Raw genomic sequence first — 121,896 nt, forward strand, 5'->3', positions numbered from 1 at the left:
GGGGGTTCCTCTTGTCCCCCTCTCCCCCCCACCCCCCACCCCCGCCAAAGTCAAGCTCCTCTGCCTGGCATTTGAGGGCCCTGGCTGGAGCTGTGCTCAGCCGCTCCTCCCTGACTTATACTCCCCTGCCAGCAAGTTGCTCCTGGCCCACCCTTGCCCCAGGGGGAACGACACCTTCCTGAGAACTGCTGGAGCCCCTGTCCCCTGCACCTCCCCCATCTGGGCTGACTTCTCTGGGCTGTAAGTGCCTGGGGGGCAGGGACCAAGTCTGTCAGCCCAGCCTCCCTCACAGGGGGACCCATTCAACTGGTGACTCCCTAAATTCAGAGAACGGAGAGGAGCTGGGGCCATGGGGCCCTGGGGTCCGTCCAACACCACGGGGAACTGTGGCCACACGCACACAGGGGTGAGCCTCACAGACATACAAGCCAGAAGCCAGACACCGGTGTGACTCAGGGCGCTGTGGGACTGGAGACGAGACAAGATGGACCTCTGCAAGAGAGAAGGGGTTTCCTGGGGAGACGGGACAGACCCACGAGGACGGGGTGGGGGGGTAGTTGGCTGCATCTTGGCCCCGCACGAGCAGGTGGCACTGCCAGCGGCGCTTTCAGCAGGGTTCACGCCACAGAATTGCAAATAGGTCTCCACGGACCAGACTTATACAATGAGCAGATCTCTATAGACTCGCTGGGAGGATTCTCAAGACACCAGAAAACCAAAAGAGCAAAGAACATAGCAGGATGTGGCGCTGGCTACCTTCTCCAGTAAGAAAAAATTCTTCAAGAAACTGGTTCTAAGAGAGGGGGAGTTTTTCCTTGTATCCCCTTGGGAAGCTCCTGGATTTGGGACTGTGGAAGGGTGCTACCTTGTCAAAAAAGAAATGCAAAGTAAAAATATAAGGCAAAGTAAAAATAAAAATCGTGTTTTAAATCATCACACACATTTATTACATCTACATCTACATCAGGCTAAAAAAAATAAAAGCAGCACCTGCCAATGCTGTGGGGCGCTATTGCTTGAAGGCTTCAAAGCAAAGGGGGGAGTCATGAAAGTCCTCCTGAGGAAGAGGGTGGGGACACTGGGGGCTGTAGGGTGAGAGTCACTTTGCCAAGTGAGGGGCTCGAGGTCCTCCACCAAGCCCCCCATTCAATGTGCAATGATCACGGGTGTGAGCGTCCCGCCCCCACCCATGCCCACTTCTCAGGTTCGCTTACGGGGTAATTCAGCGTCAGGATTTTCAAAATCCCTCAAGCTGCTGGGTGGGAAATGGAGAGGTGGGAGCTGAGCGCCGGCTGCAGAGAGCGTCCAGGAGAGAGAGGGTGGGGTCAGGACCAGGGAAAGGAAAGTTTGTTGAAGTCAACTAAATGTCACCTGCAATACCGGGCAGCCAGAACTCCCACCAGTGCCGGTGGGATGCAAAACAGAAGAACCGCTTTGAAAACTGTTGGAGGGAGTCAAACCTAAACTTCCATGCTTAGGTTGTTCCATGTTCCCTGGGACCCGGCCACCCCCAGGCACACACTCAAGCAACAGGACTGTGCTCAGTCACCAAAGGACAGACCAAGAACACTCACAGCAAACGTCTTATTCCCAACAGCCCCAAACTCCAAGAGCCCCCCCACTAGCCTCAGCAGGAGACTGGAGAGGGCAACTGTGGAACATTCCTGCAATGGCTCTTTTTTTTTTTTTTAAGATGTATTTATGCATACAAGAGCTGGGGTACAGGCCAGAGGTGCGGGGGCGGGGGGTGGGTGAGAGGATTCACCAGAGACAGAATGGGGAGCGGAACAGGCAGATTGACTGAAATACACTGCTGAGGGGAGCAGCGGGTGTGTCAGGAGAGGTCTGCTGCGCCATGTGGGTTGCTCCCTGGCCAGGGATCGAACTCGTGCTGCAGAGGCAGACAGCGTCATAGGTTGCATCTTAGCCCCTCGTGGCACCAGGGAGGCCCCTGCAATTGTTAGGGGGAAATGATGTTCTGAGATAATCCCATACAGGCTTTGTGGACCCCACCCCCACTCCAGACTAAAGCCATCAAGACTCTGGGAAAGACAAATCCCATCACCACCAAGGGAGGGTGGCTGGGACCTGAGGGTGGAGTTGGCAGCCAGGTTGGATATAAAAACCAAACACGTGGGCCTTGGTCTCTCTCTGGCTCGCGATCGCTCGCCTCCTGGTTTCACGGCTCCTGGCTGGCGGCGAACTCTGAGCGCGCCATTTGGGATTCCTGATCGGCGGATCGGGTAGGACTCATTTAAAACTTTGTCTCCCACTTTTCTCCCTGAGCTGTACATTTCCTCCTTTCCCCTTCCCTTGTCAATAAACCTTTTATTAACCTTTCACGTGTGCCTGCAGTAGAGCATGGATAAGTCCTTTAAAGCGCGCGGGTGAGGACCCACAATCAGGCACCCCGTTTTGTATCGGGGTTGCTCTACAACACAACGGCTATATCTGTGCTACCGAGACCAAGGCACTGTTTCGCGAACAGGCAAATCCCCGGACATGTTAAATAAAAGAGCCAGACCAAAAGGGTAAATGCTGTGTATTTCCATCCATATGAACTCCAGGAACAGGCAAGAGAGAAGCTATGGCAGCAGAAGTCCAGACAGTGGGTTAGTGCCTGGGAGGGGCACAAGGAAACTTTCTAACCTCCAACTTGGCAAAAATTCTTAGCTCTGACACTGGAAGCACAACCAACAAAAGAAGAATAGACAATAGACTTGATAACAATTTTATTTATTTATTTTTTTTTATAGAGGCATGTTTTATTTATTTGTTTGTTTGTTTGTTTGTTTGTTTGTTTTTTGTTTATACATGCACTGGGTACAGTCAGAAGTGTGGGAGGGTGAGAGAATCCACCAGAGCCAGAGCGGGGAGCAGAGCAGGCAGAAGGAGCGAAGGACACTGCTGAGGGGAGCAGCAGGTGGCAGGAGAGGTCTGCGCACCATGTGGGACCCTCCTCTGGTGGCCGGGGAGCAGCCGGGGATTGAACCGGTGCTGCAGAGGCTGCGGGCAGCTTCGCAACCCAGCGCTCAACCGCTGCGCCACCGGGGAGGCCCTTGATAACAATTTTAAAAATCTTTGTGCATGCCAGGACATCATGAGGATGAGAAAAGATAGCCTACAGGATGGGAGACGTTTTGTCTGCAAATCATGGGCCTCCCTGGTGGCCCAGGGATTAAAGTCTCAGCACTGATGGCCAGCCACTGAGGCCTGAGTTTGATCCCCGGCCAGGGAGTTAACCCACATGGTGCAGCAGACCTCTCCTTTCTCCCCTTTCTCTCACCCCTCCCACGCCTCCTGTACCCCAGTTCTTGTATAAATAACTAAAATCTTTTTTTAAAAAAACAACACCACAATATTATATTAAAAAAATTTTGATGGCCTCCCCGGTGGTGCAGCGGTTGAGCACTGGGTTGCGAAGCTGCCCGCAGCCTCTGCAGTGCTGATTCGATCCCCGGCTGCTCCCCGGCCACCGGAGGAGGGTCCCACATGGCGCGCAGACCTCTCCTGCCGCCCGCTGCTCCCCTCAGCAGTGTCCTTCGGTCCTTCTGCCTGCTCTGCTCCCCGCTCTGGCTCTGGTGGATTCTCTCACCCTCCCGCGCTTCTTTTTTTTATTATTATTTATTTATTTATTTTTTAATAGAGGCATGTTTATTTATTTATTTATTTGTTTGTTTGTTTTGTTTATACAAGCACTGGGTACAGTCAGAAGCGCGCGCGGGAGGGTGAGAGAATTCACTAGAGCCAGAGCGGGGAGCAGAGCAGGCAGAAGGACCGAAGTCCACTGCTGAGGGGAGCAGCGGGCGGCAGGAGAGGTCTGCGCGCCATGTGGGACCCTCTGGTGGCTGGGGAGCAGCCGGGGATCGAACCGGCGCTGCAGAGGCTGCGGGCAGCTTCGCAACCCAGCGCTCAACCGCTGCGCCACCGGGGAGGCCCCCGCGCTTCTGACTGTACCCAGTGCTTGTATAAATAAATAAATAAATCTTTAAAAAAAAATTTTTTTTGAAACCAGAGAGGTAGTGGTTGTGTTAGGGGGAAAGGACGTCCTGAGCTAATCCCATACAGGCTTTGTGGACCCCACCCCCACTCCAGACTAAAGCCATCAGGACATTGGGAAAGACAAATCCCGTCACCACCAAAGGGAGGGTGGCTGGGACCTGAGGGTGGAGTTGGGCAGCCAGGTTGGATATAAAAACCAAACACGTGGGCCTTGGGGGTCTGGCTGTCGCTCTCCTCCTGGCTTCAGGGCTCCTGGCCCTCGGCCAGCTCTCAGAGCACCATTTGGGATTCCAGATCGGCGGATCGGGTAGGACTCATTTAAAACTTTGTCTCCACTTTTCTCCCTGAGCTGTACATTTCCTCATTTGCCCTTCCCTTGTAAATAAACCTTTTATTAACCTTTCGCGTGTGCCTGCAGTGGAGTATTAGTAAGTCCTTTTAAGCGGGCGGGTGAGGACCCCCAGTCAGGCACCCCGTTTCATATCAGGGCTGCCCTATAACAGTTGCACAACCTTGTGAATGCACAAATTTCCATTGAAGGATACGCTTGAAAAGGCTAATTGCATGTCTTGCATATTTCCTTTCAATTGCAAAAACAGACCCCCACTGAAAAAGTGAATGGAAACTGAAAAACATAAACAGTACCTCCAAAGTTCTGGGGGCACATAATTTCTACTGGATGTGAAGCACACTAATTCAGCCTTTTAACCTCACTGCAGCCCCAAAAGTGTGGGGGGATTCTCTAGGGCTCAGAGAGGGAGAATGACAGCACCAGGCTCACACAGGTGCCAAGGGAGAGTGCCAGGGTCTCTCAGACCTCCCCTGCCCTCAGGCTCCCACGTCTACTGGGCCCCATGGGGTTGTCTCCTGGCCTCCCTGGGAGCTGGTGAGGTCAGGGGCCAGGAATGTTTCTGCAGCCACTAGGCGGGAGTTAGTGACAGAGGAGCTTGGAATGTGCTGCCTCTGAAAGGACCTCCTTGTGGTTCCACCGACAGTTAGAGCAGGAAGGGACTTTCAGGGTCAAGTCATCACACACACACACACACACACACACACACAGAGACTGAGACCTGAGCCCGTGTTCAGCTGCTATGTGGAGCTGCTCAGTGGGCGGGGGGGGGGGGGGGCACGGTGATGTTCCTGGAATAAGGCTATGACTGACTTGTGTCAGGTCTTGCATGGGCCACCACCTGGCCACCTGTGCCACCCTGACCTGTCCAGCCTGAGCTCAGCCAAGGAGTTCAGGTATCAGTGCGTGTGCATGCGTGTGTGCACACATGTTAAGGGGAGGGGTCTCTGCATGTGATCAGAGTCCCAAGGGTCCCCACCTTCAGGGCTTTTCATTAACATGCATTTTTTTTAGATTTATTTATTTATGCACACAAGAGCTGGGGTACAGGCCAGAGATCCGGGGGATGAGAGGACTCACCAGCGACAGAGTGGGGAACAGAACAGGCAGACTGACGGAAATACACTGCTGAGGGGAGCAGCGGGCAAGACAGGAGAGGTCTGCTGCGCCATGTGGGTAGCTCTCTGGCCGGGGGGATCCAACTCGTGCTACAGAGGCTGCGGACAGCTTCATAGTGCGGTGCTTAACCCCTTGCGCCACCGGGGAGGCCCCCTGCGTCTTTCTTTTTGCCATTTGTCACAAGCTAGCTCCGTGCAGCACTGAAGAGGGACATTGTTTTAGTTCTGTTCTCCAACTACCTGACATGTCCTTACTAGCGTGTCTTCACATCACAGCAGGAAACGGGCTCCGAGAGACCGTGAGGCTCCCTGGGTCCCAGAGCTGGTGAGCAACCCCACAGGAATTCAAACCCAGAACCTGGGGTGGGCTGGCTGCAGCAGTTTTCCATGGCCACATCAACCACTGCCTCGCGCAATCGCAATCTCTCTCTCTCTCTCTCTCCCCCTCCCTCTCTCTCTCCCTTCCTCCTCTCTCTCTCTCTCTCTCTCTCTCTCTCTCTCTCTCTCTCACACACACACACACACAAACACACACACCTTTATTTCTCAGCTTAGTAAACTACTATGGTTTCTTTTTCAGTTTCAGAGACGCACAAGCACGGAGTGGAGCAAGGGTGAGGGAGAGGCCCCGGGCTGGTCACCACCTTCTAAGCGCACAGCACTTTACAGCTTACAAAGCACTTTCACATTTGTGATCTCATTTGATCCTATAATAGCCCCATGAGGTCAGCAGGAGGCCCAATTATTCCCATAGGGACCGGGACCCAGAAGGACGGTGACTTGTCCAGGGTCACAGAGACCCAATGGTAGCTCTGGGGCTGGAAATCCAGGGCCCAGCTGGTCTCCTGACCCTCAGTCCTGAGTGTTCCCACAGAGCCCTGCCTGGCCTCTGTCCCCAAAGAAGGCAGCCCAGGCCCCGCCTCCCTGAACCTTCCTGTCCTGAGGACTAAATCGAGTTCCTCAAATGGTATCCAAGGAAAGCAGGGAGCTCATGCAGCTCTTTCTGGCAATGCAGCCTCTCTCTGGCTTCAGTTCCCTCATCTGCAGAAGAGGGGGAGCAGACGCCCGCTGGTGGTCCTCTCACTGACGTTCTGCCCTTTTGCCCGTGTGTTAAGGTATCCCTGAAGGTTTTGAGAAAGAAATCTCGCCTGGCCCTGACCCGGCAGCAAGCTTCAGCCACTGGGGTAGCGATGTCACGCTATTCATTTCAACCTCTCTGGGCCTCAGTTTCCCCACCTGTAAAATGAGGATGAAGACGGTGCCTCCCCCAGGGTGTGGCCTTTGGCTGTGGATGTTTGGCGGTGGTGTCACATTTACACAGGCCGTTGACACAGACCTGTCTCCAGGCCAGGCTGGTGACCCCACGGCCTGGGAAGGGTCCTCACGGTATTTAAAGAGGAAAGCTTCGTCAAAGGACAGGAGAGCTGCGTGCCCTTCTGCCTCTTGCTGCTTACAGGGACTCAGAACCAAGACTTGCTCTAGCTCCTGAAATTATCCTGTGAGTGGCACAATTATATTGCATTGTTTTGTGGGTAGTTCAAAGCATTACCTTGCTCGCTGTCAGCATTTAAAACATGCCATTATTTTTGTGACCCTGGTTTGTCATTTGTTCACGTTTTAGCGTCCGTGGACGGCAGCGGACGGGCCCCCCGCCACGGCCGTCAAGCCTGGGACGATGTTCTTCGCACGGCTCCTGGCACGAAATAATCGCCCCTAAAAACAGTCATGGTCGTCGTCGTCACATTCATCACCCCGCACGGTTCCCAGACCCTTTCACATTCCTCACGTCCATCTCCCACGCGTGGCACTAGCACTGCGAGCATTTCGTCCCCCGTTGGCGATGCAGAAGTGGGGTGCGGGCGGGCGGCGGGCTCACCTGGCGCGCGGGGCGGGGCGGCGCGGGGCGGGCGGGGCGGGAACCCGCGGGGAATCCTCCGCTGCGCCCGGGCGCGCCGGGGCCATTGCACCATGTATGGGCAGCTGCGTCAGAGGGGGCCGGCCCGCCGGGGCGGCTGGGGGACGCCAAGTCCCCCCCTTTCCCCACGGAGAGGCGTCTCGACAGGAGGAGGGGTCGAAAAGTTCGGGGTGAGCTGGTGAAGGCGGCGCGGCCGGAGAGGTGGAGCCCGAGGTGCCCGCCCCCCGCTCCCCGTCAGAGTGGTTCAGCCCGAGGTTTCATTCATAAAAAGAAAGACTCGGCGGGGAGCGGGTGAGTCAGAACCCAGGCCGCCGACGCGGACCCCACGAGCAGCCAGCTCAGGGCATGTTCCGAGACTTCGGGGAACCCGGGCCGAGCTCCGGGGCGGGCGGCGCGTACGGCGGCCCCGCGCAGCCCCCCGCGGCCGGCCAGCAGGTGAGACACCGACGGGCCCGGGGGCGGCGCCCGGGACGCGCGCTCCGCACCGCACGCTCGGGGCCGGGACGGGGCTCGGGGGCCGCGGCCACAGCCCCGCCGTCCAGGGGCGCCCCCGACCCCCAACGGGCAGGGGGACGCGCGCGGCGGCGCCCCCGAGATCCGAGCACCTCGCGCTCCCCTCTCGCTCCCGCGTCCGCGCCGTCGCGGTCTGCGGCGTCTCTGTTCCCTGCTTTCTCCCCCCTGCGCCCCAGACAGGTCTTGTCCGTCTGCGCCAGAAGGGGACCCCGGGCGCCGGGTTGGTCCCGCCCTGGCAGGGGCGGCGGCGCTGGGCGCACCGGGGCCGGGGCCCGGGTCGGGGCCGGCGGCCCCGCAGCGCAGGGAGGCGGGACGCGCGGCCGGAGCCCGGTCCTCCGCCCTCTGCGCGGCAGCAGGCCCGGCCCCTCCCCGGCTCCGCGCCGGACCCCAGGGGTCCCGGGGACGGTCCTGGCCCCCGCGCTGAGCGGGGTCAAAGGCGACCGCGAGGTGCGGGGACGCGCGCGCAGCACCGAACTGGGGCGCGCGGTCCCGCACCCCGCGGCGCCGCCGGCCGCCCGGGGGACCCCGGAGGCTGCAGGTGCCCATTTCCTGTCGAGGGGCTGGAGCACGTGTCGCCGGGGAGGGAAGGAGCCGCGTCCGTTCCGCCGAGTCACGGCGGCCGAGTCACGGCGGCTGACTCACGCGCGCCCCTCCCTTCCTGGCCCCGGGGCCCGGGTCGGCTACCCCGCGACGGGAGATGCCCCGGGCAGGGCCCCTGCCCGGAACTGGGGTCACTGGGCCACCGGGCCCCCGCAGCCGGGGCCGGGGACACCGTTGTCCGGACTCGCCCGGGCTTGCCGGCCCCGGGGCTTGAACCCTTTGTCCTCCGCGCCGAGCCCCCTTCCCAGCACCCCCCTTGGGCGTCTTGCTGAAAGAATACCTTGGCGCGCAATGCCTGGAGCTCAGACAGTGAGGCCAGGCACCCGGAGGCCATTTCCACCTCGTTCACCGTGTTTGCAGCATCTAAGCTTCAGCTGATGAAAAAGCCCCCCATTCGCAGCGCCGCTGAAGTCCTGAAATATTGCCAATTAAACCTGATTTCCCGACGACTTGAAGGGTGCTTCTCAGCAGCAACGAAATGCTGTAGTCCTCACCTAGGACCGTGTTAAAAATGAGGAAATGAAGGCCCGTTGAGGTTAAATAACCTTCCCAGAGTCACAGCCAGTAAGTGGCCAATATCAGAACTGGCTCAGCCTGAACCTGCAGCGGTGGCCCCAGCCTCTGCTGGACACACCCCCTGCGCCGGGGGCTCCTGCCTCTCAAATTCTCTCACCTGATTCTCACAGCCACCCTGGAACCCTGGAAGGCAGGAGCTGTGTCTCTCCGTGGAGAAGGCACTCAGCCAGGGTGCAGGAGCAGCCAAGAGCCTGGCCGTGGGGCCCCAAACCCCCTTCCCACAAACTGGCTGTGTGTCTGTGGACAATTGTTTTCCTGTCTGAAAATGAAGCCGCTGTTGTGCAAATCACATGAGTCAGTGTTTATAAAGTGGTTGGGACAGTGCCTAAAATTCATGATTTCTAAGTAGTAGCTCTGCTGGGAAAATGGAAGCACAGAGAGGTTATGTGGCCTGCCCAAAGTCACACAGCTCAGGAGAAGGGATTGTAACCAGGATGGTCTCTCCGCCCAACTGTGCTCTCCCTGACCTCTTAGAACCAGCAGCCAAAGTGTGGATGGCAGTGAGGCTTTTGTCCACCTGAAGACCCTCAATCCACACAGACCTCATCCCTGACTCTCCCTTTTTTATCCCCCAGAAGTTCCACCTCGTCCCAAGCATCAACGCCGTGAGTGGCAACCAGGAGCTGCAGTGGATGGTGCAGCCTCACTTCCTGGGACCCAGCAGCTATCCCAGGCCTCTGGCCTACCCCCAGTACAGCTCCCCACAGCCCCGACCGGGAGTCATCCGGGCCCTGGGGCCTCCTCCAGGGGTGCGTCGGAGGCCTTGTGAACAGGTGAGGAGCAGAGGGTGAGCTCTTGCCCAAAAGGAGGCTTGGGAGGGGGAGGCAGGGCTACTAGAAAGTGATAAGCGCCCCAGGGGAGACCCATCAGGCGCCCCAGAAGGCAGAGGTCACTTCTGAATCAGGGAAAGCTTCCTGGAAGTAAAGCATATTAGCCTCAAAGGGTAGGGAGGGCTTGAATAGAGATGAAGGAAAGGACATTCCAGGGGGAGGGCATGGCAGGAGCATGAATGGAGGTGGAGGTGAGAAAGTGTGAGGTATACGTGTGGAAAGGATTGGCCTGCAGATCACCACCTCCCGCTGTGGATTGGGGAGGGGGAGCTTATACTCTGTGCAGCTGGGGACAGAACAGCGGGTTCCCTTCAACTACTGTCTGGTCTCAGTTTCCCTAATATAATCCTCACCAAAAAAAAAAAAAAAAAAAAAGACACTGGGGGCTTGTACCGTGGTTTTCTCCATTTGACAGTGAAGGAAACGAAGGCACAGAGACAAAAGGTCACTTGCCCAAGATCACACAAGTAGTGAGTAATGAGACAGGTGTGTCCAATTCTCAAGCCAGACCCTAACTTCCAAGCCACATACTCTCACCAGGAGTTAACAGATGACTCGAAGCAGAGTGAGCTGGACATCTCTTCCTGCCTCCCACAGCCAATCAAGTCCTTCCCAAAATAAATAGAGAGAGAGGGGGCCTTTAAGGGGTGACTCCTCTTCCCTTTCCCTGGGATGTCTTGGTATAGGAGACCATAGCAGGGTGAGATTTGTGCCTCTAGAGAACTTACTCTGGCAGCGAGATACAGGGTGCCTCCAGGGACAATGGGTGACAGGCTATGGGCAGCTTTTCCAGAAACAGATTGGCTGGCCTTTGGCCCAGCTAGAGAAGGGGACTGTGTGTGAGCCCCAGAAGCAGACTCCTGGACTGCCTTCCTTCAGCCCCGTCTTGAGGGTGGCCTTCTGCTCCTGGGTCCTCGTAGACTGGGACTGTGAGCTGTGAATGGGAGCCTTTTGGGGGGCGGTCCCATCAGCTGGCTGTCACTCAGTGTTTAATAGACGGCACAGATTTCTTGCCCACTCTGGGGCCATAAGTAAGTTATACATACTCCCTGCACTTCAGCTCCTAACTCGGAAAGCTGGATTGAGAATCTCTGTCAAGCACTCAGCTGGCAGGTAGGAGGTTCCTGCTCATTAAGAAGTCCCTAGCAGCACTCATTTGCCCCTCCTAGCGCTGACAGCCCCTTGGTTATCAAGAGATGGGAAAAAATGAGGGTCCTTGGAAAAAGCGCAACCTGGTCCAGGGGTCTAGGGGGAAGGCCCCTTGGAGTTTCTGGGAATGGAGAGAGGCTTCCCAAAGCGGGGACATCTTAGTTGAGTCCTGGGAAGCGAGGGTGGTTGAGGTTTGTGGACGGCATTCCCAGACAGGAATCAGGCACCAAAAGTTGCATTCGAGGAGGAAACTGGACCTATTCAAGCTGACCAAGTCAGTGCGGGGCCCCACCGCGCCTTCCTCCAGGGCCCTCCACGGGGCCAGCACGGGAGGCAAGTGGGCAACCTTGCTGCTCCTTCTACCCCCCAGATCAGCCCCGAGGAGGAGGAGCGCCGTCGAGTAAGGCGCGAGCGGAACAAGCTGGCCGCGGCCAAGTGCAGGAACAGAAGGAAGGAACTGACTGACTTCCTGCAGGCGGTGAGCACCGGCCTGTGCCGAGGGTGCCCGGACTCCTGGCCACCAAACCCCAGAGGCTTTGAAGGCGCTGGATCCAGGCGGGGGGTGGGCGCCGGGGGTAGATTAAGTGCCCTCCTCCAGCTCCCCCAGGCATTCTGAGAAAGGACCTGACAAAGCGATTGGAAGTTAGTGCAGAGTGTGTTGCTTGGAGCAGAGCAGCACATTAGCTTCAATTGCCAATCTGGTCCAAGATGCCCCCGAGCCTGATGGGAATCATGCCCATTTACTTCCACGGGCTCATGGGAGTTGTAGGCCAGACTTTCTGGAGACACTCCAATCCAACCCCTCCTCCCCGCAAATCACCATCACCGCGGGAGGCAGGCGGTGTTGGCCTTCATCTCCAAGACTCCTCTCCTGACCCTCTGCAGGAGACTGACAAACTGGAGGGCGAGAAATCCGGGCTGCAGAGGGAGATTGAGGAACTGCAGAAGCAGAAGGAACGCCTGGAGCTGGTGCTGGAAGCCCATCGCCCCATCTGCAAGATCCCAGAAGGGGTCAAGGAGAATGACGCCAGCGGCACCAGTGGCCCCAGCAGCCCGCCACCCCCCTCCCGCCCTGTGCCTTGTATCTCCCTTTCCCCGGCGTCTGTGCTTGAACCTGAAGCCCTGCACACACCCACGCTCATGACCACACCCTCTCTGACTCCCTTCACCCCCAGCCTGGTCTTCACCTACCCCAGCACCCCTGAGCCCTGCGCCTCAGCCCATCGCAGGAGTAGCAGCAGCAGTGGGGACCCGTCCTCTGACCCTCTGGGCTCCCCTACCCTCCTCGCCTTATGAGGTATCCCAGCCCCCATCCCCGAGTGTGCCACCCTGGCCAATACCTCCAGGCCCTTGGGTCCAGCTGGCTGGACCATATCCCACTCCCAACCCCAACAGGTCTTGCTCCATCCTTCCAGATGAGACCCGAGCATCTTCAGCTTCCTGATGAAGCCAGCGTGGGGCCACCAAGGCTGCCAGCTGTTTCTCTAGAGCTGGCCTCTCTAGCACAGTTAGCACTAAATCAGAGACAAAAAAAAAATTTGTGCAAGAGAACTCCTGGCAGCCCCAAAGGACTTTGTAGCTCCTTAAGGGTCCTCTGGGGCCCTACCCCCTGCCAGCCCCTCCTATAGTCCTCATCACCCTCTTCCAGTGTGACCCCCCAGCCTCACCCCGACAGAAGGCGATTCTCTACTAGCCTAGAACACTAATTCGCCCAGCCCACTGCCAGCAGCACAGGTGACTGAACCAGGGCATTCTGTGATGAGCTGGCTGCAGCCCCCAGCTCTGAGAAGCCTTTAGCCCCCGGGAATCCAAGCCTCCACAGCGAGGACAGCTGCTATTTATTTTCCTAAAGAGAGTATTTTTATACAAACCTGCTAATATGGAATAAAAGGCCTGAAACTCTGTCCTAGCCTCCGCAGACCTGGAGACTAAAGGGAGACCATTTGGAGACAGAAGCCCTAGGCTGAGCTCAGCTCCACAGACTCACTGATGATCTTGGACACATTTTGGACCAAAAAAAAAAAAAAAATTGATATTTCTGGACCTGGACTGTTTTGGCTGACAAATGAGGCGACACCTGCTCTGCCTCATCTCCAGGACTGAGAGGAGGAAGAGGTGCTGTGGGGTGCAAGCAAAGATTATTAGTCTTTTCCCGGTGGTGGTAGTGGGGTGCGGGGTGCTCCTGCGCGCGCCACAGGAGGGCGCTGTTAGGCCTTTCCAGTCCCAAGGGAGGCGGCCAAGTGGGTTCGAGGCCCCCAACACCTGCTTCCTGCCCCATTGTCTTGCACAGGAAGGAGCCGGGAAGGCAGCCGGAGCCGGGAAGGGAGCCGGAGCCACTCAGGGGCCAGATCGCGCCCCGTCCTGGGGCCTGAGTGGGGGAGTCAGTGCCTACCCCCAGGCTTGAGATAATGGCCACCGTGGTTCCGCCGTCCCTCTGGGTGGGCATGGAGTCCCGTTCTCAACGCTCCCCACCTCTCCTCTGCCGCCCAACCCCGGCGAGTCCCCAACAGACGCTGCCCAGGCCACCGGCTCTGCTTCCTTCCCAGTTTATTAGCCTCCACCCAGCCCCCCGTAAGTCCCTCCACTCCAGTTCCCCTGCTGCCCCCCCAGCGAGGGAGAGGGCCACCCCTCAGTGCCAGGGTGTCTAAGTCCACGCCAGCAGTTCCTGGTGCGCGGCCGGGGCGGCGTCCACGTCCACAGGTCCCCCGAATCCCGGCGTTTGGGGAGCAGTCCGGGCGTGCGCCGGCGCGAGGGAAGCTGCGTCCTCAGTCATCCGGGGAGCAGGCCAGGGGCAGCTGATCCGGACTGCCCACGCTGCCGGTGCTGGAGCTCCCGTCGCCCAGGTCGCGCGGCCCGCACGGGGGCAGGGCGAGCTCGGGGGCCGGGCCCGCGCCGGAGCCCCCAGAGCCGCCGGGGCCGCCGCGGGGGCCCCACTCCTCGCCCAGCGCCAGGCAGAGCTCCTTGAGCGCCAGGTTCTCCCGCAGCAGCTCCTCCTGGCGGCCCTCCAGCTCGGCCAGCTTCTGCCAGCAGCCGCCCAGGTCCTCGCGCACCGCCCGGGACGCCTGGGTCCCGAAGAGCTGCCACTGGCGCGCGGCGCGGCGCCCGCGCTGGCGCTCGGAGTCCAGGAAGCAGCAGAGGTCGCGCAGCTCGCGGTTCTCGGCCTGCAGGCGCCGGTTGAGCTGCTTGAGCTCGCGGATCTCGCCCAGGTGGCCCTGCAGCTGCCGGTTCACCTCCTGCATGAGGCGGCCGCGCTGCACCAGGGCCGCCAGGCGCGCCGCCTCCTCGCGCCGCAGGCGCCGCACCAGCTCCTCCTTGCCCAGCGCCGCCATCTCCTCGTCCGTCAGCTCCTCCAGGCCGCCCGCCTCGGCCTCCATGGCGGCCCAGGCCTCTGGGGCATCGCCTGCCGCCGCCGCGGCCGGGAGCCCCCAGGCGAGCCCGGCGCAGCTCGGGCTCGGGCTCCGGCTCCGCGGGCGCTGGGCGGGCGCGCGGGGGCTGCGGCGGCCGCCCGAGCGGGGCGGGGGCGGGGCGGGCCGCGTGACGCGGCGAGGGCGGCCAATCCGGAGGGGCCGCCGGGCCGGGGCGGGGCCTGGGCGCCGGCGCCGCGGGGCGCGCGGGGCGCGGATCCCGGCCCCGGCCCCGCGCGCTGGACGCTCAGCGGGTCGGCCCCGGCCGGCTCTAGACGGGGCGCGCGCGGCGCTCCCAGGTGGCGACTTCCTGCGCTCGGAGCGACGGCTGCTTCCGCGATCCCAGACTCCGGGGTCTACCCCGGCTCCCCAGGGCGGAGTCCCCGGCTCCCAGCGCCCCGGATCCCGAATCCAGACGTCGAAGGAGCAGACAGCGAGTTCACCGGTTCAGGAAACCCTTATTATGTGCAAGACCCTCGCACACATAAACTTAAGATCTTAACCGTGTCCTTGCAGAGGTCGCAATCGCGCGGATTTCGTTAGGGAAGCTTAGAAGCATTTGGGGGAGGGCCACCTGGATGAGGGCGCCCCCCCAAAGTTTTACCAAAAGAGGCGGGACCCAGAGGGGCCTTGAGAGATGCAGACTTTGCCAGGTACAAAGAGCTGCTCCGGGGAGTGGGACCCACACGGTGAGGCGTCTGCGCCGCCGAGAGCCCAGCCGCTTTCGGAACAGCGGGAGAAGCGCTCGGTGTTTCCGGAGGCGGGTGTGCGGGACGGTGGTAGGAGGGCGGGCGGCCGCAACGTCGTCTGAAGCCAGAGTCTCACGGGCTTTCAGTACTTGGCTGGAGAGCGTTTTCACAGGCCAGTAAGGATTTAAAGCAAGAAAGTAGCATTTTATTTTATTTAATTTTTTTTAAAGACTGGGAGGGATACCTGTTTATTTATTTTAAGATTTATTTATTTATTTATACAAGCACTGGGTACAGTCAGAAGCGCGGGAGGGTGAGAGAATTCACCAGAGCCAGAGCGGGGAGCAGAGCAGGCAGAAGGACCGAAGTACACTGCTGAGGGGAGCAGCGGGCGGCAGGAGAGGTCTGCGCGCCATGTGGGACCCTCCTCCGGTGGCCGGGGATTGAACCGGTGCTGCTGAGGCTGCGGGCAGCTTTGCAACCCAGCGTTCAACCGCTGCGCCACCGGGGAGGCCCCAAAAGTAGCATTTTAAAATAGACATTAAAAAGAGATTATTCAGGCTCCCCAGTGTGGGATGGACCACGGGCTGGGGAAACAGCCCCGAGGTGGGTGAGAACACTGTGTCAATGGGCAAGGAGAGCGCTGCAGGAAGACTGGGCTGGGGCTTGCGATGGGAGGGGGAAGGACAAAACAGGTATTAGAAATATTCATGAGAGGGCCTCCCTGGCGCACAAGGGGTTAAGTTTCTGCAGTCAGCAGCCACTGGGGCGCTGAGTTTGATCCCAGGCCAAGGAGCTGCCCGCATGGTGCAGCAGACCTCTCCTGACTCCCATGCTGCTCCCCTCAGCAATGTATCTCAGCAGATCCTCCAGCTCTGCTCCCCACTCTGTCTCTCACCTCCCCCCCACCTCTGGCCTGCACCCCAGCTCTTGTATGCATAAATAAATAAAATAAATCTTAAATTCATGAGGTAAATCCACAAAATTGAATGTGGGCAGAGAGGAGTCTGGGAGAAAGGCTGGGTTTCAGCTGTGATAACCGGGTGAATGTCAGAGGCTGTCACTGAGCTAAGAACTCGGGAACGAAAACAGATTGGGAAGAAAAGGCTCCCAGATGGGCAGCCTTTGAATGCAGACCTCCAGGCCCAGCTCTGACCTGCCTGAGAGAAGTCATTAGTTCCAGGCGGGGTAGGGGGAGTGAGGAGATGGGGAGTGGGGAACACCACGGGAGCAGATTTTAAAACCCAGAGAGGTGCCATCTGCAGGATGGCCTGATGCCATCTGCAAGGGCCCTGGGGAGCTGGGCACTTTTTTTTTTATTAAGATTTATTTATGCATACAAGAACTGGGGTACAGGCCAGAGGCTTGGGGGGAGGGGGTGAGAGGATTCACCAGAGACAGGGAGGGGAACAGAACAGGCAGACTGACTGAAATCCACTGCCGAGGGGAGCAGCAGGGAGGCAGGAGAGGTCTGCTGCGCCTGGTGGCTGCTCCCTGGCCGGGGATCAAACTCGTGCTGCAGAGGCTGCGGACAGCTTCGTTGGTTGTGTCTTAACCCCTTTCGCCACCAGGGAGGCCCCGAGCTGGGCACTTTTTTCAGAGAAAAGAGGCAGAACGCAGTTAAACCGCCGCACTCGGAACACTGGTCCAGTCAGAAAGAAAAGGGCATAGTTGTAACAGGGTGGTCCCCAGGAAAGGGGGAGGTTCCCTGCCCCACCCAAGGGAGGATGGAGCTGAGCAGGAAGAGGAGAAGCTGAAGAAGAAACTGAGGAAGGAAGCAGGATGGAGCCAGGAGACCTGGAGGAGGCGCATGGAGCCTAGAGACACGTGAAGAAACTGCTTGTCTTTTGGTCGTGGACTTGTTAGGGGGAAAAGGCAAAAGGCCTTTTCCCCCTAACAGACGGGGTGACACAGATGTGGGTGAGACCCGTGGGGAGGGGACCATGGCAGCTTTTATCTTGATGTTGATTTTGCTCTTTTCCTTCTGGGCTTGTCTGGTTGTTTCTGACCCTTTTCTGTGGGTCCCCACTGGAAGATGCTTTAGACTTGTGGCAGGCTTTGGGGCCTTGCTCTGCGCCATTCCCATATGGATGGACTTTTACCCACGAGGGGGCGGGTCACTTTGGGTGCTTCACTTAGAAACTAGACTCTTTGCCTTTCCTGTGTTGTTTCCTAGTTTTATTAAAGTTCCTTCCCATTAAAGTCTCCTATGTTTTGTGTTGATGCGGCGGATGGCAGAACCCATTTAGAATAGGCAGGTTTGCGGGGCTTGGGCTGCCCCTCTCCCTGTTCTATAACAGATTCAGTGGGAGAAAAAACCGGGGGGACGCGACGGCGCAGGCGGCCGCGGCCGGGCAAGCCCGCCGGCGCCGGGGCCCCGCGGCCGCCGGAAGTGGTCCCTCCCTCTGGCGCTCCGGGTGCCCGGAACGGAATCTCGGCGCGCCCGGAAGTGCCGGGCGGCGGCGCGCCCGGCCCGGGCAGTGCTCGCTCCTGCCGGGGCGCTGCGGCCGCGCCCGCTTCGGGCGTCGCCATGACCAGCGAGCTGGACATCTTCGTGGGGAACACCACCCTCATCGACGAGGACGTGTACCGCCTCTGGCTGGACGGCTACTCCGGTCTGTGGGGCCGCGGGGCCGCGGGCGAGGGGGCGGGGCGGGGCGGGGCGCCCGGGCCGGGGATGCGGGGGGTCGCGGCTCGAACCCCCGAGGGCCGGGGGGTCCGCGGGGCGGGGCCTGACGCTGGCGCCCGCTCCGCAGTGAGCGACGCCGTGGCCCTGCGGGTGCGCTCGGGGATCCTGGAGCAGACGGGCGCCACGGCCGCGGTGCTGCAGAGCGACACCATGGACCACTACCGCACTTTCCACATGCTCGAGCGCCTGCTGCACGCCCCGCCCAAGCTGCTGCACCAGCTCATCTTCCAGATCCCGCCCTCCCGCCAGGCGCTGCTCATCGAGAGGTGCGCACCCCGCGGGGTGGCGGGGACGCGAGCCCGCCGGGCCATATACCCATTTTGCAGGCAGAAGTCGAGGTCCAGGGAGGAAAGGACTTACCCAGGCCATGGGCAGATTGAGAGCAGAAGGGTCAAAGCCAAGTCCGACCAGGACCCCTTTCTCCTTCATGGAGAGTCAGTGGTGCCCTCTGCCGCCACGCAGGTACTACGCCTTTGATGAGGCCTTTGTGCGGGAGGTCCTGGGCAAGAAACTATCCAAAGGCACCAAGAAAGACCTGGACGACATCAGCACCAAAACAGGCATCACCCTCAAGAGCTGCCGGAGACAGGTGCGCCCTGCGTCCCTCACGCCAGCGCAACATCCTAGCTGTGTCGACTCTCGGCTCCAATCCTGTGGCCAGTGCGCTAGCTCCTGCCTCCTTCCCACCTCTGGTGGTGGGTTCATACCCAGTCTCCTCGACCCTCCTTTGGTCCCTTCCAAGCCACCCCCTACTCATTGGTCAGAGTGACCTTTCAGAAACCCAGATGTAACCATAGCTCTACCCTGCTCATCAGCTTTCCTTACTCCCACTGGTTCCTGGCTGGCAACCATGACCACACTCCTTGACCTTGACCTTCAGAATCTCCTGTGATGTGGCCCCCGCCTACCTCTCTAGGTCTATATTACTCCCACCCTGGCTTTCTTTGCTCATGCTGCTGTTGCTGGCTGGGGGTACTGTTCTTAGTCATGTCTACCCCTTAAAATCCAAGGCAAGGGTCATGTCCCACCCCCACAAAGCCCTGTGGTGGTGCCAAGGGGAAGTAACCTTTCTTCTGGCCTTTAGTACCTTTTGCCTTTGTCTCTGGTGAGCTTCCTGCATAGGGCTTAGCCTTCGATCACTTTTTATTCCCCGGGCCTATGCCAAGAGGGTCAGTGTCAGCCCAAGCTTGTGAAGAACTTGAGAGCGTGATACTAAAGTAAAGGTGAATTCAGAGACAGGAGGGAGTCAGCACTTATCTGAGGCAGAAGCTGGTGAATATTTGTTGAATTTTAACAGACATTGATCACTAATAGTTGGAAGGACTAACAGAAGCTAAGTCAGTGTCTGTTGACTGAACTGGTCAGCGGTTGGTGGGGGAGGGATGTTCAACAAGCAGCAAGTCGGGTGAACACACACTGACCAGTCCTCCCCTGACCGCCCTGCAGTTTGACAACTTCAAGCGAGTCTTCAAGGTGGTGGAGGAAATGCGGGGCTCCCTGGTGGATAACATCCAGCAGCACTTCCTCCTCTCTGACCGGCTAGCCAGGTGAGGGCCTGCGCCTGCTCTTCCATCCCCTCCCACCTGACCCCCTGGCTGTGCCAGGGATGGTACTGTCACTTCTGCTCTGGGGTTTCCTTCAAGTCCCAGTCTGGCCATTTGCCAGCAGAGCTGCTGCGAGTGCTGCCATAAATCCACAGCCCAGCCCCTGAGGCGTAAGAACTGCTTAGGAAACGGAGCCTTGACCCCTGTGGTCTCTCCCTGCATCCTGTCAGAGACCTGGGCTGAAAACTTGGCTTTGCACACATGGGGAAGCCTAGAGAGTGGTGACTTGAACCACGTCACACAGTGAACGAGGGCAGAGAGGGGCCAGATGTAGCCCCACTGCGGCAGGTGGGAGCTGCTGCTCGGAAGGCATTTCTAAGCCTGACGGCCCCTCTGCTCTCCACACAGAGACTACGCTGCCATCGTCTTCTTTGCCAACAACCGCTTTGAGACCGGGAAAAAGAAACTGCAGTATCTGAGCTTTGGCGACTTTGCCTTCTGTGCTGAGCTCATGATCCAGAACTGGACCCTTGGCGCCGTCGGTGAGGCCCCCACTGACCCAGGTGCCCGGACCCCTCCCCACCGCACAGGGCTGGGCTCCTGGCCAGTAGTTTCTCCTGCACACGCCCAGTTCCCAGCACCCTTTATTCTTCAGAGCAGCCACCTCTGCTCATAGTCCAGTGTCCCCACACACGCCCTGTGTGTGCAGGAGGCTGGCTTTCTCTGCGACTTGGGGCAAGTCACTCCACCTCACAAACCCCACTTCTTCCTCTGTCTCTGGGGGTGCGAGAAGGCAGTGGGTGAGGAAGGGTCAGGATATCCCCCACCCCGACTCCCTGCATGGACCTCACACAGACTCCCAGGTGGATGACATGGACATGGACTTAGACAAGGAGTTTCTCCAGGACTTGAAGGAGCTCAAGGTGCTAGTGGCTGACAAGGACCTTCTGGACCTGCACAAGAGGTGACTGGGCGGGGGAGGGGGGGTCCCTTGGGGGCTGGGCTTGAAATGGGGGCCCAGGTGGCCCTAGGCTTGACCCTGTCTTCCTGCAGCCTGGTGTGCACTGCCCTCCGGGGAAAGCTCAGCGTCTTCTCTGAGATGGAAGCCAACTTCAAGGTGTGTGGCGCAGTCCGGCCTCTGTCCCCTGGGCGGCCTCAGCCTCCAGTGCACTGTCCACCTGGCACCTCGGCCCCTGCTGGGACTGACCAGCAGGTGGCGCCGCTGCTCCCTCTGCCTGTGACGGGGAGCCAGTTCCTAAATACCGGGAAGTTTCTTTTTTTTTTTTTTAAAGATTTATTTTTATTTCTTTATTCATTTATTCATTCATTCATTCATTCATTCATTTATTTATACATACAAGCACTGGGTAGAGTCAGAAGCGCGGGAGGGTGAGAGAATTCACCAGAGCCAGAGCGGGGAGCAGAGCAGGCAGAAGGACCGAAGTACACTGCTGAGGGGAGCAGTGGGCGGCAGGAAAGGTTTGCTCACCATGTGGGACCCTCCTCCGGTGGCCGGGGAGCAGCCGGGGATCGAACCGGCGCTGTAAAGGCTGTGGGCAGCTTCGCAACCCAGCGCTCAACCGCTGCACCAACCGGGAAGTTTCTTGATTGAGGGAGGTGGATAGATTTGGACAGGGGCCCACCCCTCCCCTGGCCTCTGGGTTCAACCCCCAGCCTGTGGGCAGGAAGCAGAACTCCCAGCTCCCTGCCCTACAGAACCTGTCCCGGGGGCTGGTGAATGTGGCTGCCAAACTGACTCACAATAAGGACGTCAGGGACCTATTCGTGGACCTCGTGGAGAAGGTGAGCTGCCCTGCCTGCCCCCCTGCGGTCCCAGCCTGCCCTGCCGCTGAGTGTGCCACCCCTCTTCCCTTGCGCCCACAGTTCGTGGAACCCTGCCGCTCTGACCATTGGCCATTGAATGACGTGAGACTCTTCTTGAATCAGTATTCGGCCTCCGTCCACTCCCTGGATGGCTTCCGGTGAGATCCCAGGCCTCCTCCGGCCTGGCCTGGCCCTAGCCACCCACCTGCAGGACCCGGCCCTCCTGCAGACTCAGGACCCTGTTCTGCCACCCCTGGGGGAGGGGGCCATGTGACCTAGAGTCCTACTCCACTTCTTAGAAGCTGTGACCCGACCAGCCTCAGTGTCCACATCCATGAGCAGGAGCTAGTTATGTGGACAGCAAGAACATTGTGAGCATTAAATGAGCAGAGGAACGGGGGCCACCTGGCACCGCAGGCCCATTGGCGCCCCTCTTTCCCCCTTGCAGGCACCAGGCCCTCTGGGACCGCTACATGGGCACCCTCCGCGGCTGCCTGCTGCGCCTCTACCATGAGTGAGGCCCCTCCACCGCCCCACCAGGACAATAAAGTTGCCATGACTCGGAGGAGCCTGTGCCCGTGCCTGGGTCCTCGCCGGTGTGAGCGTGGGGGCGTGCGGTGTGCACGCGCATGTCTGAGGGCTTGCGTGGGAGGCTGTGCGCCTCGGCCCCGAAGGGACCAGGATGTGTCAGAGAGTGGTGTCTGCCCGCTCCCTGCCCACCGTTTGCCCGCCTGAAGTTGTGGTCACAGTTTATTCAGCCATAGCGAGGAGAGTGGGTAACAGGCCAAGCCAGGGGTGGGACTGGCAAGCGGGCAGCTGGCACGGCAGGAGAGAGTGGAGGGGCGGCTGGCAGGCTCAGCGAGGGCAGGAGACTGTCTTCTTCTTAGCTGGCTTGCTCACCCGGGCAGTGTATGGGTACTTGGTGATGCCACAGGCGTTAGTCCCTCGCTGTAGCCGGAAATAACCCTGGGAGGTTAAAGGGCATCAGCACCAGAAGGCAGGGAGAGGCCTGCTCTGTCCCCACCCCCATAGATCACCCTCAACTCACCTTTTCACCCCAATTAGTCCCCCAGGAGTTCTTCAGGATCCAGTATGGGGTGGGGCGGGGAGGGCGACGTGAGGACGAGGCTGCTGCTTCCTTCCCAAAACCCACCAGCAGGACAGAGTGGTCCACATGCTGGGGGTCACAGTTGGTGGGTGTGGCCTTGAGCACGCCTTGTTTGTACAGCTGCAGGGTGGGAACGGGGCTGAGTCTGGGCCCTTCTCCCCGCTGTGCCCCCCCACCTGCCCCACCCACACCCACCTGTAATAGCTTCATATTGATGGTCACAGTGATGGGGCCGTGGGTGGCCAGGTACCAGGCGATTTCTAGGGGTGGGAGGTGCTATCAGCCTGCTTGCCCTGGCCCCCCAACCCTCAGCTCCTGGGTGCCTCTCTTCCAGCCCCTTCCAGGCCCCATCTTGGTCTGCAGCCTGGTCTGTGAGCCCTGTCCTCCGCTCCCGCGCCAGCCCGCCTGGGTGTCCACCCTGCTCGCACTCTGCTCGTCGGCTGGCAGCATGATGAAGTCCTGGATCCAGGCCACCTTCTCTCTGTTCTTGTGGTCCCGGCACCTCTGGGGCTCAACGTTCTTCCTGAATGGGTAGCTCCGTTCACTGACTAGGCCACCTGGAAATAAGCAAGAGGAGGGTGAGAATCAGCTCCTGGCACCCCACCCACAGCTGCCGGGAGGCGGGAGGCGGGCTCTCACCTTGGGTGAGGGTGGTTGCAAAGGCGTCCCAGACCCAGCCACCTGAGCAGCCGTCCCTGCATGGGTTACAGTCTAGCAGCTCTGTTGCAACAAGAGAAATGTGGGTGACCAGGCCCTACTCCTGCCCCCCAGGTTCACACCCCCCCGCAACGCTGCCATACGCTGCACAGAGACGTTCATGGGGTGTCGGTTCTTGATGGTCCACAGGGCCTCGATGTTTCCCGCTACTGCCATGGCCCAGCAGCAATTGCAGCTACCCTAGTAAGAAAAGGGGGCAGGATAAGAGGGTGCCACCTTGCCCATTCCTGCCTCCATCCTCTCATGGGGCTGGACCGGGCCAGGGGTTGGGGCAGATACCTGGTCCCTGACAGGGGAGAGGACCCCTGCCTTCCGCCAGTCACAGGAGGGGGGCGCAGGCCGCCCCGACTCTTGAGACCATGCCTTCCTGCTCATGTTGGGGGCTCCTCCAGCTGCCCTCTGATGGAACTGGCCAAACTCCTCCTCTGGGGACACATGGGAGGTCAAAATGGTGACCCCCCCCGCCCCACAGTCTGCCTTTCCCACTCCAGCCGTGCCCGTCCTTGCTCACTTGTCCCCAGAGTACCCGGGACACCGAGACGCCGGGACACTGAGCCCAGAGAGAGGCCGAGCCCCTTGCTGGGGTGCAGCCCCTAGCCCTGTGGCCGGACTGGGGCACGGCCCCCGGTGGTCCTGCCCCACTCTCTGCGCTTGGGGTGAGCGCCAGGGGCCTTGGGGCCTCTGGGCCATGGAAGCTGTGGGTCCGCCTGGCCCCGCCCGGCTGCCAGCGCCCCTGCCTCCCCGCCCCGCCCCAGGCCCCGGGCAGCCCCCAGTACCCGTGAGGTCACTGAACGGAGTCACCCCGAACTCAGCTGTGCCCATGTCCTCCTGCAGCCGCTGCGCCCGGGCCAGGTTGCGAGCAAAGATGTCCAGGCGGCGCGCGTACTCTGCGCCAAAGAGAGGTGACGCCAGGCCGCCGCCCGAGCCCCCCGGGCCTGGCAGTGGCCGCGGCTGGACGTCGTCCTCCCGTACCTGCCCAGGCGAGCGCTGGCTCGGGCGGCCTGTGGAGGCCCCGCTGCGGAGATGGCTTGGGCCCACCAGGGGTTGGGTTTTCCCAGGAGGCAGGAAGTGGGGCGTCAGCCCGGCAGGGGAGAAGCCAGCTCAGGGTCTGAAGGCAGAGTGACTCAGGAGGTGGGAGACCAGCTTCCTGTCGTCTCCTTCCCCCCGGGCCTCACACCTCTGGCCACAGGGAGAGCTGGGGGGGAGCGGAGGGCGCAGGCTGCCCTGCATCCGGTGCACCAGCACTGAAGGCACCCGCAGAGGCGGCCCCCGCGGGGAGCGAGCTCCGCAGGAGTAGGGCCGGCAGCCCCCGTGGACAGGGCGGAGCAGCTCCCCCAGGAGCTGGCCCCGGGGACCCTCGGCCAGGTGGCGGCCCCGCCCCAGCCTGCAGTCACAGCCAAGGGCCGTGGCGGCCCGGGGTCCTCCAAGACGCGATGCCCGTGGCTGCCGCCCCCGCCAGGCTCCTGGCCAAAGGTGACCGAGTCCCTGCTCCCGCAGGCGGGGACCCAGGAGCGCACCCCAGCCCTGCCCTGAGCCCCCTCTCATCAGCTCCTGCGTGCACTTGGGAGGGGTGGAGTGGACAGACGTGGGTACCTGCTGGGGCCCAGTAAGTTCGGTTATGCTGCATCTGGAAGAGCCTGAAGGCCTCTTTCAGCGCCAGAGGCCGGGGCCCGGGGTCCTGGCGAGGAGGACGGGGAGGAGACGGGGACAGGGCAGCTGAGGGGTGACCCTGTGAGCCCCAGGCAGGAGCCCCGCGCCAGCCTGCTCTGTGTCCCTGTGGGAGCCTGGCTTGTCATCCTCCCTCTGGCTCTTCCTCCTCCCTCTGGCCTCCGGGCCTCCCCCGACCCATGAAGGGGGGAGCCCCCTCTCCCACCACCTCCACCACCAGAAGGTGTGGGGAGCAGCCCGGGGGCACTCACCTGGCTTCCGAGGGGGCCCTGCGTGCCTTGGGCCAGGCCGGCCACCCACAGGGGCAGGAGGCAGGAGAAAGGGAGAGTTGGTGACATGGTGCCACAGCCCCACTGACTGCGGGGGGCAGGAAGCCTTGCAGACCAAGCTGGAGGGGCTGGGGGTGGAGCTGGAGAAACCACCAAGTGGAAACCAGACTGGGAGGGGAAGGCAAACCCCTCAGCTCAAGGGCTGCCTCGGGTCTTTGAGCCTTTGCCCCCACGGGGCGCTTTGCCGTCCTGCCCCTTTTTCCTTATTCAGCAGCGGCTCAGCTCACCTTGGTCTGGGCCTTTCTTTTATTTTTTGAAGAAGTATTTATGCATCCAAGAGCTGGGGTGCAGGCCAGCGGTGTGGGGGAGGTGAGAGGGTTCACCAGAGACAGTGGGGAGCGGAGCAGACAGATCTGCTGGGATGGGAGCAGCGGGGAGACAGGAGAGGTCTGCTGCGCCATGTGGGTAGCCCTCTGGCCTGGGATGGTAAGCCCAGGGGCCCCTCTATTTGGAATAAAAGCAATGCTGCCTTGTTCAAATGCAGTAGACAGGGCACACAGGGGGACCTGACCCCTGGGTCTAGACCCCGTGATGGACCCCAAGCTGGTCATGGGCTGTGTGCGGCCTAAGTGTTGGAAGTCTCAGTGTCGGTACCAAAGGGGGTGTCATAGGACTCATCTCTGGTGATGGTGGGGATTACAGAGACTTTTGAGGCATGGGGGCGGTGGGGAAGAGAGACGGGGTATGGAGCTCGGTGACCTTCCTTTTTGATCCTCCTCTTCCCTCCCTCAAATGGGAGCACCATCAGGCCCGGAGATTTTGGCCATTTTTGATCAGTTCTGTACTCCTGGTGTCCAGTGCAGCCGGGCCAGTGGTGGCCACTCAGTAACATTTATTGAAGAATGAATGAACTTGGGCCTCCCTGGTGGCGCAACAGTTGAGCGCTGGGTTGCGAAGCTGCCCGCGGCCTCTGTGGCGCCGGTTCGATCCCCGGCTGCTCCCCGGCCACCGGAGGAGGGTCCCGCATGGTGCGCAGACCTCTCCTGCCGCCCGCTGCTCCCCTCAGCAGTGTACTTCGGTCCTTCTGTCTGCTCTGCTCCCCGCTCTGGCTCTGGTGAATTCTCTCACCCTCCCGCGCTTCTGACTGTACCTAGTACGTGTATGCATAAACAAACAAACAAATACATAAATCTTCTAAAAAAAAAAAGAATGGATGAATTTCCTCATTTGCTTGTCCTGCAACTTCTCACTGGCACCCAGTGAGGGCTGGGCCTTAGACCCAGGGACCTCAGGGGCCTCCTTCTGGGAGGAACACAAGATTTAGTCGGAGAGAGACCCAACCTAGATATAAGCCTTTGGGACCCAGAGAGCAGGGAATGTCGTTATGGTCACAGGCCCCGCACTGCATTCTGGGGAAGCCACTCCAAGCGTCAGGGGTCCTCGTCAGGTCAGGTCCACGCTTGGGCCCCTTGTCATGCTGTTGGGGAAACAGTGTGTCCTGAATGAACTCCACCCACTGATGTTTTATGGACTCCACCCTGATGTCCATGCCGAAGAGATCCCAGGCGCCCAGGACTACAGCTCCCATCATGCCCCGAATCTCGACTTCTTAGAGAGGGATTGCTGGGAACTGAGGATGGAGTGAAGCAGCCACATTTGGTGTAAAACTGAACACTCTGGGGCCTCCCTGGTGGCGCAAGGGGTTAAGTCTCAGCGCTCTGAGGCAGTCTGCAGCCACTGAGGACTGAGTTCTATCCCCAGCCAGGGAGCTACCCACGTGGTGCAGCAGACCTCTCCTGACTCGCCTGCTGCTCCCCTCAGCAGTGGATTTCAGTGTATCCGACTGCTCAGTTCCCCACTCTGTCTCTGGCCTACCTCGCAGCGCCTATGCATGAATAATAAATCTTTGAACAAAACCCTGAATACACGTGGGGCTGAGGGGGCTTGTTTTTGCCTCCCTTCAGCGTGCACTGGGGTCCCAGCTCAGGTAGGGCTATTGGTAGGACGTATTCACAAATGACTCAATCTTAATCTCTCGCTCTCCACTCCCACTTTTCATTTTCCATGTAAAAAAATAAAACATTTTATTAATCTTTTTTTTTTAATTGTAATTGGGAGAGATTTATTTCTTGATGTTGTCATGTATGCTCGCTATTTAGTTCAAGGAAACACTTCTAAGCATAGTTCACTATATGACATAGTGGCAGTAGGTAAATAAAATACAATTTACACAAATTATTTACTTGATTGAAGGCTTTATGGTACATAAAAGGTAGGTTTTTTATAGTTGCTCTCAGTTTTTTTCACACTGACTTCCGTTGTATTTGGGTGTTCTATGACCGAGATTGCTCAGCTGCTGCTGTTGCCATTGGTTTGTTTTCTTTCAGGATCAAGGTGGGTACTTTCATATAAAATCTTATTTTTAATTCCTTCTCTGGCAATTCTTTCCTGGATTCTTCGTTTTGCATAGTTATACCTACAATGGAACCAGCATCCTAAAATCACTAAGGAAAATCCTCCTACTCCAACATCACATGATCTTCTAATTTTACTAGTTAACAAAAAATGTCCCAGGCCAGCCACAACAGATCCTAATGAACCATATAATATCGATTCCCGGGCACAGGGGATGTTTTCAACATCTAAAATTCCTAGAAGTCTAAAGGGCTTTCCCTTCCCGGGTTTGCCCAGCTCCTGCTCGGCGGCTTTGGGGCACCAACCTTTTTTTTTTTTTTTTTTAAGATTTATTTATTTATTTACGCAAGCACTGGGTACAGTCAGAAGCGCGGGAGGGTGAGAGAATTCACCAGAGCCAGAGCAGGGAGCAGCACAGGCAGACTGATGAAACACACTGCTGAGGGGAGCAGCAGGCGGCAGGAGAGGTCTGCGCGCCATGTGGGACCCTCGCTGGTGGCCGGGGATCGAACCGGTGATGCAGAGGCTGTGCCACCAGGGGAGGCCCCTTATTAACCCTTCTATGTGTGCCTACACTTGGGTTTTGTTCTGAAAAAATATTTTTTAAAGATTTATATATGTATACAAAAACTGGGGGGCCTCCTTGGTGGAGCAAGGGGTGAAGTTGCAGAGCTAAGAAGCTATCCGCAGCCACGGCTGCCTGCTGCGCCTCGACCATGAGTGAGGCCCCTCCACTGCCCCGCTGGACAAAAAAGTTGCCATGACTCGGAGGAGCCTGTGCCCGTGCCTGGGTCCTCGCCGGTCTGTGCGTGGGGGCGTGCGGTGTGCGCGCGCGTGTCTGAGGGCTTGCGTGGGAGGCTGTGCGCCTCGGCCCCGAAGGGACCAGGATGTGTCAGAGAGTGGTGTCTGCCCGCTCCCTGCCCACCGTTTGCCCGCCTGAAGTTGTGGTCACAGTTTATTCAGCCATAGCGAGGAGAGTGGGTAACAGGCCAAGCCAGGGGTGGGACTGGCAAGCGGGCAGCTGGCCGGCAGGAGAGAGTGGAGGGGCGGCTGGCAGGCTCAGCGAGGGCAGGAGACTGTCTTCTTCTTTGCTGGCTTGCTCACCCGGGCAGTGAATGGGTACTTGGTGATGCCACAGGCGTTAGTCCCTCGCTGTAGCCGGAAATAACCCTGGGAGGTTAAAGGGCATCAGCACCAGAAGGCAGGGAGAGGCCTGCTCTGTCCCCACCCCCATAGATCACCCTCAACTCACCTTTTCACCCCACTTAGTCCCCCAGGAGTTCTTCAGGATCCAGTATGGGGTGGCACGGGCAGGACGACGTGAGGATGAGGCTGCCACTTCCATCCCAAAACCCACCAGCAGGACAGAGTGGTCCACATGCTGGGGGTCACAGTTGGCGGGTGTGGCCTTGAGCACGCCTTGTTTGTACAGCTGCAGGGTGGGGACAGGGCTGAGTCTGGACCCTTCTCCCCTCTGTACCACTCCCCTACCCCCCACCCACACTCACCTGTAATAGCTTCTTATTGATGGTCACAGTGATGGGGCCGTACGTGGCCAGGTACTTGGCGATTTCTAGGGGTGGAAGGTGCTATCAGCCTGCTTGCCCTGGCCCCCCAACCCTCCGCTCCTGGGTGCCTCTCTTCCAGCCCCTCCCAGGCCCCATCTCGGTCTGCAGCCTGGTCTGTGAGCCCTGTCCTCCGCTCCCGCGCCGGCCCGCCTGGGTGTCCACCCTGCTCGCACCCTGCTCGTCATGTGACAGCATGATGAAGTCCTGGATCCAGGCCACCTTCTTACTATTCCTGTGGGCCTGGCATGTCTTGGGCTCGACGTTCCCCTTGAATGGGTAGTCCTGTTCACTGACCAGGCCACCTGGGAATAAAGGAGAGGAGGGTGAGACTCAGCTCCTGACACCGCACCTGCAGCTGCCCGGGAGGCCGGAGGCAGGCACTCACTGGTGTTAAGGGAGGTTTCAAAGGCGTCCCAGACCCAGCCGGCTGAGCAGCCGTCCCTGTCCCTGCATCGGTCACAGTCCAGCAGCTCTGTTGCAAGAAGGGAAATGTGGGTGACCACACCCTACCCTGGCCCCCAGGTTCACCCTCCCCATCCTTGCCATACGCTGCACAGAGACTTCTACAGACTCTCGGTACTCGATGGCCCACAGGGCTTCTATGTTTCCTGCTGCTGCCATGGCCCAGCCACATCTGCAGGTACCCTAGAGGGTAAGGGGGGCAGGATAAGAGGGTGCCACCTTGCCCATTCCTGCCTCCATCCTCCCATGGGGCTGTACCAGGCCAGGGGTTGGGGCAGATACCTGGTCCCTGACAGAGAAGTCTCTGTGCTTCCGCCAGTCACAGGAGGGGGGCGCAGGCCGCCCCGACTCTTGAGACCATGCCTTCCTGCTCATGTTGGGGGCTCCTCCAGCTGCCCTCTGATGGAACTGGCCAAACTCCTCCTCTGGGGACACATGGGAGGTCAAAATGGTGACCCCCCCCGCCCCACAGTCTGCCTTTCCCACTCCAGCCGTGCCCGTCCTTGCTCACTTGTCCCCAGAGTACCCGGGACACCGAGACGCCGGGACACTGAGCCCAGAGAGAGGCCGAGCCCCTTGCTGGGGTGCAGCCCCTAGCCCTGTGGCCGGACTGGGGCACGGCCCCCGGTGGTCCTGCCCCACTCTCTGCGCTTGGGGTGAGCGCCAGGGGCCTTGGGGCCTCTGGGCCATGGAAGCTGTGGGTCCGCCTGGCCCCGCCCGGCTGCCAGCGCCCCTGCCTCCCCGCCCCGCCCCAGGCCCCGGGCAGCCCCCAGTACCCGTGAGGTCACTGAACGGAGTCACCCCGAACTCAGCTGTGCCCATGTCCTCCTGCAGCCGCTGCGCCCGGGCCAGGTTGCGAGCAAAGATGTCCAGGCGGCGCGCGTACTCTGCGCCAAAGAGAGGTGACGCCAGGCCGCCGCCCGAGCCCCCCGGGCCTGGCAGTGGCCGCGGCTGGACGTCGTCCTCCCGCACCTGCCCAGGCGAGCGCTGGCTCGGGCGGCCTGTGGAGGCCCCGCTGCGGAGATGGCTTGGGCCCACCAGGGGTTGGGTTTTCCCAGGAGGCAGGAAGTGGGGCGTCAGCCCGGCAGGGGAGAAGCCAGCTCAGGGTCTGAAGGCAGAGTGACTCAGGAGGTGGGAGACCAGCTTCCTGTCGTCTCCTTCCCCCCCGGGCCTCACACCTCTGGCCACAGGGAGAGCTGGGGGGGAGCGGAGGGCGCAGGCTGCCCTGCATCCGGTGCACCAGCACCTGCACTGAAGGCACCCGCAGAGGCGGCCCCCGCGGGGAGCGAGCTCCGCAGGAGTAGGGCCGGCAGCCCCCGTGGACAGGGCGGAGCAGCTCCCCCAGGAGCTGGCCCCGGGGACCCTCGGCCAGGTGGCGGCCCCGCCCCAGCCTGCAGTCACAGCCAAGGGCCGTGGCGGCCCGGGGTCCTCCAAGACGCGATGCCCGTGGCTGCCGCCCCCGCCAGGCTCCTGGCCAAAGGTGACCGAGTCCCTGCTCCCGCAGGCGGGGGCCCAGGAGCGCACCCCAGCCCTGCCCTGAGCCCCCTCTCATCAGCTCCTGCGCGCACTTGGGAGGGGTGGAGTGGACAGACGCGGGTACCTGCTGGGGCCCAGTAAGTTCGGTTATGCTGGATCTGGAAGAGCCTGAAGGCCTCTTTCAGCACCAGAGGCCGGGGCCCGGGGTCCTGGCGAGGAGGACGGGGAGGAGAGGGGGACAGGGCAGCTGAGGGGTGACCCTGTGAGCCCCAGGCAGGAGCCCCGCGCCAGCCTGCTCTGTGTCCCTGCGGGAGCCTGGCTTGTCATCCTCCCTCTGGCCTCCGGGCCTCCCCCAACCCATGAAGGGGGGAGCCCCCACTCCCACCACCTCCACCACAGAGGGTGTGGGGAGCAGCCCGGGGGCACTCACCTGGCTTCCGAGGGGGCCCTGCGTGCCTTGGGCCAGGCCGGCTACCCACAGGGGCAGGAGGCAGGAGAAAGGGAGAGTTGGTGACATGGTGCCACAGCCCCACTGACTGCGGGGGGCAGGAAGCCTTGCAGACCAAGCTGGAGGGGCTGGGGGTGGAGCTGGAGAAACCACCAAGTGGAAACCAGACTGGGAGGGGAAGGCAAACCCCTCAGCTCAAGGGCTGCCTCGGGTCTTTGAGCCTTTGCCCCCACGGGGCGCTTTGCCGTCCTGCCCCTTTTTCCTTATTCAGCAGCGGCTCAGCTCACCTTGGTCTGGGCCTTTCTTTTATTTTTTGAAGAAGTATTTATGCATCCAAGAGCTGGGGTGCAGGCCAGCGGTGAAGGGGAGGTGAGAGGGTTCACCAGAGACAGTGGGGAGCGGAGCAGACAGATCTGCTGGGATGGGAGCAGCGGGGAGACAGGAGAGGTCTGCTGCGCCATGTGGATAGCCCTCTGGCCTGGGACAGGGCACACAGGGGGACCTGACCCTGGGTCTAGACCCCAGTGATGGACCCCAAGCTGGTCGTGGGCTGTGTGTGGCCTAAGTGTCAGTGTTCAGAGTTGGAGGTCTCAGTGTAGGCCCCCAAGGGGTTGTCATTGTACACACATCTGGTGATGGTGGGGATTACAGACTTTTGAGGCTGGGAGGGGGTGGGGAAGAGAGTTGGGGGTGGAGCTGGGTGACCTTCCTTTTTCATCCTCCTCTTCCCTCCCTTGAATGGGAGCACCATGAGGCCCAGAGATTTTGGCCATTTTTTTTAAAAGGATTTATTTATTTATGCATAAAAGAGCTGGGGTACAGGAGAGAGGTGTGGGGGGTGAGAGGATTCACCAGAGACAGAGCGGGGAACAGAACAGGCAGACTGACTGAAATACACTGCTGAGGGGAGCAGCGGTCGAGGCAGGAGAGGTCTGCTGTGCCATGTGGGTTTCTCCCTGACTGGCCAGGGATCAAACTCATGCTGGAGAGGCTGTTGATTGCGTCACAGTGTGGTGCTTAGCCCCTTGTACCACCAGGGAGGCCCAGATTTTGGCCATTTTTTTTTTTTTTAACAGTTTTTTTTTTTTTTTTTTTTAAGATTTATTTATTTATTTATACATGCACTGGGTACAGTCAGAAGCGCGGGAGGGTGAGAGAATTCACCAGAGCCAGAGCAGGGAGCAGAGCAGGCAGAAGGACCGAAGTGCACTGCTGAGGGGAGCAGCGGGCCGCAGGAGAGGTCTGTGCGCCATGTGGGACCCTCCTCTGGTGGCCGGGGAGCAGCCGGGGATCGAACCGGCGCTGCAGAGGCTGTGGGCAGCTTCGCAACCCAGTGCTCAACCGCTGCGCCACCGGGGAGGCCCCAGATTTTGGCCATTTTTGATCAGCGCTGTGATCCTGGTGTCCAGCACAGCCCAGCCACTCAGTAAACATTTGCTGAAGAATGGATGAACTTCCTCATTTGCTCGTCCTGCAACTTCTCACTGGCACCCAGTGAGGGCTGGGCCTTAGACCCAGGGACCTCAGGGGCCTCCTTCTGGGAGGAACACAAGATTTAGTCGGAGAGAGACCCAACCTGGATATAAGCCTTTGGGACCCAGAGAGCAGGGAATGTCGTTATGGTCACAGGCCCCGCACTGCATTCTGGGGAAGCCACTCCAAGCGTCAGGGGTCCTCGTCAGGTCAGGTCCACGCTTGGGCCCCTTGTCATGCTGTTGGGGAAACAGTGTGTCCTGAATGAACTCCACCCACTGATGTTTTATGGACTCCACCCTGATGTCCATGCCGAAGAGATCCCAGGCGCCCAGGACTACAGCTCCCATCATGCCATGAATCTTTTTTTTTATTTATTAAGATTTTTTATTTATTTATACAAGAACTGGGGTATAGGTCAGAGGCACGGGTGGGTGAGAGAATTCACCAGAGAGAGCGGGGATCAGAATAGGCAGACAGACCGAAGATACTGCCGAGGGGAACAGCAGGCGAGGCAGGAGAGGTCTGCTGTGCCATGTGGGTAGCTCCCTGGCTGGCCGGGAATCAAACCCTGCTGCAGAGGCTGAGGACAGCTTCACAGTGAGGCACTCAACCTGCTGCGCCACCGGGGCGGCCCCATGCCATCTTGACTTCTTAAAGGGGGATTGCTGGAAACTAAGGGTGGAGTTAAACAGTCACATTTGGTATAAAACAGAAGATACTGGGGCCTCCCTGGTGGCACAAGGGGTTAAGTCTCAGCACTATGAAGCTGTCTGCAACCACTCATAGGGCACAAGTTGAATCCCTGGCCAGGGAACTGACATGGCACAGCAGACCTTCCTGTCTTTCGCTGCTCTCCCCAACAGTGTATTTCAGTCAATCTGCTTGTTCTGTTCCCCACTGTGTCTCTCATCCCCCACTCTGCACCTCTGGCCTGCACCCCAGCTCTTGTATGCATAAATAAATAAATCTTTTTTAAAAAAACCAACAACTGGGGTCTAGGCCAGAGGTGTTTGAGGGGTTTGGTGGGGAAGAGGATTCACCAGAGAGCGAGGAGCAGAACAAGCAGGTCTACTGAGATCCACTGCCAAGGGGCGCAGTGAGCGAGACAGGAGAGGTCTGCTGCGCCATGTGGGTTGCTCCCTGGTAAGGGGTGCACTCAGGCTGGGGTGGTGAGAGCACTGAGACTTAGCCCCTAGGCCTGTAGGGCGGCACTGGAACAGTGAGCTCTCCTTGATCATCAAGAACTATTTTAATTTTTAAGAATAATAGCTTTCTCAAGAGGTAATCACATACCAGGGCCTCCCTCGTGGCGCAGGGGTTAAGACGCAACCTATGAAGTAATCTGCAGCCATTGCAGCAGGAGTTTGATTCCCGGCTGGCCAGGGAGAACCCCACATGGGGCAGCAGACCTCTCCTGACTCGCCCGCTGCTCCCCTCAGTAGTGTACTACGGTCATTCTGCCTGTTTTGTTCCCCGTTCTGTCTCTGGTGAATCCTCTCTCCCCCTGCATATCTGGCCTCTACACCGATTCTTGTATAAAAATAAATAAATCTTTAAAAAAAGATATAATCACGTAGCATAAAATTCACCCTTTTAAAAAGCACTAGTCAGTGGTTGTTACTGTGCTTGCCTGACATATGTGCCAGGCAACTATGTTTATTTCAGAGCATTTTCAAGATGTATCCCAGCAGCGCTCCGTGCCTGTTCTGGCTGAACAAGGGTCGCTTGTGTCACCACGTGTTGTTATTCCTCCATCACTGATGAATCCCGTTGCTATGAACATTATGTACCGATTTTTTGTGTGATGTTTTCAGTTCTCCTGGGCCTCCACCTAGGAGTGAACTTGCTGTATCACGTGGGAACATTTTGAGGACCTGCCAGACTGCTGCTTCCCTCGGTGGCTCTTCCACCTTCCATTCCCAGCCGCAGCGTGAGAGCCCCAACCTCTCACCACCCCAGCCTGGTGCACCCCTCACCAGGGGCTACCCACACGGCGCAGCAGACTCTCCCGCCTCGCTCACTGCTCCCCTCAGCAGTGGATTGCAGTGGCCCTGCTTGCTCTGCTCCTCGCTCTCGGGTGAATCCTCTCCCCCACCTCCCCACACCACGTCCTCGCCAACACTTATTTTTTTTTTTTTTTTTTTAGAGGCATGTTTTATTTATTTATTTATTTATTTGTTCGTTTGTTCATGCACTGGGTACAGTCAGAAGCGCGGGAGGGCGAGAGAATTCACCGGAGCCAGAGCGGGGAGCAGAGCAGGCAGAAGGACCGAAGTACACTGCTGAGGGGAGCAGCAGGCGGCAGGAGAGGTCTGTGCGCCATGTGGGACCCTCCTCCGGTGGCCGGGGAGCAGCCGGGAATCGAACCGGCGCCGCAGAGGCAGCGGGCAGCCTCGCAACCCAGCGCTCAACCGCTGCGCCACCGGGGAGGCCCCTCGCCAACACTTAATTAACTTTTATTTAAGACCTATTAATTTTAGCCTCCTCTCCCACGCAGCTGCGAAGACGCTGGACCCGGAGGGGGGCACTTTCCTGGCCACCCTGAACCAGAGGGCGCACCTCAGGATCCAGCCGCACCTCCGCTCCTCCAGGGGTCTCTCGGGCGACCGCGAGGAGAAGCTGCTGGGGAGGGAAGGGAGGACTTGGCAGCCCCCCCGCGCCACCTACCCCGCAGGCGGGGATCCCTGGACACGCGGCCCTTTCCCGTCTGGCCCCGCCCCGAGACGTGGGCCGCGCGGCCGCCCCTTCCTGGGAGCCGGGGCCCAGACCCCGCCCCCGAGGGCTCGCCCTCCGCGGGGGGGGGCGGGAACCCTGGGGGGCGGGGCGGGGGGGGAGCCGAAGGCGCTGGCGGGACCCTGGCGCCCCGCGGGCCTCTCAGGGGCTTCCATTCATTCCGGGCCAGAAGGAAACTCGCCGACCCGGCTGTCATCCCCTGGTGGCGGCGGGCGGGGCGGGGGCTGTCCTGGGGGAGGGGGCGGCGGGGAAGGGGCGGGCTGGGGCTGCTCCCTGAGCGAGGCGGGTTCGAGAGCCCTGGAGGGAGGTTTGGGGTGCCGGCGGCTGTCCGCGGACGGCCCGGAGTAGCATGCCCGAAGGTTGCGGGGCGGCCCGGGCGATGCCGGGAATGACATTTCTGGGCGACGCGGTGGGATTCCCGGGGGCCCGGGGTTCAGACGTGACTGTGCCAGACGGAAGTCCGGGGGCTTGAGCTAGGGAGGGTCCAGGTCCGGGGCGACTTTCCAGGGTGCGTAAAGCGAGGGCCCGGGACTCCCCGACGCGTCCGGGGACCTGGCGACGGGCGAGTGTCCAGGACGCGGCGCCGGGGGACCCTGGCCCGGCGCCGGGAGGCGGCTCCGGCGGCGCCGCGGGGGACCGGGCGGGGGCCTGCGGCCGGCCGGAGGCGGAGAAGCGGGGGGTCGGGGTCCCTCCCCCCTGGCGCGGGCTCAGGAATCCGCCGCGGGGCGGGCGGAGGCGCCGGGGTGGGCCGCGCGGCGGGCGGGGGGCGCTTCCTGGGGCCGCGCGTCCAGGGAGCTGCGCCGCGCCGGGCCGGGCCGTCTGCCGCGGGCACTGCCGGAGCCGCCGAGCCGCGCGGGCCTCGGGCCTCGGGGGCGTCGCGGGCCCAAGTGAGTGACCGTCCGCGGGGGAGGGCGCGGGCCGGAGTCTCGGCCCGGGCGGCGTCAGCTCGCAGCCCGAGGCCCGCGCTCCGCGGCCGGCGCCACTGCGGGAGCGGGCGGGGGCGGGGCGGCCGGGCCGGTGGGCCGCGAACCCCGGCCGGTGGGAGAAGTGGGCCCGCGGCCTTGAGGGGCTCCGGACCCCAGTCTCGGTCCTGCGCGGGAGGCGGCGGGGTCAGCGCGCTCAGTCCTGGCACTGGGCACGGGGGTTGCCGTGGCAGAGGAGCCCGGACCTCTGCCCACCACCTCCCAAACCTAGGATGCTCCCCTGTGCCTCCTGCCTCCCGGGGTCTCGACTGCTTTGGGCGCTGCTGCTGTTGCTCTTGGGGGCAGCCTCACCCCAGGATTCGGAGGAGCCGGACAGCTACACGGTGGGGACAGTGGGACGACTCACCCCTCCTGGGCAGGGCAGGGGCAGGGAGACCAGGCTCCCGGGGTGGGTGGGAAGACTCTCCCCTCCCCTGGTTGGCGCAGCAGCTGGGGGCCATTGTTTGGAGCAGGCCAGGAGGGTGGCGAGGCTCAGGCCCTGGTGTTGGCCTGGCCAGTTGGAGGGGCCTGGGGGTGACCACTGACCCCCTTCTGGCCACTTCTAGGAATGCACAGATGGCTACGAGTGGGACCCTGACAGCCAGCACTGCCGGGGTGAGTGTGCTGGGGAGGCTGACCCCCCACTCCAGGAACAGGAAGGGGATTGACGCTTCCCAAGGACAACCCCACCTCCCAGGGCTGCAGCCGGACCCAATGGCTTGTCTTCTGCCAGCTCTGGTTCTCTGGGGGCCAGCTCAGCAGGGGTGGAGAAGCCATCCAGGCCCCACCCCGGCAGAGAAACCCAGGGAGCCCTACCCCCACCCCTATAAGCAAGAGAGCAACTGGGGATGGCTGGAGGGCTGGGTCCTGACACCTCCTTGCAGCCCCACTCCTGTGCGGCTCTGCCAGCGTCCCTGAGGGCAGCCCCCCGGGGTGGGCATGTCAGGCCTGGGCTGCATATCAGGCCTGGGCTGAGTCAGGGCCAGGGCTTTGGACAGGGATAGAGACCCACTTGGGGGCAGGAGAATGAGAGTGACTGTGGGAACCCTGCTGCTCCCTGCCCCCCACCCCCACCCCATTAGCCCTCACAGACCCTGGGAGGGCTGCTGGGCAGAGTCTCAGCTTGTTGAGCAGGGAGGGAAGGCCTTGCTGGGTCCCATTGCTTAGAGAAGGCCAAGCTGGGTTCCAGCCCCAGAGACGGGCTGTGCCCAGCAGGCCCCTCTCTGTAGATGTCAACGAGTGCTTGACCATCCCCGAGGCCTGCAAGGGGGAGATGAAATGCATCAACCACTACGGGGGCTACTTGTGCCTGCCCCGCTCAGCTGCTGTCATCAACGACCTGCATGGCGAGGGGCCCCCACCACCGGTGCCCCCAGCTCAGCACCCCAACCCCTGCCCTCCAGGCTATGAGCCTGATGAGCAAGAGAGCTGTGTGGGTGAGTGGGGGCCGCCCCAGCCCGAGGCGGTTAGTTTTCCAACCAAATTTCTCTTACTCTGTCTCAACTCACACCTCATATTCCTCCCTAGTTCAAAAGGGTCCTCCTGGGGCCCCTGGGCCAGGTCTCATTCTGTGGGGGGCCTGCCATGGGTGACCCCAGCTCTGTCCCCGGGACCCTCCTCCCCATTGCTGCTGACACTGCAGAAGCTCTGCCTCAGCCCACTGCCCCCTTCCCGCTCTGGACCTCACCCCTGGATCCCCAGGGATGGTCCCCACTCCAACTCACCTCCAGGCTTCCTTCCAGTCCCCTGCCACCTCTGATCTATCACCACACACAGCGGGTATGTGTGCTGGTGGTGGGGTTCCTGCCTAGCCTGGTCCAGCCCGGCCCCCAAGACACGGGTAAAACTATGACTGGTGAGGGCATGAGCCCCACCTGGCTTGAGCTCCCCCTGACTCCTGCCTTGAAGGAGGAAAGGGACCTGTAATTAGCACTCCTTGGGGGCTGGGCGAGGCTTTGTAGCCTGTGCTTTCCTGGTGTGGGGTCTCATGAGTTAGGGGTACCTCCCTCTCCCGTGCCTCCCAGGCTGGTGGGGTATTATTCGTGTTTTGGGGAGGGTCTAATTCACATGCCTGTTTTGGGGGTACCAGTCACCCATGTGCTCCTGAGTGGTACTCGGCCTGTGTCCTCCCACACCGGGGCATCACCCTGGCAGCCCCTGGGCTGTTCGGTGGGTGCTGACTGGCCTCTCCCGCAGATGTGGACGAGTGTGCCCAGGCCCTGCACGACTGCCGGCCCAGCCAGGAGTGCCACAACCTGCCCGGCTCCTACCAGTGCACCTGCCCCGACGGCTACAGGAAGATCGGGCCCGAGTGTGTGGGTGAGTCCCAGGAGGGGCCTCTCTGCAACCTGCGCTGGCCTGGCCTGGCTCTCACCCTGGGACCCCGGCACCTGAACCCCCATATCACGCCTGGGTTTCACGCCAGCGCCTGCCACCTGTGTCCTCCCGTCACGAGATACAGGACTGTATGGGGGGGGCCCGGTTGACCTGGCCCAGGCCAGCCCCAGATACCCCCAGACATGGCTTATGGGGCCTCGAGTCCCACCTGCCCTCTGCCCTCCCCCCAGATATAGATGAGTGTCGCTACCGCTACTGCCAGCACCGCTGCGTGAACCTGCCTGGCTCCTTCCGCTGCCAGTGCGAGCCCGGCTTCCAGCTGGGGCCCAACAACCGCTCCTGTGTGGGTGAGGCGGGGCCAGGCCGGGCTCCTGGGTCCTGGGCAGGGTGGCGGGGTGGGGATACCCTTCCTGACCAGCCCGGATGAAGCGGGACTCGGGGCTGCTCCTCTGCTTTCACCCCTCCCATTTTTCCTGGCATCCCCAGATGTGAACGAGTGTGACATGGGGGCCCCGTGTGAGCAGCGTTGCTTCAACTCCTATGGGACCTTTCTGTGTCGCTGCCACCAGGGCTACGAGCTGCACCGGGATGGCTTCTCCTGCAGCGGTGAGGACCCCTCCCAGCCCCACGCGTGTTCCTCCTTTGCCCTGGCATCGTGCGGGGCTCCTGCCTCTCAGTCTCCATTTGCTGCCTCGTGCCAGTCCATCCCGCACCCCGTGGCTCCTGTGGACTCGGGTCCTTGCTGGCCGAGGGGCACTCGCAGATCTGCCCACCAGGCTGGTGGGGAAGGCACGAGGGGGCAGTTAGGAAGGAGACTGAGCCAGGATGTGGGAGCCCCCTTCCCTGGGCGTGTAAAGGGGGTTGTGAGGATTTCGTGGAAATGATTGGACTGTCGAGTCCCAGGCCACACGCTTCAGTGAGCTACCATTCGTCGGCGCCTGCGCTGAGCAGCGCGCGCCCCTACACACTGGCCTCTTTTAATTCTGCCAAAAAACCTATGAGGTAAGTATGATTTTCTCCTTCCTCTGCAAAATGAGGACAGTAATATCTCCCTTGAGGTTTGTTGGGAGGATAGGAAAAAAAAAAAAAAGAGCATAAAGTCCTGGATAAGTGGTGACTTTCCCCACTCAGCGAGAGGTTAAGTGACCTGCCCAAGGTCATACAGCTAAGCCGAGGGGGACCACGGGCTCCATCTGCGTTAACCGGCGTGTGACCTGTTCCTGTGCCATGTCAGCTGGCCACGCTACCTGCTGATGTCATGCTTGCCGCCAAGAATCACAGTACCTGGCACAGAGCTAGGCAGCCGAGGCGACCACAGTAGGGAGCCGGGCTCCTGCCCCAAGGGGTCCCTGGTGGCAGGGAACTGTGCTTGGGCTGATGATTTGCAGCAATTGGACAAGTATTGAGGATCACAGCAATCTGGGTCCTCAAGGCTCATCTCATCTAAGCCGCTCATTTTGTTGACAGGGAAAACTGAGGGCCCCCAAACCCGGTCACAGCAGGGTTTGGAGCCAAGACTCCAAATTCCCAGTGTTTTCTTTCTTTCTTTTTTTAAATTTACGCATACAAGAACTGGGGTACAGGCCAGAGGTGTGGGGGGTGAAAGGATTCACCAGAGACAGAGTGGGGAGCAGAACAGGCAGATCTACTGAAATCCACTGCTGAGGGGAGCAGCGGGGAGACAGGAGAGGTCTGCTGCGCCCTGCGGGTAGCTCCCTGGCCGTGCATTGAACTCGTGCCGCAGAGCCTGGGGACAGCTTCATCATGCTGCGTCTTAATCCCTGCGCCACCAGGGAGGCCCCTCCCAGTGCTTTCATTTAGTATCATTTAATAACCCTGGGCCACAGAGAGGGGTCTGTAAGCTGGGCAGCCTGGACAGAACTTCCTTTGAATCCTCTGTCCCCCAGGTGAACTTTGTTGGGGGGGTCAGTCCTCCATCTCCCCACATTGAGCTTAACAGGGGCCGTCCTCTCTGAGTAAGGGAGAGGGCCTGCATTGAGGGGCTCGCCCACCCCGACTCTTGCGCAGATATTGACGAGTGCAGCTACTCCAGTTACCTTTGCCAGTACCGCTGCGTCAACGAGCCCGGCCGCTTCTCCTGCCACTGTCCGCAGGGCTACCAGCTGCTGGCCACCCGCCTCTGCCAAGGTACGGGATGCCCGCGGGGGTCAGGGGGGTGCAGGGGTTGGTGGCCTGGCTGCTGGGCTCCAGCTCCCGTCCCCTGGCCCAGACATTGACGAATGCGAGTCGGGCGAGCACCAGTGCTCCGAGGCCCAAACCTGCGTCAACTTCCATGGGGGCTACCGCTGCGTGGACACCAACCGCTGCGTGGAGCCCTATGTCCAGGTGTCTGACAAGTGAGTCCGCGGGAGGCCGGGCGCCCGCGGGAACTACAACTCCCAGAGGGCTCTGCGGCGGGCCGGTCGGCGGGCCGGCGAGGGGGCGTAGGAAGGGGTGGGCGCGGTGTCACGGTTGGATGGGGAGGAGCCTTTTGGGGGTCCCTAATTTGGGGGCCCAGGCCTCATTCGCGTCCCCATCCCGGGGCCCGCAGCCGCTGTCTCTGCCCGGCCTCCAACCCCCTGTGCCGGGAGCAGCCCTCGTCCATCGTGCACCGCTACATGAGCATCACCTCCGAGCGGAGCGTGCCGGCCGACGTGTTCCAGATCCAGGCCACCTCGGTCTACCCCGGCGCCTACAACGCCTTTCAGATCCGCGCCGGAAACTCGCAGGAGGACTTCTACATTAGGGTAAGACTTTCCCCTAACCCCACCCCTCGACCCACGGGCTGAATCCAAAACTGAATTCCGGAAACCTTGGCGGTGGCGGAGGGGGTGAGGCCACGCGCCCGCCTCTTCCCCAGGCCCCACCCCCGAGGCGGGGCTCCCGCAGAAAGGTAGGGGTGTCCCAAATCCCCTTGGTGCACACGTAGATTGTTAAATGCGATTCTGAGGAGGCAGAGGGACGCCGGGTTCGAGTCCCGGTGCTGGCCTGGGTGTCTGGCGTCAGCTTTTTTACCCGGTAAACAAGGGGATGGCGGGAGAGGCGTTCCCGGCAAACACGCCCGAGTCGGGGAAGGACAGGCAAGTGGCGCTGGGCCTTGAAGAGAGGTAGCAACCGTCTGCTGGGGCCTGGGTGGGAGACTCCAGCTCAGCAGGCAGAGCTACGGGGAGTGAGGGGTGCAGCCGCGCCTCAGACAGAGCAGTGCAAGGGGCTGGTGGCAGTGCTGTTTTTTTCTTTCCGAAATTGAAGTTGAGGGGGCGTTGGCCTGCTGCAGGTCCCCAAAGGCCCCACCACTCCGGAGAGCCTCACACTTGGCCTTAAATCATCAGCTGACGCTGGTTAGACAAATGCGTTGACTGGAATGCTCGGGAGGTTCCCGAGCCCGATGCGAGTCTGGGCTCATGAGTGGGGCTCAGATTCTCACCACCTCACAGCCAACGGGTAGCTGGGGCAGGGAGGTGACGCGGGGGTTGGATCCTGGCACACGGTGATAGGCTCCATGTGTCCCCCACCCACTGTGCCCTGCAGCAAATCAACAACGTCAGCGCCATGCTGGTCCTCGCCCGGCCGGTGACGGGCCCCCGGGAGTACGTGCTGGACCTCGAGATGGTTACCATGAACTCCCTCATGAGCTACCGGGCCAGCTCCGTACTGAGACTCACCGTCTTCGTGGGGGCCTACACCTTCTGAGAATGGGTGGGGGACCCGTCAGGGAGGGGGAGGTGCCCTGCAGCCCAGGAGCTTGGGGCTCAGGGATGACTGTGTTCTGCTAAAAGGAAAGACGCTGTTGTGAAGGGTAGAGAGAAAGGCAATAAAGGGAGAAAGAAGGAGTCCTGGTGGCTGAGGGGGGACACTGTAGTGAGCCCCAGACTGGGGAAGGGGCCTGCTTGCGGGAGGTAGGCCAAGTCCACTTAAAGGGGGGTATTTTCTGCTCAGGCAGAAAGAGCCCATGGATGGGACCCAGTGGGGGTCACTCCCCAGGCCAAGGGTGTCAGAACTGCCCCACCAGGAAGAGGTCATGAGGCTGTGGACTCCAGGCTTCCAAGCAAAAATCTGGGCCTGGCTGGTTTGCAGGGGGGTCGGGAACAGCGCTTTACAGCTGCAGGGGTTCCTGGCTTCCAATTCTCAGTTGGCATCAAGCCATCAATTTGGACAAACCCTAGTAGCTTCCCAGGCCTCATTTTGCCATCCGTCACACAAGATGGCTAGACTGTTAGTGCTTTTCAAACTTGTCTTTTCCAAGCTCTAGAATGTCTTGTTAAAGGAAATTTCTATTTCCCCAGGGACCATCTGATGACATAAAGTAGATTCAAAGTTGCAATGCCTCAGACTCCATCTGCCTGGCGTCTCTGCTCCACCAGGGAACCCCAGGGTTCTGAGGTGCTCAGTTTAAAATCTAAGGGAAATGATGGCCTCCCCCAATCCTGTCTGGGAGTTTTATACAGCCTCCAGGGCCTGGCGTCTCCACCATGACACGCAGGCTGCGGACACCAAAATTTTTATTATATCCCAAAAGATTCTGGTTAAAAGGCTGTCTAGCCTGTGTGGGGGAGGCAAGGCCGGGCAGAGCTCAGGTCAGGGGGCCTCGGGTGCAGTAGAGCTGGGACAAGGTCCTGCTCAGAGCGGGCCCCAGATTCCTGTGCGAAGAAAGAGGCTGGTGAGGTCAGGCCCCCCAGGGCAGCACTGCCCTTCCCACCACATTCCGCCCCTTGCCCTCACCTCTGCAGGCGCCCACACTTGATGGTGCTCAGCATCGCCTCCTGCTCCTGGGGGGTGGCACAGGCGTCATAGGCGGCCAGGAGGCTGGGGGTGGGGAGGAGTATTTGAGTTTTTACGGCTGCTGGTCCAGTCTGAGTGACCTGGGCCGGCATCATGAGGACCAGCAGGAAGGGGCTGGGCAGGAAGGAGCCAGCCAGGGGGGCTGGTGGGTGGGGTCTTATTTCCTGAGCCTGGCATTCAGGGCCCGGTTCCATCCTGCTCACCCTCCCTTCCTGCAGGAGTCCTGGGGCAGAGCCAGCAAATGCTCTCCACGCCTGGCCGTTCTTGGCCCAGTCTTCCCGGCCCAAATCCCTGCCCCAGGAAGCCTCTGCTGCACAGGTAGCATGGTTCCTTTCCTTCTGTGGCCTCCCCCAATGTCCCTGTGCCCCATCTCCGTGCGCTACCTGGCTCTGTCATTTCTTGTGATGTCCAGAAGGCTCCCCAAGCGCTACTTGTGCTAAATTCCATCAGGGAGGGCAGAGGGGGCTCTGCTGGGGCTTACCTGGCAGGGGTGCTGTACCGGTCCACCAAGGCGGCTGCCTTCTCCCCACTCACTCCACGCACCTGCATCAGCTGCCGGGCAAACACGTCTCGCACTGACTGGGCCTGGAGTTGGGAGGACTATTTTAGGGGTGGCCCGGAGCTGGGAGGACCAGCGGTGTGGACTGGGGCTGGGCTATAGGAGATGCTGCCGCGCAGAGGAGGTACCTTGTTCTTGATCGCTCCCGCGTTGAAGTCATTGAAGGTGAGGAGTGAGCAGAGAGGATTTGGTGAAGGCCCAGCCCCAGATTCAGGGTCCCCTGAGGTTCCCCAGGGGCGACTTCGTAGTGTGTGGCCCTGAGGGAAGAGGGAGCTGATACCAACCCAGAACTCCAGGGGACAACCCTGGCCAGTTCCTGTCTGGAACTAGGCCTTGGTGGGTTGGCCTGAGAAACAGGTCTTACTCACCTTGCCTGCCTTGGGGGAATGCAAGGCCCAGCAAAGGAGGTAGCATCAGGCAGGTGTACCTGCTCACCTCGTACAGTCTCTGCAGGCCCCGTGTCAAGAGGGCCAGGTAGGCGGCTGACTCCTTAATGTCGGCCGTGCGTTTCACGAAGAAGCCGTCGATGATCTAGAAAAGAGGATGTGAGGTGGGGATGTGGTTCCTGGCTTGGGCCACAGACCACAGGGCTCTGGCCCACCCGGGGTTAAGTTAACCAGCTCCAGCTCACCTGCGTGTTGGTGACAGCCTGCAGCAGCGTGCTCTCGGGGAGGCTGAGGTGGTGTGCTGAGCCGTGCTCCTCCACCAGGTACACTCGGCGCCTCAGGCCGCAGCGCTTTAGCCGGAACTGGAGAGGCAACAGGGGCATGGGGGTGTCAGGCAGGATGTCAACGGGCGAGTCACAGGCCTCCCTTGTCCCACCCGTTGCCTCCAACTCCTCCCCAAACTCGGAGGGGCCTCCATGCCTTTGCTCTCGCTGTTGCTCTGGCGTGGAAGCCAGTTTTAGCGCCAGTTCCTAAAGTGATACTTCACTTTATTTGAGGTAATGTGGGTGGCGCCCATTCCTCAAGGTCCCCCTTGGCCTGTATGTGGTCTCTCTGACCATGGGGTCAGCCCAGTAGCCACCTAGATCGACCACGTCGGCTTCTCTCCTGAAGACAGAGCCTTATTTGCTCCAGGCTGTAGGGCTGACTCTCAGGAATGTCTAACACACTGCTCGCCCCAGTTTAGACTCCTTGCACTTAGGCTGCATCTGGCCTAAGTGCCTGCAGGGTCTGAATTGGGGCTGCCTGGAGCCTGAATTGGGGCTCTATGGGAGTGTGGCTGGTGTCCCCAGGAGCTCCGCCCCCAGGCCCTCCAGAAGTGCCCAGGGATTCCCTGTGGGAGAGAGGCGGGGCCGTAAAGAACCTTCTGCTCTCGGAAGCGGCCGTCGATGATGCTGCTGCACAGGTCGTCTAGCCGCTTGCGCTCCACGATGTGGTCCAGGACCAGCTCCACGGGGCTCGCTGCCAAGAGGCCGAGAAAGGTTCCCTGGGCTCGAGTCCGGGCTCACACCCCCTGGACACCCACCATCTGCCCATGCCCCTTACCTGGGTCTCCGGGCCTGGTCTCCTGTGCCACCCACACGAAGTCCCCCACGTGCAGCTTGCGCACCGAGTGGCTCACGTGCAGCCGCTGTAGCTCCCGAAGCAGCTCCGGCCTGTGCCCGGCCCTGAGGTTGCGACATGGAGGGCTGAGGTCAGGGCAGACCAGCGCCACCACTTGGATCCTCCCTCACTCTCCACCTCACTTACCCCTTGGCCTCCCCGATGTCCACACACAAGAGCACCCTGTACTCGCCAGGGCCCAGCTCTAGTGCCGGCGGCGGGATGCTCGCTTCACTGGCATTGCTGGGTGGGGAGAAGGTTGGTGCGCGTGAGGCCCGAGTCTTCCGGGCCAGGCTGTTCCCTCCATAACCCTAAGAGGTGGGGCAGCCACGGCTTCGCTGTAGCTGATGGAGATAGGGGTAGGGGTGGGGGTTGGCCTCATGTCCCCATCCCTTGCTCACAGCTCAGCTGAGGTGGCTCCTGGCGCTTCAGGCTCCTCCCCAGGGGGCTCCTCTGGCCTGCTGCCTACATTCAGCAAGCTCAGGCCCTCTGACTCTGCCAGCCTCTGGGCCAGCTCCAGGCCCTCCGGGGTCAGGGAGTACCTGGTGGATGAACACAAATCTCCTTCTTCACTCCCACATGGCACGTTCTCCTGCCTGTTCCCAGCTAGGCTGGCTTCACCACCTGCCTTGGCAATGCTGCGTAAACAAGTCCAGAGGCTCCGGCCCACCCCCTTGCCAGGTTCTTGCCCCAAATGAGGGGAGGGGGTGAGATGTCCAAGACAAGCTCCCGTGTCCTTATCAAAGCCTTTCTTCTGTTCCTTCCCCATCTGTGGCTTCCCTTGTTCCCTCCCAGCCACTCATCTCTTAGAGTCTCCAACAGGCAGCTCCTGGCATGGGCCTCCATTCCCTAGCCCCAGCAGAATGAGGCCTGGGACTGCCAGGTGACTGCAGCGTCCTCTCCCTGCCTTTGGTGCCTCTTGTAGTTGGCCTCACCTGGCTGGCTGATGTGTCCTGAGGACCAGGTTCCTGTGGAGGAGGGAGCGGAGGGCTGGCCAGGGTCGCGCACTCCCAGAGGCCACCTGTGCATGGGGACGAGACCCATAGAGGCTACGTGTTAACAGCCTGTGTCCCAAGCCTGTCCCCAAAAAGTGCGGTCTCAGGGTCAGATCAGAACCACTGGGGTGCGGGCCTCCACCTTTGTGCTCACCTTGGGAGCCTTCTGGGCACATCGCTGCAGCAGTTCCTCCTTGGTTAGGTAGGCATGGCCGCCAGGAGTCTGAAACCAAGGTGGAAGTGACAGCAGGGAGGGCCAGTGCCTGGGCCAGCCCCCCACTGGGCGCCAGCACTCACCAGGTGCTCCCTGTAGAGCAGCAGCAGCAGTGCTCGGGCTCCTGAGTGCCGAGCCGGCCAGTAGCTGCCGGCGCTGCCTCGCCTGGCCTGGGTCGGAACCTAAAAGGTACAGGGGGGCTTTGAACCCAAAGCCAGGCCGCCATTGCACCACAGGTAGAGTCCTTACCCTATGTGGTCACATGGGGATCACACAGAGCTGCCTCTCAGGGTCCTTGTCTAAACACCAGGTGACAAAAAATCTGTAACGCCGGGATGGTGCTTGCAGGGTGGGGACGGTGGTGGGATGGGGGTGCACGAGCTGCTGATTCAGTCTCAGATCTACCCCCCACTGCAGATAAGGTGTAGCCTAAGCAAACTCAGTAAGTACAACCCCCGCTACAGCTTACTGGGCTTGGTCCCCTAAAACGTTTGAACTCTCGACCGACCCTGTAATGAATCCCTACACAGGTGACACAGTACCAAAGGGAGTAAGTCATTTGCCCAAGACCAGCTGTTGCTGGTGGGGAGATGTGGTTGCAGGCCTGCTAAATCCCCTAATCCAAAAAACCGTTCCCGCTGCTCCCAACTTGCTCTTCTACTCCCCTTTGCCCCTCCTCACTGGCACGGGAGGGTCCTGGACTTCGGCAGGTGGTCCTTCTGGGCCTGGACTCTTCGTACCAGACGGTGAACCTGGGACACGGTCACCTGCAGAGAGAGAAGGTCAGCCCCTGGCCGCTAGGAACCCAGCAGGCGCAGGGTCTGCGATGCAGCCCGCTCAGGTGGTAGGTGACAGCTGCGAGGCTCTGGGGCCTGCCACTCAGCCCGAGGGCACCCTGCCACACCCACTGGAGTGAGAAGCCTGAGACCAAGAACTCCCGACGGCTTAGAGGCTGCACCTGGGGGAGGCGCCACGGCCCAGCGACCCCAGCCTCCCGGGGCCGGCGCTCACCGCCTGAGGCTTGGTGCTGCTGCAGGCGCTGGTCCAGCATGCGGCAGAGCCCGTCTCCGAAGTGCTGCAGGATCTTTGCCTCCTTGCCGCTGCGCAGGGGCAGGGGGTACCGCCGCAGGGAGCGCAGGGCCTGGCGGGGGCGGGGGATACCGAGCCAGATGAGGGAGGGTCTGGTCGTCCGGCGGCTCGGCCGGGACGTGCCCGGCGGGCTCGCTCCGCACCCACCTTCTGAAATACGAAGCGCGTGCGCCGCCCCCTGCTGGCCGCCTCGTCCCGCCACTCGGCCAGCCAGCGCGCGAAGAGCGGGTTGGGGCTCGCCGGCAGCGGGCGTTTCCGGCCCAGGCGCGCCGGCGCCGCCATGGGCCGCAGGCCGGGTCCTCGGGCGCCTCACGCCGGCGGGACTGGCCGCCGCCAGCGCTGGAGACGGGGCGCGAACACCTGGCTCGGGCGGGTCCGCTCCCGTCACGTGGGCCCGGCGGGCACCGAGCAGAGCGCGCCCGCCCGCCCCTGCCCCGCTCCGGGGCCGGTGCCGAGCTCGCCCGCGGCCCCGCCCGCCTCCCAGCAGCCGCCCGGGACAGCCCTGACGGCGCCCCACGCTGGCCCGGCGGCCTCGCCCGCCCCTTCCTCCCGCCCGCCGGAGAGCGGGCTCCTCCGTTCAGGGAGGCGCCACAGCGCCCCCCGCGGCTGGGAGGCCGCCCGGGGCGCGCGCTCCCGAGGAGGGACGGTCCAGCCCCGGGGGCTGAAGCGAGGCCGGGCCCGAGGGGCGGGGCGCGTGGGGCTCGCGGCGCGGGGTAACTGCACGCGGGCCCCGGGGGGGCGCAGGGGCCGAGCGCAGCGGTGGAGCGGGAGGAACGGCAGAGCCTCGGAGGAAATGGTGATCCCGAGCGCAGGCAGGGGGCAGCCCGCGAGGTCGGGGGCGCGCAGGGAGGTGGAGGTGGGACGGGGAGGCGGACGGCGGGGGCGGAGCCAGGCGGCGGCGCCGGGCATCCCGGCCGGCGGGCGGGGCCGGAGATGGGCACGACGTGGGCTTCGGGCGCGCAGGCCGGGGCCCAGCAGCCCGTCCGAGGTGGACCGGGAGGCGGCGCGGCCGTTCCTGGGGCTCGGCGGAGGCGCGGAGCCCGGGGAGGTTTAGCGTGACGGTCACGCGGAGGCGGCCCGCGCCGAGGCTCCCAGATCGGGGCGCGAGCCGCCCGCCGCCGCCGCGGAAGCCGGGAGGCGCGGACCCGAGGCCGCTCCCCCCGAGAGGCGGGACGGCGCCCCCGGCCCCCCCGGCGCCAGCCCGCGGCCCCGGCCGCCTGGAGCCGGCTCCCGCCCGCCGCTGCCTTATAAGGCGTCCCCAGCGGGCGCCCGCGCCGGCCCCGCCCCCGCCCGGCTCTTGCCCTAATAAGGACATCTAGGGCGCCCGCGGCCGGCGGCGGGGGCGCGTCTCCAGGCGACCGCGGGGCCCCCCGCCCCTCCGCGTTGCTCTGAGAAACTCGCAGGCTCGAGAAAGGCGGCGGCGCCGCCTCCCTCCTGGCAGGGTCGCCGGCGGAAGGTGGGGGACGAGCGGCGGCCTCCCCCGGGGGTAACCCGGGGGGGGGGGGTTGGCGGGGCGTCCCCGACTACAACCCCCGGCGTGCTCCGCGGGCGTGAAAACCTGGGCTCCGGCGCCCGCTTCGCTCCCTCGGCGCCCTCGGCCCCGCTGACGGCCCGTCTCGCCCGGCGGCGTCCGGCCGCGGCCAACGCTCAGGCCGAGGGCGTCTTCCCGGAGCGCCCGCCCCCGCGTCTCGTAGAAGCCGAGTCCCCGGCGCTGTGTCTCGCCCGTGCAGACGCCGGGCGAGCGGCGGGCTGAGCGTCAGCTCGAGGACGGGACGCGCGTCCAGCCCAGAGCCTTCCCCGTCGGTGCCGGCGGCGGCGAGGAGGAGGCCCGCGCGCGCCTCTTTATTGCCTCGCGCGACTCTGCCCGACATTTGTCAAACAAGCATGAAACTTTCCGAGGCCTCCGCGTCGCTCTTCCTCGCGGTCTCCCCCCAACCTAGTGGATCAGGGCCGCGCTGGGAGCCGCGGACCCTCCCCGTCCCAGGGCTGGGTTCCAGCGGCTCCGATGCAGGAGAACAAAATGCGAGCTCCCTGGAAAACCTCCGGCCCGGGGCTGCAGACAGCGCAGGCGGCCGTTAGGAAAACGGCCTGGCCCCGGGGTACAGCGGCGAGAAGTCGGGGCTCATTCCCGGGTCTGGTCCGCGAGCGCGGGGCGGGGCTCAGCTCGCAGCGTTTCCTGGGGCCCCGGCCAATGGGCGGCCTCCCCGCGCCGAGGCCCCGCCCCGCGCGGACTACACTCCCGGCATGCACCGCGGCCCGGGAGGCCGGCGCCAGCCGACCCCGTTACTCCAGCTAGCGCGAGACGGCGCAGGGCCCGCGGACTCCATCTCCCGTCGGCCCGCGCGGAGGGCGCCGGAAGCCCGCCCCGCCCCTCATTGTGCGGCTCCTACTAAACGGAAGGGGCCGGGAGAGGCCGCGTTCAGTCGGAATCCGGCAGCGGCGGTAGCGGCTCTCGCCTCTTCAGGGTCTCCTCGCGCTCTCCCTTTCGCTTCCGGAAACATGGTGAGCGGGAGGCCGCGGCGCCCGCGGGGAGGCGGCTGCGAGTCGGCCGAGTGCGCGCGGGGGAATGGGGCATCGGCGTCGGCACCCCCGCGCCCCGGGCGGGGTGAGGGTCTCGCGCGGAGGGGCGGGCGGTGCCGGGACGCGCGTGCGCGCCCGCGGGCGTCGGAGAGGCCGCTCGGACGTCGCGCGCGCGCCCCCGGCCAGCCTTCCCCTCCCCCACCCCGCCGCCGCGCCCGCGCCGACACCGGCCGTGGGGGAGGGGTCCGGGGCGCGCGCCCGCCCGCCCCTCGCGAGCCGCCGCGCCGCGCGCCGCTGCGGGGGCCGGAGCCAGTCGGGGCGCGGGCGCGCGCTCGGCGGGAGCACGCGCCGTCCAGCCCCGGCCCGGGGGCGGCGAAGGCGCAGCGCGCGAGCGTTGTAGCGCGCGCCCCACCCAAGGGCTGTTCCCGGCTCCGCGTCATCCTCCCTCGGCGGCCGGGCCGCTCGCGGGAGCAGGTGGCCGGGGGTGCCTGCGCGCGGGGCGGCGGGGTCCGGGCGCGGACGCCCGGGGGGCTCGGGGCTGGCCCCGCGCGCGCGGCCGCCGAATGGCGAGGAGCCCTCGAGCCGCCTGCGTTCCCCCGCGGTGCACCCGGCAGCGGCTGCGACGGCGCCGGCAGCTGGCGCGCGCGCCCGCCCCGGCCTGGCCGCTGGGCCCGAGGCGCTGGGGGAGCGGGGCCCGGCTTTCCCGGATGGGGCCCGCGGGCGGAGCCGAGTTTAGGGAAGTGACCCCGGCCGGCACCGCCCGGAAACCACCCCACCCCCTGTTGGGGCCGGCGGGCTCCGTGGACTGAAGGCCTCGGCCCGCGGGAGAGGGTGATCCCCGGAAGATGCAGCGTTTTTGGGGGGCTGGGCATGGCCCCCCCCAGGGGGCGCTGCCTGTGGGTGCTCGTTCTCTCGGGGAGGGGGCCCGGCCCTGACGATCTCCCCGCCTGCTCCGGAAGCGGCCGGTCACGTGGCCAGCTTCCTCTGCAGTTCCGGGAGGGGGGGCGCGACGGATTTTCGCCGTGGATCAGTCGTGCCCTTTCCTGGCCGGGGTGTCCCCTGACACGGTTCACAGTAGAAGAGTTAAGATTTCTCGAGGACCGCGGGCACTGGTGTTCGGTCGGTTAACTTCCGTCGGCGATCTGCGGGCTTCTGCGTTCCCCGGGAATGTGAGTTGTCAGGGTCCTAATTAGGGGTTGTGCTTCTTGCCCTGGTGGAGGAAGACTCTAGCAGACACGAGGCTAGTTGGTGTGATAACTGCATCGAGCAGCTGTGACGGAATTACTGTAACTGCTGACGCCGTTGGCTGCACCGTGTGGCATTGTGGGGTCCTTGTTCTCAGTTTCTGAAGGAGGGCTTCGACGTGGGTGCCCGGGTTCCCATCTCCCTGCTGTGAAGTTGTGAATCGGCTCTTTAACTCAAAAGTTGAGGTTTAGTACTGTGGGTAGGAAACAAGTCAGTAGCTCTTGGACTCTTGTCAATTCAGGCTTCACACCTCAGAGCTCTGCTGCTCACAGGTCTTCAGCTTCTAGTTGCTTGTATGAAGTGCCAGGGTGTGGGCATGATGGTGGATTGGGTGATGGGATCAGGGTCTTTTCTGTGATTGCCATTGTGGGGCTGTGCCTCATCTGCTCCTTGGACGGTGGTTTGGGTGGGAAGAGTCACCTGTTTTGGGAAGGGGATTTATGATCTTTGGGGACTGGTATTTGTCGGCGTCCAGGTGGATCTCTTAAGAAAGCAAAGGAGAGATTTGAGGGGGACCCAGAAAACTCAAGAGGTGCATGTGGCTCATCCCTAGGCTTCCGGCGTGGCTGTGTCCGATGGCGTCATCAAGGTGTTTAACGACATGAAGGTGCGTAAGTCCTCGACCCCGGAGGAGGTGAAGAAGCGCAAGAAGGCCGTGCTCTTCTGCCTGAGCGAGGACAAGAAGAACATCATCCTGGAGGAGGGCAAGGAAATCCTGGTAGGAGACGTGGGCCAGACTGTGGACGACCCCTACGCCACCTTTGTCAAGATGCTGCCAGACAAGGACTGCCGCTACGCCCTCTATGACGCAACCTACGAGACCAAGGAGAGCAAGAAGGAGGACCTGGTATTCATCTTTTGGTGAGCGTCTTGGAGGGACAAGTGTGACAAGTGCCTGTAGCGAGGGGCCCAGTGAAGGTTTGTGCCGGGCCGGTGAGGGGCTCCTGGCTTCACCTGGGGCCGAGGTAGGTTAGACTTGGGGGTGAGACTTCGTTGCAGCTCCTCTAACTCTGTTTCTCTCTAGGGCCCCCGAGTGTGCACCCCTTAAGAGCAAAATGATCTATGCCAGCTCCAAGGATGCCATCAAGAAGAAGCTGACGGGTAAGGGGCCAGCGTTAGTGCAACTGTGTGCTGCCCTCTGCTCGGGCCTGGGCTTCGGGGTGGGGGGTGGTGTGGCAGAGGGTCCCTCCCCTACTCTTCCCTGCCAGCTGGAGGGTAACCATGTCCATTCCATCTGTTCTGATTGGCGCCTTCCCAGCCACAAACTGTACCGCCCATCCCAGTGCTTCCTGCTCACAGATGCTCCCCTTGCTCCCCACAGGGATCAAGCATGAATTACAAGCAAACTGCTATGAGGAGGTCAAGGACCGCTGCACCCTGGCAGAGAAGCTGGGGGGTAGCGCCGTCATCTCCCTGGAGGGCAAGCCTTTGTGAGCCCCCTCCAGCCCCCTGCTTGGAGCATCTGGCAGCCCCAGACCTGCCCACGGGGTTTGTGGGCTGCCCCCTTCCTGCCAGACCGGAGGGGCTGGGGGGACCCCAGCAGGGGGAGGGCAATCCCTTCACCCAATTGCCAAACAGACCCCCCACCCCCGGACCTCCCTCTCCCTCCATCCCTGACGGATCTGGCCTTCCCAAATCGCTTTTGATCTTCTGATTCCTCTTGGGTTGAAGCAGACCAAGTTTCCCTCCAAGCGTTTCTGTTGAAGGGACCTGTGTTTTTTTTTTTAACGACACCCCAGCCCTCACCTGTTTCTCCCCCTTCCCATGCTGCCAACTTCTAACCGCAATAGTGACTGTGCTTGTCTGTTTAGTTTTGTGTGTAAGTGGATGTTGTGGAGATGACCCCCCCCCCCCACGCCGCCTGGTTCCCCTCCCTGGACAAGTAAGGGACCGTCAATTAAAAAAGAAAAACTCATATGACAATAAAGAGGTTCTCTAATGGGATGTTTGTTTCAGGGTTGGGGCCCAGGGGACCTTGCAGGGCGGGTATGCTGGGAGAAGGAGCATCTCTTCCCCATGCCCTACCTCCAGCCAGCCCCCACATGACCTCGTCTGGCCCCGGTGATTGGCTGACCCTCTTGGCCACTCAGACTTCCTGGGTGGTGCCTCTGTTGGAACCACAGGAGCTGTTCAGGAGGTAGTCGTGCCGGGGTGTGCCTGCTGCTGGCTACAGGGGGCCCTGGGTAGAAGTGCCTTCGTGCTAGAACCACTTCTGTAGCCTCAATCTGGGGGGCAGTTGGGCGGTGAGGGCATTTTCTGATAACTGGCTCAGTCCTGCCCAGATGTGGGCTGTGCAGTTGCAAGTCACAGGTGGCCTTTTGAGTACTTTCTCCACCTAAAAGGTTCTCTGCTCTTCCTGCCTTTCCCTAGATGGTTGGCTGACTCACAAGGGCTGGGTCTAGTGGCTGCTGTGAGTCAGAAGCCAAGTTGGGCCCTCATGGCTGGTGTCCATTTGGGGTGGGGCCAACCAGGTGGAGCACAGGACTTCAGACCCAGCTGTCTTGGGTGCCACCTTCCTGTGTTTAACCAAGAGGGTGTGGGCTGGGGCCTTGAGACTTTGGCCAGCATTGCCCTGGGCTGTCCAGCTTGCACTTTGGGCTTCTACCTACTTGGCAAGTAGAGGTATTCTGGAAACATAGCTCAAGAGCAAGCAAATCGGGGCTGGTAATGCAGGATTTATCATTTGGCCCAACCAGCTGGGCTAAATAAGAGCTCTTTTGGGTTAGATCCAGCGCTTTTGTTCCTTGGAGGGAGCCGGAAGGGGCAGTTCCCTTTTTGGCTACCGGGTGGCTGTACAGGGCTCGTAGACCATGTCAGGGTTTATGGGGGTGACAGGCAAACCCTGAAGACTGCTCCTAGGTTTCAAGCCTGGGCCTTGCGCTAGAGCCTGCTGGCCCTGGAAGATAGCAGGATTGTGCCCCCAGGATCTGGCCTCAGTGTTGTGGCTGAAGGTGTGTTGGTGGGCCCTGGAGATGTGACAAGGGAGGACAGGTAGGCCTTCTGGCTATAAAACCAAGCTCTTTATTTTTGAAGAACAGGCCAGGGACCAATGAAGTCTGGTGCCAGGAAGTGAGTAGAGGCTGTCCCTCAGCGCACCGGGGAGGAAGGGCAGGGTCCCTGGGCTTGCCCCAGGTTGTGGCTCTGCTTACCTGTGGCCAAGTATGGTGCCCATGCTGCCCTGTCTTCTGGCAGGGCCTGGCACCTTTGGGGGCGGGGCTTGCCATTTGGAAGTCATTGGGCATGTCTAGTGGTGGGGAAGGTATCTTGGGGTGGGAGATCTGGGAAACCCTGGTTACTAAAGGTCTTCGCTGCTCTAAGGCTCCCCCTTGAGGGCGATGAGAGTGTTCCGGAGAAGCAGGGTGCTGGCCTGCAGAGGAGAAAGGTCCTTGTCCTCACCTGAGGCTGCTGCTCTTCCCGCACCTCAGGTGCTCTTCCCTCCTGCCCTGCCTCTGTCTTCAGCAACAGCAGCTGCCGTGTGTCTTGCACTTGTCATAATGGTGAGGCCCTGGCTCAAGGTGGGAAAGCTGGCTGGGCGCCATGCTGGGAGACAGCTCAAGCGGGAAGGGGGGAGAGCAGCAAGTGGGCTCACCTTGGCGTGTTTGAGCTCCAGCTCTGCCAACTCAATGAGGTTCTTGCGGAAAGAGGAGACGCGGCGGGACTTGAAGTCCATGAGCTCTGGAGAGGAGCGGGGAGAGGAGTGGGGGCCCCGCAGGGTAGGCAGCCCAGCGGCAGGGCCTCCGGAGCGGCTGGGCTTACCCTGTTTGGCTGAGTCGGAGAGGCGTTCGAAGCGCTGACAGCACAGCTGCTGCTGGCTCTCGGCAGTGCGTACCTCCCGGTTCCTGGCTCGAGCCTTGTCCAAGGCCTTGTTGGCGTTCTCATAGTCGGCCAGCGCCCGAAGCCTCCGGTAAAGCAAGTCCTGGGGCCGCAAGGTGGGACTTTGCATGTGCTGCACCCACCTGCCCTCACGTTGCTCCAGTCCCACTGGCTTCCGGCCCTGAGGTCACAGTGGGGCCACTCACCTTGGCTGCCTGTGAGTCGCGCATGTAGTATCTCAGCATGTCTGACAGCTTCAGGTCCTCATCAGAGGCCACTCGACCCTCCAGCTTCTGAGTCAGAAAAGGTGGAGGTTGGAGAGGGGCCTTAGAGGGACAGCTGAGGGCTGGGGGACTGTTCCCCACCTAAATATCCTGTCTGCTTGACAGCTACTCCAGGCAAGCCCTGATGTTCAGGAAGGGAAGGCTTCACAGAGGAAGTGGTATCTGGTCTCTGGACCTTGGTGTTGAGGTGGGCATTGACAACAGCAGATGCGCAGGCCTATGTTCAGGGAACCACCCACTCATGGGGGCACTTGGATGGCAGCGGCCGGATCACAAGAAGCCCAAGATGTAAGCTAAGGACACAGAGCCCCAAGGGGTAGGGTCACCTGGGCAGGGAAGAGCTATGGTGCGACACTTCAGGGAGGCTGGCAGCCTCCAGTGACTCTTGGAGAAGAGTTCAGGAAGTGTTTGGGGCAGGATGTTGGCAGCCTGGTGCAGCCTGCCAGAGGCACGTGGCACATCCTTAAAAGTGCTTCGCCAGCCGGGTCCCCTCTCCGCCCCCCTTACTGCACACCCACCCAGGCTAGATCCCTGTCTCCACTCCTTGTTAAACTAGTCTGGAAGGTAAGTCCAGAGTCATTAGGCCCAGATTTCGAACAAAAATGACCCTGGAGATTTTCCCTGTTCTGGGACTCTTTCCTGCAAAGGATCATCTCTCCACACAAAGCAGTACTCACCCTTAACCGTTCAAAGAGCTCCGCCAATTTGAGGAAGCTCCTAGGAGGCAATGGCAGGTATTAGGGCAGTGTCTCAGGAGTGCTGAAAGCCTCCCTCTCCCCTCTTCTGAGCCCCAGCTGGAGCTTCCGCACCTCCCACCCAGAGCTGCCAGGGTGACCCCTGGTGGGCAGCCGCAGTATTACAGACATAGGGTAGGAGGGGCAAAAGGGAGGCCTCACATCTTGAGCTGGTTGACTTCCTGTGTTCCCAGGCTGCTCAGTGCAGCTGAGATAGGGATATAGTCATCTGCCAGGCCTGCTGGGGAACAGCCCACCATCAGACCACTGGTCTGCACATCAAGCCCCACCCCAGGTGTTTGTGGCCCAGGAAGGCCATTTCCTGCTCTTTACCCCCACCCAGCAGGACCTCTACAGAGAGGGGGCAGGGAATTCGGGGCCCCTTGGGACCTGCGTACACTTGTGGGAGTGCATGACACGGTCGGCCCGCAGGCAGGCGTCCCGGATGCGGGTGTGGTACTCCAGCAGAAAGGTCCGCTCGTGCTCAAAGAAGTCATCCACCTCCTGAAGGCACCAGACGTGGCCCATTTCAGCTAAGTCACCGGGAGCGTAGCTGCCACGGCCATCCAGGGGCACAGGTCTCCCTCCAGGCCAGTCCCCACCAGCGTCTTCCCTCCCACAGCCACCAAGGCGTCAGTCCTTGCTGTGGGCTGCACCAGAGGGGGGCCCCGTAGGTCACCTTGAGCCCTGACATGCCAGTGATGAGCGCTTCATCTGCAGACTTCACAATGTTCCTCAGAAACCCCCCAAGGAGCTCCTTCCTGTTCTTTCCTCGTACGCTCAGCTGAGGCACATTGGGGGAGAGGGTGTGATGGGGGGGCACTGCACTGCACACCTCCCCCACCCAGGAACAAGTCACTCGGGTCCATTTAGAGCCTGGCACCACCCTCCCCCAGGGGTGACTCTCAGGCTCTGATGCAGCTCACATCTTGGCCATATTCCAAAAAGACAAAGAAGTTGTGGTCCCGATGCAAGGTGGGGTGGGCTGCCAGGCGTTGCAGGAAGACCTCGTGCATGGCGACTGTCTTCTTGAAGATGGCGAGGTACTCCCTGGACAGAGGCAGGCAGGGTGGGCCCTCCTGGGCATGGATACCCAACTCCCTCCCACTGAGGGTCACAGAGGGCATCTCAGACATCCTGGGGGCACAGTCAGGAAGAAATCCTGGGCTGGGGTGGTGGGGGATGGGCCCAGGGCTTTGTGGCAGACTGGGCCAGGAAGCAGCACTCACGCTTCCAGCTCCTGCTTCATTTTGGCAAACTCTTCCCGTGTGATGGAGCTGTCCCCCTCGCCCAGCTTCTGCAGCTTTTCTCTTGAAGCCTCAAAGTCCGGCCTGGGAGGTGCTGGGGGGATCTGCTCAAAGGAGGGACAGAGCTGGCAGCGTCTCCAGGCTGAGAAAGCCACTGCCATGCCCCCCCACACCCTGCAGAAGCTGGGCCAGCCCGCCCCCGCCCCCCAACCACCCCTCACGATGAGGCCCGCGTAGTCCTCGTTCTCCACATAGGCGTCGTGCAGCCAGATGAACTCCTCATGCTGCCGCACCACTGAGAACTCGGTCTGGGCGAAGTGGGGCAGGCAGCTCTGGAAACGGGAAACCTGAGGTCTCCTTCCTCCCCTCCCATCTCCCCCTCCCTTCCCAGGAACCTTCCAGCCCCATATCCCAGGTGAGGCCCAAGTAGGGCCAGGTGGTCATGCTATCAGGTACGACGATGGGTGGTGGGTAGCACTTGGGGCCTGAGGGCAAGGTGGCGGAGCCTGGCAAGGGGCAGGAGCCTGGTGGTGGAATGGGGTCCAAAGGCTCTGGTGATATCTGCCTGCCTCGACCCCTCCCCTATCCAAGAGCAGAGGCTCCCATTACCCCCCTGAGCCTCACCTTGGTTTGCACAGTGAACTTCACCTTATCCCGCTCGCTCACAGCATCAGAGATCTCCACCTGTAAGGAGCTGTCTGCCTGCAGGTCCACCGACAGGGAGGAGGGCTGTGGGGAGGGGAAGCCCTGGTATGTCACCGGGGCCCCCTGGCCCGCCCTGGCCAGGCTGACCTGGCCATCACATAGCGCCCACGGCACTATGTGATGGCTGACCTGGCCATCACATAGCGCCCACGGCAGTAGCAGCGGCCCCACCCCATCCAGGGTCCTGCTAAGTTATTGCCCAGGGTGTTTCAATTCCTGCAGCACTTTTCCACCCTCCCATCCGCTGAAGCTGGATCCTACTAGCTCCCCAGCTTATAAGTGTGGAATTGAGACCATCAGAGGTGAAATCTCTTGTCTAAGGTCACAGAACTGCAAAGTGGCAAGTTGAGATTTGAACCCAGTTCCAAACCCCATGCACATTCTCAGCTACCTGCCCACCTGTCCCCAGATGTGACCTCAAGAACCTTTCACCAGGGCACAGTGAACTGGATGAGTTCCCACCTCCCTTTTCTGAGCACTCCTGAGCCATTTCCATTACTTTTAGTGCCAAGAAGCAGCGGCTTATAGGCAAAGCACAAGTGTTTCTCCAAGTGAAGAGGCCTGTGAGGCAAGAAGCTACTAGTTCCAACAAGCATTTACTGAACACCTACTATGTCCATGCCATTGTGCCAAGTGATACTAAGCAGAGGAAAGGCTTAGCTGCCACCCTACCTACAAGTATTGCTCACTATACACAAGCTGGCACTGCCCCAGCGCTCACACCCATACAGCTCATTCTCTTCCAGTCTCTGGCACACGGTGGGAACCAGTGTGACCTCTAGCACCATAGATTAACTTTACTGGTCCTGAACTTCATCTATATTGCCATTATAGAGTTTATGCTCTCGTGTCCACACTCTTTATTGAGAACCGGCAATGTTGCTGAGCGGGGCTGTGGTCCTTTTGCAGGGCTGGGTAGCATTCCATCACATGAATGTGTCCTAGTGTGCGTATCCACTCCTCTGTTGGTGGTGATTTGCATTATTTCAAGTTCGAGACTTCGGGATAAAGTTGCCATGAATATACCTGCATAAGCTTTTGGAGGTCCTATGCATTTATAGATCCTTTGAACTTCCATGTACATGTACATTTTAGAAACAATTTGTTAATTTCCACCACAAAAACCTTGGGGCATGTTGACTGAGACTGCACTGAATATGTAGATCAATTTGAGAGGGATAACCCTTTCTGCAATATTTAATCTCCCAATCCATGAACATGGAATATGTTTGAATTATTTATGTTGTCTTAATTTTTCTCAGTAATGTTTTATAGTTTCCTCTGTAGAGAGGAAACATCTCTTTGTTAGGTTTTTTTCTTAGGTATCTGGTGATATTTTGTTGTTGTTATTTTAAATATATTTTTAAAAGATTTCACTTATTGGGCCTCCCCGGTGGCGCAGCGGTTGAGTGCTGGGTTGCGAAGCTGCCTGCAGCCTCTGCAGCGCCGGTTCGATCCCCGGCTGCTCCCCGGTCACCGAAGGAGGGTCCCACATGGCGCGCAGACCTCTCCTGCTGCCCGCTGCTCCCCTCAGCAGTGTCCTTCAGTCCTTCTGCCTGCTCTGCTCCCCGCTCTGGCTCTGGTGAATTCTCTCACCCTCCCCGCGCTTCTGACTGTACCCAGTGCTTGTATAAATAAATGAATAAATCAAAAAAAAAAAAAAAGATTTTACTTATTTATGCATGCAAGAACTGGGGTACAGGGCAGAGGTGCGGGGGGGAGAGGATTCACCAGAGACAGAGTGGGGAACAGAACAGGCAGATTGACCAAAATACACTGCTGAGGGGAGCAGCAGGCGAGTCAGAACAGGTCTTCTGCACCATGTGGGTAGCTCCCTGGCCGGGGCTCGAACTCATGCTGCAGTGGCTGTGGATAGCTTCATAGGTTGAATCTTAACCCCTTGTGCCACCAGGGAGGCCGTATTTTAAATATTTTTAATGGTTTGTTGTTAGTATATGAACACATACTATTGATTTTTATATACTTACTCTGCGTCCATGAACCTTGCTAAGTGTACTTACTCTTTTTAAGAGTTTGTAGATTCTTTTGGATTCCTACAGAGGTAATCCTATAATCTAAACTACTGACAGCATTAGTCTCTTTCTTTCCAACCTTTTTACCTTTCACTTCTTTTTCTTGCCTTATTGCAATTGCTAGCGTGCTAAGTCCTCTACTACAATGCAGAATTAGTGATATGGTGATAATGGGAATCCCTGACCTCAGGTAGATGCATTGCATTAAAAACATAGTCCTGAAAATGTTTTTAGATACTCTATCAAATTTAAGTTCCCTTCTATGCTTAATTTGATGAGAGAATGTTGATTTTTTATCAAAATTTTCTCCCTTTATTGAGATATCATGTAAATTGTTTTGTTACTCTGCATATGTGCTAATTTCATTAACTGATTTTCAAACGTCACATCACCTTGCATTCCTGGAAGAGGATCTTTGTTTTTTTTTTGTTTGTTTATTTATTTATTTATTTATACGTACAAGAACTGTACAGGTACAGGTCAGAGGTGGGGGCACGGTGAGAGGATTCACCATAGACAGAATGGGGAGCAAAACAGGCAGATTGACAGAAATACACTGCTGAGGGGAGCAGTGGGCAAGACAGGAGAGGTCTGCTGCGCCATGTGGGTAGCTCCCTGGCCAGGGATCGAACTAATAACTGCAGTGGCTATGGACAGCTTCATAGTGCTGCGACTTAACCCCTTGTGCCACCAGGGAGGCCCAGAAGAGGATCTTTGTCATGAAGTATTACCTTTTAATATACAGCTTATGCAAGTTGGTAATATTTTGTTTCCGACTTCTGCACTGTTTTCACAAGAGATATTCGCCTGCATTTTCCATTTTCCCTTTCTTGTAATGATCTTGACAGGTTTATTGTGAGTGGGGGGGGGTGTTAAAATATACATAACATAAAAGTTACCATTCTAGGGCTTCCCTGGTGGCACAGGAATTCAGTCTCAGTACTATCAAGCTATTGCCAGCCACTGACAACTGAGTTTGATCCCTGGCCAGCGAGCTGACCCACATGGCGCAGCAGACCCCTCCTGTCTTGCCTGCTGCTCCCTTTAGCAGTGTATTTCAGTAGATCCACCCATTATGCTCCCCACTCTGTCTCTGGTGAATCCTCTCAACCCCTCTCCCCCCAGACCTCTGGCCTATACCAGTTCTTGTATGCATAAAGAAATTTTAAAAATCTTGGGAAAAAAAAAGTTATCATTCTAACCATTTTCAAGTTCAGGGGTAGTAAGTATATACACAGTGTTGTGCAACCATCACCACTGTCCATCCTCTTGCCAAGTTTTTGTATCAAGGTTCTGCTGTCTTAAACAAGGAGCGGTGGCCCCTATTTCTGCCTTTGGAATAACTTACATAACAACAGTGCTAGTTCTCCTTTAATGCTAGAATAACTCACATGTGACATTATCTGTGCGAAGAGATATATTTTTAAAAAGTTGAAAATTACAAATTTAGTTCCTATGATAGGAATAGAACTGACTACTCAGGTTTTCTACTTGTTTCAAGTTTGGTAAAAGTTGCACTTTTCAAGATATTTGAAATTTCGTGAAATTTTTCAAGTTATTGACATTAACTTGTTCTTAAATAGTTCACACTCTTTCTAATGTCCGAAACATCTCTAAGCATTGTCCCCTTTATCATCCCTGATGTTGACAGTGAATATCTTCTCCCTTTCTCCTAATCTCCCTCCTGCTTTTTTTTCCTTTCTCTCTTTTATCGGCCTTGCTAAACTGATAACCAGGTTTTACTAGTGTTTTCAAAAAACTATTTTTCACAGTTTTGCTTTTCTCCATTTGTATATTTTTTCTAATTGATTTCTACTCAATATTTTGAAATCTAGTTACTTTTTTGTTTTGATTCCTACTTAATTATATTGGATCAAAGATCACATTCTATATGATTTCAATCTTTAAAAATATGATTCTTGCTTTATATATAGCTCAACATATGATGTGTTTTAGTAAATGTTTCATGTGCACTTGAATGTTTTTCTAGTTGCTGGGTATAGATTAAGTTGCTTAATCATGTTTTTGTAAATCTTCTAAATTCTTACTGATTTTTTTGGTCTGCTTTGAGAGAGCAGCATTTATTGAGAGAGTTGTGTTACCCCTCTAAACTATAACTGTGGATTTTTCTCCTTTTCTGTCATCTTTTTCTTCGATGTTTTGAAACTGTATTATGAGGTACATATAAATTTAGGACTGTTTTATCCTCTTGTTGAGTTGACTGTGAAATCATTAGTAAATGTTCTGCTATTTCTAGTAATTCTTTGATTTACATTTCTACTTTGTCTGAATTCATATAGCCACACCAATTCTCTTTTGGTTAGTGTATTGATGAGATATCTATACCTATATCTATCTCCATATATCCATTTCTTTTTTTAAAAAAGATTTACTTTTATTTATGCATACAAGAACTGGGGTGTAGGTCAGAGGTGCAGGGGGTGAGAGGATTTCCTAGAGACAGAGTAGGGAGCAAAACAGGTGGATCTACTGAAATACACTGTTGAGGGGAGCAGCAGGTGAGACAGGGGAGGTCTGCTGTGCCATGTGGGTCAGCTGCCTGCCAGGGATGGAACTCATGCCGCAGTGGCTAGTGATAGCTTGATAGCTGGTACTTAACTCCTGCACCACCAGGGAGGCCCTATATCTCCATTCTTTTTATTTTTTAAAAAAGATTTATTTATTTATTTATTTATACAAGCACTGGGTACAGTCAGAAGCATGGGAGGGCGAGAGAATTCACCAGAGCCAGAGCGGGAAATAGAACAGGCAGAGTGATGAAATACACTGCTGAGGGGAGCAACGGGCACGGCAGGAGAGGTCTGTCGTGCCATGTGGGACCCTCACTGGTTAGCCGGGGATGGAACTGGCGCTGCAGAGCCTGCCGGCAGCTTCGCAGCCCACTGCTCAACTGCTGTGCCATCAGGGGAGGCCCACCTATATCTCCATTCTTACAGAAAAAACTTTCTGTGTCCTTGTACTTAAAGTATGTCTCTTAACAGAATATAGTTCTCTATTAAATATCCAAGCTGCAAATGTTTGTTTTGTAATTAGAGTGTTTAGTCCATAATTATTGTAATTAATGTAGTAGACTATAAACCTGCCATCTTGCTCTGTTTTCTCTGCCCCAGCTGTTTTTTATTCCTTTATTCTTTCTTCCCTGCCTTCCATTAATTAGTCAAGTATTTTATATGATTTTTTTCATTTCTCCTCTATTATATTTTTACTCACATATCCATTTATTATTCTTTTCATCTCCCTATATTTAAGGGAAAATCTTAGAGAAAGCAATACTTCATCTACAAGATAAGTTCTAACTATAAACTTTCGAAGTCTGGCATCTATAAAGGCTGGGGGTGTACCCATCAGGTTGACAGCCTAGTCCCAGTCCATGCCCACAAAACACAGCCTCCCACACAGTAACCGTACTAATAACAATAATAGCTACCGCATATATTTGCTGTTACAATATGCCAGGCACTGCTCTAAGCATGCATATATATATATATATTCTTTTTTTTTTTAATAGAGGCATGTTTTATTTATTTATTCATTTGTTTGTTTTTGTTTATACATGCACTGGGTACAGTCAGAAGCGCGGGAGGGTGAGAGAATTCACCAGAGCCAGAGCGGGGAGCAGAGCAGGCAGAAGGACCGAAGGACACTGCTGAGGGGAGCAGCGGGCGGCAGGAGAGGTCTGCGCGCCATGTGGGACCCTCCTCCGGTGGCTGGGGAGCAGCCGGGGATCGAACCGGCGCTGCAGAGGCTGCTGGCAGCTTCGCAACCCAGCGCTCAACCGCTGCGCCACCGGGGAGGCCCATATATATATATATATTCTTCAAATAAATTTTTTAAAGACTTATTTTATTTACTTATGCATACAAGAACTAGGGTATAGGCCAGAAGTGTGGGGATGGGGGTGGTGAGAGGATTCACCAGAGACAGAGTGGGGAGCAGAATAGGCAGATCTATTGAAATCTACTGCTCCCTGGCAGGAGCTGATGGAACTCAGGCTGAAGTGGCTGGCAATAGCTTGATAGTACTGAGACTTTAACCCCTGCACCACCAAGGAGGCCCCCCTTCTTAATTTAATTAACCATGAGTATGAACACGGATAAACACTGAAACATATCTCTTTCTTCTATTTCTTGTGTCTCTCAGCCCCTCTCATATTTCTAAACTCTACTTGAACCCTACTCCTGATACCTTGGCTTTTCTGATACTCCTAGGGCAGGTTCTTCCTGTGCCCAACTGCTCCCCACAAAAATCCCTGGTGGTGCAAGGGGTTAAGCACCACACTATGAAGCAATCCGCAGACTCTGTAGCTTGAGTTTGATCCCTGGCCGGGAGCTACCCACATGGCGCAGCAGACCTCTCCTGACTCGCCTGCTGCTCCCCTCAGCAGTGTACTTGGGTCAGTCGGCCTGTTGTGTTCATTGCTTTGTCTCTGGTGAATCCTCTCACCCCCCACACCTCTGGCCTGTACCCCAGCTCTTGTATGCGTAAATGAATAAAATCTTTTTTAAAAAAATCACATTCTGACTCATTGGCGCAGTAGGGCCCCTTTTCCCCATGTCCTTCCTGCTGCCTCAGTATGTCTGCTCTGACCTGCAGCGCTGGTAACTGAGGGAGATGGACACATCTTAATTCTGTCACAGCCCACCACGTACATACCACAACCCCCAAAAGTGTGTGCCTCTGAGTGGCCAGTCTGGCACAAGAATGCTCAATAACCATTCACTGAATGAAGTCAAGAGCAAACAACGAGGCGTGAATGGCCTCAGGATTACAAGAAAGCAGATACACAAGCCAAGCCAGTAACGCCAAGCAAGACCTCCCCCCTTGAGAAAGGAGACTGCAGGCTTCTCCATCGCCAGCACCCCTCCTTCCTTTTCTCCCCATCGCGCCAGCATGGGCCTGGGCTGGGCAGCGGGAACGGCAGTGAGCGGTCCCTTTTCATCGCGCAGGGCAACGGGAAACCCTGTCTCCTCTGGCGTCCTCACCGGTGCCCCTGCAGGTGCCACAGAGGCGCCCCACCCCCTTGCCGGGTCTTTCCTCTCTAGCGAGCACTCTCTCTCTCTCTCTCTCCCCCCCCCCCCGCCCCCGCCTCGACTGGGCATGACTGGGCATCGGGCGTGAGGTGGAGGCCGGGAGGGCTGCATCCTTTCCCTACCTTGCTGTCCTTCCCTGCCTCCGGTGGCTGCTCCATCACTGCCCTTTGCGGCCGCAGCGCCCCGGGGTTCGGCGGCTGCCCCCGCGGCGCGCTCCCGCAGCCTGGTCCGGGCGCGCCCTCGCCGAGGCCGGGCCCCGCGGACGCTCGCCCCGCCGCGCGAGGAGTCGCCGGGGCGGGCGGGGCGGGCGGGACTCCCCGCCCTCCCCGCAGCCGCGCCTTTTGATTGGATGCCAGGCTCGCCGCGCGCGACGCCATTGGTCGCTACGCCTGTCGTTCCCGACCCAGGCCCCAGCTTTTAAGGCGCCGCGCGGCCCTGAGCGGGTGTGGTACTGGCGACCGGGGGGGTGAGGGGAGGGGTGAGGGGAGGGAGGGGTGAGGGGAGGGGTGAGGGGAGGGGTGAGGACAGGGGCTCCGGGGCCCCTGCGGTCTCCGGCCACCCCGGCCCCGACCACACCCCCAGGCCGGGGCTGCCCGCCGCGCGCCCCCAACGGCCTCGCGCGGTCTGCGCGTGCGCGTAGCGCGGCCTCGGGCGGCGGGCGGCGGGCGGGGGGCGGCGGGGGGCGGCGGGCGGGCGACATGGGGAGCCGGGGAGGGGAAGGGGGCTGAGGGCGGGTGACGCTTCTGGGGAAGGGGCTGCCGTTGGGATTTTCGCGCTGGGCTATGAAGAGGCGGCGGGGGAGGCCGCGCAAGGCGTCGAGGGGCCGCCACGAGACCGGCCGCCGCAAACCCCGAGGCCAGTCCCCGGACCGCGGGCCGTCGCGGCCGTCGCCGGGCCGCACAGGGCCGCCTGAGGTGTTTGAGAAGCTGTGGGTGCCCTGGAATGGGCTCGTCGTGGTCGGAAAGAGAATGGAGCTCCTGGGTAGAAACACGCAGAAGCCGAAGCTGGAGGCTGACGACTGGAGGCTGGAGGGCGTGGAAAGGACGGCCTCGAGAGACCAGCCAGGCCTGACCCAGGAGAGGCAGGATTTGACGCCCGTGCGCCGCGTCTCCAGTGCCCTGCAGGCCCGCGCGGGCCTGGGGAGGGACAGTTCACAGGGGAAGGGGGAAACGCCAGAGGTCAAACACAGAACTGGGGCAGAATCCGAGAGCGCAGGGACGTTAGCAGGGCCTAGGAAGGGCCACAAGGCCAAGGAGAGGTTGAAGTTTGTTGAGGCGGTGGAATTCCGTGGAGAGGACTTGAGAGCGTCAGTATTTACAATAAAGCAGGAGGGGGAGATGCTGAGGCCAAATGGGAAGAAGCTGAGTTTGAGTGGAGAGAGTTTGAGGTTGAGTGGAGAGAAGCTGAGTTTAGGTGAAGACAAGCTGAGGTTGAGTGGAGAGAAGCTGAGGTTGAGTGGAGAGAACCTGGGGTTGAGTGGAGAGAAGCTGAGTTTAGGTGAAGACAAGCTGAGGTTGAGTGGAGAGAAGCTGAGTTTAGGTGAAGACAAGCTGAGGTTGAGTGGAGAGAAGCTGAGGTTGAGTGGAGAGAAGCTGAGGTTGAGCGGAGAGAAGCTGAGGTTGAGCAGAGAGAAGCTGGTGTCCAGCCGGGAGAACCCGCCTACCAGTGGAGAGATGGTGACAGCCGGTGTAGAGACACAGGAGTCGGGTGGAGAGAGGCAGTTGTCATTGGGAAGAGAGAGGCGGGAGTCCTGGGAAGAGAGGCGGGGGTCTAAGGGGATTAGGAGAGAGAGACAGGGGTCCTTGGCAGAAAAGGTGCTGTTTAAGGGAGACAGGCGAGGATCCAAGGGAGGGAAGTTGGGGCTTAGGGGAGAGAAGCAGACGGCCACGGAGGAGAAGAGAGGCAGCAGTGACGAGAGGGGGCGCTTAAGAATGGGGAGCATAGATGAGGAGCAGGTGGAAAGAGTGGTAGAATTTACCAGTGATGGAAAGTTCGTAGCTGCTGACGATACGGAGACGGAAATTCTGGCTGACAGGACTGAGGAGAAGGATGAACCTGGGGGGATGGCAGATGCAGTGAAAGCTGAGGAGGTGGCGGAAGTTAAGGAAGAGGTGGAAGCCTAGGAGGAGGGCTGGAAGCTGAGGAGGGCGTCTTGCCTGGAGGGAAAGACGCTCCGGGTGAATCTGCCTCTGTGGAAGAGAGAGAGGCTACAGATGAAGAGCCTGGTGATTGACGCAGATAAAGGATTAAAGCTAAAGAAGGGAAGAGAAGCAGGTGGGGTGGTATTGCAGGTCCAAGAGGAGAAATCAGAGCCAAACAGAACATTATTGATCCTGAAGGGGCAAAGAGAGCAAAGGCGAGCCTGTGTGCCAGAGAAGTAGGGGTGGGCGTGGAGACCCACGAGGGATAAAAGTGGACCAAGGAAGTGAAGAGAGTGACGGAGAGTGCCGCGGGACCCCTGGAGGAGGAAGGAAAGATTGGATAATGTGTACCAGGCAGAGGAAAACTGGGTACCGGTTACTTGGGGAAGAGCCGTGACTGAGGCCCCTGTGGGGAAAAGTGTGAGGCGTGGCTTTAGCGTGCGCTGGGAGCCTCGGGTCTGACGGTGACTGAGTGTGTGAGCCGGGGGAGGATGCAGTGAGAAAGAGGGAAAGTCACAGCAAGATAAAGGAGCGACAATACGGGCTGGGGGCGGACCTGCAGGCCGAGGCCAGCGAAGGAGACCCTGGAGAAGAACGGGGCACTCAACGCGGAAAAGCCAGAAAACGGGAAGAAAAAAGTAAGACGCCAAATCCCGTAGTGGGACCATCGCTTGTTGGGTGTTTACGCTTCTGCGCCGTCTCCATGTCCTCCTCCCCCACGCAGCCAGTGTCACGACTTAACCCGACAGGCTTCTCTGAGGGCTCTGTGCCTCTGCACCAGGGGCCAGCCTGTTGGTCTTGCTTCTGACTAACCCCCCAATTGTATCCAGAGTAGCTGCTGGCCTCCACTATTGAATGACTTTACCATCACCACCATTTCCCCCACGCCCTTCACACCCGCAGCAAACTTGAATTGCTTCTAATTGATTTGAAGGTATGATGATTTGCATTATTGTTTCCATCTGTTACTTATTCATGTAACCACGTGGACTTTTTCTTTTTCCAAAGATTTATTTATTTATGCATACAAGAGCTGGGGTACAGGCCAGAGGTGCAGGGGGTGAGAGGATTCACCAGAGCCAGAGCGGGGAGCAGAACAGGCAGACTGACTGAAGTACACTGCTGAGGGGAGCAGTGGGGGAGTCAGGAGAGGTCTGCTGCGCCATGCAGATTGCTCCCTGGCCGGCCGGGGAATTGAACTCGTGCTGCAGTGGCTGCAGAGAGCTTCATAGGTTGCGTCTTAACCCCTTGCGCCACCAAGGAGGCCCACATGAACTTTTTCATCACTTCTTTTGTGTCTGTCTCCATTGAAGACGTCTTTTATGTCTTCCACATCCCACCTACTGTCCACCCTCATCCCAGGGAAGAGAGAAGGACCCCCCTGAATGCTTCCTGTTAATACATCGATGTCAAGACTTAGGCTCTTACATCCTGTTTGCCAGTGGTCATGGATGTGAGAGGTGGCAACAAGCAGTTATGGGTAGTTAGGACAAAAGGAACACCAGCCCCCACCCCGCTTCACCTTTTTTTTTTTCTTTTTTAAATATTTGTTTATTTAAGCACTGGGTACAGTCAGAAGCGCGGGAGGGTGAGAGAATTCACCAGAGTCAGAGCTGGGAACAGAACAGGCAGAAGGACTGAAGTACACTGCTGAGGGGAGCAGCTGGTGGCAGGAGAGGTCTGCGCACCATGTGGGACCCTACCGGCGCTGCAGGGGCTGCGGGAGGCAGCCTAGTGCTCAACTGCTGCGCCACTAGGGGAGGCCCCCGCTTCACCTTTTTCTTTTAAAATGTATGTAAAATTTCTAGGGAGTAGAAACTTCATCATAGCATAGACTAACACTAGTATCATAACACAAATTTATAGTAGCCTGGATTTTCAAATGAAGTTTTCTCCATACCCTTTGCTAAATACCCCCAAAGATCCAAAGGATCAGTAAACCACTTGGCCTGCTTCTGTTCATATGCCAGACCTAACATAGCAATCCCAGTCCCTCCTGCCATTTTCTTTCTTGGAGTTTGTCATCCTCTGGGGCTGAAGGAGAGGGGCTGTGTCCTAGGCTGCTTCCCTGGGCAGTGAGCCGCCCTGGGTTGGGTCTCCTACTACCTGCATCTTAGGTAGTCTCCTCTTTCTGTTTTACAGCTTCATTTAGGTCAAACACCAAACATCATCTAATGACTTCTAGAGAAAGTAATCATGGAGGCCAACTTTGTGACACCTCATCTGTCTGAAAGCAGATTTTCCTCTCATATTTGATTGCTGGTTTCCCTGGCAATGGAACGGTAGGTTGGGAGTAGTATCCCCTTAGACTGTTAAAGGCATTGCCCACTATCTGCTCACTTCCAAGTGTTGCTGTTTCGTTGAGTCCAGTGTTGTTCTTTTATTTTTCATCCTATGGATATATGACCCACTTTTCTTCTCAATGTAAATTACCTGTTTTCTACCACCCCAGTGCTCAGCCTACACCCTCATCCTTGTTCTCAAAAGAATAGCCCAAATTTCTATCTGGAGGACACTCTACTGCTTTCTTTGAGAACATTCCTGTGTGAAAGCAGTAACACAATGAACAAATAAATTGTACCCCTTGTTGTGCTCCTACATTTTACATCAAACTGCACCAAATCATTTCTAGAAACATGCTGTAATTTCTCTCTTCTTAAAGAAGAAAGCCTCTCTTACCCACACACATTGCCTTGCTCCTCATGGCAGGCACAAAAACAGCCCCCCAAAGATCTAGTCACGTCTTAGTATATGTGCTGCCGAAGCGAGCACTCTGTTCACGGCTTAAGCCCAGAATCGGTGACTATTACCTCCTAGGACAGAAGAGCAGATACTGGTAAAGCAAAAGGTGCAATTCAGGTAAAGGTTTTGAGAGGGGGCCTTCTTCTGGATAATCTGGGTAGCTGCAAGTGCCACCACAAGTGTCCTCACAGACCACAGGGGAGATCAGGCTCACAAGGCAGAGGCAGCGGGTCAGCCACACGCCAGCAGCCCAGCAGTGTGCGCTGCAGGGCCAGAAGGGGCGGAGAATGAATTCTTCCCTAGAGCCTCTGTGGGGACAGTGGCCTCAGCCACTGCTGTGATGTTGTACTTCTGCCCCCAGAACTGTTGTTTCAGGCCACCCAGTTAGTGGTCATTTGTCACGGCAGCCACAGGACTCAACTACATTCTCGGAAAGTAGAAATTCTCCAAAAAGTTGTCTGCCTTGCTGTCTCTAAATCTCCTTTTCATCTGCCTTTTTGTAGCACACATTTTAATCTGTACAGAACAACGAAAAGATTAGAGCAACTAAATATTCTCTACTTAGATTCAACAGTTCAAGAGCAGCTTGCCCTATTTGCTGTGTCTCTGTTTACTTCACATGACTTCTATGAATAATCACTTCCTCCTGTGGATCCTTAGGCATCCACAATGCCTAAGTGAATTTAAAATGTTTTAATTTAATAAATTTAAAAGAATAATTCCTTAATATCACCTAGCATCCAATATATATTTGCATATCCATAGGATGCAAAATATTCAAATCTCCTTCCTCACCCCCGAGTATATTTTGTAAATTTTTCCCCAGCCCAGGCGCCTTCAAATCAGGGCTCATGTCTATACTGAACGTGATTTTTAATTCTTTTTCATCTATGTTGGCCTCCTCATTTGGCTTTTTAGCAACTTTGACTTTTTGAAGACTTCAGGCCTGTTTTCTCGGGGATTCCCACAGCCGCCTTTCTCTGCGTCCCAAAGTGGCCGTTTCATGTCTGTGGCCTGGGAGTTGGGGCTGTGGGCCCTCAGCTGTTTTTATGCAGCCCTTGTCACCCCCTGACTTGTTTTTGTTCTGTGGTTTTTCACGCTCCCTCTCTCTTTCCGTCCCTGCTGTACCGTCAGCTCCGTGAGGGAATCTGTGTCTGCATTATCTGGCCTCAGCCAGAGGCCAGCCAGCCGGAGGAGGCGCAAGTGTATCTGGGCGGTGAGTCAGTCCGCCACATTGGTGACTTAACCTGTCTCGTTGCCTTTTTTTTTTTTAAAAGATTTATTTATGTATGCATACAAGAGCTGGGGTACAAGCCAGAGATGCGGGGGGTGAGAGGATTTACCAGAGCCAGAGCAGGGAACAGAACAGGCAGACTGACTGAAATACATTGCTGTGGGGAGCAGCGGGTGAGACAGGAGAGGTCTGCCGTGCTATGTGGGTTGCTCCCTGGCCAGCTGGGGATCGAACTCGTGTTGCAGAGGCTGCAGATTGCTTCATAGTGCAGTGCTTAACCCCTTGCACCACCAGGGAGGCCCTGTCTCGGTGACTTTTAACGTCTGTGAAGAAGTCTCTACGAGAAGGGACCCTGTTCCTTATCTCACGGGTTTGAAGCCCTCAAGCGCGCCTGGCACTGCCTTTTCACCTGCTGGAAGATTGCTTAGCCCTAACTTCCCTGTAGCTCTGAGGGTGTTCTTTCCCCGTCCAGCCTGGCCACGTAAGAGTCTAGATCTAGTCCATGTCTGAGCCATTCTTTGCGGCCTGGTGTGCATGCAGACTGTCTCCTAAGCCTCTTCCTGTTCTCCCTGCTGGTCGGTCAGAGTTGCAGGTACCACAGCGCTGGGACTCTCCTGCGGCAGGCACTCGCTGACACTGATGTCTGTCTCATCAGAGCAACTTCGCAGGTGCCTTCTGCGTTCACCACCACTTCTTCCCACTGCTCTTTGAGAAGGAAACATGACTCTCAACTCTGCTGTCTGGGAGCTGCCCGGGCTGGGCCCTGAGCTGCACTGCAAAGCTCTCTGCTGAATCACCTCCCTGTTTTTATTCAACAATCACCCCCCATCCCCCTCTCCCTTACCTCCCACCCTATTTCCTAGCCTCTTGCCTGGGGGCCACGAATGATGTACAAGACAACCCTCATTCCCTGGGGGGAGACCTTGAATGATGCTGCAGTGGCAAGTTCCTAAAAACACAAATGCTACAAAGGTGCGTGTTTATGTTCTTTCCCAGGTCTGTCTTCCCGACATCGTCCACTCCTGGCCTCGCTGCTGACTCAGTACTGAGCAGGCCCGAGATCAAGACCAGGAGTGCTGGGGCCGGCCCGGGGCACACTGCAGGGCGTGCCAACAACAAGCTGCGCCATCGGATTCGTTCTGTGCCCAGATCGCGTTTTCTCCCAGGATCAGATCAGCAGGTGCGTTCCACTGAGGCCGCAGGAAAGGTGGCAACCAGACATCGAGACAAGTGCAGATATATCCAGTAAGTGCAGATATATCCAGTCAGCTGGGGCCCTAGAACTTTCTATATGTATAAAACCAAAATGCTCACAGGGAATTGAGGGCCCCTGAGTGGTTTCATTTATTTTTGTTATTCTGTTCTTTCTTGGCATGTTCTCAGTGGTCCCTGTTTCTTATAACAGGATGTGTTAGAAGCGCCATCGCCATTGATGTTTTAAAATTGTATTATGGAGACCACATTGGTTTACAATGCTGTGTGTGTTTTGGGGTTAGGATCACACCTGTACTAATGAGTGTTTCTACCGCATGCCCACCACCACTGTCCCACAGTCCACTGGGATCCCCCCTTGCTCCCCCGCTTCTCTCGCGCTCTGGTGGCCTCAGTTCTGTAGTGGATTGCAAAGGTTGTGACATTATTTTTTTACTTTTGTTCAAATGTCCTAATGGTTGGTTCCATTCATTCATTCAGCAAACACTGCACACGCACTGCGTCCTGGGTGGGATGCAAGCAGTGTGTAGGACCACGTTTAGGCCCCCGGTAGCCCGTTGAGACAGATGCCACAGTGCGCAGTGAGATGGGCTGGGGGGGAGCCCCAGGGGAGGAGGCAGTGGCAGTGGGGGCTGTTCACAGGGTGGTCGGGGAAGTGTCTCCATAGCGATGACCCACTAGGGCTGGGCCTGGAAGGGTGTGAGGCCCTTGACACTGGGGAGAAGAGCACAGATGTTCTATTTCTTTTGTTAATTAATTTTTTAATTTTCTTACTTTGTTGTGCATTTTTGTACAATATTTGCTCTCTCCCCTCAGGTGTAGTCCCATGAGTCTCCCACCACCATGGCACCATGACTGTCACCACAGTCCCCTGTGCTCTTCCCTCCGATTTGACCCCTCCCCTGCTGCAATCTAGGGTTTCTCTGCAAGTTTTGTCTTTTTCCTGATCGTTGGTTTGGTTTCCCTGTAGTCCCCCCCATTAAGGGGGATTTTTCTTTTTCCTTCTGACTTATTTCACTTAGCATAATCCCTTCCAGCTCCATCCATGTTGCCGCAAATGACGCGCGTTTGTTTTTTTTGATCGCTGAGTAGTATTCCATTGTCACAGGGGTTCTCAGCAGAAAGAATGGAGTTGCCTTGGTGGGCTGGCTGGGTGTGTTCCCGCAAAGGCAGGTGCTGTGGATGGGGGCAAGGAGGGTGCTACAGCGACAGCTAGAGGGGAGCTGGGGAGAGCTGACCCCCACCTGGAGCAGTCAGCGGGTGGTCAGAGCAGGAGCTGAGCTGGGGGGTGACCAGAGGATGAGGCAGGAAGGAGGCAGAGAGAGTGGGGATGAAGGCAGGAGGAGAGTGTGGAGAGGTTTTGACAGGCTTGGCTGGTTCACAGTGTATGGATCGTGAGGAGGGAGCCTGAGCTTGAGACTGCGGTAGCTGACACTGCCAGCAAATTCACACGCAGTCTCGCTGGATTCATCCTACCCTACAAGAGGGGTTGTGTGATTATTGGCATTTTATTTATTTTAAGTTTATTTATAATTTTTTTTATTTTTTACATCATTGCTCATTTTCAAACAATATTTGTGTCCCCCCACCCCTGATTATTGGGATTTTGTAGATGAGGCAGTTGGGGCATGGAGTTGTCAATCAAATTGACAAGTCAGGTGTGAGGTGGTAAGTGGTGGGGTTAGGATCTGAACCCAAGAGAGTCGGCACCCTCAGCTGCTACCAAGTAGCATTGGCGGTGAGCAGACACCAGTGCCATGACTGAGGGGTGATCTGGCCAGCCAGGAAGCGGTGCCGGAGCGCATGTTCTGCTCACCTACCACCCCCCACCTCCCTGCCCCTCAGCCCAGGCTCACAAGCAGGCCTTGAGGTGCCTCCTCAGGCCAGAGGTGTGTTAGGCTTGGCCTAGAAAGTATTCTAAAACCATTTTTAGCACATTTTTATTGCTCACATTTGAAAATATGGAAATTCACATTAAAACGTGGGTTTCTGGCAGCTTTTGAAAATCAAGAACAGGCCACACTGGGCCAGGAGGCCGCTGAGCTGCCTTCCTCGGCCTTGGGCTGGAGCCTATGTACCGAAGTTGCCAGACCCCAGGGGTCCCCACACAGCTACCCATCTTGCATCTCTGCTGTCCCCCCCACCTGCTGATCTTGCTCCATTCCTGGCTGGGCTGGTGCGTTTTGTCTTCTGTCAAGTCTAGGCCTCCGGATTACAGGAGAAATGGCTGACTACATATTTGAACCTTAGGGAATGAAGGGTAAAGACAACATGTTTTGCTGTGTTTCTTTTCCCTTCAAGCTGTGGGAACTGAGAAAGCTAAGCACCCACAACGCTTGAGTGCCCACAGGGAGGAGGACCGTGCAGGCCAAAGGTCAGAGTCCTAGTTCCTGAAACCCACACAAAGCAAAAAGTAATATAAATCACACCATGGAAAATGGCAGAAGCAACGGCAGCTTGACAAGTCCGGCTGTGATTTTTTTGTTTAATGTTTTTGTCATTAATAACTGGCTTGCATTTTGAGCAGCTGCTTTGGACCCTTGAAAAGAAGTTTTCATCATCTCCATAGCTTGGAATTCTCTGCAGAAACTTAGTTTCAGAACACTTTAAAAATGTTTATGACTTATTGAAGTTGAAAACATGTTTCTGTACTGCTAAGTTACAGTGTGCAGGGGCAGGGTGCTGGCATTTGCCCATGTAAACATTTTGTTACATTTGAGATGCAGCAACAGCCCTGCTGGCGGTGATCAGGGTGGTTAGGGTGGATGGATGGTGGCTTTTACACTAGTGAGTTTGCCCGCAGTGTGTGGACTGTGTTTAGAGATACAGCTTCACTCATAGCAGGAATCTAGAAAACTTAAATAAGGGACCAGGAAAATGAATATAAGAAAGTGAACTATGAACCAGAGACACTTTTTGGGGGTGATTGGGGTCAGAATGGGGCGTTTGCAATTGTATGGGGGAATATAAAAATAAAATTTAAGATTAAAAAAAAAAAAAGAAAAATAAAACTGAAATAATGCCTAGAAAAAGAAGGGAAAAGGAATAATTTTGATAAAATAAATAGTATTTCCTGGGTGACTTATAGAGATACAGCTTCAAATAGTGGATGAAATGGAGCTGACCCTCCTTTCGGAATTTGATGCGTACCTGGGCCACATGGATTCAGGAGTAGGAGGGAGGCGGCTGCCCCCAAGGGACACAGTTTCTCAGGCCACCGGGTCTTAGGCCCACTGTCCGTCTCGTGACGGTCTACGTCCAGGCAGGCACGCTGAGCTGGTGCTGGAGAGGCAGCCCCGCCCGCCTCCCCTGGGAACTAGACATCGTCATACAAGTTCCTTGTCGCTTTGGCCTCAGGAGCCGTTTCTCCACGGGTTACACAGGTGAATCTACAGAGTGAAGCCGCACTCAAGGCTGCTCCTCTGACTTGGCCCCTCCTCCTCCTCCTCCTCCTCCGAGACCACCCCCCCCACACACACACATGCACCACTAGGTGGGACCTGGTCCTGTACTGTGAACAGTTATCTTGATTTTGATTTTGCTCTTTTCCTTCCAGACTTGTCTGGCCCCTTCTGCCCCTTTCCTGTGGGGCTCCACCTAAGGTGCCTTAGACTCGTGGCAGGCTTTTGGGTCTCAGTGACCCTGCTTTGGGCTGACCCTGTTTGGCTGGGCATTCATCCACCAGGGCGTGGGTAACTTTGGGTGCTTGATTTGGAAACTACATTCTTTCTCGTTTTCTTCTCTTATCGAAACACACTAATTGCATTCAAGTTCCTTTCCGTTGAAGGTCTTACACATTAGAGTATGTTTTGTCTTAATGTGGTGGATGGCAAAATGTATTCAGAACAGGCAGGTTAGGGGATCCTGGGGGTGCCCCTCACCTTGCCCAATAACACATTGGTTCTCTTCTGGTCTGTGCCTCCCAGAATCTGCTGTTCCTTATTGCTACCTGCTGGTTAGCATGAACTGAGAGTTAGGGACAGGGCAGACGCCCTGCCCTTGGGGAGAGGGAGCTGGCGGACTGATTTGTGGACAAGGCAGCATTTTGTTGCTGTAGGCTGACATCTGCTGTTTTACCTCTGTCACATAATGATTTCACTTTTGTGATGTGACCTTAAAAGCTGAGGCTCCCCAAAATATCCAGTCAAATTCATGGTAACATTCTACTACTTATTCATTCACTTAACAAGTATTTATCAGCTACCTATTATTTACCAGACACTATTCCAGATGTCAGGATTATAAGAGAGATCTAGCGTGGCCAAGACCCGTTGTCTTGGAGCTTAAGCCGTGGTGGAGGGAGACAGGAGACTTGTGTCAGTATGTGAAAGGACTAAGGATTGTGAAGGAAAACCAAACGAGTTGAGGAGCAAGAATGGCAGTGGCCTGGTCGCTCATCTCCACTGGCCAGTTGGCACGAGGTGGCTCTGGCAGTAGAGCCCGGAGGTGGGAGGAAGCGGCTGCGTGGAGGACATCCCTCCCAGGCAGGGCAGAGCCTCCAGGATGCCTCCTGGAGGGAGGGCAGGAAGTCGCCCACAGAGCGGACCTTGGTTTCCTCATCTGCGAGTGTCAGGGTTTGTTGGGAGGAACAAATGAAATCATCAGTGTGGAAATGTTTGTGTAAACCAGCAAGCGCTGTGTCCACGCTCTTCTCTTCACTCGCCTTCATGGGGCATTTGTAGCGCGTCTCAGTCATCACGGGTCATAATGGTGATATTACAGTTCTGCTCTTTCAGATTTTTTATTATTGAGGTGAAATTCACATAACATGTAATTAGCCGTTTTGAAGAGTGCAGTTCAGCGGCGTTTCGCGCATCCTCGCTGTTAGGCAACCACCAGGTCTTCCTGGTTTCGACACTTCTTCATTGTTTTTAATATTGCTTGATGCTGCCACTCTTGAAAAAGGGCTTTTTCCCTTTCTGTTTCTGGCCTTCAATTCCTGTGCTTCATCCGCAGGTCAGCCGGGCAGGTATTTACCAAACATCTGAGCAGCAGGCCGAGGGGTGCAGCGAGGGGGTGGCGGGGCAGAGACACCGGGCGCGCTCTGGGAACCCATGACCCGCGGCGGGGCAGCGGCGGGGCGCGCAGTTGCCAGACCCTCGCTGCGCCGGGACAGCTGCTCATGCGGGGAACGCTGCGAAAATTATGTGTAAAACAGTTGTGAAGTTATTAAAACTACCAAAAGCGGGGCGCCACCCGGCGCCAGCGTCACTCGACCCGTTGTTTCTGTGACCCCGCGCCCCGGCCGGGCCCTGGGAAAGACGCGGGGCCAGACCCGGCCGCGCCGAGAGGACGGCGGGCGCCGGCGGGGCCGGTGCTTCCCCTGCCCGCGGCCAGCCGGGGTCCGCCAGCACAGGCGTTGGTTGCTGCCCGCTCCCGCCTCAAAGATGCGGACGCCGAGACTCGGAAAGCGGCGCGGGGCCTTCCTTGGGCCGGCCCGCCCGGGAGGCCGCCCGCCCCGCCGCGCCCCGGGCCTCCGCGAGGGGGCGCTGCGGGCCGGGCCACCACCTGCGGCCGCGCCCGCCGCCCGCCCCAGCCGGCTCTCCGCCCTCGGGCCTTTTTTTGCACACGGATGTGAACATCTGTGTTTTCCTCGATGATTATTTCTTAATCATGCTGTGAAATAACAAACCAGGGCCAGGCACTCAAGTCATCTCAAGTGATGAGCCAGGGCTCCCCAAAACATAGGTCAGCCCTGCGGCGGGAGCCCCAGCGCTGCGGGCCCGTCGGGTCCTCGCGGCCGCCCCGCACGTCCGTCAGGGAGGCGCGATCGGCGCCTGAGCAGGGTGACCTGGCAGCGTATCCACCCCACCCACAGCTGGTTTCGCTTTCCTAATGTTGTTAAAATTGCCTTCTAAATGAAGCAGGGCGGTTGAACGGGTTCCAGCATTTTACTTATTTTTTATATGGCCATTTGTGGAAGATTTCTTCACTCTAATGGGCCTTTTTCCTTTTCTCCCCGGAAGATGCCCGGGACTGTCCCCTTTGGCATTTGTCCAAAGTCCGCGTTCTAATAGCTTTTGGACTGTGGTTTAATTTTAACCATAAAAACTTCTTTTGGAATGAGTTTTTAATCTGGAAAGAGCCAGTTTGATACAGTCAGTAAACCTCCTGCCCAGAATCCATAGAGGAAGTTGGGTTTATTTATCTCTCTTTAAAAGGGGAGACTGCTTTGGTGGGGAAAGGGTAATGGAAATTGTGACTGGGTCCGTTTGGACCCTTGACACACCTGCTCTAATCAATGTGATAAACTGGGGCTCATCCCAGGTCAGCTGACTGGGGCAGAATTGAAGGGGGAGCCCGTGGGGAGCCCCTGAGGGGCACTAAGCCAGATGCAGTGGAGAGGGCTGTGGCTTAGAGCTGGCCTGAGGTAGAAGACGTGTCAGGCTACACACCACGCTGCCACCAATTCTGTTCCGCAGATGTCCCCCCAGAGACCCCCCAGCAGCCGTAGGGGTCATGTGCTCAGGAGTGACCTTACTGGGCAGTACAGCTGGCCTGGCATCTCCCGAGCTCCCTGGGGGGCTGGACTGTCCCAATGTCTTTTCTTCTCTTCGAATGCAAATCCTTTGGCAGGCTCTTAAAGACTTCTTAATGCAGTAAGGCAGAAATGGGCTATGTATCTTCTTTTTTTTTTTTTTTTTTTATAAAATAGTTTCACTTATTTTCTTTTTTTTTTATTTTTTAAAGATTTATTTGTTTGTTTGTTTGTTTATACAAGCACTGGGTACAGTCAGAAGCGCGGGAGGGTGAGAGAATTCACCAGAGCCAGAGCGGGGAGCAGAGCAGGCAGAAGAACCAAAGTACACTGCTGAGGGGAGCAGCGGGCGGCAGGAGAGGTCTGCGCGCCATGTGGGACCCTCCTCTGGTGGCCGGGGAGCAGCCGGGGATCGAACCGGCGCCGCAGAGGCTGCGGGCAGCTTCGTAACCCAGCGCTCAACCGCTGCGCCACCGGGGAGGCCCGGGCTATGTATCTTCTTGCAATTTAGGTAGTGAATCTCTTCTTGGGTAATAACAGAAATCAAAAATGAGAAGATAATGGCATACATGGTTGCCACCAGTTCTAGAAAAATAGATTTACACCAGATTCAGCCAAGATGCACAGACTCAGGGGGACTTGCTTGTTTTACAGAAACGGTCCTCACGTTCCCAGAGATTCCTGCTTGGACCGACCTAAATCACCAGCTGTTCTGGGGAGTTAGGAATGAGGGAGGGGAAATCCAGAGGCCACCAAAGCTGCTGCCGATGGACGAGGAGCCTTACATGAAAAGAAAGGGTCTGGTTACCCTGTGAACAGGGAGGCGGACACTTCCCCTCAGGAAAACCCGACCTGTGCATACTGGGAGAGGGCAGGTGCTTGCACAGGAGTGGCCGCGCTGCTGGGTCAGTCCCCAAAAGCTCCTCAGGGAGGCTGTGTGGTGCTGGCTGCTGCTGCCAGTTTCAGGGACAGAACCCCAGTGAATGTTTATCCCCTCTGTGAGTGTTTACTGTCCACCTGCTGGGACCTCGGGGGGAGAGGAACCAGTGTTCTCTACTTCTCTCGCCTTTAGAAGAGTGAAGACCTAGAGAGAAAGCGAAAGTTTCACATGCCCAGAGGAAAACTGTTGCTGCAGAGATGGGTGAACACACAGAGACACACAGACAGACAGACACATAGACACACACAGATACACAGACAGACACACACAAACACAGATAGACGTATACACGGACACACAGAGGCAGACACAGAGACAGATACACATATACACACAGACAGACATTTAGACACACAGATACACAGACACATAGACACACACACAGACACATAGTCACACACAGACACACAGATACACAGACACACACAAACACAGATAGACATACACGGACACACACAGGCAGACACAGAGACAGATACACATATACATACACGCAGACACACAGATACACATGGACACACACAGATAGACACAAACGCACACAGAGCTAATCTGGGAGTCTCATCCCTACCAAGAAGCATCTCTTTCATCACCTGTTTCTCGCTCAGCTTTCCAGCTCAGGCCTTTGCCACCTCGTCTTGGGCAGCTCTTTCCTTTCCCAGGTTTTCTCTTTGCCCCTGGGTGCAGTGTCTCACTCAGACCCCCACTGCTGTCACCCCGGCCACTCCCTCATTCCTGAGTCCTCCCTGCATACCTGCCCAGAGGATGCTGGGTACCCAAAGGGAGCTGTCACCCCCTGGCAGGACTTCTGCAGGGTGGTGTCTCTAGGGAGACTGGGAGGTAGCTGGCTGAGCCCTGGTTCAGTTCAGAGGGAGACAGGCCAGATCTGTGCCCACCTGCTGGAGCAAATCTGCCCGGAGGACAGCTCTGTGTCTCTAGCGGGCTGGGCCGTGGGATAGTAGGATCGGGAACTTTTGTTGCAGACTTAAGTGGATGTGGTTATTATCCAGGTTCCATTATCTTAAGGTTTTTAGCCACTCAACAAACATAGATGGGGCCGGGGTTTCTCTTTTGGCTTCCTTACACCCCTAGAAGAATAACAGAGAGACTCACAGAGAGAAAGACGGAAGCTCACAGAGGAGGCTCAGCTCGTGGGCAGTGCCAGCAGTCTTCAGCTATTCAGGGTGGCTGCAGGCTCAGGAGCCCACCCTGGGGTGTGAGGAGGGCAGTGTTTGTTCTCGGGTGAGACTGGCCAGGGAGAAATCCCCTCCATACACTCTGATCTTGGAGAAAAAGGAGTGGAACCAAGGCATTATTTCGGGGTATTTGGAGTTGCCCTAGTTAGAAGTCTGCTTATTTAATTAATGGGTAGTTCTGTGGTGTGCGACAGCAAGGTCACGTTAGACCTGAAACCAGCACTGGTGTCCCGGGGCTCTGGGAAAAGTGGCGACAGAGATGAAAGCGAATCAGCGGCAGGCCTGGTCTCCCCGTCTCCAGACTGTCACGCATGAGTAAAATATAGAGGTGCAGCCCAAGTATTAGTTGTCAGAACAAGCTGACTGGAGGGGAGGAGCACCTCTGGATCCAGCCAGGCCCTGATTACGTCACCCTTGGGTCTCTGGAGAGAGCCCCGAGGCTTCTTGGGTTTGGAGTCCTAAGTGGGACCAACATGCCGCCAGGGAGGTTCCTGCTGGTGTCAGCCACACGCTGTTTACTCGGCTTGTTTGCCAAATTGTAGCATTATGCACCATATCTTTTAAGGTCAATGAAATGGATGTTTAGAAGTACTGTAGGTAGAAAAGGCTGGAAAGGCACTGTACAAGCGGTGATTATTGAGATTAGAATGCTTTGAACTTGAGTGTTGAGGAAGCTGGCAAATTTGTCAGCGTGAACCGGGACAAGTGCCATCTCTTAGGGGAGGCAGCTAAGCTCCTCAAGCACTGTTCGCACCACCTCAGAGGTAGTTCAGGCGGCTCAGGCCCGCTGAGGAGGGCAGGTCAGAGATCAAACACTGGAAAACATCTTTGAACACCAAGAATTGTGACCTTCCTCCACAAAACACTGGAGGTTGGATTGTCTGGGTCAGCGAACTGGCTGCAAGGATGGACCGAGATGAGGGAACTCCCGGAGCACACTCGGGGCCGAGTCAGGGATGAACGCCCTGTCGAGCCTCTTTGATTTCAAGGTGAAATAGTCGAGCCCCAGACCTTACTGTAAGATGTGAAGAGTCACTCTAAATTTATTAGCTCGTTAAACTTGTGTTTTTGACTGTCTGCACGTCCGGCTTCAGAGAAACAACACAGAGTGCTTCCAGCCACACCTCCTCAAACCACTTAGCTGACAGTTTTTTCCTCTAATTACTCAAGTGAGCGTCTCTGTTATTTACAAAGTTTGGGGGAGGCCGGGCAGGGGGATTTGTGCTTTGAGACCTTTCTCCAGTGCCGAGGGCTCAAATCCAGGCCGTCTTTTAAAATTAGTCTGACCTGTCAGACTGCCAGAGAGGCTGAACCGAGCCTCGGCCCCCCAGCGCCCACCCCGGGCCCCAGGCGCACAGGGATCAGCGTTTCTGAGTTGGCTGGTGCCTCTTCACCGGCCTTCTGGGGAGTCATGGCCACTCTGCCCACAGGCTCCCCTCTGCACTCACTTTTGTCTGAATGAAATGAGAAGGCTCTCCCCTTCCCTCCTTGGTGTTGGTAAGATTAAAAAGGTACTGGTCCTACGGGCCTCTGAACTACTTCCCCAAGAATGCCCGCACTCAACTCGATGCTACACTCAGGTCACTTCTGGAATCCCCAGTCTGGCCTGCGCCCACTCCGAGGACGGCGCCCACAGGGCAGACACAGGGCTGCTCATTTCTGACACCGCATCCACACTCCCAGCCCCAGAGGAACCCGGGAGCCCGGGGGTCGGGGTCTTGCCCAGCAGCCTCCAGCTTCTCAGGCAGGGGCCCTGTGACCCGCTGCCGGGGAGGGGTGGGGACCTGGGGACTCGCGGGCGGCTTCGTGGCTAGCTGTGCTTGGCGCCGGCTCTTCACCCTGGACACCTGCCCTTGAGGGTGGCCATGGAGTTGGATTTCTTCGGAGGAGAGGATGGGGTTCCCCTGGCGGGAGGAGGGTGCTGTTCCCCCACAGGAGAGCCCCAGGGGCGTGTTTGCAGAAGGTGCCTCTGGTGTCCATCCTTGGCGAGAGGAGCCTGGCCAGGGTCTGAGCTGAGTGAGGAAAGGGGTTGAGGGTAACTGAGTACGGAGCAGCAGCCCTGGAGCCTGGGAGGGGTTCACTCTGCTGGCTGCGAGACTGACCAGCGGGGAAATGAATGTCCATCTGGTTACCAAGTGATGTTCTTAGAAGAAAACTTTTGCCAGCGCCTGAGCCGGGAGTTGACCAAGGTCTGGCAGCCAGCGTGGAAAGGAGCAGCTGGAAACGTAGTCGCTGTGTTTCTGCCGCCATGTTTCCCGGCTTGCTGTCAAGTGTCTCCTTGTTTGCGCGTGATGTCTGTGTTGTTAGACTGTCCCCTGAGCGATGCTGAGTTTTAAGAAAACGTTGGCAAAGCCAACGTCCCATGATGCCAGCTGACAAGTCTCTACCCAGGCCTTGCTCAGGGAAGATGAATCTTCCAGAACCTTCTTCCCAGATGGTCTCCTGTCGTCGTCCTGCCTGGACACTTCCTCCAGGAGAGGGGTGTGAGTGCTCGTGGGGGGCTCAGCAAAGAAGAGAGAGTTCTGCTCCGGGAGGTGCGGGCCCCCAGCCACCTGAGGCCTTTGGGCTGAGCCAAGGTGAAGCAAGAGTGACACCAGGTGCCAAGGGCAGGAGTCTTCCAGTGCCATTGGGCACTTCCCCTCCTCAGCTTTTAGAAGCAGAGGGACAGGCTTTGTCCTGGTCGGCAGCGCCCCCTCATGAGAGCTCCCTGGACACCGAGACTCTGCTTCGCTCATTTGGACAAAAGGGTCTATTCCCTGGGGAGTTGAGGCAGGACTGGCGCTTTGCCAGTCTTGTTGGCTGGAACACGATGTGACACCCAGGCTGCCCTCAGCCCGTAGCTGCCCTTGGGCTTCCCCGGAAGAGTAAGCGGCACAGCGGGCAGGACGCCAAGCGGGGTCCTGGGTGACAGAGGGCACTCAGGTTGCCGAGGCAGGCCGCGGGCCCCCTGTGCGCGCAGGGAACGGCCTATCCTCTTGTCCACGAAAGACTGCACCCACTTCTGGGTTGCTTCTATGTGCTGCTTCTGGGTCAGGGTCCCCATGGTCAGAAGCCGACGCCGTCACACCCTGGATGGGCTGCGTGTGTCAGGGAGGGGTCCTGGAGAGCGCCTGGGCGCTTGTGGAGGCCGAGGGTGCCGGGGGCTCCCGGGAAGAAGCACCCGTGCAGGCCAGGTCTGTGTTTACAGCAACCCCTCGGCCTTCGCCTCTGGGAGGACTCAGCGGCGCAGCGCCCGCCTTCCAGCCTTGCTGTCAGCTCGGAGCCTGCTTGCTTTCTTCTCCTGGGAGAGAAGGGGGGTACAGATCTGTCTGTCCAGGTGCCTCCAGTCCAACAATGGTCTCAGGCACAGCAGCGCCTTTGGGGCGCAGTGTCAGACCCGCTGTCTCTGTTCCTGATCCGGGTGTGCTGTACACAGCAGGCGGCGTCGGGAAACCCCATGGGCAGGAGATTTCAACATGAGATTCAGATCAGAAAAAACATAGTGTGGGGTGAGGTTCTAAGGAATGAAGGAGGCAGAAAAACTCCCATCCTGGCACTGGATAGCGGGGATCCACAGAAGAGACTGGAAGCCTGTACATGGGCGGGGGTTGGGGGTGACTGCCTCGCCCCACCACTGACAAGGAGGCGCCTGTGTCTCCGCTCACCTGGCGAAACCACACCTGCAGAGGTGCTCTCGGCCAGGGCATGTCAGCACCAGCTAGGTGCAGATAAGTCAGAGGGCTGCACAGGGCGGCGGGGGGGGGGGCATGGCTGGCAGGGGGATTAGGAGAAAAACTTAGTTATAAAAAGATTTTAAGAGGCTTCCCCCATGGCGCAGTGGGTTGAGAGCAGCAATGTGAAGCTGTGTCTGCAGCCTTTGCAGCGCCGGTTCGATTCCTGGCCGGCCAGGGAGATTCCCACATGGTGCGGCAGACCTCTCTTGTCTCCCCGCTGCTCCCCTCAGCAGTGTATTTCGGTCGTCTGCCTGTTCTGCTCCCCGCTCTGTCTCTAGTGAATCCTCTCGCCCTCCCACACCTCTGGCCTGTACCCCAGCTCTTGTATAAAAATAAATAAATCTTTAAAAATAAAAGATTTTAAGAGACTGGTTGGATCATTCAGGAAATGGACTGGAGATGGAGGGCGTGGGGGGCAGCCCACGCCCACACCCAGCCCCCACCGCTGTGCCCTCAGCAGGCCGCCATCCCTGCGCTCAGGACCAGGACACCCTGGCGTCGGGTGGCTCCTCATGGCAGGTGATGTGACATGAAGAACAGGGGAAGGTGCTGGCTCATCCAGGAGCAGGAAGGGAAGGCCAGTGCAGGGGGTGGACCTCATCTCAAGGCCTGGGGGGCACCAAAGGCGAGCCTCCCAGCACGGTCAGCACTAGGAAGACTTGTCCCTGAGGCAGTGCCCCCTTTCATGTAGCGGGTGAGGAAAGTGGGACATTTGAGCCCCGGTTTGTGTGGACGTGGGAGCGGCACGGAGAAGCAGCTGCGCTGTTAGGAACCAGAGGGGCTCATGATTCACGAAGCCACCTCCCACCTCCGCCCAGAAGCCATGACTTCCCCATCTCGTGCAGGGCGGGACTCATCAAACCGGAACCGCCTTGGCCTCTCCCAGTCTCCTTAGATGACGACCGGGCCTCCTCATCCGCCCACTTCAGCCCCCGAGCATTTGGCCAAAACACCGTAAACAAGTCTGGGGGAGGGGGTCACACTCTGCCTCTTGTGCCATTCTCCCCGCTGCGCAGGCTCTTCCCCTCACGCCCCACCTCTCGAAGGGTAGTGAGAGCTGAAAGCACCTTCCTCTGAGCTGGGCACCCATGGGCCAGGAACTGCCAGAGTCTGTCTGAAACGGGAATTGGGGACGAGCAAGTCACTGCGGTGTACCCAGTCGTCTCGACAGCCAGATTGAACTTGACTATAGCAGCTGGTCACCTCTGCTGAGGTAAACCAGAGAGGACTGTTACTGACTCCAACATCTAACATTTGTGTAGAACTTTCTACCTTGGCAAGCAAACGATCATCTTACTTAATCCTGACAATAATCCGATTCACCGAGTTTCAGAAAGATAAAGTGACTTCCTCGTGGGGTTCCCGGGACTCACTCAGGCCCTAAAGGCTTTGTGTTTTCCATACAAGGTTGTGAGCCCCCTGGAGATTTCAGAGTAACAACGGAGTTGGGGATTCCTGGGTCTCCTTCCTGACCCCACCTCTGCAGCCCTGGTGACCTCAGACCTTGGCCTTCTTCCTGCCCATTCTAACCCACCCCCACTCCAGGGCCAGTCAGCTAGAGAAGCAGCCCCACAGGGTGGAGGGTGTACAGAAAGCAAGTGACTTCACGTCACCAAGGTTTCTTATTACAAGGACACTGTAGGGGCCTCCCTGGTGGCGCAGGGGTTGAAGACAGCGCTATCAAGCTCTCCCCAGCCACTGCAGCACGAGTTCAATCCCAGGCTGGCCAGGGAGCTGACCCACATGAAGAAGCAGACCTCTCCTGACTCCCTGCTGCTCCCCTCAGCAGTGTTATCTCAGTCCATCTGCCTGTTCTGCTCCTTGCTCTGTCTCTGGTGGATCCTCTCACCCCCCCGCACCTCTGGTCTGCACCGTAGTTCTTGTATGCATAAATAAATAAATAAATCTTTCCTTTCTTTTTTTTTTTAAAAAAAAGGGCACTGGGGCCTCCCCGGTGGCGCAGCGGTTGAGCGCTGGGTTGCGAAGCTGCCTGCAGCCTCTGCAGCGCCGGTTCGATCCCCGGCTGCTCCCCGGCCACCAGAGGAGGGTCCCGCATGGCGCGCAGACCTCTCCTGCCGTCCGCTGCTCCCCTCAGCAGTGTACTTCGGTCCTTCTGCCTGCTCTGCTCCCCGCTCTGGCTCTGGTGAATCCTCTCACCCTCCCGCGCTTCTGACTGTACCCAGTGCTTGTGTAAATAAATAAATCTTTAAAAATATAAAAAATAAAAAAATAAAAATAAAAAAGTGCATTGTAGGATCATTGCAGAAAAAGTTCAACATGTAGACAAACAGAAGGAAATGGATCTTCCCCCCATTGAGCAACACCCCAGTATGGGGATCCGAATGACATGCCCGCTGTAATCACGGAAAACACGCCCACTCCGTAGTTGTTGGGAGTCTGCTACTCTTTTAACTGCGTGTGTTGTAAACATTTTCCTGTTTGTAAATCTTTTTCTAACAAAGTGTTGAATGGATACGTAATATTTCCTTATTTCGGAGGGTACTCTGGCGTGAAACATTTAGATTGTCCCTATTTATTATTATGTCACCTTAATTTTGGCAGGCTTCTGTGTGATTCATTTCCATCTCTTTGTGAGTGAAGTTGAATTTTCCATGTGATTTGTATCATTTCATTTATTTAACTTTCTTAGTTTAAATTAAAAAAAAAAGTCATCAGGTGAAGCTCTTTCCTGCAGAGCGCACCACACTCTTTGTGTTTCGGTGGTCTTTTCTTTTTTTGGTGATAGGCAGGAGGCGTGAGTGTGTTAAGGCTGAACTTTATCTTCCAGAGACCGACTCTGACATCTTGAACGAACCATTTTGAATTCAGGTCCATATGGGTCTCCCCCTGACCCACCCAAGCAAACCGGTGTTTTGCTTTTTTCCTAGACTTCTTTCTCCTTGACAATTTCCCCCCAGCCTGTGCATCTCAGTTGAAGTTCTCAGCCCCCAAACAAGGCAGACTTTGCGGAGGGCTCCTCACCCAGTGCGCACCCCAGAGCACCTGGCCACGTAGGGAAGGCCGCTCCTCCTGGCCTGGACTCTTCGCTGAGTCCGGCGTCTCCCGCCCCTCCTGCCCCGACCTCTAGAACCTCACCACCTCCCTCTACACCAGCCGCTGCATGAGGGTGGACGGTGGACCCCCAGAGGTTCCCGAACCCCTCAGGACCGCTGGTGGAGGGACCCTATAGGGGTGCCAGTATTAGAGGGAAGTCTTCTTGTTGGGGGTTGGGAAGAAGAACTTGTCAGGTCTGTCGTGGCTGAAGCCTGCAGCAGCACCCCGCTCTCTATAGCCCCCTTGCTTCCAAGCAAGGCCCTGAAGGTTGGGGTGCGCTGGCTTGGGCTGCTGGCAGCCCGCCTGCCCTCGCCTTCCTGAGTCCCAGGCGGGTCCGCTCCTTCGCCCTGTTATTACCGCTGGCAGCTTCATTTGTGCCTCTGGCGAAGGGACACAGGTCCTGCCAGTTCTCCTGGTCTCCAGCTGCTCACCGCTGCGTGGGGAGGGGGAGGCGCCCGGGCCTGTTACCTGGAGCCCCCCCAGAGGCGGGGGAGGCAGGGAGGGGGCCGGGCAGGAGCCGGCTGGACTGGACCAGAGGAGAGGGCAAGGGCAGGATGCGTTTCTAGACCGAGGTTGCTCTCCTGCACCGCCGGCCCTTCAAGGAGGAGGTCAGGGGATGGCGGGGGCGAGGCAGGAAGTTCAGGTCAGCGCTCCCGTGGGCTTGGGGTGCTGACCCTCCCTCCGCCCCTGCTCGGTGTCCTTCCTTTAGAATATTCTCGCTATCCGAGGCACAAGCCCACCTGGCGTGTCTGTGGCAGGAGCTAGGCCCAGTCCCCTTGGCTTTGTTGTCTCTCCGAGGTCTTTGGCTTTTCCCTGTATTTGGACTAAGAGTTTCCAGAACTCTCTTTCTTATATTTCCTCACATATCCTGGGAAGACAGAGAAGACCCTGGAGAGAGCCAGGCCTCAAGCTGGACCCTGCAGGCTGCCTCTAGGGGCAGCGCGGGGCCCAGGCGGCGTTAGCCTCCTTCTGCTTGGCCCCTGTGTGGAGAGGGGGCCGTGACGTGACCTCGGGGCCCTGGGAGGGTGCAGAGGGTCTGCACCACACAGCAGGCACCTGGCAGGTGGCGCTCACCTGTGCCTGGGCTCCTCGCCTCCTTTCCCTTCTCAGCTCTGCTCACAAAGGTGACAGTCTCCTTCCCTCCCCCACCCCCCCCACCGCCTCCACTCCCCTCTGTCCTCACCCAGAGCGGGCCCACCCTTCCCCTGTGTGGAGCGAAGGGGGCTCTGGCTCAGGGGCTGCTTGGTCTGGGCAGCCCTGGCCCACGGCACAGTGTGTGGCACTGAGAAGGGGCTCAGGGTCAGTAGACAGAGGGCTGAACCCAAAGGGTCTACCACTGGATGATTTGCGAGACAAGAGCCCAGACCTCTGCGCCTGGCAGACTCAGGCCAGAGCCTGGCTTCGTGGCTTCTGCCGCATGACCTTGAGCAAGCTGGGTCATCTCCCTGGGCCTCAATTTCTTTGCCTAAAAATAGGAACAGTAATAGCTACCTCGCTGGGGTGTTGTGGGATTAGCGATGATGTCAGACAGAAGCCCAGCTCTCCTGTTGCCTGCGCGTAGTAGGAGCTCAATAAACGCAGGGGTGATTAGCAGTTATTACAGGGCTGTTTACGTGTCCGCCCTGAGCACAAGCCTCGCCCTGGCACTGGGCTTCCCAGTGAGTGGCACCCAGGCCCCTCGAGCCCCCGGAGCCTCTCCTGGTTTGGGCCCCTGTCTCGATGCCACGGCCCCTCCGCTGTGACACACACGGGCAGGCTGGCCTGCGGTGGGGGTGGGGAGGCTGGTCGGAGCTGGAACGGCAGAAGCTTGGGATGGGGCGGGCCTAGAAATCAAGGTGGCTGCTGTGGCACAGGGAGTGGGCTACTGAGGGGAGCCCCTTCCCACAAATCCAGGTCTTCACCACGCCCTGTCCAGAGCACAGGAGCAGCCTCCCAGGGGCCCCTCTCTCCCCTGGCCTATTCCCTTCTGCCCTGGCCCTGCCCTGTTGGGAGCAGAGCTTAGGCCTGGAAGTCATAAGCTATGGCTGGCCCAACCTTTTAGAATCTCATGGGTGGAAAAAGCCATAGGGACTGTTTGGTCTAGTTTTCCCTTTAGAAATCCCTAACAACAGACTCTCCATCCAGTTGACAACCGGGCCGCCCCAGCAGGTTAGTCAGCGCTGGGCTTAGGAGGGTCTCCTGCTTCCTGCAGTGGGGCCTGCTCCCCTCTGATTCCCAACTCTGGGCCGGGTTCTGCTCATAGAACCTCCCTGTTCTGAATAAGCCTCTTCCCACCGCTCCCCGAAGCAGCCATGTGGTTGGTGTCCCCATCCCGGAGCCACCTCAGCTTCAGCCCCTCCTCCTCTCAGCCGCCGTCCGAGGGGGCCTGGAGACCTAAGTCTCTGTAACAGAAAGGACTTTCAACCTAGCAACCCAGGTCACTGTGTGCAGGAGGAAGCTGAGAGGTTGGTCACCCGCCCAAGGCCATTCCGACAGTCGGGGCGGGCACGCCCTCTCCGCTCCCTGCCACCCACTGGCTGGTGAGCAGCCCAAAGCCCGGGGCGGCCGGCGCTTGTTGACGCCACACTCGTGATATCTCCCTAATCACATTCTCCCTGTTCTCGGCAGCCCCACCTCCCTATCGACAAGGGGACCCTCGAATTGACTAAAACTCCTAATTGTTTTATGACTTTACTTTCTTCTGACGTTACTTTCTTCTGATAATATATGCTGGTTGTAAAAAAATGTGAAAGCACATAAAAATACGGAAGCGTAGCCTCCACAGCCCCACGGTTGCCGTGGCCTTCCCACCCGGGACTGGTCCGTCTTCAGGGGTGAAGGTGGGGCTCTGCCTCCCCCCGCCGGAAGGCCTGGCCTGGGCTTTCAGCCTTGTTTTGTTATCGGTTCCCTTGGCTTGAGGGTGGGGTTGGAAAGAGGCCTGTGGCGTGGACAGAGCTGCCACGTCCCTCTGATGGACGCAGAGGGACGCCTGCCCACCCCTCTCTCGGGGCCTCGGGTTCCACTTTCCCCAAACACCGCTCTCCTCTTGTTCATTTAGAGTCTGTTTCTCCAGCCCACTTGGCCCCCCTCTTCCCAGGAGCCAGAGAGCCCTTTGTGGGTTCCAGAGCGTTTGTGGCCTGGCTGCTCCGCCGGCCCTGGTCTGTGCTGACCTGCCTTGATCCCACCTCCTCCCGTCCTCTACCTGCAGTGGCCTGTCTCCTGGTGAGGGGCCCCTATACTGGCTTCGTTGTTGTCATGGCGCCCGTGCTGGGGCCTTGAAATGGGACTGTTGGCTGCCCTTCCCGGGGTGGGGACTCACCCTGGTGTGCCTCGCGCTTGAGCTCTTCTGAGGAGTCTGAGGGAGCAGGAAGGAGCCCCGCACTTCAGGAAGAAGCTTGTGCTGGCCTCCTCCTAAAGCTGCTGCAGCAGCGGGTCAGCTGTGTCCCCAGCCAGGGTGGCTCTGCTCACCCGGACACGCAGATGGGGCTTTGCTGACCTTCTAAGTCTGGCGGCGCCAGAGATAAGGGAAGCCCTCTGCCCCTGGCTGCTGTCTAGGGAACGCCGGGAGACCAGGGCGTCCTAGGAGCCCGCCGCAGACCAGCATCCTCCTTTCCCCTCCAGCACCAGCCTCCTTCCCGGATGGATACAAACACCTGGCTGAGCCTGGCCTCCTCCATCACCAGGCAGAGGTGTGACTGAAGAGCTCTACACCGGGACTTGGGGACCAGGGTCCTTCATGCCAACACATCTCCCCACGTGAGCCTGGGTAAGTGATGGGGAGGCCAGGTAATCTGCTTCCTTCCCATCCGAATCACCTCCTGCTCGCCACCAAGCGCAGCCCAGCTGACCGTGGTGCTTGCGCCAGCCCCAGTGCAGAGTGGCACCTGCTTCTCTGCCTGGGGTGAGGGCAGCACTGGCCTCAGAGGGTGCTGGGAGATCAAGCAAACCCGGGTGTGTCAGACACTCGGGAGGGAGCTGGCATAGAACGAGGACTGTGCACAAGGGCCGTCCTCCCTGCCCACCCACACCAGGGATCATGGTCCCTGAGGCCCGAGTGACCGTGCCTGCCCGGTGGAGAGCCATCGGCTGGGGTGGGGGCGCGAGGTGGGGGAGAGCTTGGGGGCCGGCCCAGGGGTAAGGGCAGGCCACCTCATCTATGTGGGTCAAGTCCATGTTGACCTGAGGCCCACTGGTGATGGAAAAGGCTGAAGCTTTGACTGGAATGTACCAGTTTGATAAATTACCCTGTGGGAAGAAAAAGTGGCCCCTTAGACAAAAAAGCAGATGTGCAGAAAACGATAGTTCTTTGATTTTAATAGTGGGGGGGTGGGGGGAGTTATAAAACAAAACAGAGAGCCTTGTGACTCCCTCGGATTGCAGTGAACACCAGGGTACAGAAATAATGTAAACAAAAGTGTTTCCAGTCACGTTATTTATACTGTAAGGCTCCCAGGACACAGCGCCCAGACCCTCCATCGTCAGCCCGAGGTCTCTGGAGACATAGGAGAGTTAGGATTGACTGGGGCCCCAGGGGCCACGGCTGGTTCTGCCTGGGTCTGACTTCTGGGGGGCCTGCCCCTGTTCTTTGGGCATCTCTTCAGTTTGTCTCCTCCATCTTTGGCTGCCTGGCTCCCCACCGGCATCGCTCCCTGTGGCCCTCACCCCTTTCCTGTTACTAGCAGGAAACCCCACCAACCAGAAGCCCGGCTGAGTCCCTCAGATGGAGCCAGCTGGCCCAGGGCAGACTCCTTAGGTGTTAGAAGAGTCAGAAACAAGGCTACAGAGTAATTTGTCAGCCATCTAGACTGTCCTCTCTCTTAGGCCTCTGAAGTATTTGCTTATTATTCTGTCCCAATTATGGCAACTGTCCTAGGCTTCTTGATTCAACCAGGAGAAGAGCAGGCGCTGGCCCAGCTGTGCTGCTAGTGCCTCAGCAAGGACCCAGAGCCTCACAGGTGCGCCCCCACCCCAGGCTCACCCGAGAGCCACTGCTGGACAAACTCTCCATCTCCAGAGGGAGCTGGTCCATGGAAGGCCTGTTATCAGGAGACAAGGCAGCTCTGGGTAGCCCCAGAGCGGAAGGCGAGAACAGAGAGCACAGTGCATCCTCAGGCAGGACCCGAGGAAGGTCTTAGATTAAATATCTGGGGGGTCGGAAGGAGGGGTCACCGGGCAGCAGCCCAGGGCCCAGGCCCAGAGGAGGGCGAAGCGTCCTGGATAAATAGAAGCGCACGGGGAGGGAGGAGCCAGCTCGTCCTCTCTTAAAAATAGTTGCCATCGGCACCAAAAATATATTAATATCTGTACATTTGTCATCTTAAAAAAAAGGAAATAAAACCTCCTTGGCACCTTAGAGTTGATTATTTAAAATGAGGTGATATGTGGAAAGGCCCGTGTATGCGGCTTGCACACACATCACAGGTGTGTGTGTGAGAAGCCCCGCAGGCCTGAGCACCGGGAACACTGCTGGGGCCTCGCCAGCTCCCCCGCGGCTGTTTGCTGCGGGTGCCCTTCGCCGTGCTCCAGAGACAGAGGCCACAGAGTCACCTTCAAGCACCTCCTCTGGGAAGGAGTCTGTCTCCTCGGGCTTGCTGCTTCAAACCCAAGGCAGCCGTGGCCTCGGCCCCGCCTCGTGCTTCTACACCTCTGCCCGGTCAGACCCGCCTCGGCCGTGAGACACCCACGCAAACACAAGTACAGGTCAGTTGGGGCCTGCGCCAGCCTGTGTGCGGGGCTCCAGTCCGGACCCCCGTTGTCCAGCCAGAGGCCGCAGGAGGGCGCGCAGCCAGGCGGCGGGGAGGCGAGCCCGGCCCTCTGGGGCCTGCCCAGCCAGCCGGCTGCTCAGAGGTGGTGGCCGCCCTGCAGCAGGGAGGTGACAGTGTTCTGCAGGGCCACAGCCACCTTCTTGGAGGCCTTGCGCAGCAGCGGGCTGTCAGGGTGGTGCTCCTTCAGGTGTAGGACGTGGCCCTCCTGGCTCTCAGACGTGCAGCCACACTCCTCACACACGTACAGCTTGGCGCGCCGCTCCTTGTACGCGTACTTCTGCTGCACGCCGTGGATCTTCTTGAGGTGGGACTCCAGTGAGCAGCGCTGCGTGAAGGCCTTGTCGCACAGGCTGCACTTGTAGGGCCGCACGCCTGCGGGGAGGAGGGCGGGTCAGGGCCTGAGGGAGCGGCTGCCACTTCCCGCCCACTCACAGGCCAGGCCCCCCACTGGCTGTGGAGGCCCGTCCAGCCACCGCGCCACCCAAAAAGGCAAGAACCTGACACCGAGGAGGACATCGGCTCGGGGTACCCAGATGCCCGCCAAGGCCACCCAGGACGCCTCTGGGTGCTCTTACCGGTGTGGGTGCGCACGTGTCTCTTCAGGTCGAAGGTGTCGTTGAAGCCCTTCCCGCAGTAGGTGCACAGGTGCCTCTTGACGTCGTTGTGACACTTCATGTGGCGATTGAGCATGCGCTGGTAGGTGAAGGCCTTTTGGCAGATGTGGCAGCTGAAGACATCTCCGCTGGGACTGTCCCCCAGGGTTACCTGCGGGCAAGACCGGCGTTTGTGACAGACAGCTGGCAGTTGGCAGGTTGGGAAGGGACGAGGGCCACCCCACAGCCCCCAAAGAAAGAAGAGCCTGCCCCCCAGGGCTGACACCTCTGCGCCCTTTGCTCCCAGAGGAGCAAAGGTACTGGCAGTGCGGGGGCCTCCTGGCAGGTTCCTGAGTCACCTCTCAAGGTGGCCACTGGGCCCTTCTTCACTACTTGGGATGGGCAGCTCCTGCCCTACACAGCTGGCTGATTCATCCCGGCAACCATTTTGGAGAAATTTCTTTCCGTTAGCCCACTTTGCCTCTGTCCCTTTGGCTCTCCACAGTCCTGCCGGGGCAGTAGGTGCACAGGTGCACTGGAGCCCTCGGGGCCGGCCGGGCCCTTGCTTTGACCGGGTCAGGCTCCACAGGGTCTGGCTGGAGCCCCTTTCCGCCATGATCACCCTCTTCCTTATAATACTGTTCCTTGTAAAAATATACATATAATTATGGAAAATCTGCAATTACGCAGACGTGGAGACAGGCACGAGTCCGGGGCTTGTCACTCCAGAGGAGTCTCATCTCATCTTTCCCTCCCTACCTCCGTTCTGGAGTATGTTAAGCGAGTCCTGGACACCCCTGGCCCCCAGAAGACGTGGCCCCAGAGCTCTGCCTCCCTTTCCGACCGGAGTTTGCTTATACTGCAGCAGCTGCGTGGCTGACACCTCCCCCGAGTCCCCTGGGCACCGGGAGTGCCCGTCACACCACCTGCCTGGCTCTGCACTGCTCGGGCACCAGGCACAGGCCCCTTGCTGCTATTCAGGGCCCCCCGCCCCTCTGCTGCCCCTGTCTGCGCTCTCGGGGTACCCGCCTGCCCATGGGTCCCTGGTAGGAGGTGGCACCTAGGGGATGGGCTGTCTTTCTGGCAGAGAGGTTGTTCCCCTCTTGTTACCCTACACCCTGGCCTCCACAGGAGGGGAGGAAAGAACGGGCATTCTATTGCCAGTGTCTCCATCTTTGGGCATCCAGGTGGGCACAGGGAGTGTCCTGCCACCACATCACTGCTGGCGGTGCTGCAGCCCCGGAGCTCTCCGGAAGGCCATGCCGCCTGTCTGTGCTCTGCTCTCAGCAGGGCAGCTCCCTGGCCCGCTGCCCCCCCTTCCTGCTCTGGCTGCGAGCGCAGCGGGCGGCTTGCCGGAAACAAGGCCCTGAAGGCCACGGGGCAGGAGGGAGCACTGGTGGGCCGGTGACCACCAAGCACCAAGGGGACCACAGGGCAGCACAGGTGGGGACCCGGGGAGGGTGGCTCAGGCTCCCTGCCTCTCCCAGGGCTTCTGTGTAAGGAGGGGAACCCCGGAAGCCAGAAAGGGAACGAAGCCACCCCGGAATGAACTCATGGTTTCCTCCTAATACCTGACATTATACTTCAGACCCACTTGTCTTTCTGTCTGCCCTCACCCTGCACCCCAGCAGCGCGCACTTCGCTGCAGAAACCCTGATCCAGGGCCAAGGCACCTCTGCCGAGGTCCCCCGTGGCCTGCCCGGGTCTGCACATGCACCCCAGTCCCCAGAGACGGCGCAGGCCCAGTACCTTCATCTTGGGGCGCAGGGAACTCTGTTCTCTGCCAGCCGCGTCTGCCAAGCGGCCCATGTCTTCAGAGGGCAGCTGGGCCACCACGCAGGGCCCCGGGGCCACGCTGTAGCTTGAGTCTCGAAGGCTCATGTCCAAGGCCAGGGAGCAAGAAGGGGGTTCGGCCACCGATGGCTCTGGCTCCCGGTAGGGCTGTGGTGGGCAGAAGCCCAGGCTGACTGGAGAGAGAGGGGACAGCCAGGTGAGGACTGGGCAGAGAGAAAAGGATTCTCTTGGGTTTCAAAAAGGTTCCCTGAAATGAGCTGCTGGAGCCAGAGTCTCCGTCCCTCCCCTTGCAGGCATGAGGCGGGGCAGGGCTCCCCGTCCACTACACGCCACGCCTCCTTCCTGCTCCATTAAGGTAATTACAGGTGACGCCAGCCAAGCGCCACGGCCCCTAGGCCTGCCGCTGAGTCACTGGTGTCTTAGCGGAACTGGGAGGACAGCGCCTGCCCTGCCAATTATCCCTGCACAGTGCCTGCCTGCCCCACCTGGGCCTGTCCCTCTGGATTCCAGGCCTCGTCCACACTCCTGGGGGGGCCCTGGGCCCAGGGACTCATCCTTGTCCCAGAAGGGACCCTGGTGGTCTGGGCTACTGCGGGTCTCCTGCTTCCAGGTAGATGGAGCGGCTGGCCTCGGGGGGCTGGGGGGGCCCTAACGCCCTCCTCCTCCAGGCCAGCTGCCCCTGTGCTTGTGGACCATCAGGACTCCACAGTCCCCACTCCTGCTGGTCCAGCCTGGCCAGGTGGGGTGGAGCAGGGAGGAGGTCAGGGAGCAGCAGGTGGATGCGGCCTAACAGTCTCCTGGGCGGCGGGCGGCCTGCCCGGTGGTTACGCAACTCTCCCACAGCAAGGACCGCTGGCTGGCTGGCTGGCTGTGAGAGCTGGGCTCCTGGCCTCCACGCTGCACCCCGATACCTGGCAACCCTTTTGATGCAACAGCTCCCCAAGGCAGACACCTCACACTAAATGGGGCCAGAGAGGCTTGGCCCCAGCCTGACGAGAGAGAAGAAGGCAGAGCTCTGTGACACGGAGACCTGTCCCGGAGCCAGCGGAGCGCAGTGGACAAGCAACGTCTCCATTAAGTCAGTGTTTTGCTTCCCAAGGGCCAAGCTCTGGCGGGCCAAACCTCTCCAGAAGGGACAATTTCCAGGCTCTAGAAGGCAAAATCCAGAGGGGCCTAGGAAGGAAAGGATGGTGTGGTCCAGGGAGAGGGTCTTGGGGTTGAGTTAGGGGCTCGGAACCACGACTAAGGCCTCTGCGTCCCCGCCGGGGCTGGAGAGGCCAAGAGTGGAGGGACCCCGGGAGGGACCACCGAGGGGCAGGAGGGTCGCTGCCTGGACTATTCCAGAACGGTGGAAAGGTCGCAGGGAAGGCAGAGGCAGTGCTGATTGGAGGAAGGTGAATGTGAAAGAACGAAGTTTCGGGAGAGGCCCCAGTGCTCGCCCCCTCAAAACACAACAAAGGTCTGACAGGAGAAGAATGTGCCCGCCCAGAACCCGTTCTGCGGGCACTGGCGTCCGTCTGTCCGGGGACTTTAATGAGCCACCTCATTCCGAGAGTTGATTCACCGGTGCCCGGCCCTGGCCTGGCCTCTGAGCTGGCGGGCGCCTCGCTCCCAGCCTGGACGGCTGGACCGCAGGCCTGAGCTGTGGCCCCTCTCGCTGCCCTGCAGGGCCAGGTCTGCCCTCGGGCGGATGGGGGCGTGTCAGGGTGCAGGCGCGTCTGATGCCAGTTCACAGCCACCGGAGAACTTGGCCAAGAACTCAAAGCTGAATGACGACTCCCATTTCTCAATCCAGGTAGACAAAGGAACCTCTACCTTCCGCCGCCTTTTAGTACCGGATGGATGTGGATAACATGCGCCCCAAAGCTAGAACCAGGCCGCCCTGCCTGCCCCTGGCCGCACACCTGCACTGGGGCAGTGAGAGCAGGTGAGGGCTCACTGGTCTGCGCCCCCCAGCTCCACTAGAGGGGTATTAGCGACTTGGTTTCCCAGGAGTCAGGCCAGCTGGGGAGGGGACCTGCTCTTGGTCCCAAAGAGACCAGGGGATGCTGGGTGGAGGGCAGGGAGGGGGCCTCTGCCCCTGAGCAGGCAGTCGGGGGCAGAAGAGGCTGCCAGAATGGGGGTGTTCGCTCATCCCACCCACCCCGCCAAACCTGTCTCCCTCCACCCCTGTGAGCGTGCCCGTGTGGCCACACGCATGGGCGGTGCTCCCCGCGTGCCGCTCCTGTCCCTGGGTGTCACCAGTGGCAGGAAGCCAGAAGCAGAACTGGTCGGGGCCCTGACATGCTGCTCTGTCCCCTAATTAAAGGTTTCCGGCAAGGCGGTGGCCACTGTGGCTGCTCACCGCCCGCCCACGACTGTGTAGTGTGGCAAGGCCAAGCAGCCTGGCCCTCTCCCTGTTCCCGGGGCTCCCTTCGGTCGGGCCCCCCTGTCTCCACCTGGATGATGTGGAGGGCACAGGGCCAGAGCAGGGAAATGGACACGGAGGGGCCTCCTGCTCCCTTAGCTCAGCAAGTCCCCCCTCGGGTTGAAGCTGCTTCCCCGCTATTGGACTGAGTGCCAGACCCCACCCGAGCTAGGCCTCAGGCCAGGGCCGGGCTCTCTGGGGAGAGCAGGTGAAGCAATGCCGGACACCCGCCCCTGGGTGCCCTGCCAACCACACGGTGCCTGGGCTGGTCTGGAAGGAGCGAGGGGTTCACTCAGCTCTGAATGGGGGCATCCGGTGTCGGCACAGTCCAGTTTGGTGTTAGGTGCTCTGGTCAGGAGTCAGGGTCCATCCGGCCCAGCAGTAGCCTCGCAATGCCAGCCTGGCAGAGCGGGCGGCCCTGGAGATGCAAAGGGGTGTCTCCTGCCTTTTGTCTCCCTCTGCGAGCTGTCAAGAGCAGTATCTCCCTCCTTCCCCAGCCACTGTCCACACCGTGTCCAAATGAAGGTAAAACTGGGCCTCGGCCCTCACACCCAGGTGGACGGCCCTCACCAGCCAGGAACTGCATTTCCATTCTCTCCACCTCCTGTCCCACGGGGATGGGCACACCTGGGGGCTCCATGCGGCCCTCGTGGCCAGCCAGCTCCCCCAGCCGCCTGGCCGCACTCCGCTCCACGCCTGGGCCCAGCGGACTCGCTTGCACCCGCTCCCTCTCTGGGATCAACAGTCTGGCAGGGGCCTGCCCCGTCACCCAAGCTTGTGACATCGTGGGTGCTTGGGTGAGGTGCCCACAGGACAGTCGGAGCCCCCGTAGGCCCCTGCCCGGCCCGGCCTGCTGTGGCGTCCCCATCGCTGAGTGGCCCTCTCCGCTCCCCGGCCCACAGGCAGCGCCTTCCCAGCCAGCTCTTCCCAGGAGAGGCAAGAACAAGATCTTCGAGGCCGTATCGTTCCTGCCTCCACGTGTCCTCCGGGGCCCAAAGCTGCCTTTGCGGACCTTTCTAATCCAGCCTGGAAAGGGAGCTGCTGGCTTCCCACACTGGCAGAGCCAGGCTGGGGAAACGCCAGTCTCCCACACGGCAGCCAGGGCCCCCCGGGCCAGGTGTGTTGGGCAGACGGGCTGGGGGGCTGGAGCCGCCAAGTGGTCCCAGCGCACCCCCTCTCTCGTTTCCCAATGGTCACTAGAGACAATTCTCTACCTGTCCCCGGGGGCTGACCCTCTGGAGCCACTCTGGGCCTTGGGAGATGCCACTCAACAAGGGGCCCGGGGGCCAGGCTTCCCCGCTGTGCTGCCTGCGTCCCGCAGTCCTGGACTGGACTTCAGCGCCCGGGCACAGGTGTCTGGGCTCATCCTCAAGAATCCCGCCTGCTCCCAGCACGCCGGTCAATATTGACACAGAAAAGGAGGAACGCCGGGGAGAGGGCAGGGCCGGCACCTCTAGAATTTGCCTCGGCCAGAGAGGCTGGAGAGGTGGTCAGACTGGGGTCCTGCTGTCCGAGTGGCCAGGTTGGGGCCCCAGGCCTCCTTCCAGGTGCCCTCCAGTGCTGTGAGGGTCTCCGAGGGCCCTGTGGGGGAGGTCAGAGCTCAAATGCTTCCCTGTCCCCCGCCTTCCCGGCCCCTCCCAGCGGAACGGGTCCATGCAAAGCTGGTCTGTACGTGCTGACTCTGTGAAGTGGGGTACAGGAAACGTGCCCAGTCGGCTCCTGGGGTCACGGTCGGCTGGGGATGGAATGGCCCAGCCAGGGGACAGGCCACCACAACCCCCCCCCCCAGCCATCTGAGGCACCCGAGCATGGCCAGAGAACATTCCCTTTCTCATTTCCAAAAGCTGTGGGAAAACAGCCAGTGGGCCACATGGCTTTAGAGGCAACATTAAGTTCCTTGACTTCTACCCTTTACTTGACCCTACAGGGCTCTCCCTCACCAGAGCGAAGAGGGCGAATTCTCACCAGCGCCCTGGAGGGGAGGCCCCGGCCAACATCCAGGGGCCGCCCAGCAGGCTCCCCTCACCTGGACAGCGGCAGGGACAGACCGCCCAGAAGCCCTCCTCTGCCCTGGTGGGACAGCGCCTGGGGCCAGGGTCTCGCCAACACCCCCACTGTGGCCGCCAGAGCCCCGATGGGGAAAGTCACCGGGACGCCAGGAAGTCAATGGTTTGAACAAACGGAGTTTCTTTGTCCTTTGTAAAAGTCAACACATGATCTGTTCCTGATTGGGATGTGAAATAAAACTAAAAATAACAGCGCACCGAGTCTCTCGCAAGGCTCGGCTCACCTTTAACACAGTCCAAGTGCAGGTTATCAGATCCCAAGGAGCAGCTGAGCAGCAAGTCAAACACAGCGAGGGAGGAGGCAGGCGGGGAAGGGGGCTAGGCCCCCGCCTGTCTGGGAACTTGGGAGCCAGGGACTGCAGTCCTGGCCCACGCCCTAACCACCCCAGGTGAGGAGGCAACTCGCCTCCCTATTTGTATCAGTTTCCCCGCCGGGGTTATCTGGGACTTCTGGCACACTCCCTTGTTTTGAGGAGGCTGTAAAAGCAGGGCCGGGCACTTGAGATAAGGTGAAGCTGTGAGACACAGTCGGACAGCGCCATCAGATTCTGGCCCTGGCGCCACGCAGACCGCCCCGCTACACCCACTGCCTTCAGCAACGAATTCAGGAGGGAAACTGAGGCAAGAGCCCTCCCAGGGCCCCTCACTGCCCTCATTTCACCACTTTCCTACAGGGCCTGGGGCGGGGCGGGGAGCCTTCCGATCAAGGGTCAAAGTCAGTTGGTTAATTACCACCTCTCCCCCTTTGGAGGCGCTGGGCTGGGTGTTCGGTGTGTCCAGCACCCCACCCCCCAAGGCTGGGGAGGGGGGTTCGCAAGGAAAGTCGGCAATTTCCGGAGCAAAGATTTTGCTGGGGCTGTGGGAGCTGGGGGAGGACGCACGGCCCTATTCTCAGGTCACACAGAAGATGCCCCAAGAGGAGGAAACAACTCGGGTTACTCATTCACGCTGATACCAACGCTGTCAAGGCGTCTTCCGAAAACAAGTGGGGCGGGCGCTTCCCGGGGCTGGTCCCGGGCTGTGGGGTGGACTCCTCGATCCACTGTCCACTCGGTTGTGTCAGTGCAACAAGGAAGGCGCCGAGTTTCCAGAAGAGGCGAGACCTGATCGCATCTTTGTCTTTGGCGCAAGCGGGGCGCAGCCCGGCGCTTCCCTCCGTTCCCCACGCACCCGGGCCCGGGAGCCCCCCGGGCGACGCTGGCGGGGACTCTCCAGCCCCCGCCGTCCGGCGCGGGGGGCCGGGTGACGCGGCCGACACCGGGTCCTCTCATATTCTGCACAAATCCCGCGCGGAACTGCAGCTCGCTCCCTGCCCCCCCGCTGGCACCGCTCCAGGGCCCTCCTCCCGCCTCATAAAAGTCCTAACTTTCGGGATTTACGACGCCGGAGCGGAGGGTCGCGGGAGCGGTGACACACCCCGCTGCCTCCCCTGCGCCCCGAGGCGGGCCGGTGGCGGGGAGGGGGCGCGGCGCGCCCGCGGACGGCCGGGGACCCGCTCGGCTCCCCACCTGTCGGTCCCGCCCCCGCGCGGCGCCTCCCCCCGCCCGGCCCCGTCGCCCCTGGCTCCGGGGTCCGCCGGCCGCGGCCGCTTAGACGCCCGAGGCCGGCGCCCTCCCCGCGCCCGCGGCGCGCTCCTCCCGGGCGCCTCGCACGCCGCAGCGGTGCCGGCGCCGCCAGCCCTCGGGGCCCCGGGCTGCGGGGGTCGGCCGCGGGCGGCGCCTCACCTGGCACGTAGATCTCGCCGCGCTCCTCGTCGGGCAGCTCGCTCCAGTTGCGCTTGCACGTGGCCACGCACGGCTTCTTCACCAGAAACGCGCGGGGCATCTTCGAGGCTGCGGCGGCCCGCGCGGGGCGCTTCCGAGGGCCGGGGCCGGGGCACCTCCCGGGCGAGCGGGGGGCGGGGGGCCGGGCCGGGAAGACTCGCCGAGGCGCCCGCGTCCCGCGGGAGCCGGTGCCCGGGTGGCCGGCGCGTCCCCGGCCGGGTCGCTCGCAGCCAGGTGCGCGGCGGCGGCAGGCGGGGCCGAGCGTCTCGGGCCGGGCGGGTCCCCGCGGCGCTCGCGAGTGCTCAAGTGCGGGCCGGGCGGCCGGGTTCGCGCTTTATTGGCTCGCGGCGCGGGCGGGGGGGGGCGGCGGCTCATTAGCGCGCGGCGGCCCGGGAGCCACGGCGCATGCGCCGGGAAATAACGGTGACGACCCGCCTCGGCGCTACCTGTCGAACCGGTTTCCACTCCGCTGCGGGTGAGGCGGCCTCGCGGCCGGGCGCGGTGCCCGGGCGGGGGCGGGGGCGGCTCCGGGCGCCCGGCTCCTGCTGCCCTGCCGGTCCGCCCGCCGCCCGCGGGGACCTCCCGGCCCGAGCGCAGAGTTGGCCGCCGGAGTTTCGGCGGAGCGCGGGGCGGGGGCAACGTTACTTGCACCGGCGCCCGCGCGCTCTGCGGGTGATGAAATGAAACTCACTCAACCGGGTCGGCCCGGCCCGGCCCGGCCCGGCGCGCCCCGGGCGCCTGGGGAGGCGCGAAGCCGTCGGGCGGGAACGGGCGGCCCGACCGCACTGGCTGAGCCGGGCCTCGGCCCGGGCGGCCCTGGAACCCGGAGGCCTGGCCGAGGGACTCGCCGGGCGCCTGCGGGGTGCAGGGGCGCCGGGCGGGAAGGCGGGGCGCGCGCCGCTGGTCCCTGAAACAAAGCGGGGAGCGGCTGGCTTGGCGCCCCGCGGAGAGCGCCCCTGAGAGCCTGCTCCCCGGCCCGGGAAGCAGGGAAGACCTCGTGGAGAAAGGGGCGGTTAAGCTGCCCTGAGCCCACAGAGACCCTGAGTGTCCAAGCACCGTCCTCATGGGCTCCCCCGCCACGCTCTCCCCCTGGGCCTGCAGCGAAGCCGCGCTGAGGACCCTGAAGCAGTCAGGCCCAACCCGCCGCGCCTGGCGACAGCCGCTGCAGAGGGCTCGCTCGCGGCCGTTCCTCCCCCAAGCCCGCCCTAGGGGTTCAGCCTGGGAACCTCCCCCCACCGTCCTGTCATGCTCCCCTGCTCCAGGGCCGGCGGGAGGGAGGCCCCACCTGGCTCAGGAGCAGGGACTTCTTGGAGACTCCAGGAGCTACGGGTCTGTGGCACTGGCCGTTAGCAAAGGCTGGGCTTCGCTTGCTGCTGCCCTGGGAAGGGCCGGGTGGGACTGGGTGGGACTCTCTGTCTTTAGCCCCGCCGTCCCTTGCCCCCATAGGAAATCAGCGACACTGCAGGTCAGTGCCAGCCGCAGGCCGCTCTCCATATTAAGGCTGGAACGGAGGAGGAGGAAGTGTGTCTGATAAATGGATTGACAGGTCAAAAGTCAGAAGTCGGGAGCAGCGTGCGCCAGGCAAGCCTGCAGACCTCTAGTCAAAGAGGAGAGCTTTTTGGGGGGAGGGTCCAAAGCCTTCTGACCTCTATGTACCCCCAAGGACTTCTTTGGGGTCCACCTGCATGGGTGGGGAGAGTGTGGGCTTCCGGGACACATGAGCCCGTGAGTTTGCCCAAGGGGCTTTCCTTGCCAGCCTGCTTCCTTGTCTGTCACCCCAGAATCTTATCACCCCTATTCTGGGGTGACTGTCAGGGGATGTGAGCCTTCCCTCTGCTTTACCCTTTTCAGCCCCCCACTCTGCCTCCTTTCCGGCATCTGACACTAAGTGCGCACCTGCCACGTGCATATCTTTGAACAAACTCTGGAAATAACATTGCCTGGGTGGTCTGACTGGCGGGGAGCCTTTGCCTGTGCCAGACCCAGGAACGCAGGACATACCCTGTCAGAACCTGCTGGCCAGTCCCCGGCGCAGAGACGGCCTTTCTCACGGGGGTAGTGACGCAAAAGTCTTCACTTGGGCAAAGACAGCCCGGAGTGTGGACCCAGGCGCGGGAGGGCCCCTCCTCATCCTCCCGCCGAGTCTCGCTGCGTCTCCAGCACCCACAGTCTCCCTCCACGCGGGGGCCCAGCGGGTACGGGAGGCGAACGAGGATGGTCACTCATTGTACAGTGACCCTCAGAGTGGGGGGCCGCGGGGTGTGTGCTTGGCTGAGTGTGCCTTTCCAGCGCAGAGACCCCACGTGGCCACATCTGTCCATTTTCCAGAAAACCCAGAAACCCACATCTGTATGTGAAGTCTGCCAATTTTTAAGTGCCGACTCGATGTGTTTTTAAGACATGGGGTGAGACAAAATAACTTTCAGATCTGACCCCCGCGCCCCCCGGGTGTGGCCTGGGGCTCGTGGGCAGCGCTGGAGCCAGACAGCACCTGAGAACTTGGGGAAACACTGGACTCGACTTCAAGCTCCATGAGGGCAGACACGTTCTTTTCCGCCCAGCCGGTGCCAGTGAGACATCATAACTCAGCCTTTCCCTAATTCAGTCACCAAATATTTGTTTTCAGGCACCTGCCATCTGCTCAGCCTGGGAGGCTGTGGGACGCAGGACAAGCACAGAAATAAGGAAGTGAGCAGGGCCGCGCCAGAGTTGACGCCGCCGGCGGAGTGACAGGTTTGGGCTGGGATCTGAGCTGAGCTGGAGGCAGGAGCCGCTGAGCAAAGCAGGAGCTGCTGGCGCGGAGGCCGCGGTGGGGGTGAGCTGAGTGTGTGAGGGAAGGGAGGGCCTGGGGACTGAGGCTGAGGGCAGGCTGGTTAGGCAGTGGGGCTCAATGTGGTGGGAAGTGGGTTGCCCCCCCCCCAGGGGGAGGGTGGCATGTGTGAGGGAGGGGGCGGGAGGGTGCAGGAGGAGCCGGGGAGGAGGAAGCCACTGCCATGGTCTGAGCGGGAGGGGAGGGGGGCCTGGCTCCCTTCTTGAGCAGCCGAGGAGTTGGATGGAGAAGGTTTGAATCAGGTCCAGTGCTCAGAGAAGGCTCCCGGGAGGGGCGGGCTGGGGTGTCCGAGGGGAGGCAGCAGGGGGTATGAGACCTGTGCTGAGGGGAGGAGCAGAGAAGAGCCCTGGGCCAGGCGTTGGGTCCCCCAGACTCAGCCCCCTCCTCCTCAGGGCTCCGTTTGCGCATCTGTAAGGAGGCTCCAGGTCGGGCCTGCTGCTCGCAGCAGTCAGGCGCATGGCAGTTAGCCTCTGCCCAGAAGCTGGCAGCTCCTGAAAATGGACTCAGCCATCAAGCAGGCTGGTGGTGCTGGTCGCCGGGACTGCTGGGCACACAGTCGCCTTCCAGTCACCCTGGACAACTCAAAGGGCTGTGGGTGACACAGACTCCTCCGCCCGTGGCTGGGTCCCTGCCCACCGGCTTCCCAACCCTCGGTGGGCACTGCCATGCAGGTGAAGGGCTCTAGAGGCAGAGTAGGCGGGCAGGGGTCACTGAGGGAGGAGGCCGATGAGCCAAGTGAGCCTGCCCGCGACGGCCGCGTGTCTGGCCTGCCAGACTCTCTCGTCCATTCTCCCAGGTGTGGGTGCCTTCCCCATCTTGCACACCGGAAGCACCAGCCTCCCCAGTACTTAGGGCCACAGCCTGGCGCCACTCATTTCCTTCCCCCTCACCCCACAATCCACCCACCAGCAAGTCCCATCTGCTCCCAGGTCACCAGGAATCCACCCACATCTCCATCTCCACAGTTACCACCTGGTCAAATCTCACCTGGACCAGGTGACTGGCCACCCACCTGTGACCAGCCTCCTGTGTCCCCCATTTGTCCCCCGAGCCAGTCGTCACCCCCCCGGACACACCTCCAGGGACCCCACCAACTGGAATAAAGTCCCGGAGGCCTGCGGTGCTGCAGCGACTCTCCTCCCAGCCCCTGCCTCTACCTCCCACTTGCTCTCTGCACATAGAGCAGGCCGCAGCCTCCGCCCAGCTCCGGCCTCCCTTCTGCTGCTTCTGCGGGAGCGCTCTGGTCACTCCAGCCCCGCCACCGTCCCCTCCTCGGAGAGGCTTCTGAATGCCCTAGTGGCCCGCCAGCCACGCTGTCCCACCCGTGCTATTTGTTCTGCAGCATCTTTTACTCTGTGAAATTGGGATTTGTCTTCTTGGCTGGTTGTCGGTCCCCAAATGTGAGTTCTGCACATGAGGCCCCATCTGGATATCACTTTTGGCAGTTTATTTAGGTACAACTCATATATCTTAAAATACACCTTGAAAGTATCCGATTCAGTGTTTTCTAGTATCTTCACAGGGATGTACCCATATCACCGCTGTCCTCCAGAACACTCTCTTCACCCCAGAAACCTCATACCCACTAGTAGTCACTTCCCATTCCTGAAACCCCAGGGCCGGGCACCCATTTGCTACAGACTCTCCTATTGGCCGCTGTGTTTTGAGCATCCTGCAGCCCGAGGCCCAGAGCTGTGGGGACGAGTCAGTCATGCCCCCCCTTTACAGAGGAGGCAGCAGGCTTGGGACCCCTCAGGAAAATGACTTTCGCTTTTGTAAGCCTTGTGTCTGGCGTCTCCCAGGTGGGCTGACTGCCCCCAGCCGGTAGAGAAGGGGTGAAGTGTGGGATGGAGTGTGGAGCTCCCTGCCAGCCCCCTGGCTGCAGCCGGGCCTGGGCCCGCACCTCGGCAAGGCTGCTTGGAGAGCGCCCACTGCCTGCAGGTGCGGGAACGCTTGGGCCCAAGCCCTCAGTGCTGTGGGGTCAAGCTCAGCTCTCGCCAGGCCTGGGCCAGGACCAGCAGCAGCCACACTCCCACGGGGAGCAGGCATCTGGGCCCGTCCCAGGTCCGGGACACCAAGGGGACGGCAGCAGCGGGGACGGGAGGAAGGTCTCGGAGGCAGCAAGGGCCGTTTGCTGAGTCCGGTCTGCTTCGTAGGAGCTTGGGTGCCCTCTCACCTGTGATGGGTGCCCGTGCTCGGGGACCTGCAGGTGGCAGTGAGCCTCACTGAGTCCATGCAGATGGTTCACCGGGAACCATTCATGGGTTCCCTCCTTCCAGCCCCGGGGCTCCAAGGAGCCAAGACCCAGAAGGCTGGCGGCTGCCAGAGGCCAAGCTGGGGCCAGAGGCAGCGTCGGATTTCCTGACCTGACTTTGAAGCCTGTCTCCTCAACTGTAAAAGGGATTTAATAATCCGTCCTACCTCCCCTGGAATGGCGAGGGCTGGATATGCAGTTATCAGCACCCTCTGGGCCTCAGACAGGGAAACCAGACAGGCTCCTGGTTACCCCCAGTGGCCTTCCCTCCCAGAGCTGCTCTCATCCTGGCCTCTTTCATCTTGAGTCTAATTAGCCAGGCTGCCCCACCCCACAGCCTCTCGGGCGGGAGCCATCACTCCCGTTTTATAGATGGGGAAACTGAGGCACCTAGAGGGAAGTGGTTTGGGGCTGCCGCCTGTGAGTCAACTGTGGAGCCAGGGCCAGGGCAGCTGGGACTTGGCTTTCCTGTTGGACTTGTCCCTGGAGTGGATCCTTGTCTCTGGCACCCAGGGCACCCCAGGCACCCAGATAGCCTCTCCTCCGGCTCCCCCCACCACTACCACCCATGTGGAGGGACTTGTGGAGCCTGGAGGAAGGAGAGAAACTATTTGGCAGCACCAGCATGGGGGCTCAGGCCTGTTTCATCTTCAAAGCCGGCTAATTAGCGCCACGGGCGGTAGTCAGAGGTGGGGGGCGCCCTGGGGTCTGGACTGCGGGTTCCGTGCCCTGGAAAGCAGCGCTCAGTGGGGCTGGGGAAGCTACTGGCTGAGCCCCTGAGTGCCCCAACCCGTCTACTTCTCTGGGAGCAGAGAGCCGAGCTCTGGCACTGCTTGGTTCCAGGGCTCTGGGGTGAGGCCTCGGTGTCTCCGCCCGTGCTAGACGAGCGCGGAGCTCCGTGACCGCCAGGCCTGCGAGGCTGCACGTCGGCATCCCGTTGTTTTCTGGCGGCATCAGGGCTGTGCCTCGCCCCGCCGCCTTCACCCTGCGCGCCGCACAGCCTCAGGCGAAGGTCAGCAGCTTCCGCCGGTCGCGACCCGGGCGCCGGCTCCGCGCCCCCAAGCGGAGCGGGTGGGGGGCCCGGGCCAGCGTCGGAGAAGCGAAGCCAAGCCCCGCGGGGCCCGCCGGACCGGTTCAGCCGGGGCCGGGGCGCGCACTTCCTGCGGGCGCCCTGGGACCGCACCTTGCACCCCCCCCAGCGGCCGCCCGGGCGCCTGAGGACCGCGCTCCGCGTCACCCCAGGGCGCGCGGGGGGCCGGGGCCGGGGCGCGCGGGGCCACCCTCGGCGGCGCGGCGGGCGCTGTCCAGCCCGCCCCAGACGGCCCCCGCGCGGGCGGGGAGGGAAGCCGGGCCCCGGGAGCCGGGCCCACCCAGCGCAGCGCCCCGGCCCGGGCCCGCGGCGGTTTCGGGGAAGGGGGCCGCGCAGCGGGACAGTTACTCAGCCCCAGCGAAACCGGCAAGTCGGCACCTGCCGGCCGGGCGCACGGAGGACGCGGCCGCCCCGTTACGGCCCCGCCCCGCGCGCGCCCCGCCCCGGCCCCGCCGCCCCCGCGCCCCGCCCCGCGCCGCCCGCCCGCCGCCCGGAAGGAGCCGGCCGGCCGGGCCCGCGGCGGCTGAGTCAGGCGGGAGGCGGCCGGCCCGTTACCGCGGGCGCCGGGGGCCCGGGCGGCGCTGTGGTTTCGGTGGCGGCCGCGGGCGGCGGCCTAATGAGCGCTCGGCACGCACCCCGCGCCGGCGCCCCGGCCCTGCGCGCCCGCCCCCGGGGGCCCTGGCGCCGCGCCCCCGCGCGCCCCCCGAGACCTCGCGGCTTCCCCCCGGGGCCCGGGCGCGGGGCCCCCGCCGGCGGCTGCGGGGCGGAGGGCGGCTGCGCGGCGGCCTGGGGGAGACCGCGGCCCCCTCGGGGGTGACGCGAGGTCTCGGGCGCCCCCTGGCGGCCCCGCGCGGCCCGCGCCCGCCGCCGCAGCCTCGCTCGCTCGCCCGCGGGGACCTGCGCCGGGCCATGGGGTCCCTGAGCCGCGAGGCCTGGGCGCAGCGCCTGGGCGCCTTCCGGGCCAGCCCGTCGGCCTTCATGGCAGGGCCGGAGGGCGAGGACCTGGGCCGCGACCTCCTGAGCGGCCTGAGGAGCGAGAAGCTGAGCGAACACACCAAGGTAGGCCCCGCGCGCCCCGGCCTGACGCCTCGGCCCTCCGCCGCGCGAACTCTCGTCGTGACGCCCCCGATCCCCTCCAGGTGTCCCTGCTGGCCCTGAGCCTGGAGTTCCCGGCCCGCCTGTGGCCCGACGCCCCCGCGGCAGAGGCCGCCGCCACCTCGCTGCTGGACACCCTGGTCCTGCTGCCCCCGCGACCCTCAGCGCTGCGGCGGCCCCTGCTGCTGGCGGTCACCGCCGCCCTGGGGGCAGGGGGCGCGCTGGGCCCCGCCTCGGCCGCCTCCCGCCGCTTCCTGCCCCTGCTGTTCGGGTTGGCCTGCGGGCGCGATCTGGGCCGAGGCTTCGGGCCCGCCGCGGAGCAGCGCCCCCTGCAGGGCACGGCGTGCGAGTGCCTGCGGGAGCTGGAGAGCTGCAGGCCCGGGCTGCTGGGGGGCTGCCTGGGGCTGCTGCGCGGCCTGCTGCAGGGACAGGAGGGCCCGGTGCAGCCGCTTAGCCTGCTGCTGGCGCTTGCCCTGCGCAATGCCTTGGTGATACAGAGCAAGGCCGGGGCCGGCCTGCGGGACCTGCTCACCCCCGTGCTCCCTCCTGCCGTGGGTGGGCCCTGGAACTGGACACTGGCTGCAGAAAGCAGTGGCCACCTTCAGCCCCAGGCCCCCAGCTGGCCGGCCGCTGAGGAAGGGGAGTGTGACGCCACAGCAATCGAGACCAGTCCTGAGGAGGCCCGGGAGCTGCGGGCGGCTGTGACCCAGCTTCTGGACGCTTCCTATCTGCTCACTCCTGTGGCCCAGGCCCAGCTCCTGTGGCTGTTGGGCTGGGCCCTGCGGGGCCTTCGGGGACAGCCTCCGGTGCTGTTCAAGCCACAGCTGGTCCGGCTGCTGGGCACGGCACAGCTGGCACTGCTGCACTCTGTCCTGGCCCTCAAGGCGGCCTTCGGGGAGACGTTGTTCACAGCCCAGGATGAGGCCTTGCTGCTCCGCCGGCTCACCCTGGCCGCCCAGCACCCAGCCTTGCCCCCACCTGCCCACCTCTTTTACCTGCACTGCCTCCTGAGCTTCCCTGAGAACTGCCCACTGGGCTCCACAGGAGAAGAAGCCGCCCCACTGCTGCTGGGGCCCCAGCTATGCCGAGGCCTCTTGCCCAGTCTCCTGCATGACCCGATGGCCCTGCTGGCCCGCCTGCACCTGCTGTGCCTCCTCTGTGCTGATGACGAGGAAAAGGAGGAGAAAGGGCAGAGTCTGAGCCCCCAGCGCTACTTGGAGGAGCTACTGGCTGGCCTGCGGCAGAGGGCGGCCCTGGATGGGGGCCCCCGGGCCTTGGCCACTCTCTGCTTCCAGGCCTCATACCTGGTGGCCCGCTGTCTGGCTGGGCAACCTGCCATGCTGACAGCCTTGACCCACGGACTGACCCAGCTGTACCTCTCCCGGCCTGCGCTGGCTCCCCATTTCGTGGACCTCTTGGATCAAGTGGGCCCAGAGTTGGGGGCACCCCTGAGGGTGCTGCTGCGGCAGGAGGTGGTGTCCAGGCCGGGCAGGGATGAGGCCCTTCGTTGGCACCTGCAGATGCTGGCCAAGGTGGCAGATGGGGACGCCCAGGCTGCCACCCTCAGCTTCCTGCAGGCTGCAGCTGCCCACTGCACAGACTGGGGCCTCCAGCAGGCGCTGCTACAGGTCTGCCGAGCCCTGTTGCGGGCAGGTGTCGGGGGAGGCCTGGTGGACTTGCTGCAGACACTGGCCGGGCAGCTGGACAGCCCTGATGGGCGGGACCACGCCCGCCTCTACTACATCCTCCTGGCGCACCTAGCTGGGCCCAAGCTGGGGGTGGCCCTGGCCCCCTCCCTTGCAGCACCTGCCCTGACCTCTTCACTGGTGGCCGAGAACCAGGGCTTTGCTGCGGCACTGATGGTCCAGGAGGCCCCAGCCCCGATTCGGCTGAGTGTGGGTCCCCGCAGAGCCGAGGGCCCGGTTCCTGTGCTGCAGCTGCACGTGGAGGTGCTGGAGCCCGTGTACTCGCTGGAGCTGCGCTTCCCTGTGAAGGGGCAGCTTTACGCCCCACTGGGGGCCATCTACGTGCCCCACCTGTGCCCAGACCGCCCCACCCAGCCTCTGCTCCTGCCCCTGCGGCCCCGGCGCCCCACCCCCACGCACCTGGAGGTCCATGCCCTGTACACCACACCTGCCGGCCTCACGTGCCACGCGCACCTGCCGCCCCTGTCCGTGAATTTCGCTGACCTCTTTCTGCCTTTCCCCCAGCCCCCCGAGGGGGCTGGGCCTGGCTTCTTTGAGGAGCTCTGGGACTCCTGCCTGCCAGAGGGCACCGAGAGTCGGCTGTGGTGCCCCCTGGGGCCCCTGGGGCTGGAGGCCTTGGTGTCCCGCCACCTGGAGCCCTTTGTGGTGGCAGCCCAGCCCCCCACTAGCTACCACATAGCCATCCGCCTGCCCCCAGACTCCAGGCTCCTGCTGAGGCTGGAGGCAGCCCAGGCGGGTGGCGTGCCTGTGGCCCTGCGCACCGACGACTGGACGGTACTGCCCCTGGTGGGGGACTTTCTCCGGGGGCTGTCGGCTGCTGTCTGAGCCCCAGGGCCAGGCCAGGGGGAGCAGCACCGTCGTCTTGCAGGGTCTTGCCCAAGAGGGACAGGTCACAGTCGGGGGCTCCTTTCCATAAAACTCACATCTACCAACAACCCTCTCTGCTGTGTTTTCTTTGGGTCCCTGGTTGGGGACGTGAGGGGGAATGTGGTCAGAGGCTCCTGGAAAGCTTCTAGACTAGGAACCCCCAGGTTAGAGGTTCCAAGGTCCTTCCTGCCCAGATATTCTCCAGAATCCCTGCCCAGGAGGCAGGAGGAAAACATATCTTCCTCTTGGCCCCCAGAGAGGGCCTGGTCCTGCCAAAGGCCACCAGACGTTTGGGACTGAGGCTCTGCTGGCCCATGGGCCTGCACTTTTCCACTGCCAGTGGCTGCCAGATCAGGGGACTATGGGGCCAAGTGTCCCCTTCCCTGAGGAGCAGGATCCCCCTGTGTGGAACAAGCTTGGATAGGGCCTGCAAGTGGCATTTGGAGCTATGAGCTGGGCTGACATCAGCCCAGGAAACCTGACCTGTGAACGTAGGCGTCTCCACAGGTAAGAAGCAGCCCCCCCCCTAGTTCTTTGTCCAAACAGGTAAGATACCGAGGCTGCAGGTCTACTGAGCAACTCTGCTCACAGCACAGCCCAGGGTCCCGGCCGCCGCATTTCATCCTAGTGACAGCTCAGCAGGGCCCCAGAGAAGGAAGTCTGGAGGCCAGAGGGGCTGAGCGATGTCCCTGCAGTCACCCAGCTGGTGGGCAGCCGGGCTTTGCCATCCTGGAGCAGGTCTCCATCCCATCGCGAAGGGCGGAGCCGGGTCCACGCCCGGGCAGCCCCTCGGAGCAGCGGGCAGCAGCACTGGGTGGGGGATGACCGAGCTCTTACTGTTCCAGGGAGGGGCCCCTGTCCCCTGAGCTCCCTACCATGGCTTCCTAGGGGTACCCTGATGGGGGCCAGGTCGGGGAGGAGGTCTGTCCTGGGCTCCAGCTCTAGCAGTGACTTGCTGGGTGATCTGGGCAAGCTCCTGGCACACCAGGAGGGCTTCCATCCCAGGAAACCAGCTTCTCTAGCAGTTTCCAGCAGGGCAGGAGGTTGGTCTGGTACTTCCAGAGTGAGCCTTGCATGCCGCCCCCGGAACTGCTGCATTCCAGGGTGGCCTGCGCCACCTGCCGCGCCCCGGGAAGCTGGGTCTGCACTCTGGAACGCAGGGCGGGGCTGCCATCACTGCCTTTCGACACCCACAGAGCCAGAGGCCACCACCGCTGCCGGACGCTCCACCCTTGACCTGGCGAGAGGCCCTGCCCTGCCGCCTCTGCCCGCCGTTCCAAGGGCATCTAATTAGTGGAAGCTTTTTCACACTAACAGCAAGGGAGTCGAAATTGTACTTGTTTTCTCTGACCTCAAATGCAGATGGCGGCATTAATCCTTAGCCTACGAGGAAGATGATTGGCCTGGGTAGGGACACACCAGCCGGCCGTCGTCCATCTGTCTCCCAGTCCGCGCGCCCATCCCATTGTGTCCACCACTCCCCCAGCAATGGGCCCCAGATGGCCTCCGGTTCCCCCAGCCCCTACCACAGTGTGTTGCTGTGGACATTCTTACATGTCCCCTTCTGGGTCCCCTTACTTGTCCCCTGAGGGACACACCAGATGGCTGAACTGCAGGGCACACGTGTGCTTGACATACGTGATGTCAAAGAAATGAAAGGTTTCAGCTCTGTGTCTCTGCCTAGGAGGGTGTCCGTGCTGGGGGGTGGGGCGGGACACTGGGCAGCCACCCTCTGTCCAGGCCCCCCGGCACCGCTGACCCCTTCACACACTCAGTATCCATACCCTGAAGGTCAGAACAGCACCATCTCCACATCCTCAGCTCCCACGCCACAGCCTCTTCCCAGACAGGAGACCCAGGTCCTGCCAGCCGCTGTACACCCATCTGGACATCGCCCGCCTCACCCACTGCTGCTTCTCCACTGCTGCGGGGTTTGGGCTTGGTTATGCTGCTGGTTCTGGCTAATGAAATGTCAAGTGCTGGTTCTTGGGCAAAGCCCGTCATCACCAGGCCTTGCCTGGCCTGGCCCCGCCCTGGCCTGGCCCGGCCCAACCCCCTCGCAAGGGTGTGTTGACATAGGACTGCTGAACAGTGAGTCGTGGGCTGACCTTGGCATACTGGATTGTGAATTCATCATCAGTCACCACGTGAAATGAGAGGGAAGACTCCGGGAGAATGTTGGCAAGTCAGTATTTTACTTGTGATGAGTTACAAGGTCACAATTAGGACTTAGACTTTAGCACATAAAAACATGGCACAGGAGGCCCAGTTTAACTTGAACATTGGAGAAATAGCAAGTAACTCTTTAGTATAAGTGTCCCAAATGTTGCATCAGACATACTCATATTAAAAAAAATAGATGTTTCTTTAAGATTCAGATGTAAGTAGGCACCCCAGGTATGTGTCTATGTAAAATGAGGTGTTATCTGTCAACTCTAGTGTTTATAACTTATTTCTTCCACTACCACTCTATCTACCTGTTGCCCCTGGGGGTCCTTACCTGATGAGGTGACCTGCAGGGTCTGAGTCCTCAGGAATTCTGCCTGTATAGAGTCTCTTTAGTCTTTTATGAACATTCTCAGTGGACCCAGCAGCCCTCAGATGCCCTGGGGACTGTCTCCACCATGTGGCGGCAACTGTCTCTGATAACCAGGATCCAGCACCCTTTAGAGCTGCTGGCCCAGCATCTGGAGGACAGAGTGACTAGATGTCCATCTTTGCTTCCAGTGCCACAGACCACGGCTGCCCCATCTGTGGAAGCACCCCCTCTCAGTATGAAGGATCCACACCAGCAGAGCCCAAAGCCGGAGGGATGGAGTACAGATATTTTGTGAGAGACTCTGGGTAGCTGAAGACAGTTGTGCAAATTCTGTTTCTCCTCCAAAAATATGGAATGAAGCAAAGAGAAAGTGCCATCCAAAGCCAAGCCCTTGGCCTAACCTGAAGACAGACCATGCGCAAACTTAAAAGTAATTGTAAGAAAATGCAAATGACAGCCTCCTCCCTTTCTGTTTCAGCCTCTCAGGCCAGGGGCTCTGCTGAATAAAGACTGGCTGAGAAAAATCGGGGGTGGATGGGCACAGGAGAAGTAGTAGGCCCCACACTTGATCTCAAGTCTCATGACAGAGACTAAGTTCACCCTAAGTCTGGAAATGCTTGGCAGCCTCTGGGGTAGGTCAGAGCTTGCATGACAGGGATGGCATTTGAAAGCATCTGTGCGACTTGAAAGGGGCGTCTTTGAGTCACACGGATTCCGGGAGAGCAAAAAGGCAGAAACGGAAGGCAAAGTACCTTTTGGCGTTTGGGTGTGCAAGCGGAAGTAGTGGAGAAACTTCATGGCTCTGCAAGACAATAGAACAAAATCGGAGGATCTTCTTTCTCTCCATGCTCAGAACAATCAACGCCACTAGTGTCTGGACATGCCGTGTTGGCAGCGGAGCTGAACTAGGATCTTGTAAAACACCCAATAGTGCAAAAATGAACAAGAAGATGAACAGGTCCACACAGAATTGCTGCAAAATATCAGAAAATTAATATCACATGTCAACCAAGGAAAATTCACACAAACCCCCAAAGTGTGAGCCACGGAGCCAAAGAAAACTGTACTACACAACTAAATATACTTGAATGTGCTTGAAATAAGCATTTGGAAGCCACCCTGATGAGACATTTTTTTAAATGAACAAAACCCAGGAAGAAATGAAAAAGTTGATTGATTCAGCAAAGAAATGGAAGAAATAGATTAAGTGATCTAGAAATAAAAATGAAATCACAAGATGCCCCCAAGAGAATAAACTCAAATAAAAAATTTTTTTAAAGATTTATTTATTTTTATACAAGAACCGGGGTACAGGCCAAAGGCACGGGAGGGTGAGAGGATTCACCAGAGACAGAAGGGAACAGATTAGGCAGATGGACCGAAATACCCCGCTGAGGGGAGCAGCAGGCAAGACAGGAGAGGTCTGCTGCGCCATGTGGGAATCGCCCTGGCCGGCCAGGAGTCGAGCCCGCACTGCAGAGGCTGCGGACAGCTTCACCAGCGCCGCGCTCGACCCACTGCGCCACCGGGGAGGCCCCTCAAATAAAAATTTAATAAGGGGCATTGAAGACAGAAAAACAATCGAGACTGAAAACGAGCTGACGTAGGGGCAGGAGAAGCGGCGGGCGGCACAGAGTGGCCCACTTGTTCTTAGGCCGTTGTCCCGCGCATCACGCCGGGAATATTCCCTCCTGACAGGAAGTGTCCGTGTTACACAGCTGACTCTATGAGGATGTCATTTCCTCCTACCTTGGCCTTGGGTCTACACGTGTCTTTCCTAACGCAAGAGAATGGGAACAGCAACGGAGGAGCAAACACAAGTCAGATCGATGGAAAAGGAGTCACCGTCGCGGGCCCAGACTGAGGGAAACGCGGCTCATCCATATATTCACAAGTATCTTTTGACAGTATCACAACCACCAACGTGCGCCCATGGCCTCCGGAAACTATGAGATTTCAAACACACTTTTTCAGAAACTCCTCAAGATGTCCAGGCAAAGTGATCCGGTCGTAAAGGCAGAAGAATCACGACGGCAACAGACTTGAAAACTCGCATCCAAAGCCAGACAACAGCGGAGCCGTGGTCGTCGCAGCGGGTGGAGCTGCGCCCTGGGCCCGCGCGATGGAGAAGCAGCTCCCAGCCCGGGAGGCGGCCTGAGGGAGAGCGCGGGGCGGGGGTGGCGTGGCTGGGCTAAAGCAGAACCAGAGCAGCTGACGACATGGGCGAGGAAGGGAGGGGAGGGGAGGACGTAGGACGAGCTCCTCTTGGCTGGCTGAGCGCTTCTCTGCTCCAGACACGCTTCCCTGCCCGCCGGGTGGGACACTCTGGGCCCTTTAACCGTCTCTGCCACCGGCGCTGCTCGGTGTGGTCAGCAGAGGGCGCGGGGAGCCGCTGAGGAGGAAGGGCCTTCCTCGCCCGCCGCAGCGACTGGACAGCACCCCCAGGGCCTTCCCCGGCACCCGGGGGTGGGGTCCCCGCAGGGCCCATCAGCGCAACACCCCAGTGACCTCTGGCCCGGGGAGCGACGGGCAGGCACGTCCTGGGTCCTTGGGAGTTCTCTTTACCCCTCATTCTTCCAGGCCTTGTTACCTCAGCCCCTGCTGTGGTTATTATTATTATTTTTTAAGATTTATTTTATTTATTTACACAAGCACTGGGTACAGTCAGAAGCGTGGGGAGGGTGAGAGAATTCACCAGAGCCAGAGCGGGGAGCAGAACAGGCAGACTGACGAAATCCACTGCTGAGGGGAGCAGCGGGCGAGACAGGAGAGGTCTGCCGCGCCATGTGGGAATCTCCCTGGCCAGGAATTGAACAGGCGCCACGGAGGCTGAGACAACTCCACATTGAACGCTGCGTTCAATCCGTTCAAATCCGCTCATTTTTGTACAGTAATTGGTTTCTCCCCTCAGATTCCTACTATTGTCTAAAGATGGATTTATAGTATTTTATGCAAGCTAATTCCCTGGTTTGGCCGGGGCGCACCGGCTACATAAGATGTTAGCATTAGGAGATGCTGCGTAAAGGGCGTTTGGGAACTCGTTCTAGTTCTCTGAGTCTAAAACTAATTCAAATAAGAGTTGAAAAAATTGCAAGACTTTTATTGTCTATAAGAAAGGAAAGTCACTCTTACTTTCACCTGTTGTTCCCACACCCTTGTATTCCAGTCAAAAGTGAGAAAGCACCACATGATAGAATCCTCTCCGAGCTCTGTTCTCATTGCGTTCTTAGATTCTGTTTCTTGTCGTTGACCTTTCTGTGCCATCACTTGGTCACTTTGATTAATGAAAACCCAGGGGTACAATCAGGACATGCGCAGACCACGTCCTGTGGGAGCCACCTGAAACTGGAAAGATGCTGTGTCCCCGGGCAGCGGACGGGGTCCTCGGTCAGCACTCACCGCTCCGTCAGCCAGTGGCTGGAGACACTCGGCGGAGCCCAGCGTCCCCAGTGCTGGCCCCTGGCCTCACTTTTTTGCAACCAGAAGTGGACCCGGTGTTCGGAGCAGTGCTGTGGGGGAAACAAATTGCCATCAAAATGTTGGCGGAGGCCCTCTGGTCAAGGGAGGCAGAGCCATCTCCAGAAGAAACGAGTTCTAGTGAGGAATTTCTTCTCCTCCCTGGAGGGAGAGATCTAGTTGGATCCACCTGAGAGCACCTGGTTGATTGCGGGGATCTAGTCTGCCCAGTTGGGAGCTCAGTATCTGTCTCTGTTCTCAGCAACGGCTTTTATCCAGGGCGGCAGGCGGACCAGCCTTGCTGAGAAGAGCCTGTCATTGAGCTCATCACGCATAACCTTCATTCCTGGACCATGACGGCCTGTCCCGTGATTCCTGAGGGCCAGGACCGGGAAGGAACGCGCGCCCCCTCCCCTGCAGACGCGCTCAGCGCTCTTTGCGGGCAGTCCCAGGAGAGGATGTTCTTGAATTCTGAACCCGCCAACCTAAACGTTCAGAAGGCAATTTAAAAGGCAAAATGCATTTATTTGGCACCTAAGAATTGCAATTTGAGGTACAGGGACTCAGGTGGAAAACCTCGAATGCACCCAGGAGATGCAAATTTGGGGTTGATATGGGAAGTTAAAAGAGTTGATTAGAGTGAACAGGCTTAACTACTCTCAGCTGCACACAGCGGTGGCACTGGTTCTCTGGAAAGGATGGAAAGGGAGTGGACCGAGCCTATCCTCAGGCTAAAAGTCCATAATGGATGACTTCTCAAACAATTGTTTGCTTGATTTCTTGAAGCAGTTGCTTTTGGTCGCAATGAATGGAGACAGGTAATGCAAATTCTCTGCCTTGCCTCCCCAGCTCACTTTTAAGTGCCTTCATAGATGTGATCCTTCCTCAGACCCATCCCAGGAAGTCACCAGACAGCCCTCGTCACCAGTTTTCTGACCACATTCTTCCCATGTTCCCGATGACCCGCCACGCCTCTACTGTAGCGCACTGGTTCTCGAATGGGGTCGGTGTTGTCCTCCGGGGGACTTTCAGCAATGTCTGGGGACATTTTGGGTTGTCATGACTTCAGGGGAGGTGGGGGAGGGGCACTCCTGGGGCCTCAGGGGTCAAGGGCAGGAATAGTGCTAACTCTCCTGCACCCTTTCCATCCTTTCCAGAGCCCCACGTGAGGGACCCACGTTGTGGTGGCTCCACAATGCCGAGCTGCACTCTGGCCGCGCGGATAATCAGACTCCTGCTCTGCCTCCGGGACCGGCAGCAGCGGTGCCGACACAGCAGCCCAGCCCTATGCCGCCACCCGCCAGCCACGCTCCAGCATTTATTCCTCACTTCGTTGTTGTCAGAGAACTACCCTGGAGGCCAGAGGCCTAGTGAGCAGGATCTGTGGCTGGAAGCAGGGATGGGGCCCTGGGGGTGTAGCTTCCATCTTCAGAAACTGCTAGAACCTGGTCTCCGAAGTCCCGCCTCCATCTGCAGATAGAATGCCACCGAGCACGTCTGACCTCATGGCAGGAGGATGGGGTGACACCCCCTGTTGCTGAGGGGTGGCTGGGGTTGTGCGGTGACTCCATACCTGTGGTCAGGCATGTGATCTACACCCGCAACCGAAAAAATCAGAAGCTCTTTCTCAAAGGAAGAAAACCTTTTTCACACAGCGTGCACAAAGCCCTCACAACATTGGGGTCCTCCAGATGCGGTCCTAGCCCAAACTGACCCTTAGGAGTGAACACATCTGCTGGGGTGCGAAGCCCGGCGGCCAGCAGCCGGCACCACAGCCCAGGGCCTGCAAAGAGTCTTAGAGACACGGTGATGAAGATTCTTGAATGTTTACTAGTATTTTTAAAAAAGAGGCCAGACCAGAGAAAAGGTGGACAGATGCTCATTATCATCTAAAAGTAGAATTTCAGAAATAAAACACAGGGGGGCTGTTCGGCAGAAGGGAGGAGCATCGGGAAGCCGGAGAGACCCTTTTGGCAGCTGAAGTATTTGTTCCCTCAGTCTCATCCATTCCTCCCTCCCTGGTAGAAGATTCCTTACCCCACCCTTCAACTATCTCCCTGTTGACCTTCCCCCACCTGCTGATGTAGGGATCGGCCAAGTGACTGATATGGCCAGGGGATGTGAGTGAAACACTAAACTCAAAAAGAAGCTTTAAGAATCCTGGCGTGGGCCTCCCTGGTGGCCCAAGGGGTTAAGTCTCAGCACTATGAAGCTATCGGCAGCCACAGCACGAGTTCGCTCCCCGGCCAGGGAGCTGACCCACATGACGCAGCAGATTTCTCCTGTCTCCCTGCTGCTCCCCTCAGCAGTGGATTTTAGTAGATCCACCTGTTCTGTTCCCCACTCCGTCTTTGGTGAATCCTCTCATCCCCCTGGCCCCTGGCCCATACCCCAGCTCTTGTATACATAAATAAAATAAATCTTAAAGAAAAAAAAGAATCCTGGTGTGGCTAGCTGTGTCTCCTCCCCCGTCACAAGCACACCACATCCCACATATGTGCTGTTACTTAAGGCCAGATCCTGGAATGAACACCCATGGAACTAGCCAGTGTCTGCTGCAGCTAAAACTGCAATCTGAGGAAGAAATGGACCGTTCTTTATTGGGGTTGTTTGTGCAGTGGAACGTGACCTAGAATGCTGACTGCTACAGATGTCCAGACGAGTAGTCAAAAACAGAGCTAAGATAGGGCCGGCAATCTAACAGCGCAAGTGGAATGTTGCACCTTTTCATCAACAGAAGAAAATGCAGCTTACCCGAGGACATATTTGAAATGTGTGTTGCAAATGTGGCAGAATTAAGTCCTAATACTTTTCAGCAGTTTTCTTCCCTCCCTGCCTCCCTCTTTCCTTTCTTTGTCAGGTTTAGGTCTTAATGTTATCCTGCTTCATAAAAGAAATTAGGAAGTTTTTCTTCATTTTAAGCTTTCTGAACAAGATGGAGAGCATTGGGGAGAAGGAAAGGTGGCTTTTCTGTGGATTGCTATGAGCAAGAGGGAGCACTTCTAGGATGGACTGTCTAAACAGATCTTAACAAAGGGAAGACAGGAAGGAGATAAAGCTGCACTTCGTAAAGAAGTCATCATCAGTGTCTCCCTGGTGGCGCAGCGGGTTGAGCACAGCGCTGTGAAGCTGTCTGCAGCCTCCGCAGTGCCGGTTTGATCCCCGGCCGGCCAGGGAGCTACCCACATGGCGCAGCAGACCTCTCCTGTCTCGCCTGCTGCTCCCCTCAGCAGTGTATTTCGGTCCTTTTGCCTGTTCTGCTCCCTGCTCTGTCTCTGGTGGATTCTCTCATCCTCCTGTGCCTCTGGCCTGTACCCCAGTGCTTG

General features: G+C 59.2%; 13 protein-coding genes across 20 annotated transcripts; 6 read left to right on the forward strand and 7 right to left on the reverse strand.

Moving 5' to 3' along the window:
- The first annotated feature begins 7,729 nt into the window (after positions 1-7,729).
- Positions 7,730-12,437, forward strand: FOSL1 (FOS like 1, AP-1 transcription factor subunit). The gene is made up of 4 exons (XM_037518260.2): positions 7,730-7,819; positions 9,649-9,846; positions 11,423-11,530; positions 11,938-12,437. Exons 1-4 carry the CDS (start codon positions 7,730-7,732, stop codon positions 12,346-12,348), a joined length of 807 nt encoding a protein of 268 aa, XP_037374157.1. The 3' UTR covers positions 12,349-12,437.
- A 1,148-nt stretch (positions 12,438-13,585) lies between these two features.
- On the reverse strand, positions 13,586-14,554 carry CCDC85B (coiled-coil domain containing 85B). Its single transcript, XM_037518265.2, has one exon. The coding sequence runs from the start codon at positions 14,424-14,426 to the stop codon at positions 13,818-13,820; it is 609 nt and encodes a 202-aa protein (XP_037374162.1). The 5' UTR covers positions 14,427-14,554; the 3' UTR covers positions 13,586-13,817.
- A 3,058-nt stretch (positions 14,555-17,612) lies between these two features.
- Positions 17,613-21,761, forward strand: FIBP (FGF1 intracellular binding protein). 2 transcript variants are annotated; one of them, XM_037517548.2, is made up of 10 exons: positions 17,613-17,760; positions 17,902-18,100; positions 18,297-18,423; positions 19,281-19,381; positions 19,787-19,920; positions 20,234-20,342; positions 20,432-20,495; positions 21,095-21,181; positions 21,263-21,360; positions 21,651-21,761. In XM_037517548.2, the coding sequence occupies exons 1-10, from the start codon at positions 17,676-17,678 to the stop codon at positions 21,718-21,720; spliced, it is 1,074 nt and encodes a 357-aa protein (XP_037373445.1). In that variant the 5' UTR covers positions 17,613-17,675; the 3' UTR covers positions 21,721-21,761. The 2 variants fall into 2 exon arrangements, with proteins under 2 accessions (XP_037373445.1, XP_037373444.1); XM_037517547.2 differs by having other exon boundaries at positions 17,618-17,760; positions 19,787-19,941.
- A 79-nt stretch (positions 21,762-21,840) lies between these two features.
- CTSW (cathepsin W) lies at positions 21,841-25,033 on the reverse strand. The gene is made up of 10 exons (XM_037517550.1): positions 24,947-25,033; positions 24,621-24,705; positions 23,804-23,914; positions 23,307-23,452; positions 23,111-23,207; positions 22,950-23,030; positions 22,739-22,867; positions 22,506-22,570; positions 22,251-22,430; positions 21,841-22,168 (listed from the first exon to the last, which is right to left on the reverse strand). The coding sequence occupies exons 1-10, from the start codon at positions 25,031-25,033 to the stop codon at positions 22,058-22,060; spliced, it is 1,092 nt and encodes a 363-aa protein (XP_037373447.1). The 3' UTR covers positions 21,841-22,057.
- Positions 25,034-27,121: 2,088 nt separating this feature from the next.
- On the reverse strand, positions 27,122-28,097 carry LOC119248813 (cytochrome c oxidase assembly protein COX20, mitochondrial-like). The gene is made up of 2 exons (XM_037515691.2): positions 28,080-28,097; positions 27,122-27,658 (listed from the first exon to the last, which is right to left on the reverse strand). Exons 1-2 carry the CDS (start codon positions 28,095-28,097, stop codon positions 27,314-27,316), a joined length of 363 nt encoding a protein of 120 aa, XP_037371588.1. The 3' UTR covers positions 27,122-27,313.
- LOC119249960 (cathepsin W-like) lies at positions 28,093-31,402 on the reverse strand. Its single transcript, XM_037517549.2, has 10 exons — positions 31,316-31,402; positions 31,010-31,094; positions 30,186-30,296; positions 29,692-29,834; positions 29,496-29,592; positions 29,333-29,419; positions 29,121-29,249; positions 28,888-28,952; positions 28,632-28,811; positions 28,093-28,549 (listed from the first exon to the last, which is right to left on the reverse strand). Exons 1-10 carry the CDS (start codon positions 31,400-31,402, stop codon positions 28,439-28,441), a joined length of 1,095 nt encoding a protein of 364 aa, XP_037373446.1. The 3' UTR covers positions 28,093-28,438.
- A 4,977-nt stretch (positions 31,403-36,379) lies between these two features.
- Positions 36,380-43,358, forward strand: EFEMP2 (EGF containing fibulin extracellular matrix protein 2). Its single transcript, XM_037517553.2, has 11 exons — positions 36,380-36,429; positions 36,737-36,848; positions 37,071-37,119; positions 37,734-37,940; positions 38,701-38,823; positions 39,072-39,188; positions 39,328-39,447; positions 40,870-40,989; positions 41,072-41,198; positions 41,393-41,588; positions 42,370-43,358. Exons 2-11 carry the CDS (start codon positions 36,738-36,740, stop codon positions 42,529-42,531), a joined length of 1,332 nt encoding a protein of 443 aa, XP_037373450.1. The 5' UTR covers positions 36,380-36,429; position 36,737; the 3' UTR covers positions 42,532-43,358.
- MUS81 (MUS81 structure-specific endonuclease subunit) lies at positions 41,667-48,306 on the reverse strand. 2 transcript variants are annotated; one of them, XM_037517551.2, is made up of 16 exons: positions 48,172-48,306; positions 47,947-48,076; positions 47,617-47,702; positions 47,019-47,117; positions 46,876-46,944; positions 46,662-46,747; positions 46,128-46,268; positions 45,874-45,969; positions 45,670-45,791; positions 45,488-45,585; positions 44,811-44,927; positions 44,615-44,710; positions 44,308-44,436; positions 44,102-44,205; positions 43,561-43,644; positions 41,667-43,478 (listed from the first exon to the last, which is right to left on the reverse strand). In XM_037517551.2, the coding sequence occupies exons 1-16, from the start codon at positions 48,304-48,306 to the stop codon at positions 43,412-43,414; spliced, it is 1,659 nt and encodes a 552-aa protein (XP_037373448.1). In that variant the 3' UTR covers positions 41,667-43,411. The 2 variants fall into 2 exon arrangements, with proteins under 2 accessions (XP_037373448.1, XP_037373449.1); XM_037517552.2 differs by lacking the exons at positions 41,667-43,478; positions 43,561-43,644; positions 44,102-44,205 and having other exon boundaries at positions 44,349-44,436; positions 44,548-44,710.
- Positions 48,307-48,760: 454 nt separating this feature from the next.
- Positions 48,761-53,747, forward strand: CFL1 (cofilin 1). 2 transcript variants are annotated; one of them, XM_037517558.2, is made up of 4 exons: positions 48,761-48,820; positions 52,343-52,650; positions 52,814-52,890; positions 53,111-53,747. In XM_037517558.2, exons 1-4 carry the CDS (start codon positions 48,818-48,820, stop codon positions 53,221-53,223), a joined length of 501 nt encoding a protein of 166 aa, XP_037373455.1. In that variant the 5' UTR covers positions 48,761-48,817; the 3' UTR covers positions 53,224-53,747. The 2 variants fall into 2 exon arrangements, with proteins under 2 accessions (XP_037373455.1, XP_037373454.1); XM_037517557.2 differs by lacking the exon at positions 48,761-48,820 and adding an exon at positions 50,413-50,526.
- Positions 53,748-54,767: 1,020 nt separating this feature from the next.
- On the reverse strand, positions 54,768-65,881 carry SNX32 (sorting nexin 32). 3 transcript variants are annotated; one of them, XM_037517555.2, is made up of 13 exons: positions 65,779-65,880; positions 58,492-58,596; positions 58,089-58,199; positions 57,850-57,971; positions 57,547-57,670; positions 57,300-57,404; positions 57,019-57,124; positions 56,783-56,858; positions 56,564-56,603; positions 55,809-55,895; positions 55,546-55,705; positions 55,379-55,464; positions 54,768-55,156 (listed from the first exon to the last, which is right to left on the reverse strand). In XM_037517555.2, exons 1-13 carry the CDS (start codon positions 65,812-65,814, stop codon positions 55,103-55,105), a joined length of 1,212 nt encoding a protein of 403 aa, XP_037373452.1. In that variant the 5' UTR covers positions 65,815-65,880; the 3' UTR covers positions 54,768-55,102. The 3 variants fall into 3 exon arrangements, with proteins under 3 accessions (XP_037373452.1, XP_037373451.1, XP_037373453.1); XM_037517554.2 differs by lacking the exon at positions 54,768-55,156 and adding an exon at positions 55,163-55,294 and having other exon boundaries at positions 65,779-65,881; XM_037517556.2 differs by lacking the exons at positions 54,768-55,156; positions 58,089-58,199 and adding an exon at positions 55,163-55,294 and having other exon boundaries at positions 65,779-65,881.
- Positions 65,882-66,438: 557 nt separating this feature from the next.
- Positions 66,439-101,159, forward strand: LOC119249969 (uncharacterized). The gene is made up of 7 exons (XM_054697551.1): positions 66,439-68,435; positions 69,940-70,079; positions 72,770-73,018; positions 91,967-92,111; positions 98,293-98,424; positions 99,807-100,021; positions 100,832-101,159. Exon 1 carries the CDS (start codon positions 66,439-66,441, stop codon positions 67,777-67,779), a length of 1,341 nt encoding a protein of 446 aa, XP_054553526.1. The 3' UTR covers positions 67,780-68,435; positions 69,940-70,079; positions 72,770-73,018; positions 91,967-92,111; positions 98,293-98,424; positions 99,807-100,021; positions 100,832-101,159.
- On the reverse strand, positions 94,145-102,794 carry OVOL1 (ovo like transcriptional repressor 1). 3 transcript variants are annotated; one of them, XM_037517559.2, is made up of 4 exons: positions 102,695-102,794; positions 96,453-96,670; positions 94,686-94,875; positions 94,145-94,482 (listed from the first exon to the last, which is right to left on the reverse strand). In XM_037517559.2, exons 1-4 carry the CDS (start codon positions 102,792-102,794, stop codon positions 94,187-94,189), a joined length of 804 nt encoding a protein of 267 aa, XP_037373456.1. In that variant the 3' UTR covers positions 94,145-94,186. The 3 variants fall into 3 exon arrangements, with proteins under 3 accessions (XP_037373456.1, XP_054553441.1, XP_054553440.1); XM_054697466.1 differs by lacking the exon at positions 102,695-102,794 and adding an exon at positions 102,337-102,342; XM_054697465.1 differs by lacking the exon at positions 102,695-102,794 and adding an exon at positions 101,195-101,285.
- A 7,022-nt stretch (positions 102,795-109,816) lies between these two features.
- AP5B1 (adaptor related protein complex 5 subunit beta 1) lies at positions 109,817-112,902 on the forward strand. The gene is made up of 2 exons (XM_037518266.1): positions 109,817-109,966; positions 110,047-112,902. Exons 1-2 carry the CDS (start codon positions 109,817-109,819, stop codon positions 112,531-112,533), a joined length of 2,637 nt encoding a protein of 878 aa, XP_037374163.1. The 3' UTR covers positions 112,534-112,902.
- Positions 112,903-121,896: the final 8,994 nt, after the last annotated feature.

The sequence above is a fragment of the Talpa occidentalis genome, unplaced genomic scaffold (genome assembly GCF_014898055.3).
Source record: "Talpa occidentalis isolate TD23 unplaced genomic scaffold, MPIMG_talOcc4v2.1 talOcc4.17, whole genome shotgun sequence".
Taxonomy (NCBI): domain Eukaryota; kingdom Metazoa; phylum Chordata; class Mammalia; order Eulipotyphla; family Talpidae; genus Talpa; species Talpa occidentalis.

Coding starts and splice junctions, on each gene's coding strand:
- FOSL1 (XM_037518260.2), top strand. CDS start 7,730: ATGTTCCGAGACTTCGGGGAACCCGGGCCGAGCTCCGGGGCGGGCGGC. Junction 7,820..9,648: donor CCCCCGCGGCCGGCCAGCAG/GTGAGACACCGA, acceptor TTTATCCCCCAG/AAGTTCCACCTCGTCCCAAG. Junction 11,531..11,937: donor TGACTGACTTCCTGCAGGCG/GTGAGCACCGGC, acceptor GACCCTCTGCAG/GAGACTGACAAACTGGAGGG.
- CCDC85B (XM_037518265.2), bottom strand. CDS start 14,426: ATGGAGGCCGAGGCGGGCGGCCTGGAGGAGCTGACGGACGAGGAGATG.
- FIBP (XM_037517547.2), top strand. CDS start 17,676: ATGACCAGCGAGCTGGACATCTTCGTGGGGAACACCACCCTCATCGAC. Junction 17,761..17,901: donor CTGGCTGGACGGCTACTCCG/GTCTGTGGGGCC, acceptor CCCGCTCCGCAG/TGAGCGACGCCGTGGCCCTG. Junction 18,101..18,296: donor CAGGCGCTGCTCATCGAGAG/GTGCGCACCCCG, acceptor GCCGCCACGCAG/GTACTACGCCTTTGATGAGG.
- CTSW (XM_037517550.1), bottom strand. CDS start 25,033: ATGTCACCAACTCTCCCTTTCTCCTGCCTCCTGCCCCTGTGGGTGGCC. Junction 23,031..23,110: donor CATGAACGTCTCTGTGCAGC/GTATGGCAGCGT, acceptor TTGTTGCAACAG/AGCTGCTAGACTGTAACCCA. Junction 22,868..22,949: donor TGCAACCACCCTCACCCAAG/GTGAGAGCCCGC, acceptor GCTTATTTCCAG/GTGGCCTAGTCAGTGAACGG.
- LOC119249960 (XM_037517549.2), bottom strand. CDS start 31,402: ATGTCACCAACTCTCCCTTTCTCCTGCCTCCTGCCCCTGTGGGTAGCC. Junction 30,297..31,009: donor AACTTACTGGGCCCCAGCAG/GTACCCGCGTCT, acceptor TCTTTGGCGCAG/AGTACGCGCGCCGCCTGGAC. Junction 29,835..30,185: donor TCCGTTCAGTGACCTCACGG/GTACTGGGGGCT, acceptor ATGTGTCCCCAG/AGGAGGAGTTTGGCCAGTTC.
- EFEMP2 (XM_037517553.2), top strand. CDS start 36,738: ATGCTCCCCTGTGCCTCCTGCCTCCCGGGGTCTCGACTGCTTTGGGCG. Junction 37,120..37,733: donor TGACAGCCAGCACTGCCGGG/GTGAGTGTGCTG, acceptor CCCTCTCTGTAG/ATGTCAACGAGTGCTTGACC. Junction 41,199..41,392: donor TATGTCCAGGTGTCTGACAA/GTGAGTCCGCGG, acceptor CGGGGCCCGCAG/CCGCTGTCTCTGCCCGGCCT.
- MUS81 (XM_037517551.2), bottom strand. CDS start 48,306: ATGGCGGCGCCGGCGCGCCTGGGCCGGAAACGCCCGCTGCCGGCGAGC. Junction 46,945..47,018: donor TGCTCTACAGGGAGCACCTG/GTGAGTGCTGGC, acceptor CCTTGGTTTCAG/ACTCCTGGCGGCCATGCCTA. Junction 46,748..46,875: donor GTGCCCAGAAGGCTCCCAAG/GTGAGCACAAAG, acceptor CCCCATGCACAG/GTGGCCTCTGGGAGTGCGCG.
- CFL1 (XM_037517558.2), top strand. Junction 52,651..52,813: donor GACCTGGTATTCATCTTTTG/GTGAGCGTCTTG, acceptor GTTTCTCTCTAG/GGCCCCCGAGTGTGCACCCC. Junction 52,891..53,110: donor CATCAAGAAGAAGCTGACGG/GTAAGGGGCCAG, acceptor TGCTCCCCACAG/GGATCAAGCATGAATTACAA.
- SNX32 (XM_037517554.2), bottom strand. CDS start 65,814: ATGGAGCAGCCACCGGAGGCAGGGAAGGACAGCAAG. Junction 57,972..58,088: donor AGGACTACGCGGGCCTCATC/GTGAGGGGTGGT, acceptor TCCTTTGAGCAG/ATCCCCCCAGCACCTCCCAG. Junction 57,671..57,849: donor ATGAAGCAGGAGCTGGAAGC/GTGAGTGCTGCT, acceptor GCCTCTGTCCAG/GGAGTACCTCGCCATCTTCA.
- LOC119249969 (XM_054697551.1), top strand. CDS start 66,439: ATGAAGAGGCGGCGGGGGAGGCCGCGCAAGGCGTCGAGGGGCCGCCAC.
- OVOL1 (XM_037517559.2), bottom strand. CDS start 102,794: ATGCCCCGCGCGTTTCTGGTGAAGAAGCCGTGCGTGGCCACGTGCAAG. Junction 96,671..102,694: donor CGGCGAGATCTACGTGCCAG/GTGAGGCGCCGC, acceptor CTCTCTCTCCAG/TCAGCCTGGGCTTCTGCCCA. Junction 94,483..94,685: donor ACACGTGCGCACCCACACCG/GTAAGAGCACCC, acceptor TCCTCCCCGCAG/GCGTGCGGCCCTACAAGTGC.
- AP5B1 (XM_037518266.1), top strand. CDS start 109,817: ATGGGGTCCCTGAGCCGCGAGGCCTGGGCGCAGCGCCTGGGCGCCTTC. Junction 109,967..110,046: donor AGCTGAGCGAACACACCAAG/GTAGGCCCCGCG, acceptor GATCCCCTCCAG/GTGTCCCTGCTGGCCCTGAG.